The sequence below is a fragment of the Carassius auratus genome, chromosome 12, assembly GCF_003368295.1.
Source record: "Carassius auratus strain Wakin chromosome 12, ASM336829v1, whole genome shotgun sequence".
In the NCBI taxonomy this organism is placed as follows: Eukaryota; Metazoa; Chordata; class Actinopteri; order Cypriniformes; family Cyprinidae; genus Carassius; species Carassius auratus.
The window spans coordinates 9,052,048-9,177,855 of NC_039254.1; the positions used below are offsets into that span (position 1 = coordinate 9,052,048).

At 37.8% G+C, this 125,808-nt stretch overlaps 1 protein-coding gene and 1 pseudogene across 1 annotated transcript; one reads left to right on the forward strand and one right to left on the reverse strand.

Moving 5' to 3' along the window:
* Positions 1-27,957: 27,957 nt before the first annotated feature.
* Positions 27,958-61,091, reverse strand: LOC113111738 (protein shisa-9A). The gene is made up of 4 exons (XM_026276787.1): positions 60,288-61,091; positions 59,038-59,144; positions 31,799-31,924; positions 27,958-29,232 (listed from the first exon to the last, which is right to left on the reverse strand). The coding sequence occupies exons 1-4, from the start codon at positions 60,803-60,805 to the stop codon at positions 28,829-28,831; spliced, it is 1,155 nt and encodes a 384-aa protein (XP_026132572.1). The 5' UTR covers positions 60,806-61,091; the 3' UTR covers positions 27,958-28,828.
* A 2,977-nt stretch (positions 61,092-64,068) lies between these two features.
* On the forward strand, positions 64,069-104,993 carry LOC113112225 (serine/threonine-protein phosphatase CPPED1-like; annotated as a pseudogene).
* The last annotated feature ends 20,815 nt before the right edge of the window (positions 104,994-125,808 follow it).

Below are 125,808 nucleotides of genomic sequence, written 5' to 3' on the forward strand. Positions count from 1 at the left end.
CTTTGATAATGCATCATTTTTATGTCACGTTAGCAGATTTTCCAAGATAAATAGGATGTGGATCTGTCTAGCATGTATGTGCATCACATACAGTCTGAACACTGCATGCTGCTGTACTGTATGTCACCATGGAAACATCTCATGCTGTGATTCTTCTTTTGTATGAGGGCGTTTGTGAAGAATGTAAAATCAGATGAGTTTCGGTGTTTATCATCAAGCCACACATACAGAAGCAACAAAAATAAAAAATCCATATTTCCGCTGAATAATAATTTGCAGCAAAATGCCTCTAAGCAAAGAAATAAACAACTTCATCAAAATCATCCACATTCCGTACACACTCGACTGTACCAAAAGATCCTTCATCTTTTCTTTCCCTCAAAATCTCCAAGATCAAACCCTCGTCAGTATAAAGCTTTCTTCTGATAGTTATAATAATCTTGTTTGTGAATATTGATGGATTAGTTAGATGAACTGACAGTTTTGAAAGTTTTTGTAATTTTTGTCAACTAGCAGAAATTAAACATTTTTTATTTTGTGTTTCATTTAATGTTTATTTTATGCAATGAAAATGTTTGTTGTTAGTTTGACTTCTAGTTTTAGTTAATTATAACAGCTCTTATTTCCAGTGCGCATTTTCTAGTCAACTACAGCTGAAGTTTACTAAGAGTTTTTTAGAGCACATTAAGTTAAATAGCCATATGGTGCATTATAAGTAAGGTCATACGCCACATCTATGCATCTGCACCATATGGATAGTCCAGATCACGCAGGTGTTAAAGATCGTCACATCTGCGTTTTTCCAGAGATTAGACTTAATGTCTGTTCAGATTCACCCATGAGAATAATAATATCTATTTCACCCTGACTACACACACAGCCCAGCTGAGGACCTGCTATATGAGGAAGACACATCGGGATGTCCTGACCCAAATGTTGACCTCAGCCTTCAGGTCTTCAGCTCCTATAGGACCACAGTCTCTCCTCCCTCTGTTCAGACTTTAGCTCATAGACTATTATATACACACGCCAGGCGCTACTCCAAGTATATTTTAAACTGCCCAAAATGTTTTTGAAATTTTTAGGAAAATTGCAGCATTACTACATATATCTTCGATGCGCTGTGGGCATCCTGAGTTCGAGTTCCAGCTTGTTGACCTTTCCCAATCCTGCCTCCCTCTTCCTCTCTCCCACTTTGCTTTCTGTCATTACTCAACTGTCCTATCAAAACAAAAGCAAAAACACCAAAAATAAAGAAGAAAATCTTAGATAGAAACAATATTGTATAAAACGCTGAGACAAACCGTTTACTTCTATACATTTTGTTACACCATCCACAGAACAATTTGCATTAAACTGGCTTCATTTCACACGTATATTTTCCTCACCAAGGGAACACAAAATTGGATAAATAAATTTCAAAGTATCAGTTATAAGTAACAAAAATGTATGATCACTGACTGTCAATTTCAGTTGCTTTGTGTATTGACAAAGTGATGATTACACAGTTAGTAACATTATAAACACTAGCAAATTGATATTTTCTTTAAAAAATCTGGGCTTACATTTCACTGTATGGGTTTCCTTGGAATTACAGTATTACAGAAAACTAGTTAACACTGATGTGTGAGTGTTTGTAATGCAGTGGCTGAGGGAGTGATAGTAAATTTGACATCTTTTGACCAACATAATCAACCTCTTGATATAGTTTTTTTTTTCATAAAAAATTATAGAATCACTATTATGGATTATTTTAATTTCTTTTCACTTGGAGCAAATAGGAAGATAAAAATTACATTTGCAATTACAATTTTCTGTTTGCCACTGTAGGTGTTTACCCAATTATGATGACTTCAGCAAAAAAAAAAAAAAAAGATCAGTGCAAGCTTTGCAAAAGTGCACATCACAGCTGCAAGTCAACATCAAGTGTGCCATTTGAGACAAGTCCAGAACATTGATCTGTTTGCGATCTTCCACATTTTGCAACTGCCGTGCTGTACATGCAAAGATGCAAAGATATTGTATTGTGGGGAAACAGAACAGAGAGAAAAAATCCCAACCTTCATTTTGCACTTCACTTCAATTCTCTTCATTTCTAGAGGGGACACTATATAATCCATTGAGTCAATTGATGCCCTGTTGAGATAAAACATTATAAAGGGGCTCACTTGAACTATGGGGTAAAATGGAATAGTATAATTGCACATTTGTTTGTTGTTTGTATAGAAACATAAGTTGCATGATTTAAAAAAAATAAATTATGTGAAAATTACAAATAAATTACAAAATGCTGTTTACAGCAAATGGTCTTGGATTTGGGGGACTGACCTCACAGTATTTGACACAAGTTGCATTAGCAAGAAAATCTGAGTGGGCATAGGGAAAGATGATGGATATGGGAAAAATAATATTAATGTTAGCAATATGTTTTTCAGCACAAATCAGTGATGGAGCCTGAGAATCACTTGTACACCATTACACTCTGCACAGACTAAATGTATGGCAGTAATTTGTTTGGCACTATAGCTTTAAAGTGCCGTTTACTCTGGAGAAAATGAGTCCAATAACATACAGCAGGAAGCTGACCGTTTGGTGACCATCAGAGTTTTGTGTGTTTCACAGCTGATGCACACCATAGCAACAGCTGAGATGACATCAGCAGTCACAGAAAGGTCAAAATACATTTACTGCAGTGACACTCTTGAGCTGTAGAGAGCTATACCGTGATTTCCCTGGTAGAATATGTTCAAAGCTCAGTCATGAATAAGACACTGTCAGTAAATGCAAACCATTATTTATTCCGACCGATATTTGTGCCTATTACGTCTGATAAGATCATTACAAATAATTCTCATTTCTGTGTAAATGCAAGCTTTGATGTTCTGCTTTCTTCAGATGGTTTTTCATGGAGTACAGAACATTTTCAGTAAGATTCTTCTGCTCTGTTCCTGTTTCAAAAAAACACCTTAGCGATCATAAAATTACGCCCTTTGGGTAATTTCCTTTTGTGCATTATGGTAGAATGTTAAGAGCTCTTCTTCTCATTGAATCAGATATGATTAAATCTACAGTTTTCAGAGGTACAAGGATTGTTTAACTTTAATATATGACCAACTGATGGTGATTAAAATGGTAAAATTCATGATAATCTCGTTTTTGATGGTGGGTGGGTGCCCAGAGTGGGCCAAGGTCACAGTTTGGTGGGTTGAAAGTTTTTTTTTATTGCAACAAATTTTTATTCAGCAAACAACATCCATCATGATTTTTGTTGAAGCAGCGCATTAGATCAGTGAATGAAACCATGTCATTCCACTTGCACCTGGAACGTTCCATTTGTGACTTGAAGTAATTATGTGTCTGAGAAATGACAGCCGTTGTATGTCCACCTGATGGAGCAGAACAGCTGACTTGGTAGGACACAGACAATGAAGGTGGAAGCACTGAGCCATGTGGGGAATGGGTCATTGTGTAGAACTGACCTCTGCTTTCTGGGGTTTCTTCAACCGTCTCAGGCTCAGAATTTACATTTGTTACATATTATGATTTTTTTTTACTTTTTTCAATTATGAAACAGACTGCTATGGTGATTCGCAAGAGTGGTTATATTTCATATAAAACTTATTTTGATATTTTATTATTGGCAGCGGCTATTTGCATTTAGATGCTATTTACACAGTGCAAATTGCAATGGATGCAATTTACACTATGTTAAAATTTTACTACTTATTGCAAATACTGGCAATTATCTGCACCTCGGTATTGTAGTACATTGTAAAACAGTATGCAACATTAACTTATTGAGTGTACATTTTAATTCAAATTAATAAATGGATGCCACCTTACCGGGACAATAAAGCCCTCCCCTACACCTACCCTAACCCTACCTGATACTTTGTTTTCAACTTTTTTATTATATTCTTCATTTTCATCTAAAATAAATGCTTTTCTGATGTTATGTGAAATTCTTTAAAGGGAACAAAAAGTTTACCAAAAGGTGGATTCGAACCCAGTTCGACACCATGTGCATCATTGGAGATGACGACTGTTGATTGTCTATCTCAAAATCACATGTTGGTGGGCGGAGTTAGTGTAAATAGACACTCCGTTTATTATTCTGCTTCTCTGTGTTTGCAGCATTCTAGACAAGAGTATGTGAGCGGTAAAGAGATGAAGCTGAGCTCATTTCATCGGTAGAAGAAAAATATATGGACTAAAAAAAAAACTTGTAATAGTTTACAAAAAGGACCCATTAGTTAATGCAATCAATCTATCTATCTATCAAGACATTTGTTACTGTATTTATTCCTCTTTGTTGATGTTAGTTGATACAAATAAAAATGTTCATTATTAGTTCATTTCATCTCAGGTCTAATAAATAATATTAACAGATACAAGTTTTCATTTTAATAATACATTAGTAACTGTTGAACGTAACGTTAATGGTTTAGAATCATTTTTATTGTTATTTAATGGTAACTAATGTTATAATATTAGCAAATGGAACCTCAGTGTAAAGTGTTACCAAACTTTTTTTCTTAAATGTAAACTACAGTTTTTTCTTTTTAAAGAAATCAATAGTTTTATTCAGCAATTCGAATTTAAACCACATAATGTTCCCAACAGATTTATTTTTAATTTTTATTTTTTTTAATAAATGTGTGTATTTTTTCTGTTCATCTAAGAATCCTGAAAAATATGCATCATAGTTTTTACAAAAATATTAATGAGCAAAGCTGTTTTCAGCGCAAATTAGCATGACATCTGAAGCATCATGTGCCACTAAATTCACCTTTGTCTGAAATGTCATGGAATACATTACATTTAAAAAATATATTAAATAAGTACACTGTCATTTCAAATAGTAATTATATTTCACAATATTATGTTTTTTACTACATTTTTGATCAAATCAATGCAGCCTTGGTAATGATAAGAGACTCCTTTCAAAAATGTACTGACCAAACTTTTTGATAGAACTATCTTCTGTGCTCTTAAAGCCAGAGAGTAGATTTTTTTTTTTTTTAGAATTTTAGTATTCTAAAAGAGTTTAGAAGAGTTTTCCATTGTATAAGGCCTTCACTTTTCTGGGAAGCTCCAGTATGCAATTTTGGCTGCAAGTAATCATTACTGTCTACAGTCAGTATAAAATAGGATCATTTGGGGGGATTCTACTATCATCTATCTCAACTTTTTATGTACTGCCTCTCATCTCTGTCAGTCTTTTTGTTGTTCTGAGGTAATCTATTCTCTCTCCCTGTCTTTAAAACTCTCAGCTCCCCATTCAAGCATTTGAATGCACAAGCGAAGACGGGGGAACTTGTGCGTCTTGTGAAACCTGGGCTGGTTTATGCCACACAATCCACTGAGGCATTCTCTTTTCCAACAACACACAGCACCACTTCCCATCTTACTGCCAGTACAAAAGGTGTGTCCTCGCCATCTGACTGCATCTGACTCCCCAGTGTATAATCCATCAGTCTCTTTAACGCAGACACAGACGTAATCCCATCATTTATGTTCCAATGATTTTGCACTGCACCATGTTATGTAGACTTAAAAATAATGACCTATGAGAGATGTATTTCATGTGCCACTCCACTTCCATATAGCACCTAGTTATGTTGAAAGTTTTATATCTACATATGTCACTGTCAGACAAGATTTGGAAAGATTAGATGAAGGAATATCTTTATAAAAACCATCACCTGGCACAGTACCTCTCCGAAGTTTTTACTTCTTGATCAAGACTTGTGAGGTGGTTAGTATGTTGCCCTCTGGCCAAGACAAATGACAAAACAAATCCGAAAATGTATGGTGAGCAAAAAAAAAAAAAAAAAAAACACATTGTGATACAAATGAAAAAGAATTACTCCTGGCATTTCCTGCAGCCACAAATAGGAAACTTAATGAAGCTCATTAAAACGTGTTTTACTACAACGCACAAAGGCCATTAGCTGTCTGTGATTTATTCATAGCATTTAAAAACTATAAATATGGAAATGACTTTTGGCTTTTTTGGGGGGGAAAAAGGTGAAGTCAATAGGTTTACAACAAACTACACATAATTCATTGAAGGTGATATGTTTGACACATCAATTATGGATAATACATCATTCCCGAATTCCTTTACATCATTTCTGAACAAAGTTGCTCTTTAGTTTTTTTTTTCTCTGACACAACAAATGACCATTAAGCAAATTATGCTGAAGGTTTTTAAAGCAGAAAATACAGAGTTTGCCAACATATTTAGCATATGCCACTATGGTTTGTGGTCCCTCTGAACAGTAGGGGGGGGGCAGTTTCAGTAGAAATTGCGTTCTGCGTTCCCCGCGATAAAAGATATAGCGGTCCAGGAAGGTTTCCCTCTTGTTAGAAATCACATGATCTTGGAATCCAAATTCAATTATACTGTTAATCACAGGACAATAACAAACAGTCACTTGTCCAGTTAAAGTCAGTTGAGGACAGTGGCAAGGAACCTAAACTTTATTGGTGACTCTATGGACATGTTTATAATAACTGTTTTAGACTGTTTTTGCTTGCAAGCAGTGTTTTCACTGGAGAAAGTAGTATTATGGACAGAGGACTTGCTTTTTAGCTGGAAGTAATGGTTGGAAGTTAAACATCTTTTAATGATCTCTGATTCTGGTGGCACCCATTCATTTGTGAGCAACTGATACAATGCCAAATCTGCTTTGATAAAGAAACAGACTCATCAACAAGTGCCAAAATGAATTTGTTATTGATGTTTAGAATTTAGTTTATGTTAATTATTGATAGCTCATCTTCTATGTATGAAACAAGACCACATACAGTATTTATACCAGGCATGTGTTAAATTGATATGACCATAGAAAAAGGTGCATTAACAAATTAAGAATAGTCAAAAATGTCAGTCACTCTCCTCTTATATGAAATTTGTAAATATGTTCTCTAATAAATTGCATTTTAATGTCTAATAAACAGACTGAATTACAGGTGGTTTTTAGGACCAAATATACTGGCTACTTTTTATATGTGCATATTAATCAGTAAATTAGCTGGTTCTATGTCAGCATTGATTGTGCTGTTTAGCATTACAATAACAATTTTGGATTTTTCTATTGGTGTCAAGCAATGATTTCTGAGCTTATCCTATTATGTCTAGCTACTTGCTTAGCTTGTATATTTGCTTTTTCTCCCTTGACAGCTGAAAAGATCAAAGCCAAAAACACGGTTCTGCACACTGACTTATGTAACATGAAAACACAGATGTTCCTAAAAGATGTGCTGAGCACTGGAACATCTCAGTGGTCTAATGAATCTGGGCTGTGGTCTCTGGGGGGGATCCATATCTGAAGAGCGCACAACAATGCTCAGTTGCTTCCATTTGTTACTTTTGCATTCTCCATATCTGCCAAAAAAGTTCTGCTGTGCTTATTCAAGATTACATTTTAACCCGGAGCAACACAGTAAAAGGGGCTGGATCCAAAGAAGCTCTTGATATACAGATAAAGAGCTTCACCCCCCCCCCCCCCCAAACTAGTATCTAAAGAAGTGCTTTGTTGCAAATGACATTATAAAGAGAGACAAGGATAAAATCGCATTCACCAGCCCAGGGCCAGAGGGGCCTGGAGTGTTTACATAGGTATGCAGCTCAGAGCTCCTCATGGTCAGATTGAATCAACTCAGGATGTTCTCCAAGTGCAGATGTGTTGTCAGTGAATCTTGCTGATGTGTCTGTTAAATGCCCCCTTATGAATCCAGGTCACAATTATGTCACCAGGGCCTTCCTTAGCTGACGTGGGGCCCAGTGCGAGATAGGGAGCGGGGCCCCATCGGTTTGTATGCGATCACGTTCTAGAGGGGGTATGGGGGGGGGGGGGGTTGTCTCGGTTCGTTCACCGCGGGGTTTACTCAAAGTGCGGGGCACGTTGCGACTGCACTAGTTGCACCACCCAAAGGACGGCCCTGTATGTCACATTATGTCACAACTGTTTTTCACCCCGAAACTGTAACCATATGAAGTCAGTCTAAATTATACAGGTCCATTCACAGGACTGACACACTGACAGGTTTACAATTCAGAATTGTCAAAGCTTCATCTTGCTGATGACATGTGTTTGCAGATTAGTATTTACTTCTTGCTTGATCCTGTATTTAATATGGTTTTGGTTATATTTTCTTCATCCTTGTCTAGTTTTGTGCAAAGGATAAGGGAATGACACACAACCTTTACATGTTGGCATCTGTAACATAACTTGGCTAGTGTCAAATTACTTTTTCAATTTGATAGCATTTGATTTCAACAACAAAATATATTTAGAAGCATTTTCGTCCACTTCTCCTGCTTTTCAAGCTATGCACTTTATGTGGTAAATTCATAAATGTCATTGTTTTATACAGCCTTTTTTTAAAAAGTCAAATTATTTGACTTTCTGAAAGATTGGTTGACCTTGTCAGATTCTCCAAGGTTTCCTGTTTTGTTTTTCCTATTTGCATGTTGATTGCATCACATGATCTCTCACCATGTCTCACCACATGAGAACAGATACATGTTTTTCAAGCTGTGTAGTAGATTTATTACTTATTATTATTATTTTATTTTTTTCTGAGAAACAATAAAACTACTTAGTCAAGCTACAGTTTTGGTCAAAATTTTACATACAACTGAGGGAATCAATTGTAACTATTACAAAAGGTTCAGGAAACACAATGCATTAAAGGGATAGTTCACACCCAAAAATTAAAATTCAGTAATTAATTAATTAATTAACTATTATTTTCTCTTGTGGACCATACGTAAACGTCTTTCATATGAAATAACTTGCATTTTTTTACGATCTCATATTTATGATCTTATTTAGGTAAGATAATTACAATTTTCCAGATAAGATTTAGAGATTCTTAGATATAAGATTAATTTATTCTTTTTATGACCTCAAGGAACCCTTGTGTTTTTTGACTTTGTCATTTGAGTTTTTGAATTTAATATTTAATACATATGTATAAATTGCAATTTGAATGTATTTTTTAATAAAATGAAAATAGATAAGACATTTAATTAGTTCACTGACCCAACTATGTTCGATGTCAGGTCACCACCTAATCAAAATGAAATTTCATAATGTATTTTTGTCATGAACTGTATTTTTTAACACTCTGCTTAATACTTTTAACTTTCTGCTCAATATTTAATATAGTATATTATCAGGAGAAGAGTTTTTTCAATATTTTGGGTTTCTACCTGTCTTTGGATCAATATTCACATTAAAATCATAACATAATCAATGTTCTCTTCCAGTAGGTTGGATGATGGATATTACAAATGAAAAACAGTTCAAAATCCAGGAATGATTTCACACAATTGCATCATTCAAGTATCATGCTGACATCACTGTCAACTTTGACAATGATGATCTAAATACAAAAGAAAAGGCATTCACCTAAATCCACACATGCAAAGGGTGCATATCACATTTGCACATAAATATGAATGTGCAGTTAATACTTTATAAATGCATTATGGAACAGGTACAGGAAAGTCACTTTTTATTTGAAAGTTTACAGTCTATCAGTTAATTTCTAATAATCTTTTTCTAGTCACTGTGAGGGTACGCCTTGTGGTTGTAAACACAGACACGTCTACCATTCTACTACACTCTCAGCATCTCAATGTAAGATTAAAGGAAGTTTATGAGTTCCACATCTTGTGGAAGCAGACAGACGACCCTCTGAGGAGGATATCATACATTCAATTTAACTCCATGTAGATGATGAGGATCGAGAGCACAAAAACCTCACAGAATTTGTATTTTCTCAGGCAATTACTTTAAAGTGCTGCACTAATAACGCCTGAGGGTAATTCCCTTCTCACGGATCCTCCATTATGTGAGGGAAAACAAATGACAGCAGCGACTGTCTACCATACACAGAGAAACACCACATGCTCCTGGTGAAAATATCCTTCATTTTTCATGATCACAAAGAACGTATGTTTGAATATGAATTGCCTGAGTGGAACACTACTGCTGCTTTCACTGAACCTTAAAAGGATGGTTCACCTGAAACAAAAATACTTTTAATCTTGTCATTCCAAACCTGTATTACCGACTTTCTTCTGAGCAGCAAAGCTACGTTTTAAAAAACTTAAAATTATCATAAAAGCAGTCCACACAATCTGAATTGTTCTGAAGCCACACAAGAGTTTTGGCTGAAATTGAAGTTGTTATTTAATAAAACGATGGTCATGTTCATGAGAAAAGTTTCTGAAAGAAAAGTAGTGATGCCTGATGCTTGAATAAATTGTTCTTTTTAGTCAATTAATCAGCTGATTCAGTTCACAAAGGCAGTCTCAGTGATTCGTTTACTAGTTTAACCCACTAAGGTAATGAGCCAGCTTCAGCATTTAACAGCCCACTGGAGGGAAAGATAATGAGCGCATAACTTTGGTTTGTTCTTCACATAAATCTGTTGAATGACTTCAAATGACTTAGATTATAGTTTACAAGTGGAGTGGATCACTATAATTATAATTTAAGGTGCTTTGTGTGCTTTTAAAGCTTGAAATCTTCACTAATTGCTTGTTGAGAAAGTCATACAGGTTTGGAACAACATGACGGTGAGTAAATAGCAGAATTTTCATTTTTGGTGGAATTATTCCTCTAAGTATTCTTTGCATATCTTAGTGAATGAATATGAACCCTTTTTACTGGATGGCAATTTGTTTGAATATTAACATTTAATACTGGCAGATACTGAAACTGTAAGAAGGTAATACACAAAGGATCCTTTTTCCTGGCAGATGTAGATAAATATTCCAAATATGTGGAGATAACATCTTTCTGTAAAATGTTATACTGTACATTTCCATATAGACAGATAATCTCTCATGGGGCTGCATCAAACATTAAAGTCCTATGAAGTATTTTGCCTCAAGCATGTTAGAGTTATAAAAATGGCTTTGTGTATAATTAGGTCAGATCTACAAATGCATTTCGTTTCATCTCCAGAACATTATCAGTGCCCAACATTTATGTTGATATGTTGATTTAGGGCCATTCTTTGGAAACCGTCTATATGCATCATAAATGGCTGTATAGTCTTATTAGAAGTTATTATATAAGCGTTAATGATCGTGTATTCTGTAATATCTTTGACTGTTGTATATGTTGTTTGTGTGCTGTATTACAGGTTTAGCTGTTTCATAGTGACTTTAAAATATTTGATCAGTCATTTTTGATGGTTGATTTAAAAAATTTTTTTTTGGGAGAGAATAGATTAGTAAAATACGCTCCAGCTGTTTTTCAGAGTGCTGGAAATGAACAATTGAGTGTGCTCTTGAAGCTTTATGGAGATGCTTCACCCTGGATCAGATCTGATTGGTGTGGAGAGCCCTCACTGTATATGACAACACCTGCACATCTCCAGTCTGCATGCATGCCATATACTATAAAGAGACAAATACCAGGTGTGCCCTCTTGCTGTGGAGACAGAATAATGATGAAACTAATTCCAAACTTTTGTACATTGTTTGTTCTCTGTTCTTACACATGCTGGTCATTTGGAAACACAAAAAAACTTGTTCCTAATATTCCTAATTTCAAAACAGCTCGTTTGTCTTCAGGGCCCTTACAAATGGGTACAATCACATTCACATCTCATTGAATAAGGCTCCAGCAGCTTTGTCACCCATTCAGCCATCTGTTAAAGCTGGCTAAGGGCCCAACACAAGGGCACAACCAGTATGGCCAGGTTGGCTCATGCCCGAGGTGTGAAAATTAGCTTGAAACAGGAGAAACGTTTTCACAACAAGAAACAGCATACACACTTAAACACCATATGCATCTCATCTTAATATTATTTGTTCTTGATTTTGGAAATTAAGTAACATTTTACCTAATTTAAGGAAAATTGGGATTAAATCTCTATTAAGAAAGTTTCATATTTCAGATTGTGTCATCATGAACCATATGCAGCATGTTAATTGTTCCCCAAGTTAATAAAATGTTAGTAGCTGTTCTAATTAAAAGCTATTTAGACATTAAGTTGCATGTATAATGTTTGTCTATAAGTGAAGGGGTGAGCTACTGATGGATGATTGTTTGTTGTGGCTGAGTGTGATGAGGAAACTGATGAATCTTTCAGTGGTTTGATAATATTCTTGCCACGGCCATCAGCAAATCTATTGCAGTCCATATTCTTTCGGAGGAAATAACACTGTAGAAAGTCTACGTTTCAGTGAGATGTGTGGGAATAGTCTTTTACTGTCAGTACATAAATATATGACTGGCACTTCAGTCTACTGGTGAATATTTTAGGTCTAACTGAGCAAGAGCTCTGTTGTGATATTCACAGGTGTGTTTTAAAAAAGTAATTCACAAATGTCATATTGCTTTATACAGCAGTTCAATAGACAATATTGAGTAAATTTCATTTTAGACACAATATTGTGTTACTTTGTCTACTTTGTTCTTTCAGCAAAAATAGTTCCAGACAAAGCTGAATTAACCACTGTGCATTACACAATGTGCAATAGTGAGCAGTTTAGTTCTTGCTTGAATCAGTGTTTTTGAACAAATTTGTTGAATGAATGAGCTGAATTAACCATTGTGGTTTTCTGAGGAACATACAGTAGCTATTTTGTTCTTGCTTGAATTATTGAATAATTAAGTGAATAATTCAGTGACTCACCTGTAAAAATCTGTTTTGTTCCTAAATGAATCAGTGTGTTTGCACGAATCAGTTTAATCTAAGGGCTGAATTAAATCATGTTGTGCATTTCTTTTGAACATAGTAGTTGCTTTGTTTTTCTTTAGTCTGTTTTTAAACAAATGAGTTAAGTGAATGATTCAGTTCATTTAATCGGTGGGTTTGAATGGCTGAATGAATAATTCTGTGACTTGCTCATATCAGTCACTTGTCACCACCAACCGCCGCAGTCTGTAACCTCCAGAAACAGTTGAACAACATCAGTCTTTTTGTTGTGTGAAGCTGTTTGAAGTTGATGATTTTTGGCAGGTTTATTATGCTCAATTATCATTTGTACAACAAATTAAATAATTAATCAGTTTTAAATATGTCTGTTCTGCACCAAAATTTATTATAAAACCTTTATGGCCAACAGGGAAACTTTTAGATTCGAAGACACACTCATTTTAAAGTGCTCAAAATAAATCTACGAATAAACAAGAAAAATCTTACTGTTGGCTGCATTTAGATATGTACAAGTACCTGTATAGCTGAAATGATCTTCTGTCGTTTTGTGTTCTCTTATATCCATGTTCCATTATTAGATCGTTCCACAGCTTACACTAAGGATCCTGTCTGGCTCGCCTGAATAGGAAGATGTATCGTGCTGATGAGTATGTTTATGTATCTGCACTCGCGTGTGTGTGTGTAAGTGTGTGAGTGTGTACCTGAGTCTCTTTGCCTGCCATTCTAATTGTTTTCTCAGATAAGCAGCATCTCTCAGTGGGATGATGCTTTATTGTCCCTGAGTGGAGAGTGAAGCTTGAAGTGTGCACTGTTTGTGTACTTGCTGTTCTCTCATAATGTGGAACACCATAACATCAATTTAGTGTAATTATTGATATACCTCCTGTGTCATAAAGCATGATAGAGCTGGGTAGCTGTGTTTTTTGGACGTACTTCATTCTGTGCCAGTATGGTTAACAAATGCTCATAGCCCACATCCAGTGGATATGCTTCAAATCTGTTAAGTAACAAGAATAGAATCCTAGAATCCTTCGGTCTTTGGAGCCCAACCGATTTACAAGCCGAGCGATTTTCAAAGGCTTCCAAACTGAAATATTGCAGTTCTTGCAGATGCATGCACTCATTGTCCTTTTTGCTAAAAGCTAAATCGTCTTTTAGCATAGAATTTTGGGTTAAAAAGAGCTTGTTTGATGTTTTGATAAAACTTACATAACCTAATCTATCACCAATCTGCGTTCTAAACAAAAAAGAGTTTACACTAATCTAGTTTACACTCAAACTTTGTCTCGGATGATTGTTCTTAAGTTGAAGTATTGTTTGGGGTCTAGTAAATTCCAGAACATAAACAATGCACCCAGCACTCCCTCCCACTCACTCCTCCGTACCGCCACCCCCTCTCCACCTATCTACAGTTGTTGCCGTGGAAACATACAAAGAGATTTGTAAGCAGGCGGCTCAAGTTCTGTTGCCATGGCAACGGCTGGGTTTCATCAAGGCTTCGGGGGTCTAGTTCTCTCAGCTTTCCTAAAATTTGTCAAAGTGACCACCGGCAGACTGCCGACTTCACATTAAACATGCGGTATAAGCAGTAAATGACTCCCGATTGCGAGGAGGAAATATTCCAGGGCGCCGAGCGGGGGCTTATTAAAAGGCGCTTGTGGCGTCTTACGTGACCCAGCTTTTCTTTCTGGATATGCTGTGCAAAACTCATAAATTATCGCTGATGAGAAAATTCCTCTTCCTCTGAACATTCATTATGCGTATAAAGCGAGAATGGGCTTTATGAAAACCTAATTGTTGGATCTAAAGGCATTAAAATGGCCCATGTGAGCTTCATTTCCGCCGTGCGCTCACCTGTCATAATTTCATCATAACATTATTCAGGAGCACAAATGAAGCTATAGAAAACCCGGCAGTAACAAAAAGGTATTATTAGAATTTTTCCGACACTGCCACTCAGGTCTTAATTACTGAGGTAGAGTAAAGGAACGCTATGAATATTATTACAGCTGGAGTCCCTCCTGTGATGACCTGTCTTATGACCCGTCATGGTTTATGTATCGATCTGATTCTCCTTCGTAAGAAATATGGTGAAAGGAGCTGTTCGCACAGGAAGCTTTCCAAAAAAATCCATAGGTATATACAGAGTGAGAACACATTGGGGTCTCTGGAATTTATATTTAATATTTAAAAGAATATCTTAAAAACTAGCAATGATAATTCTGAGTCATTTCCGTGAATTCTCCTGAACTGAATGGCTATTTTGTGTAATCAGTGCTCTCTGACATCCTGGCGTGGAATAAATGCTCTGAGATGTTCACAGCAATATGTGGCAGCATATTGCTGTTTATTAAATGTTTTTTTTCTAAGGATGTTTATTGAAATTTCATGTGGTCTAGTTTGGTTTGTTTCAGCCACAGTATAGCTCATAACATTGCAATATAATATGTAAATACATTTTTGTTTGGTTATTTTACACATTAATCAAGTGAAAAAGTGTTTTTTTAGTCTTTACATAAAATAGTATTTTATTAAAATCAAGCAATGCCAATATTACAGCTGTATTTACATTACCGTTCAAAAGTTTGGGTCAAAAACATCTTTAATGTATTTTAAAGAAGTCACTTATGCTCATCAAAGTTGCATTTATTTGATCAAAAATACAGTTATTGCAATTTAAAATAATGGATTACTATTTTAACATACTTTAAATCATTATTTATTTCTGTGATCACTCAGTTTTCATTGCAATATGATCCTTCAGAAATCATTCTAATAAGCTGATTTATTACCAATGTTGGAAACAGTTTTAGTTTTTTTGGAAACTGATACTTTTTTAGGATTCTTTAATGAATAAAAAGTTATCAGATTGTATTTAATAAATACATATTTTGCAATAATATACACTACTTGTTCAAATGTTTGGGGTTAGTCTTTTTTTTCTTCAGCAAAGATGTTCAGCAAGTATATTGTTAATAAATCAGAATGATTTCTGAAGGATCATGTGACACTGAAGACTGGAGTAATGGATGATGACAATTTAGCTTTGCTTCACATGAATAAATTATATTTAACATTATATTGAAATGTTATTTTAAATTGTAATAATATTTCACATTGCTGTTTTTTTTCTGTATTTTTGATCAAATAAATACAACCTTTATGATCACAAGAATCACATTTAGTACATACAAATATTGGAATCAGGAACAGATAGTGAGTTGTTGACCCTAGAACTGCTCAGACTGCTTGAGTTCAATTAATTATGAATTAGTTCAGAACGGTTTTGTGATGCGGGGAATGAATTCATGATACAAATTAAAGTTTATATGTTCAAGTGTGCAGATGGAAGCATTGTCTGTTTCATTAACGAATCCTTCTTTAAAGTTTAATCTTACTGATGACCTTGTTTATTCACATTCTTAATGATTAGTTCTCAGATCTGACTGAGTTCTCCAATGCATCCAGTGTGAACAGCCTCACAGACATCATTCAGTCTGGCAGCCATAGACACACACTAAGGCCAAAGGCGTTGTAGAAATGGTGGGCATTGCTTGGTGAGGAGTCTCTTGTGTGTCCTGCACTGGTTTATTCTCTCACAGATAAAGAGAAGTAGGTAGTATTATGTTCCATATGACCAGTCCCAGGATCAGTCATTTGTCTCAGACAGGAAATTAGTGTCACAGGAGCAAACACTCAGGGGGAAAACAGTGGGAGATAAAAGTCTACCTTATACGTAAATATTCATGTCAGTTGTGGATGAGGGTTGAGAAATTGAATCTCATTGCAGTGACTCACCATGTGACAGGCGGTAGATCTGCAGACTCAATGTGTTCATAGGGCTTTCAGTAATCATGCCCTTAGACCAAACAGCGGACTGGTGGGTGCAATGGTCTATCATCTCCATGAACCATGGATAGGCAGAAAAACACACTCTGGATTGAATGTATGGAATTAACCGCAGCAGTACACACAGCCTTGGCAGAAATACCCATAAGAGATCAATGTCAATAACATGACAGATTGCATCAGTGATTATTTTGTGCACTTCATTGTGTTCTGGTTTAACCAGTATGAATGAGAACATACTGCCGTAATTAAGCTAGAGATGTTCTGGTGGTCTCTTCGGTTGATGTTTCAGCATGCTCTCATGAGGATCACACCATGGTCAACAAGGCAAAACATGTAATTAATGCTTGGAAAAACCAATAGCGCTATCACTTAATTGGTAGCACCTGTGTCATTAACAGCCAATACCTTTTAAACTAATAGGTCTGAAGAAGATATTTAGCATTTGTTTGTTGGTACAGTGAATGTCAGTGGGTTTCATCTGTCTGTCTGTCTGTCTATTCATCCACAGCTATGAAAAAAAATGCTAAATTATCTGGTTTTACTCTTTATAGATATGAGTAAAATTATTATTATTATTATTTTTATTCTATAAACAACTTACACTGACTCTTCTCCCAGTTCCAAATAAATGTCATTTAGAGCTGTTATTTGCAGAAAATGACAACTGGTCAAAATAACAAAAAAGTTGAGTGTCTTCAGACCTGAAATAATTTCTGCAAAGAAAACATCTTCACATTCATTTTTAAACAACACAATAGAGAGAGTCGTTTTCACCCTATGCCAGTCTGTATCTTTTCTGTGTTTCTCTATTTTGGTCATGTTCCATTCCTCATTTTGTTAATTGATTAATCCCCACCTGTTTCCATTCCCCTGATTACTTTCATGCCTTTTTAAACCCTTGTCTGTTCAATTCCCTTTTGTCCGCTAATGTCTAATGTGATATGTTCTAATGGTAATTAAAATAACTATTTAGAAATATATTCGTCCTTGTGCACTTCATTGACACACCAGCATGTGTGACAGAATAGCAGATCTAAAAACTGTGTTTAGCTGTGATTTTGTTTCCCGCCTTCGTGGAGTGGGTGCTGGTGACTTACTGATCCCCGTTCACCGTCGGCCCCACTGAGGAGGATATCTCCAGCCCCACTCCCGAACCAGAGACCAGCCAGCCGTCATCCCGCTGCACGGAGCTAAAGCCAAAGCCCACCGCAGATGCAGAGCCCAAGCCATCCATAATAAATGAGCCAATCATTGTCTGGGAGCTAACTCCTAATTCTACTCTGTTTCCGCTGGTTCCACCCTGCCCTGAATCTCCTGTGTCTCCGCTGGTTCCGTCCAGCCCTGATCCTCCTGTGTTCCCTCCCAACCTCCCTCTCCCGCCTCCTCCTAGACCAGTCAGTTCTTCTTGGCTCTTAGCTCCTTCGTCTCCACCAGGTTCCCTCATCCCTCTGACTCCACCTTGGTCAGTCGTTGACCATCCACCGCCATGGGACTCCATTCCTCTGGCTTCGCCTCGTCACTCCATCCCTCCGGCTCTGTCCGGCTCCATCCTCAGTCGCTCCGCAGCGGTCTTCCAGTGCCCTGCCTGCGCCTTGGTCACATGAGCCTTTGCGTCACCCTTGCTCTGTGGCTGCTCTGCTCCATCTTGGGCTCCTCATCCACTGGCACAGTCTCTGTCAGTCGGCCCCCTGGTTTTGTCGGCTCCTCCTCCACCATGGATCAAGGATCAAGGATGTTGATCCAGGAACATGTTGTACTTGGTGAATTCATGCTCACCACATGTATGATTTAAGAAAAATTAGGAATCCATCCATTTGTTTACACATGAAACAAAAGGCATAGATCAAGCTTTAATATATAGATGGGTGCATAGGTGAAGCGAAACCTCATTTTAAATCAGATGCAACCCTGTGAAAGGCACGACATCACTGTCAGTCACTCAGCTGTAACCTCAAGTATTATATAGAAAACATTGGATTCTTTTTCAGTTTATTCAAGTGATACCTCTAAATATTTATAAAATGAACATCAAATTTGTATGTCCTGCTTTGCATACTTTATAAAAAAAAGTGTTTGTGAGAGCTCATGATGTTCAACAAACAATATGAATGAAATTAACTTTTTGTTTAGCATTAGTCGGGACAGGGTAAAGCTGTCATGTAAACATCCTTATTTGTCCAATCTGCATGATAAATGCAAACTTGGCATTAATGTACCTGTGCAAACAAATACAAAAATCTCTAATTTCGAATTGAACAGTTGGCAATCTTAAGTAAATTAGGTATAAATCAAAATACAATTAAATGAACCATCACCAATTAATATCAGTTTAATTTATCTTTAATAAATGTCATAGGTATACAACGACTGCACAAAAATAGTAGTTACATTACTGTTTTAAAGTTAGCTTATCTGCCATGTGGTAACATCCTACTGTAAAAGCACTGTAAACAAAAATAATTGCATTTTACACTCAAAAAGTAGCTAGATAAGTAAAAGTAAAATAGATAAGAACAAGTAGCAACACTGAAATATGAAAAAAAGATAAGCCCTTGAATCTGATTAGTTTCTCAGTATCCAATACAGGTTCAATTTATCATTTTCCAACTTCAAATTAATCATAACCTCATAACAATCAGACTTATCTCAGACTCAGTCCATTAATCTCAGTCAATACCATTTCTCAACCTCATTTCTCACATAAATTGAAATAAGGTTGTGCGCATAATTTGGAGATTTCTGACTGGAGTATAAAAACGCAAATCAGTGAGTGCTATTTGTAAATATGCTGGTGTTTGGAATATATGTAAAATTAACTAACCTAACTCAAGACTAATAATATTCATGCATTGAATGATTTATAAAGAAATCCTTTACTGTTAAAGAATGCAACTGATTAAATTTCATCCATTTATTTATATTACCCTGTTATCCAAACTCACTCTAAAATGTGAAAACATAAAAGGTAATACTCTCTCTCACTTTGGTTTTACTGTTTCTCACTTTCATCTCAGTTATGGCTCTGAACAGTTATGGAAACACCTTAGTAACACCTTAGTATAGGGTAAACCAGTTCTTTCTGTTTACTACTGTAGATGCTTATTAGCATGTCTGTTTATTAGCACTTATAAAGCACATATATTGTATAACCATATTCTACATACAGTACCTAATCCTACCCGATACCTAAATTTAACAACTACCTTACTAACTATTATTATAAGCAGCAAATTAGGAGTTTATTAAGGCAAAGGTCATAGTTAATGATTTTTTAATAGCAGAAAATATTTAAAAACAAAGAGTGTCCCAGATTTGTTTTGCAGCACAGTAATTAATGTAGGTCGGTGTATCTTTTGGTCATTTGATTTTCCACTTAAAAAAAAGAAAAGTTTAAACTCAAAGAAAAAGACTTTGAGTGTAAACTAAATGAACCAATGCACATTGGCATGCAGTTTTTGGCAGCTCATTGGCAGTACAGCATTGACCTGGCAGCTCAGTGGCAGAACAGCAACCGTGGCGATAGGACGAGATGTCTCCATTCCCTCCTTCAGGGAACAAGGGTTACCATACGTAACTGAGATGTTCCCCTTCAGTTGGTCACTCTTGACATCACATCAGTGACCGATGAAATTGGGATCTCTACCAAAGTGCTATGGGTGCTGCCCCTTCCAGTACCCTGTGCGAGCCACTGAGCCCCTATTAGGTGTAGGCTGGGGCTCTGAACAAGTAGTTCCACTCACCATTGTCAAAGCACTACCTCACTAGGTGAGATTGGATAACACTGGGAAAACGTACCCGTTCCGCTTGGAGCAGGGATAATGCGGAGGAGTTTTTGTGAGCAAAAACTCATATATAACATCCGTTTAGGTGTATATGATTAAAACCCTCTTCAGAAGCCAGGGGTCTGCCGGGGAAACACGGGAACTAAGGCTATACCGTGGACTATACACATACGAGAACCGCTTGGGTCTCAATATGAAACCCAGCCTTCCATGGTTCTCACAGAGTCATCATAAAGGCCTGGCACTAGACATTCCACCAAGTCCATCTACCTAGGGTGATGGAGGATCTCAACAGGGTTTACAGTACGGACACTCTGGAGCAGTTTTAGCAAGCCAACACTAACTGGGGCCTCTCAGTGCCATTACCCATTTGAGGTGAGAACACAGGAGGACACCGGCTCTACACAAAATCTATAGAACCTAGCAAACATGTTAGGGGTCGCTCAGACTGCAGCTCTACAAATATCTGTCAACGAGGTACCACGAGCCAGCGCCCAGGAGGATGCAACACTTCTAGTTGGGATTAGCTCGCAAGCTGAACAGGCAGGGCACACCCTGTGGCTGATAAGCCAGGATTATGTCATCCACAATCCAGTGGGCCATCTTCTGCTTAGAGACAGCATTCCACTTCTCCCAGCCTCCATAACAGACAAAGAGCTGGTCTGAGGTCCTTAAGCTTTGTATCTGGTCTACGTAGCATCTCAATGATCAGACGGGACAGAGCAAAGCCAGGGCTGGGTCTGTCTCCTCCAGGGCTAGCACTTGCAGGTTCACCACTTGGTCTTTGAAGGGTGTAGTGGGAACCATGGGCAGATAACTGGGCAAGGGCCTCAGGATTACCTGTGAGTCAGCCGGCCCAAACTCGTCGGACTGAAAACATTGAAAATGCATGCAGGTCCCCTACCCTATGGATGGAGGACAGTGCAAGCAGGAGCAGAGTTTTCAATTAAAGAAACTTTAGCTCAGCTGAATGCAAAGGCTCAAATGGGCCCTGCTGTAGTGATTTAAGCACTAGAGTCAGGTCACAAAAGGGTATAGAGAGGGGCCTGGAAGGATTTAACCTCCTGGCCCCTCTAAGGAACCTGTTGACTAGGTCATGCTTACCTAAAGACTTCCCATTCACGGGGTCATGGTACGCAGCAACCTGGTATGCACCATGGTACGCAGCAACCTGGACTTTGAGGGTGGAGGGAGACAGCCTTTGCTCCAGCCCTTGCTGCAGTAAGAAAAGCACGACCGCAATCGGGTATCTTCGTGGGTCTTCTCAGCAAGAAGAACACCACTCAATGAACAGGTTCCACTTTAAGGCATAAGCGTGTCTCATAGACATTGCTCTTGCTGAAGTGATGGTATTCACTACCTCCTGGGGTAGGTCACCTAGAACCTGCTCTCTGCTCACCTGCTCTCTGTTCGACCGCAGTCAAATCCATACCGAGAAAAGAGATCCTCTGTGTCAGTGAGAGTTCCCTTTTCCCAGGTGACCCGAAGGCCCAACAGACTGAGGTGCCAGAGCACTAAGTCCATGTGCTCGCACAACTGATTGTGCTAGTATCAGCCAATCATCTTGATAGTTCAGATTGAGAACACCCTGCTCTCTGAGGGGAGAGCCACCTCCGCAACTTTCATGAAGACACAGGGAGACAGGGACAGCCCGATGGGCAGGACCTTGTACTGATATGCCCGTCCTTCGAATGCAAACCACAGAAAAGGTCTGTGGTGTGTAAGGATCAATACATGAAAGTATGTGTCCTTCAGGTCCATAACTGTAAACCAATCTCAGGGAAGGACGCACCCAAAAATGCGTTTCTGCATCAACATCTTAAAGGTAGCCGATGAAGGGCCAGATTTAAAGATCACAGATCCAAGATCGGTTGTAACCCACAGCCTTTCTTGGGTACAATCAAGTAATGGCTGAAAAGACCCCTCCTCATATCGGGTAAAGTGAGCGGCTTTATCGCGACCTTCGCCAGTAGGACTGCGATGTCTGCCCGCAGAACAGGGGCATCGACTGCTTTCACTTTAGTGAAACAAATACTACTGAACTTGGAGGGATGCCGGGCGAACTGAATCGCTTAGCCGAGGCTGATGGTCCGTAGAAGCCAATGAGATGTGCTGGGTAGTGCTGACCAGGTGCTTAGAAACTGTGCAAGCATGACTAGCAGAACCACAGCCATACCCTTGGTGGGGCAGCGAGGTGGAACCAAGGGACCCAACTCAGGCAGCTTGTGAGCAGGCCAGAGTGTGGTTTGAGTGTGGTTGCAGGGCTCACCTGGTTCCACGTATTGGCAGAGGGTGCGTGAGTAGAGCCTTTGTTGACACTCTTGAACGACCCGCTGCTGTCATCTGGCTAAGGAGGAGGATGAGTTAGGTCCGGTGCTTGGCTGTCCGCAACTCTCTGTGCCCTCCTGGGACCCAGAGATAGAGAAAATGGCTCTCTCATCGAAATTTCCAGATTCTCAAGCCACCCACACTACTGCCGGAAGTGGTTCTCCACTGTCGGCTGCCAGAATGAGCCCCAGATCGTGGTAGAAGCAACGTGACTCTGTCCCCCTGAAGTCAAGTCAAGTCACCTTTATTAATATAGCGTTTTAATCAAAATACTTAGAGGCAGTTCATCATTGAACTCAGTGATGTCATCTCTGTTCAGTTAAATAGTGTCTGTGCATTTATTTCCACTCAAGTAAATGATATCGCTGTAGATGAAGTGACCCCAACTAAGCAAGCCAGAGGTGATGGCGGCAAGGAACCGAAACTCCATCGCTGACAGAATGGAGAAAAAAAACCTTGGGAGAAACAGGCTCAGTTGGGGGGCCAGTTCTCCTCTGACGAGATGAAACCAGTTCAATTCCAGGCTGCAACAAAGTAAGATTTTGCAGAAGAATCATCTGTTTCTTGTGGTCTTGTCCTGGTGGTCGTCTAAGACAAGGTCTTTACAGGGGATCTGTATCTGGGGCTCTAGTTGTCCTGGTCTCCGCTGTCTTTCAGGGATGTAGAGGTCCTTCTCTTCTCTGTCTACATGACATCATTAGGTTCTGTCATTCAGAAACATGGCTTTTCATACCACTGCTATGTTGATGACACTCAACTCTACCTCTCATTCCATCCTGATGATCCAATGGTAGCTACTCACATCTCAGCTTGTTTAACAGACATTTCTTGCTGGATGATGGACCATGACCTGCAGCTCAACCTTGCCAAGCAAGATCTGCTTGTGATTCCAGCAATCACAATTTCACCATCAGTTCAACCCTAACGCCTTCAAAAACAGCCAGAAGCCTTGGAGTTTTGATTGATGATCAGCTGACTTTCTCAGACCTCATTGCTAAAACCGTCCGATCCTGCAGATTTGCTTTATTCAACATCAAGAAGATCAGGACATTTCTTTCAGAACATGCTGCACAACTCCTTGTTCAAGCTCTTGTTCTGTCCAGGCTGGACTATTGCAATGCTCTTGGCAGGTCTTCCAGCCAGTTCTATCAAACCTTTACAATTAATCCAGAATGTGGCAGCAAAACACAGGGAACATGAGAAAGCTAGGTGACAGAAAACAAGGACTACAGTAGAAAACAGTACTAAAACTATGATAACTGTCAGAAAACATTTTGCTTAATGGGTGTAGGAGCACAAAATGGTAAAAAAATAAACAAACAAACAAACAAAAAAAAACCTTTGTGTGGTGCCCCCCATTCATTTTACACTATAGCCAACTGCCTATGCCGCCTGTGCCAAAGGCCGGCCCTGGTCGAGCTATTAATTAGTCTGTTTGTTTGATGGAAAAAGATGAGATGGAGTTGCAATAAATGCGTAAAGAATTCATACAACTGCATCAGCTGATGACTATTCTTGAATTTCAGTCATGTGACCAGCTCTTGGAGGGCAAAACATCCATAGAACTGCAGTACAAGCCTGTAAATTTTCCATCTGTTTCCATGCCACAAATATTTAATAACTCCTCAAAAGAATAAAACACAGTATATGAACAAAATGCTAATTTTGGCCGTTTGCAATCCATATTAAGCACCTGCGGCAATATTTCAATCATTAAACAGTGCGATGAAACGTAAGTAAAAACACTTAAAGTGCCTTAATATATTTAAAACAGTAATATTAAAAGATCAAATTCAGTAATCACCATATTAATGATGCATAGTTTATATAGGGAAGCAGATGAGGCAGGAATATGAACGCAGTCCGCTTATGGTTCAGTTTTCCTTATAATGGATTTCTATGGGGAACCATTTATTGTGAAACTTTGCACATTGTGTTTATATTTTAGGTTCATCTGCTTGGCTGTACAAAATATGCATCATCGATAAGGCGTTTACTGAATTTACCTTTTGATGTCTGCATTTTAACCTACTACAGGTGCATCTCAATAAATTAGAATGTTTTGGAAAAGTTCATTTCAGTAATTCAACTCAAATTGTGAAACTCGTGTATTAAATCAATTAAATGCACACAGACTGAAGTAGTTTAAGTCTTTTGGTTCTTTAATTGTGATGATTTTGGCTCACATTTAACAAAAACTAACCAATTTACCATCTCAACAAATTAGAATACTTCATAAGACCATCAACACCATGGTCATTTAACCAACTTTTGGTTCTTTTGACAGTGTGGGCAGGTGCCAAATCCTGCTGAAAAATTAAATCAACCTCTTTAAAAAGCTGGTCAGCAGAAGGAAGCATGAAGTGCTCCAAAATTTCTTGGTAAATGGGTGCAGTGACACATTGGACCAACACCATCAGATGACATTGCACCCCAAATCATCACAGACTGTGGAAACTTAAGACTGGACTTCAAGCAACTTTGGCTATGAGCTTTTTCCACCCTTCCTCCAGACTCTAGGACCTTGGTTTCCAAATGAAATACAAAACTTGCTCTCATCTGAAAACAGTCCAGTTCTTCTTCTCCTTAGCCCAGGTAAGACGCCTCTGACATTGTAATTCAGCAAATTCCTTGTTACGTCTGTGTGTGGTGAAGCCTTGACCCCAGCCTCAGTCCATTTTTTGTGAAGTTCACTCAAATTCTTCAATCAATTCTTCTTGACATTCCTCCTAAGGCTGCAATTCCAGGGTGACTAGACTTCCCAAAAAATTCAGGACAGTCCCGAAATCTAAACTGTTGTCCCGAATCCCGAATCTGGCCCTAATTGTCCTGAAAATTATACTAAAGCAAAATCTTGAGTAGTTATTGTCTGATAAACATTAAAAACTGTCTGTGGAGGTTGAGTCGTCCTGCAACCAGCCCCCGCCGGCTGCTCATTGGCTGCAGCATCTTTTTTCTAAGTTCTAAAAAAACTTAGGCGTCTATACACAAATTTAGATATTCATTTATCTAATTAATCTATATGCACAGAGAAAATACAAACTTTTTGTCCCCTTTTTGTTTTAAAGCTTTATAAAGAGAGTGCAAGTTGCTGTAGCTGCGAGGAGGACAGTGATGCATGCATACAGGAGTGATTGACAGTTCACTGTGTTCACTGTGTACAAAAAATACTCTGCTACACAATTATTTAGTTATTTTCGTTTAAGCTTATTTTCGTTAGCGTTACAGAAAGGTCTGATTTACGCACTGTTACAACAGTCATTGTTTTTGTTTTTTTCTTTTTACAATGACATTTGAGTTCATGATTTTAATGTTGTTGTTTTTTGTGGCAGACTAAAGACTAATGACAGACTGTTGATCTTTGAATAAAAATGTGTTTAGTTAAGGTTTGAAATTCATTATCTTTTATTATAGGCTACGAAGTCTAATATCATAAGCACCCCATCCCGTCACCCAAGACCATAGACAACCCCCCCCCCACCCCATCCCGAATTTCAGCCAATCTCATTTGGTATCCCTATGCGGTTCTCTCAGTTGGTTGTGCATTCCACACTTTTTCCTTCCACTCAACTTTCTGTTAACATGCTTGGATACAGCACTCTGTGAACAGCCAGCTTCTTTGGCAATGAATGTTTGTGGCTTGCTCGCACTATTCATACTACAAAACATCGTAGAATAGTGCATAAGCACTTGATTTGGGATGCACCTTATTAATTCTGCTGAATGAAACTGTGGAAGAACTGATGACAGCACGGTTTGTTTAATTCCCGCCCAGTTGTAGAAATTGAATATTCAAGCTGTTTATTAATTTTCCTATCCCTGAATGAAAAACTAAAATTTAAGCTGAATTCTCATTAAAAAAAATAAAAATAAAAAAAGTGTAGAATGATCTGTTTATTAATTTAATTTCTACTTTTAATTTTAAATAATAAAAACAAATGAACAAATGATACATGGTTTCAGCACATATATTTGTCTCCTTTTTAATGTTTTAACATTCCTCATTATAAGTTACTTTACAAAATCAATACAGGTAAATCTAGTACTTTTTTACTTTGTGTTAATATAATTTGATAAAATTTGTTATAATATGAAAAGATAAATATATACTAATATATACTAATTCATATGAGTAACCTAGAATACATGACAATACTGTACATCCTATAGCCTACACAAAGCCATATAAGCCATATACATTACGTTTTCAGTCGAATAATATATTTTTTCTGTCCAGTTAAAGCCAAGGAAAAATGGAAGGCTCAGCCTGAGACCCCAGCAAGCAAACACAATCGACCACCCGCTCTCCTAATATTTTGTGCCTGTATGCCTAACAGGACAGTGCTGATTCGGTTAACTAGGTCAGTCACACCCTCGGTCTTATTTCGCTAAGCAGAACTTTGATTTCTGGCAGCTCCACAAGGCCCCCACAGAAACAGGCTCATTCAATCGCAGGCTGTTTCCAGGCACCTGTTCAGAGGTGAATGCATGCAGCTGAGGATTGGATTAACTGACTTATTCTTGCTCAAAGTGCCTGAATCAAATCAATCAGAGGCCTTTCCTTCCCTGCTCCTCATCTGGGACTTCCTCGGAATTGCACCAGATGAAAGACTTGCCTGCCTGTTCCCTGGCTATTTCTAACAAAGCACCACAACAGCTTTTGATGGATCTCAGAATTTGGCAAGAGAGAGTGTATTATGGGATGTTTAAATGCTTTTCAGTGTATAGTTATACTCTGTATTTCATTTATTCACATGCTTCTCTTTATTTCAGCTCTAATGCATAAGAGGAAAGAATAAAAAAATAAAACTACAATGAATAAATTAGCAAAGGTGCTATTAGATTTCATGATGCACGAACAAGCATTGAACCTTCTGCAATCAGACAGAAGTGCAAGAGCGGGTCAAGTTCTTTGGGTTGTTATTTCCAGGTTTACGCATTGCTGAATTAACCTGTTTACAAAAATTTCACAATTCAACATCAAAGACAGCAGTGGAAGGGGGAAAATAAAGATGAAGAGAATGAGGAAAGAAAAAGCTCATTTTATTCCAGTTTATAGTACATCTTCATCTCCAGAACTACCACTCCATTAGATAATGATGTTGCAACAGAAACATTTTCTCTCAAATACCTAAAAAAACTAAAAAACATATGTAAATAAATAATGCTTAACACAACAACTTCAACCAGCTACTTCTTGGCACAATGTACTGTATAATTTGCATACATATACTGGCAATGGTATAAATATAGCCTACTTTATGGTCTTTTTTCATCATAAGTCACATCTGTTTCGGTTGGGGGGGGGGGGGGGGGTTAAAGAAAGAAAGAAAGAAAGAAAATGTACCTTCCGCACAACACATTTGTAAAAGTGCAAAAAACCTTACAGTACATGTGGCAGCAGATACACCTACTGATGACATTTTGACAAATATTTCAACATGCTCATATGCATTTGAGAGTACACGTAAAAAAGTAATGCCGAATGTACGCAAAAAGAGACCAAACATATATTTCCAAAGACACAAGTTGTGCCCAAGCTTCCATGTTCTTTAACAGTGTTGCTCATGGCATGGCAATGCTACCTTCGCATGAAATATTTCAGTACATGTGACCACGGCTGCTAATACTCCATATTTTAAGCATCAGTTGTTTTGTTGCTTGACCGAGGTGCTTTATAATGACAAAATGAAAGGCACAGACTTTCCTCATCAAGTGTCCTCATCAAATCAATATATAGCATCAGAAAAAAATTCTGTATATTATTTCAAATAAGAGCATCACCCTATGTTTCATACTCCACGCCAGCCCTTTAATATCTGGGATCAATAATGCAGTTTGTTTAATTTCTGTAATGTCTCATCTCTCCATAGCCGTCTCTTTCGTACACGTTTATTAGATCTTATTGCTATTGATCTTAAACTTTTCGTGTGACATTCTTACATCAGTTTCCTTTTCCCTTTTCATTGACTGAACACAAACACATCATTGTTACAGTGGATATAAATAGTGGTGAACGGTTCCAAGTATTCCTGGCCTGACTGTCAGCTGACATGACATGCTCACCCCTGTTGTGCCTCCAATCCACTAGGGGCAGAGTGAGGAGAGTCCTTTCATGGCGATAATCACTTTTGGCTCTCTGCCGCTTGCTTCGAAGCGTGTTCAGCCTCTTACACAGTCACCTCTGTCTTACTGTTGGTTACAAAGTAGGGTTGCGTGGGAAGGTAATGATGACTGCGGGCAGTGTGTAGCTCATTAACCTGCTCCACCGTGCACATCCTCCTAGGGCCGTAGGTTTTGCGTCGGCCCGCAGTCTCTGCAGCCTCCCAGCTCCTCAACATACCAGGGTTTGCAATGGTATTGGAGCTGTAGGCCATTGCAGGATGGGCCACATTGGGTTTAATGCTCCTGGGCTTCTGTCCATTTTGCTTGAGGCACGGGACCTCTGTGACGTAAGAAGCTGTGGGCTCCACGTGCTCCATTCTGACTGGATGAAGTGGCAGGCTTCCCTTTGCCGCCAACTCGACCAAGTGGCGGTGTTGCTTGTTGAGGAAATCACCGTTGGCTTTGGCCGCTGATAGCAAGATAGAGAGAAAGAGTGAGGGTAGATGAGATATCATGAGAAATAAATTTGCTTTCAATTAAAAGAGGTTAATTTATACTCTTTGCAGACCAAAAATGCATTAATTGAAATTATGCAGCAAAAATAAGCAGTCACTGGGAGGTATTGAGGAAGAAGTAATATAAATGCTATTATTCCTAAATAAAAATACAAATAAATAAACAGGACTGTTTTGATGCAAGGTGGACACTATCTGCCAACTATAATGGCTATTTTTGGCTGGAAAAAAAAATTAGTAAAACAAAAGCTATTGTGATGTCAATGAAGTCATGGCAATTATGATAATGACAGATAGAAGAGTTATATCATAATTCTTTATTATATATTATTAATAGTGCTGCCAAAGATTAATCACATCCAAAGTAAAAGTTTTTGTATTTGATTTGTATAATATATGTGTGTCTATGTATATTTATTATGTATATATAAATAAACACACTAGCATTCTCTTTTCTTTTTCTATTCTATCAAATGTTTATTTATTTATTATATATAAAAAAAAACTTGGTGTGTGTACTGCATTAGTCACAGCACTTACACATTGTTGCTCTTATGTTGGTTTGATTGCTTATATTGTCCTCATTAGTAAGTCGCTTTGGATAAAAGCATCTGCTAAATCACTAAATGTAAATTTAAATGTAAAAAAAATAATAATGATAAAACATATGCATGGATGAATTATTCACAATAAAAAACAGCTGGTACACAGTGCACTAGTAAGGTCAATGACCCACCTTTCCTTCAGAAACATTAGCAACTGAATGCACGAGTTTAGCACACAAGCAGTTAAGGTTTTCAATCTGTGGTCAGTTAGGCCTGTCACGTTCCTTTAAGAGATGCATCCTTTTACCAGGTGATTCATGTTTGTAAAGGAGTCATTACTCTTAGTGTACCAGACATCCTAGTGTGACTTGCCCAGTCTGCTTTTGATGGTCGGCCGCTTTGACGACCTTGAAGATAAACTTTTCACACTTAAAATGTGTTTGGTCTTCGGTGTGATAGTAAATCTTATTTATCGCTCGTCTGCCCCTGTGGGAGAAGACGAAGACGTCATGCACAGTGGACATTTTTCCACCGTTGCGCCTCTCACTATATCAGATACACGGATCATCACAACAGACGGGTGAATCAATTACAGTGCTCAACTGTGCACATCCCCAAGAGCCATAATCAAGATGAATCGTGGTTTTGTAACTAGTGCCCCCAGACAGAGTTCAAACATCTATCGGCTCGCAACTCCACGCACAGAGTAAGTGCCATCAGGATCTCAAAGGGTTTTGGTGGGAGGATATTCTGGTGCAGGCCTTTATTAGACGCTCCACTTCTCTATATCAGGTGGAAATCCAATGCTGTGACCTTAGAGATGTGTTTGGGGACTAAGAGAAAAGTATTGATTTGCAGAATTGGGACTTGTCAGCTCTAACAGTTCTGTACCTTTGAGAATTTTTCATGGAGGAGGCAATTAAATAAGAAAAAATAACTACGACGCCAGAGGGTGAGTATTTCTTAGTTCGATGATCTCATATGGTATATGACATCCATGATGAGGTGAAATTAGAACATTTGGTAGGGGCAGGAAGGAAGCTTGAAGTTACTTCACAGTGTAAATAGGGATGTAATGATGCACCCTGAGACAGATGAAAATCCATACATATACGTGACAAATCGAGTCGGTTGAGAGTTTAAACGAAGCGCAATACAGTTGGGGGTGGAGGTTTATATGAATGTATCTATGAGGGGAACTGACTGTCTTTAGAAAAGTTTAGATTGTATTTTCTTTTGGTTTTGAATGAGTTTTTCTGAGTTTCTTTTTTTTTTTTGTCTTTTTTTTTCTATGTCTAGAGCTATTGCTATCTAATGAAATAATCATGTTTAATTCAAGTGGGTTGTAAAGATTTCAATGCAAAAATAAAATAAATGTTTTCATGCAAAAGTATTGGTTTGATTTTCGCTGGCCTGTATATACTCTACATTCATTAAGTTTAGAGTCAGTGAGTTTTATTTTATTTTTACACATTAAATTGCTCAATAATAAGGAATGCCAATCCTGCCATAATTTGAAATAAATAAATAAATGTATGTATTATGTGTGTAATGGCAGTAAAGACATTTATTGTTCCAAAATATTTATATTTCAAAAACGTTCTGTTCTTTTAAACCTTGCATTTCCACCAAAAAAAAAAAAAAAAAAAAGATCATATCATATTAGAATGATTTCTGAAGGATCATGTGACACTGACTGGAGACTGGAGCAATGGCTGTTAAAAATGACATTTTAAGATAACAGTTAAATATACAGTATGAATACAGGTCAATTGTATACACCTTGAATACAAATCCAGTGATAAAACAGCTCTCAAAGCCTCTCATTCTGGGATTCGTCAATTATTTGTAAAATATTCTGCGGTAAATGCTATGTTAAATAAGAGGAATAATTCACGAGTTTTGTACAGGTAAGATCCACATGAGAGTATAACACTGACATGCTAAAATTATCCTTTTGAGTGTACATCCTTACCCACAGCCTTCAGTGAGGCGTATTTGTTGAACGCTTTTGCCGATTGCTGTTGCTCATAGACATGGGACAGCTGGCTGAGGGCTGGATAAGGGTGCGTTTGCATCATGTTGTTTATCTGGCCGCCTTCTGCAAACAAAATGAAATATTGTTAAAGGGTTGCATCATTTTGTCTTAATTTACAGCATTTTTTTTGTCATCTCTAATAATATGTCTTGCTTCCTGCTTACTGAACTCACTTGGGATTCGCTTGCCAGTGATAACAAAAGACAAACAGACACCTAAAGGCTCTAAAACTTTCTTTACATACAGTAGGTTGCAGGCAGACGAAAAAAGAATCAGACTGAACGGATCCGATAACGAGCTGTTTGATGTGTGTGTGCGGCTAGTGTCGCAACCCGGTCCAATCTGCCTCCTGTGATGTGCCAGTCAAAGAATAAGCCATGGTATGTATATACAACCAGTCCCATTGATTTCCTCCCTTGACTTCCTGTGGTTCATAGAGATGAATTGTCAGCGGTGAATGACGATCAAAGAGGTGTAACCTGCATGGCAGAGCTGTCAGCGCAGAGCTCCTGTTGTGACTAATTAATCACTTAGCCCTGCAGCAGGGTTGCTGACACACGTCTGTACTGAGTGTGTACAGTGAGTCATTAAACACCAGACATCGCACAGATTACTGCTCAACAGAGCTCCAGAAGAAACTACTGTACACGCATTAGCGCTTAGTATGCTTGGGTTCTCTAATGTTTTTGTCAAATAATAACAGATTATTTGTCTTTGTTTTGCCAAAGCTTGTGGCAAAATATTATTTATCTGCTAATAGTACATCATTATTTCCAGTTACGTAATGTTCAAAATTGGATGACTCGGGGAAACAGATTCTGAACTCTTTGAGTGCACCAACTCGTACTGTGCAAACTTCACATGAAAGTCTTGACTGATGTACTGTTCAATATATATATATATACATATTTAATAAAATGAATAGCCTACTTTTATTCATAAAGCATGATTTTTTTTTTTTTAATATATTTTAGATAAATGTTCTTTTAAACTTTCTATTCATCAAAGAATCCTGAAAAAAAAGATTATCATTGTTTCCACAAAAATATTAAGCAAAACACAGTTTTCAACATATTAATAAAAGCAGACCAGCATATTAGAATAAGTTCTGAAGGATCATGTTACATCAGAGGAATAATTTGCATTGTAAATTATTTACATTTAGTGGCCTTAACTACTATGTACTTACATCAGTTCATATTGTATTGCAAAACACTTTTGCTGCTGTTGAGGTGGGATACAGGTCAGGCTAGGGACAGGTTTGGTGGTTATATGAAAATAATTACAGATGTAATTATATGCAGGTTTATATGTATTTATACGTATATAAGTAAAATGTAAAAACATGTATGTAAAAAATTTGTGCATTGTACCAAATTATTAATTTAAAAGTAAGTACATAATAGTTAAGGCCACTTCATATAAAACTGGACCAAAGAAATTGAGCATAACCGACATTTTTGAAAAACATGAAACATTTGAACATTTTTGTGATTCTTCAATTAGACATCCCAATTCTGTCCCCTTAAAATTATTTATAATTTCATTTTAATCTCTCTCTCTCTCTCTCTCTCTCTCTATATATATATATATATATATATATATATATATGTATATATGTATATATATATGCGCGTGAACACACACACACACAAACACACACGTATATGTTTTTGTTTTGTGAGTGTTTTTCCCAAGTCTTAAAGACTGCTACTATTAACATTTAATCTCTAACAGGCAAAGGGCAGTCAGATATTATAAAGTGGGCTAAGTGTCCTCATCCCAGTCCTCAGATCAGTGACCTATTCCTTGACCTCAGGCAAACTGTAAGTGGCGAGATGAGCACATAATAGTGCGAGTGATAGGCCATGTATTTCAAGTTTAATAACTAATGGTGAAAAAAACTAATAAACTTCACAAAGCCAGAAGAAGCACATATACAAGCACATATACAATAATAAAAAAGACATAAACACCTCTATTTTGAAGAACATTTGTTGGATTTTAGGCCAAAACGTTCCTGTTAACCATACATGCTGTTCAATTTGTACACCACAGATTTTGCGGCCTACTCTTTTGAAAATTTGACAGAAGTAGCAGATAAGTGGGAGTGATCCCATGCCTGGTTCTATTCAATTTCCTTGGTATCTTAGTGTTTGTTTTGTTTTGTGTAAGAAGCTGACTCATCTCCACTGGGAGAACTTCCTCCCAAGTGTTTGGTTGCAAATTGCCTTTACACCATCTTCTCCTTGTGCTATCGCTCTCGTCATGGCAACACAAGCGTTTGTGCTCTGTTTGCGGTGCAGCCAGTGTCTTGTATGGTTTCCACCACCCACATGCTAAGAAAACTCAGTGTTTGCAATCGGTGGACCTTCGGTGTTTGTTCTCGTGTTTTTAAATACCCCATCTTGACTAGCCCGCCAAACAAGGAAACATTAACACGCATTAATTAGCAATTGTTATCTGCTGCTGAGGAGATAGATGGTTTTGCTGGGATCACATCCAACTTTGCAATTAGTGGACTGCAGTGTGTTGGAGCGGGTTTAAATACAGGCATGTAAACGGCCCATCACAGCCCACAGTGGATAATCCCTGTCAGGTGGATCTAATACAGACCTTGTAGGGGCGATTCTAGAATTCCAAGTGCGCTCAGCCTCAGCCCTGAGCATGAGCTCATGTAGCTCAGAGGAACTTTTCCTTCTAGAGGTCTGAGAGGTTGCGAGTATGAATCTTGCTTAACAACATGACAATATGTCAGCCAGTATTTATGGGAGTATTTGTTTGTATTTTGTTTTATTTTCTGTGACACATCACTACCAGCTACTGTATATATCCAGGTCTGCTTTGACTGGAGGGAAGGATGCTGGTGTGAAGTTTCATCCTGAAGAAAAGATTCTGTGAAATGACAGCTTATAGCTAATTTGAAGAGAGATCACAGATTTTTATAAGTGCTGACAGCGAAGTTTGCCACTGTTTTTGAGTGAAGTAAAGAGTTAAAAGAATAAATATAGTCTATGCATGCTTGCCTGCTATATTTATCTAGTGGAGACATATGCATGATTACAAATAATGTGTGTGTATCACGACACAACAATAAGAAAAGTGTGCTGGCCCTGGAGAGTGTTTATGAAATAATAATTAGATTAGATAATAAGTGACATCCGGTTAGTGAACGAATCAATCGATTTAACCGGTTCTTCTTGAACCGGTTCTTCTTGAACCAGTTCACCAAATTGAACTGAATCGTTTGAAACCGTTCGTGTCTCCAATAAGCGTTAATCCACATATGACTTAAGATGTTAACTTTTTTTACTGTGGCTGACACTTCCACTGAGTTAAAATAAACCAATATCCTGGAGTAATTCATCTACTCAAACAGTACACTGACTGAACTGCTGTGAAGAGAGAACTGAAGATGAACACTGAGCCGGTTCTTTCGGACAGTTCGATTCAATAAACCGGTTGAAAAAAAAAAAGGCGGGCGATGACTCCCCTTTGTTCAACTGGTTCTTGACTCGAGAACGAGTCAATCTTTCGTTCGTTATCTGTCTCGGCTCAGTGTTCATCTTCAGTTCTCTCTTCAAAGCAGTTCAGTCAGTGTACTGTTTGAGTAAATGAATTACTCCAGGATATTGGTTTGGTTTGTTTTAACTCAGAGGGAGTGTCAGCCACGTTAAAAAAGTTAACAGTTTAAATAATTTGTGGATTAATGCTTATTGGAGACACAGACCATTTCAAATGATTCAGTTCGATTTGGTGAACTGGTTCAAGAAGAACTGGTTAAATCGATTGATTCGTTCACGAACCGGACATCACTACACTGCAGTGAACGCACTCACAACAGACCCCGAAGAGAAGACAATGCTGAATAAAGTCGTAGTTTTTGTTATTGTTGGACCAAAATGTATTTTCGATGCTTCAACAAATTCTAACTGACCCTCTGATGTCCAGTGTTGGGAGTAACGGCGTTTAAGTATTAATGTTAAGTATTAGCGTATTATTTTAAGTATTAGCATTCCGTTACTAAAGGAGTTTAATTTTCAGTAATGGAGTAATCTAATCAATTACTTTTCCCAAGCGCGAGGTGTCATGCTTTGGCTAGTGGCTACACATCAGCTGCCTGACACAGTTGCAAATCCGATGTTGATTGGCTGGGTGGGCGGTGCCCTGCTCACGCTGTCTCACTGCATGCTCTGACAACCACAAAACACAAGACGACATCAGCGATAATGGTGTTCTCGAACTGGAAGTACCGGAAATTAAAGGCGAGAATGTTTCTGTAAAGCCCCTTTCACACTGCACGTCGGACCCGCAATATTCCCGTAACATTGCCTGGTCGCCTTCTGTGTGAAAGCAACCACGTCCCGGAATTGATTACCGAATCGAACCCGGGTCGGGGACATAGTAACATTGCGGTAATCGATCCGGAACGAGTGCTGTGTGAACAAAAGCCAGATCTAATTCCGTATCGAAGTGATGACGCGCGTTATCGCGCGACTCTTTTACCGGCTGTTTTGAAGGAAGATCAACATTCGCGACGAAAACATATGTGCAAACTGTAATAAAGCAGAGATCAGTTAGTTCCTCACTTTCCGCGCTGACGCAGAGATCGTTTGCTTGCTTCAGTTAAAGTATAACGTGCCAAGCGTTGTCGACTCGTACATTACACGTCACGCGCTGATGTCACGTGTCGTTACGGGATCTTCAGGGGTTGTGTGTGAAAGCACGCACATATACCGGGTCATCACTGGCAGTGTGAAAGTGCCAAATCTAGCGACCAGGGAACAATTACAGGAACACTTTACCCCTGTATTTGCCGGAATGGCAGTGTGAAAGGGGCTTTACATGCACGGTATGCCCAGGAAAAAAGACTTTATCCACGTCTGCCTCAAGCAACTCAAATCTTATGAACCACCTAACATCAACACATGATGACATGTAACTGTACTATTTGATGCTGTGTTCAAACCAGACGCGACTTGCGCGAATAACTCTCGCTATCTGCGCGTAGTTGGACGCTTGAACATTTTGAGTTCATACGCTTCATTCGAGTGTGAAATTAACACAACAGACACGAATTCGTGTCATGGGGTGACTTCTGCTAGTTGAGTTCATGCAGCATTTTCAACCACCATTTTTAATCAGATAATTTTCTAAATATTACTGTTATCGTGTCATGAAATGTAGTTTTAAAAATATTTTATGCGAGAATGAAGTTGTTTTAAACTCATGTATGCGGTTTATTTAAAAATGTGTTTCGCCGATTTTCGGAGGATGTCTTTTCGTGTCTTTGCATTGACTTAACATTGAAATCACTCGGGCCAGACGCTCTATTCAAGTCTGGTGTGAACTAACCATAAGAGTTGGATAGTCTTCTGTTTATTGTGCAGTAACTTTAGGCCTAATATACAGTTGTTTTCAATATTAATTTTTTATATGTTTTTATTTCTATGCCTATCATATGCCAGGCTGCAATCTATTGAGTTCAAATAAATACAACATTTTTTAAAATACTTATTGTGTTTTTATTCTTCAATCAGTTAATATAAACATCTTATATATTAAAGATGTTATAGGACGTTATAGAACATAAAAAATAACGTCACAGTTACTGCTGAGTAACTTATTACTTTTACAATGTGGTAACTGAGTTACTAACTCAATTACATTTTGGGAGAAGTAATTTGTAACTGTAACTAATTACTTTTTTCAAGTAAGATGACCAACACTGCTGATGTCTCATGGACTACTTTGAAGATGATTTATTACCTTTCTGGACATGGACAGTATACCGCACATACATTTTCAGTGGAGGGACAGAAAGCACTCTGACTAAATTTGGGTGAATTTGGGTGAACTAACCCTTTAACTTGTTGTTTATAAGCATGCCGATAATTAACATATTGCCTGTTTATTAGTAGTTATAAAGCACATATTATTCATGATCATATACTTTATCCCTAATAACAACTTACTAACTATTAATAAGCAGCCAATTAGAAATTTGAAATTTGAGAATTGGACCTTAAAATGAAATGTGACCAAAAATAATCCTTACATACATCTTGTAGAATCTGCAAAATGTTAAATATTTTACCGAAATAACAGATATTTACATTAGCCCACGAAGGCAAGATAATATAACTGAATTCAGATGACCCCATTCAAAGGTTACCCATCTGTTATCTGGAAGTACTTTGGCTGTTTTGGCAGTTAAACTGCCTACTGTTCTTCAGAAAATCTTCCAGATCCTGTACTGTCTTTGGTTGTCCAGTATCTTCTGCATATTTAAACCCCTTCTAGCAGAGACTGCATGATTTTATGATCTTTTCACAGATGCAGACATTTACTGATGCTCAAGAAGGAAACGCTGTGCATTAAAACTATTAAACAGGATGGATGTGTGTAATTTTGTTTTGTAAAAATAGTTTAAAATGTACTGTATTTCAGTATGACTGCATTTCAGAAGCTAAATATGACAGATGTTTCCCAGAAGACAAATTATGTACCATTTGCCCTGATCATTCAAAAATGTTTCAGTCCTCTCCTCAGCTCTTAATACATAATGTTGCTTTGTTGAGTATCAGTGAATTTCTGCTCCTTTTGTTAACAATAGATGTGTGTGAATTAAACTTTTGAATTGGTTTATTTGTATAAATTCAGTCATTATTTTGTCTTGTGGACTAGTGTATATATGTAAACAACTGTTATGTGAAATAGTTTATGTGCACAACAGTACAAAAAAACAAAATTTTTGATCCCTATTATTTTCTAAACATTATTAACATTTAACAGAATCTGCAAGTTAAACCTATGACCACAACCATACTCTGTTTAAGTGGCAGGGGCTCAATTTATTACATTTATTTTTGGGCATGATTAACTTGACCAGCAATGTTTTGCACTATTAATAACACCCATTCAAACAGACAGATAGCAGCAGAGGTAGAAGAGAAGTATAAGCTGCTCAGAGAAGGTTAGGTCACAATTCATTTTAAATGTGAGAAGAGTGCACAATCCTGTGAAACTGCTGCAGATGAGCGATAGAGAAGCAGAGTGAGTGTATGAAAGCTGTTTGCTTCTATAAGGCTCTGCTATTGTGCTCTAAATGGGGTGGCCTGAAGATGGCAGAACATTTGCTTTCTTTAAAAAATGTTTTGCTTTTAGTGCTGGACCTCTTACCTTCTGTGTACAGCTAGCTTCTCCACACTGCAGAACACATGACAAGAGGAGAATGATAATGTGTTGTTTAATGCACACTTAATTGTCAAATGTTTTGAATAATTAAAATTAATAATTATTTTTTTAAATAAAAAATTCTAACAATACATGTCAATAAAATGTAATCACATACACTCTGTTGCATTTGATGAAAAATAAATTAAAATAGCATTAATGTGAAATGTTATCACAATTTAAATCAACCGTTAAAAAAAAAAAAAAAAAAAAAAAATATATATATATATATATATATATATATATATATATTGCTGTTTTTACATTTTGAGCAAGTAAATAAAAAAAGATTTTTAAAAATGTATACATTTACATGATTCCACTTGACCATGACTTGAGGTTTTAGGAGGAGTGTACGTACTGCTAACTATCATGATCAAAAAGGTAAACACTGATAAAAAGAAATCAGTTTTTACGCAAAGGGAGAGACGACGATTCAGTATACAGTATTAACCTTATTAAATATCCATAAATTTCCCAACACTTTTAGAGAGTGTGATATTGGACTGCTTGGTGTTATAAACACTGATGTCCTCATTATCCACTCCATATGTTTATTTGTTCACTAGTGCTCATTAGACATGCAGGATGCTGCCTCTCATGAGAGAATGCCACAGAAATCCACACAGAGTCATTACCAACAACCTACAAATGTCACCGTATTGTTGCGTTTCAAACTGACAAAAGATAAGGCACGATATATTTCAGATCCACAAAGCTGATATGAGAAAAAGTGTGAATTAAAAATGACAAACAGGCGGGCACCCAAAATTTTTTCCTATCAGCCCGCAAAAATAAAAAAACAGTAGCAATTTATAAATATACAGCATGTAAAATAAGAATTGAATACATCGCAATTTTTCACAGCAATATATTTCTAAAAGTGTTGTTAACATGAAACTTTCACCAGATGTCGGTGACAACTCAAGTAATCAATACATACAAAGAACACAACAAATAAATTCAGAAATGTATTTCTTTGTAATAAAGTGGAATGACCCAGGGAAAAAGTATTGAACATGCTTACTGAAATTTATTACATTCGTTCTCTTCATACAAAAGCCTTTGTTGTCAATGACAGCTTCACGATGCCTCCTGTATGGAGAAACTAGTCCCATGCATTGAATGCTTTTTTTTTTTTCCTGAAACAAATTGAGAGTTTCCTTGGCTGTATGTTTGGGATCATTGTCTTTCTGAAATGTCCACCCTTGTTTCATCTTCATCAATTTGGGTAGATGGTTTTATCAAGAATGTCTCTGTACATTTTTCCATTCATCATTATATGAATTTTGTCAGGGCTAGACCATTATGTTTTTGGGGTGTGTATTATGGCTCCAAATTAAATTTTGGTCTCATCGGACCAGACTATATTCTCCCAGTATTTCACAGCATTGTCTTAATGTGGCGCAACAAACTTTAAACGAGCTTCAACATGCTTTTTCTTCAGCAATGGTGTCTTTGCTAGGTGAGCATGCATGCAGGCCACGGCGGTTGAGTGCATTACTTATTCTTTTCTTTGAAACAATTGTACGTGCTAATTCCAGGTCTTTCTGAAGATGTTCTGAAGTGTTCCTGGCCTCTTAGAAAACTCATCTGATAATTTTTTTCATTGCTCTGTCAGAAATCTTACAAGGAGCACCTGGTCATGGCTGGTTTATGGTGAAATTACGGTCTTTCCACTTCCGGATTATGGCCCCAACAATGCTCGCTGCAACATTCAGAAGTATAGAAATCTTGTAACCAATGCCATCAGTATGTTTTGCAACAATATGGTTGTGAAGGTCTTGAGAGAACTCTTTGCTTTTACCCATCATGAAATGTTTCTTGTGTGACACGTTGGTAATGAGACACCTTTTTATAGGCCATCAGTTGGGACTAAAGCAGCTAATATTAATTTCCACTGACTAGGGGCCGGATTGATAATTACTGATAGATTTCTGCTGGTGTCTTGTCTTTCCATGCCTTTTTGCACCTCCCATTCTTCATGTGTTCAATACTTTTACCCTGGGTCATTCCAATTACACAGAACTAAATTCCTGAATTAATTTGTTTCGTTTTCTATATATTTATCGATTACTTGGGTTGTTACCAACATCTGGTGAAAATGTCATGTCAACAGCACCTTTAGAAACATATTTACTGAGGAAAATGTTGATGTGTTCAATACTTATTTTAACCTATGTGAGAGAATTTTTTTTTTTTTTTTTTACTCTGTCAGCTATAAATTCATAAAATAAACTTTTGGAGGAAAATGATGCTAGCTGTTATAAATTTAAGTTATTCTGAATAATGCTCCAAGATGTATTGTTCAGCCATGAGATAAAACAATCTATGCTAATACAATGGGTTAAATGTAAAAGTGCAGATCCTTTAAGTTTTGCAACTTACTTGAAAAAAAAAAAAAAAAAACTTGCCTAACCCATGAAAAGATAATCTCTAAAGAAAATGATTATATGCCTTTATAAACATCTGTCTAGATTACAAACAGACAATTGGAAAATTCGGACAGATGCTATGAGTGAAACATCATTGAATTTTGTCTTTACATACTGTATGTTCAAGGCCATGTATAGATGTATATTCTCAAGGTAATCTATTACAGGTTCAAAAAACAACTCCCTATATTATGTAAAGAAAGATTCAGGCACCAACTGAACACTACTGATAGTCTAAATGCTCCACTGAGTCAGATAAAGAACCACCCAAATATCATTCAGCTAACTTAATCCCCTTGAAAAAAGTCTTTTTTGTAAGAATGCACAGGGTATGCAGAACAGTGTTTGCCTCAGTCATGTCACCCTGTCTCGTTCCAGCACCCTAGTTAATACTTTATTGGCCTGAAAAATGCTTTTATTAGATGTAGCACCTTAAGTTATGCATGGGTGTTTTCCTTCAAGTATCTGGGTCAGCAGCCTCTTGTGTGTCTAAAACAGCAGATAAAAACTGCCAGACTTTACACTGCTGGACAGTGCTGTTATAATTGCCTGTGTATATTAAAGAAAATGATTACGCTTTCGTTTGGCAGCTTCTACTATGCAATTTCTGATGAGAAAAGTCCAAATTGCTCCGCTCTCCAGGAAACACTTGAATCAAGAGGATAGCCATCAACTGAATGGGACAACAGACACGTTGTATTTGTGCCCTATGTTCACTGCAGCTGCTGATTCACAAAATGTCACCATTTTGATTGGAGAGATCCATCAGTCCTTGTTAGATGCACAATGGATGGATTTGAGCGCCCTTCCACCTTTTGTGATAAAAGCAAAGTTAAATGAGACTCAAATTGGTAATCTATCTATCTATCTATCTATCTATCTATCTATCTATCTATCTATCTATCTATCTGTCTATCTGTCTATCTATCTATCTATCTATCTATCTATCTATCTATCTATCTATCTATCTATCTATCTATCTATCTATCTATATCTGGAAGCTTTTTAAATGTTTTCAACTTTCAAACATTTAAACAACTTTCAGTTTTTAAAAAACTTTCAAACAAGCTTTTGTCAGCATTCAAAGGTCTCATTGAATTAGACTTGTTTGAGTTTATTTGAATTTTAGTTCATTTTAAATGCTTTTCCTTACATTCAAATTTGAACGGCAATTCTGCATCCTGTTCAGTTCAGTAAATCAGAATTCAAGCATTCTCAATGAATGTACATATATCTCCTACTCTGTCATCTGTGGGAAAAGCTGATCTAATAACATCAGGCATGTAGTGCAGAATTTTGTGAATAAGATGCATACGTGTGCTTAATTTACATAGAAAGCGCTAGTTTTTTTTCCTGCTGAATGGAATGACAGTTTTTCAATTTAAATACTAACACCACAACACTATTTAACAGTTCAGAGTATTTAATGGTTGGTTAAACTCTGTTGTGCTGAAATACCGTAAGTGATACAAAAGAGACGCAACAGTGACTTCGCCCCAGTATCTTGTTTACCTTGCTAGACCAGAGTGAAAACCACAAAAAATAGAACATTTTGAGATTTCTGCAGGTGGAGAAAAATGTGCTTGCATCTGATTTACCATCTGTCTGTCAATCAAACCTATGCCATCTGTTTGATACCCCCATTTATTACTATTAATACATTTACTACGATTTTTCTTTGTGTAGCCATCCACTGCATCTGCATCTGTCTGAAAAACCCCAGACTCTTCAGGGTGTTTTGAGGTTAAATATGTCAAGGTTATCACAAAGCACATAGACTGAGAACAAGTCAACAATGTGACTATAAGATACCTTTCCAGTTTCTCATTAAAGATGCAGAAGGGTATTTCGGGAGCTGCACATCCCTCTGGGATGGAAGCAGCAGATGGGCATCTGAGCTTGCAAGTGATATCTTCTGCAAATCGGAGAGGACAATTCTCTTCATGTCTCCCTATTGCTCTTGACATTAGCAAAATGCAGCCATGGCAGGAAGAGGGAAGCACAGTGATTGCCAGATGTCAAGAATCATTGTCTGTGAGTCACTCATTGCCCTTGTTGTGACACCAATGTTTTGGCACTTTTGTGGTATGCTTTGGGTATGAGGATGTGGACAGTGAGGTCATATAAGGCTATTGTTAATTAAGTCAAACTTTGCTTTTATCCTCAGGTGTTTGGGAAACTAAAAACATGGCAATTTGAATGTGATGGATAATGAATGGATTTAGCAGAAAATATTCTGAAATACAAAACAAACTGAACATGAAATAAACAACTACATCTCAGATATTAATAAAGTTCTGTTAACTTTTTATTTGCAATGTATGTTTTTGAAATTATGTTTTTTGCAATGGTTTTGGGTAAAATATTTACTAAGAGTAAATATAGACAATTATTGTTATTGTAAGGTGATGTTTCTAACTGATCTTACTCTTAAAAATGACTTTCATTGGTTTAAACTAATGCCTTGTTTTTTTTTTTAACCGGGGCCAGGGGCCTGTGAGGGACTATGCAGTAAAGTTAAAGTCCTGCAGTCCCTATGTTCATTTAAAACTCATTTGATAATCAAAATGGCATCCTTTAAATGTATTTCCAATAAATGAAGGAGAAACTGCTGATCAGTAGTGCTGACTGATGAATTTGCACATGGTTTGTATTTAAATATATTTAAAACATACATATATATATATATATATATATATATATATATATATATATATATATATATATATATATATATATATATATATATATATATATATATGTACACACACACACACACACATATATTTTATACAAAAATACATAGTGAATTTGGTGTGTGGTGGTCATCATAAAGTTTAAAAAACCAGGTGGTATTTCCACACTACATTTTTACTCATAGGATTGCAGATGTAACAGGTGTTAGATACATTTGTGATAAATAATAAATTGATCACTCAAACTACCTCAGGAGTTTGATCAGGCCACATAGATATACAGTATGCTCCTCTGATGCGAGAGCATTTTATGCGAGAGCATTTTATTTTTACCAAATATATTGTGGAGATCACGTATTCACAAAATCCACAGTGCTCTGTCTATGCCTCTTCCAGACCTCTTTCTTGCTCTCTCTTTATTTGGCATTATTTTCAAACAGAAGGAACATTCCAGGATACGAGAAGAGGTGACAACAGCACTAAGGCAATGGATCTCATGCCGTTACATAATAATAATAAAAATAAAAAAAATAGATGCCAAGGCATGCTGTTCTTCCAAGGGTGAAAAATCCATGTAAAAGGTAATGGAACCTCAATATCCATTTGAGCAAAGTTTGAAGCTCTTTTGCCAATGGAGAGCATGAGAACATGAGATTTCAAGAGATGAGAAGCATATGAATATCATACATCACAGCAGGATTACAGTGAAACACACTTGTGATCTCAGAAATAACTTCTGTTAATCATCTGTTAATTGCATATATTAAAGAAAATGTTAAATGGATATGTCATGTGACCTTGTGTTGGGAAAAACATATAGTTTATGCTTAACGTTGTTTGCTGAGATAAGTTATACCAGTGGAGAGTCTCAACCCAAAAACTGGATATTGCATGTTATGTTCACATGCTCTCATTCATTTTCTTTTGATATTCTTTATTCCCTTTTGGTGTATTTAAAAAGAAGTAGGACAGGAAACAAGCACAACAACTTAGGGGATATCCTAACCAATAGTGGACTGAAACTCGACACTGAGGTCTGTTCTGAAAGCAATGCTAAATTCAACCTGCAGAGTGAGGACAGCAAAATAAATATGTTTTTAAAAAGGAAAACAAAATGCATCACATATCTGTTGTCTTTAGTGTCAAAGGCTGTGTGTCCAATCAAACATGGCATAGTATTTTGGCACAAATTAATTTGTCACTTGGCAAAAGCATCCAAATGAGACAGATGCCAAAAATGAGATCAAAACACATGTGAAGAGAAATAAATTACAATAAATGGGTACACAGATAAAATACTGTTTTTTTTTATGTTTTTTTTTACAAAATTGTAAGTTTTCCTGTTGTACACTGCTGTTCAAAAGTTTGGGATCAGTACGATATTTTTCGATTTCTATTTGAATGTATTTTAAAATATAATTTATTAATGTGATGCAAAACTTAATTGTCAGTCTTCAGTGTCACATGATCCCTCAGAAATCATTCTAACATGCTGATATCATGCTCAAAATATGTCTTATTATTGAAATATTGTGCTGCATAAATTTGGTTTAGAAACCTTGATATTTTTGTTCAGCAGTCACTTTTTGACAATTTAATCATCCATCCTTACTCAAAGTAGTGACCCAAAACTTTTAAACAGTGGTGTATATTTGATTTTAAGTGAATTTTCATGTTTACTTTTGTACAGTTTTAATATTTTCAGTATCCAATTTAAAATATGGGTCCTGAAGCAAAACTAGTTGAAAGTCGCTGAGTAATACTGATTGAATGCATAATGATGCAGCTATAATGAACTTTGTTTAACTTATTATGCTCCTGAGATGAGTGTGGGTCTCCGATCTATCTCACACACACACACACCTGCCCACAGGAACTTATTATCAGCACTGTTTCAAATGGATCATCGGATCCATCCACCTTAACACCTCTTTTACAATTAATGCCAGTCATTGCCTTCAGGGGAAATTTGCCATCACTATAATATCGGAATAACACTGCAAGCATATCTCGGTTGCTCATTATAAATTCCAACCTGGGTCCTGCCCCTGCTGTCTGGAATTACATTTAATGAGGGAGAATTCAATCTTAAACACACACTCGTTTTCTCTGTGGCGTTTGATGGAGTGGCACTCATCCATGTTCACTGCGTCAAACAAGCACATTTGGATCTCCCTTTGCCCTCTTGGGGAGCTGATTATTCGTTAGCGTCTCTACAGTGATAATGAAAGCTGGCTGTCCACTTAAAGCTGAAGTTGAACAGACAGAGGATGGAAATGATTCCCGTTTCTGTCATGTCAAATGATAAACAGTCTGGAGTTGCTAAGTGTTCTGCAGCAAATACATTAATCTGTCATTTCCCCTTGCTGCTGCAAGCTACATGAAATGAATTATGCATCGTTTTTGGGCAGTGGTGTGTTGATCTAAGGATTGGGGGCTGTGTGTTTTGTGCTAGCATGAGCGTGTCCACCATGACAACACACCCAATCAGTCATGTAGACAAAGGAGAGCCACAAGGAAGGATTGAAATCAATGCATACATGAATGACATACATAGGTGACAAAGGCAGTCTGGGATTGATGCGGCTCAATAGGCGCTAACAGGGGAAAACCCCTTCCAATGGAGCTTTTCCTCATTCTGCTGTCAAAACATCTTCTGTAACAGCAGAATTTAATTCTCTTTGGTGTCATTTCAGCATCTTCCACATGTGTGCTATCTGTCCAAAACGGTGGCAGCTATCAGTTTGAAACAGGAGTGGGTTTTTTCTAGGCAGTTGGACATCTCTGCAATGTCTATGACGCAGTAAGGTGAAAACCAAAAGTATTTTCTCCAGCTTTCCCACTTTGCTTGACCAGTGAGTAGATCAATAGCATTTGAATTGCCTTCCTTCCTCTCCATCCATCTTCACTTCTTTAAATCTGCCCTTCACTAAAGTCTTCAGGATCAGCAAATCAAATTCTTAAGGTGTTCATAAGCCACTAAGTAACTGATAAGCTCTTGGTCTGATGCACAATACATGTTTATTGAGTTTTTAGATACTGACATTTTTGATACTGAGTGGACTGCGATACCGAAATGGTACATTTGCATTTAGGTTCGATTAAACATGAGAATATCCACACCAGGATTACAAATAAGAAAAAACATGTGCATAGTAGAAATATATTGCTTGTGTGTAAGTTGTTTTTATATGGCTTTGAAAAACTTTTATGCCATTTTGAAGAAACTTTTGAATATGCTGTGGCTGGAGGAGCAAACTACACACATAGTGGGTGTGGCGTGAGGCTTTTATTAACAGAAAATAGCAAAAAAGCGCACCTCTCCTCAGGAGACCAGTCTCTTCCCCGTGGCAGTCAGAGTTGACACATTATGCAGAAAATTGTGTGGTGTATGATAAGCACAGTTCTTCTGACAATTATTCTATTCGTTCGGAGAATAGATTTTAGAACATTGTTTTAATATTTCCTGCATCTCCTAGCGGTAAGGCATATGTACAGTATCTGAATGAGTTTATGTTTGGAGTGACTTGAAAATCTGGTTAGTGTGTATTCCTCAGTTGTTTAGATACCCAGGTTTTCTCTGCAACCATTTACAAAGTCAACAACTATATGATGCTTTGTGCTTTAAAATGCAATCAGATTTTGCACCACTTGACAATTTATGTTTTAGCATTTTGGTAGCACCACAATGATTCAAAATATGCTAGTGATGAGTAATAAGCAGATAAGGAATAAGTATGGAAGCAGTTGTTTTTTTCTAAGTAATGTAAAATTTTGCCTGTTTCATCCTTCCTCCCTCCTCCCCACCACAAAAATGTATTTAGTATCCATCTACAATCCCACTAGGCACCAAGACTCATACCCACAAACTTTGGGTTACAAGTCTGACTCTATAACCATTATGCCATACCCTCTTCCCCCAGTGTGCTGGAAGAAATATCCTGTGAGTGTGAAATCAGAGCCAAATCAATATGAATTTTAATACAGAAATTTAAAATATTCTGGTCATAGAAGTGGATCATTACAAAATGTAATATTGTCAGCAATACTTTCCATTTAGATTACCTAATGCCGCCCACAAACTGCATGATTTTAGCCCTGATTTTCCACTCTTAAGCAGCTAATGGAGATCATCGAAAAAGCCCAAAATCTGAGCCAAAATGGTACTTATTCACATGAGTAACGATGTTTGAATTACCAAATACACTATCTGAGAGAAGAGCTGATTTTTCACTTGCAATCAGGAATTTAACATCAGGGCGAAAGTTTTCAGGTTTGTCCGCTTGGTTTCAGTTGGTCGTAAATTTGTTGCATTGTCCAACAGACATCTGCTTGATTTGTAAATGACTTCTGTTTGAGCTGTGCTTTATACAACACAATAGACCCATTTTTCCCACAAAATCTCTAATTTGACCGCACCTTACTCTACCAGGTGAACCAGGCAAAGATTCAATTAACTTATGCTATTTCAATAATAAAACTATTCAGGAGATTCGCCATTTCCATAGAATGCATTTTCCTTTTCTATTTTCTGTCACAAAAAATATATTATATTTTTTTAATGCAAGAATTAAATCTCACATTTATTCTTTATTATTTATTAATAAATTATTATTATTTTCTTTATATTAGGATTGTATCATCAAAGGTGGTATTTTCTTGTGACATTGGGCACTGTGGGTCTGCATGTGAAGTAAAATTAGCATTGGCATCAAGTAGCAGACCTGTACGAGCCCCGTTTCAGTGACGCACATCAGATGGCCACATGTCCCTCTTCCCCCAATGTGCTGGAGGAGATAGGCTGCCAGCCTGTCCTCTGGGTGTGAAATCAGAGCCAGTTCTCCTTGGTGGAGTTCTCTGAGCGTAGGGAGACCATGCTGCCCTGAATGCAATCCTGGTGGGGGGTTTCTGCCATTGTAGCATGACAGCAATGGTGGCTACGGTCACTGAGCCAACAGAAATATGCTGCTTGCCTCAAGGACCGTGAACCGTGGCCCAGTAATGGGATAGGATGGTGCCTCAGGTTGGGGGCCAATATGTTGCACATGCTCTTTTTCTTACATATAGCCAATACTTGCATCAGTCCAGAGAACGAAAAGGATGAAAAATATTGCAAAACAGTGGAGAAAATATAATTGTGATTTTAATAGTTAATTATATTATCAATTAATTTAGTGTATTGCCATTAGAAATCACTGCACAATAAGACAAATTAAGACAAACAGAAATTTTTCCAGAGATAAAGATCTTAAAGGGGGGGTGAAATGCTCGTTTTCACTCAATATCCTGTTAATCTTGAGTACCTATAGAGTAGTACTGCATCCTTCATAACTCCAAAAAGTCTTTGTTTTTATTATATTCATAAGAGAAAGATAGTCTGTACCGATTTTTCCCGGAAAAACACGACCGGCTGGAGGCGTGACATGTGGGCGGAGCTAAAGAATCACGAGCGCCAGTAGGCTTTTGCGAGCGTGTCTGGAAGCTGTGACACCGTGAGGACAAAACCAACCAAAACAAACCATGGCTTACAGTCAGATTCAGAGTATATTTCTGATCCAGAATCAGATCCAGAGGCTGAAATTTAACAAGAGCAGCATCAGCAACAATGTCTCTATGTGGTATGTACTTAAACTGTATATATTTGCTTAGCGGTTTTGGAAAATGACTAAGTTCCACTTTGTCGTATTTTTTTTTTTTTTTAAGCTGTAACGTTACATGTGGAAAGTGCAGTTTGATGACAACATCGCATGTTGTTTACTTGATGTGCTTACGCACGATAGCTAAGTTAACAACACAGAGATATTTGAAGCAGTTTTACTCACCGCATGCGGTTCCAACACACAATCGTGACCCTTTTTCGTTGGGACTGCATTAATCCTTAAGAAATAAACGATGTGCAAACCCGGCGTCAAACGGCCTCAAAGCATCTTCGAAATACAGGGGAACAAACACAAACACTTGCACAACTCCGTTGATGCTCTGTAAAAATAAACTCCATCCACTGGTCCCTTAATGCTGTTTCTCTTTTGGTAATCTGTGCAGGGTTGTCTTGCCCTGGCAACCAAAAACACACGTCTTTTGTGACATTTCGCGACGCTCTCGCTCTGATCAGTGAAGTCTGTTGTGCTCTCAGTGCTGTGCTATATGGGAGCGCGCGCTCTTCCGGCAGACGTGCCCTTAAGACCCATATAAGGAAATTCCGCTCCATCTAACGTCACACAGAGCCATACTCGAAAAAAACTTTCTGAAACTTGTGACAAACCGGAAGGAGTATTTTTGGAACAGAAATACTCCTTCAAACGTACAACTTAATTTTTGAAACTTATTTCAAAATATCCAACTCTTTAACAGTGTAAAAAACTCAGTATGCATGAATTATGATTTGTCCTGCATCTTATTGTCATAAATTGAACTAAACTAAAATAAAACGGTCTACAACAACATAAAGGGATTCCTCTCATTCCCATTGAATCAGCATTTTTTTACTGAATCAGTTGAATAAATGATTAACTGGCTCACTGATAAAGAAAGTCATATGTTGCCACTTAGTGGAGTAATGGTGTAACATGCAGAAAGAGTACTGTTATTTTATATAAAGATTTAGAAGAGAGCAGAGAGAAAGGAATCACCATGTGTTTTAAAAGAATATTACATAAAGAGTTTTTTTAATATGGTTGTGGGGAGCTATGCTGGTTGTTTTCTGGTGGTGGCAAGGATAATGTGAACTTGCCAAATGAAAATTTTAGCTTTGTTAAAGGGTTAGTTGAATTTGGAAATTTTTCTTACAAAAATGTATCTATTCCAACCTGTCCTCCAACCAATAAACTCATATAGGTCATTTATCCAAATCCCTGAAATATGACCCATCAGAGCATATACTACAATTGCCACACTTTCGGCAAAAGGTTGTTTTAATATTAATGTTTTGTACTTTTTTATTTGCACTCTGTTTTGCGTTTCGTGTAGCTCAGTTGGTAGATTATTGCGTTATACCTTGATATGTAATCATGCTATCATGGGTTCGATCCCAGGGAGCGGACGTGCACGAAAATGTATATGCTAAATAAATCATAATTTAGCATGATTTCTGTGAGGGTTAGGTTTAGGGGTGGGGTTAGGTGTCGTCATTCGAACGAATAAGCCACCTACGGTAGTAAAATATGTAGGAAATACTGTGAGGTCGGTGTAATAAGCCGACACATTCCATTTAAATAAACGTGCGTTTTGATTGGTAATGACGTTATACGTCATTTCATGATGACAGAGGCAACACGCTACTGTCATTATTTCTACGCCCGCTAGAGGGCGCTTAACTTTAAAACGTAAATATAGGTCCTGATAAGGTGCTTGCACAAACAATCTATATGGTCGTTTTTTGTTGGAGGACAGGCTCATCTATTTGCTACAGGAGCCGTGTGAGACACTTTTTATTAAGGATGGCCACTTTTTACTTAACTTCTTTGGGACTGATGCACTGCAACTCCCACTGATTGCCATTAAACAGCTTGAAAGATCAAATAATATTTAGATATTTTTATATAAATCTGACTGGATTTGTCTGAAAGAAGAAAGTCAGATACACCTTCAGTAGGATGACTTGAGGATGAGTAATTTATGGGCAAATTTTGGGCAGTACCATCGCTCCCTATATGCAGAGTACGTAGTTTGCATAGGGCACCAACTCCCAGGGGGGCACTATCCCAGTTGGAAAAAAACATTCACCATCATTCCCCCATCCACACTCGAGACCGCTTGCTCTTCATGTTTGCGTTTAATGCTCATAATTGATGGACGGACATCTATGCCCATGGAAAAGACATCAACAATCCGGTGCACAGAAAAGAAAATTAAATAAAGTTAAAAACTGGCATAAAGTTGGCTTGACACTGGATGTTCAATATTTGCTACTTTAGTGACGTCTCTAAAGTTATGTGCGATATTGGTATACACTTTTTTTTCTAACGTCAATAGCATTTGAGGAAAATGACTTACAGTCATAAAAACAACTGTTATCTAGGTGTCAGCTGTAATGCACACTTTTTTAATTTTTGATATTTATTAAAATAAACTGTAAATCATATGTTAATTCTGCTACTTTTTCGAATGTTTTGGAATGTTAAAGCTTAAAGGTCCCGTTCTTCGTGATCCCATGTTTTAAACTTTAGTTAGTGTATAATGTTGTTGTTAGAGTATAAATAATATCTCTAAAATTCTAAAGCTCAAAGTTCAATGCCAAGCGAGATATTTTATTTAACAGAATTCGCCTGCAAAAAACGACCCGTTTGAACTATATCCCTCTAGTTCCTGCAGTAATGACGTCACTAAAACAGTTTTTTGACTAACCTCCGCCCACATGAATACACAAAAAAGGGGGCGTGGCCTTGTTGCGCTCCGACGGAGAAGAGGAAGAGCTGCGTTTGTGTTTGTCGCCATCTCGTCGAAACGCTGTTATTTTCATCTCGGAGTCCAATCACCTTTGTTTGGGCTTCCCAGGGATGCTGTACTTGGAGATTAATGGTTACAATTTATGCTTAACTCGGTTCCCGAAAATTATACACATGTAAAACTATGTGCAGCACATTTTGCTGAGGACAGCTTCCTCAATCTCAATCAGTTTAATGCCAGATTCGCACAAAGATTATTCTTGAAAGATGGAGCAGTTCCCTCTTTGTCTGGAGAAGGCGTTGTTTATGGACCACAACCAGTAAGTGTATTTTATTATTTAAGTTGGTGCGTTCAACAGTTTCTGTAACTTATTACACAAAGGGCAATGCTGTTTAGCTTTGTTAACTAGATGGTAGGGCTGTGCAAAAATATTGAATGCAATTTTCATGCGCATCTCGTCAGTAAAACACTCCTGTGATTATAAGTACATCTCCAGCACGTGCATTCTTTTACTGTCTATGGTTCAGATCAGGATTGCCAGGTTTTCAAAACAAATCCTGCCCACTTGCTTCTCAAAACTAGTCCAATCGCGTTTCCAGGAGGGTAGCGTGTGCTAAGCTGGTGTCGAATCACAACACAGGAACCACTGGCACAATCAGAACTTGTTACGTATTTCTGTAGGAGGGGCTTTATAGAACAAGGAAGTCATCAGCCCGTTTTTATGACAGTGAAAACAGCAGTATACAGACAGGTGAATTGTGTAAAAAATACTGTTTTTTTTTTACATGCGAAACATGAACACGTTATATTGCACACTGTAAACACAATCAAAGCTTCAAAAAAGCACGAAAAACGGGAACTTTAAATAGCATATGAGGAGGAATGCACACCTCATACATTCTTTTATATTTATTAAAATAAATTGTAAATCATTTGGTAAAAACGATGCCCGTGCATTACTTCAGGCACATTCCTGTGAAACTTTTTTGGCTGTTGACGATAATAATGTGTTTTAATGATTGAAATAATTTTACCACCACCAACACATCTAATATTCTCTCTGACTTTCCATGTTTCCTTATTAAAATAAGCCATGGTTTTTAACAAGAATAACACCAAAAATCATCATTATTGTAGCCATGGCAACTGCAAATTAGCCATGGTTTCGTTACTTCAAATAATAATTTACAAAGAACTATTAAAATAATATTTTTTTGGTCATAAAAACAGACCTAAGCCATCAATAGCCTTTAAAATTATTTGAAATGCATTAAATAAAAATTTAATAAATTTAATGGTTAATAACATTAAAATAAATAAATTTAATGGTTAATGGCTAATAAAAAAAATAAACAATTTATGTACATAACATGTTATTACAAATGCCTGCAAAGGGAGCCAAAGGGTAATTGCTGCTGCAACACTTACAGGACAATCAAATCCTTGTTTAGGCTATTGGCCAAACATTTAATTTAAATATTTACTTAATCTTTCATTTTTGGCCAACTTTTTGCTATATAATGACACAGCCCCTACAATTTCTTCAACAAAAAACATGTGGACATCACAACCCTTACAAAAATAAACTATGGTTTTAATATAGTAAAACTGCTTAATTTTCTTTTGCATGATTTCGGAATACTTGAGGCTACAAAATAAATTAGACTACTATAGGTAACTGTAATTTGTAAATAATACAATTTATTGGTTTACTTTTTTTTTTAAGTAAAAAAAATAAAAAAATAAAATAAAAAAAAAATATATATATATATATTATTATTTATAATATTTGACGAAGGGGGGCACAACAATACAATCCTGCTTAGTGCACATTTTGCCAGCATTTAGCCAGAATAATTTTTAGATATAAGCCTTTGGCTTTTATCAAAATAAAGCCTGAGTGAAGTTAAAAGTTAGAGATCTATTTGATGGCTTAAAAAGTTAACATGCCTCTAGACATCAAATCATCAGTTTTTTTTTTGCAACGAGAGAATCCTAGTACGAAGACATGCTTGAACTAGCAATGAACTAGGACAATTCGCTGTAAATGGACTTATTGCAAGTATAGCGCCAACGGCAAAAATAATCATACGCATGAAGAATGCAATAGGTGAGCAGAAATCCATTCTGTTCTCTACACTTTTTATTTTTTGTTTTAAGTTATAGTGAGTTTGTTAAGGACAACAGACAGGTTTTACTCACACTGATCTTTTAAGTCCTTACAGAACCTGCAGATGTGTCTTAAGCACCTGCGTATTTGCAAGCAGATCTTTATTTCAGGTGTTTGCATTGGCACAAGGCTTAAAATAAATACAGCATAATAGATTTCTGCTGTTTCTTTTGGGAAACCCCATTAAGGTAATTAGTTTTAGCTGTGGCATTGGAAAAAGCTCCACTTCATCTGCAAGGTTCAGTTACTCTGTGCGCTGTGGGAGGAAATGCTTTTGTTCCTCAATTCACTGACATGCAGAATTTAACATCCTGTACTATACAATGATTGAAATCACACTGGGCTAAACTCTTGATTATTTTATGCCATGACCAAAAAATTTACCATTCTGTATTCAATACTTCTTTTTTTCTATTTCTTCTTAAAGCCATGGGTACTCTCGTCATGCCAAGCTGTGATGGTAATGGAGCACAGCACTGTATCCTCCAGAATCCTGGATCATTGCGAGAAAAAAAAGGTCTAGTAATTTTGCACTTTGAGTGAGGTAACTAGACCTCTTTGATGGGATCATTCAGCACACGGTGGGTGAGCATCTGGATTGTCAGCATCTTAGAGGCGGCATATTGAAGAGATGAGAATTCCCGAATATAGTTACTGCTTGATTGGTTTATGTGAAAAAAAATATTTCCCAGAAAGTCCATATGAGCGTGTACAAATCTGAATATGGCAAGAATGCAAAATAAGGAATGTATAACATATTTTAATCTTGTATGCCCTTAAATCTATTAAACATTCTCAGTATCAAATTCTCATATAAGCAGTGTTGGGGAAAGTTACTTTTAAAAGTAATGCCTTACAACATTGCGTTACTCCCTAAAAAAGAAACTAATCACGTTACTTTTTATGAAAAGTAATAGGTTACATTACTTTTGCGTTACTTTCGCATTACTTTTTAAATATAAGCAGGGTTTGATTATTTTTTATATAAAAAGTTCTATTAACAGCAAATGTAAAAGCCCTTTCACACCAAAAAGTGTAATGAATAAACATCAGTCTGAAGGAAAAGTAAATTCCCGTCTGTACAGTAGATCACAGGAGAAGAAGGTTCAAACACTCTTCATCAATAAATAAAAATAAAAATTAAAATAAATGAAGCAAAATTGTTAGTTTATGTAAAGTCATTTTTGCTTATTGTGTTTGAACTGGATCACCAGAGGTCAGCAGCGAAGAAAATAATTAATAAAATGGGATAAGATACATTTGTGTTATTTAACATTTAATTATTGCAGTTTTGCATCATATTCTGAGTTTGCATTTCACTGTTTTAATTCACTTTGATGAATACACATTCAAATTTAGTCTGACAAAACCATGTTCACACAGCACACACAACGCTTCGATTTCCACCAATATGGGGCTGGAGACTTGTCAGTCAATAAATGAAAACCCTAAAAAACCAAGTAACTGGCGTTACTTTTTTGAAAAGTAACAGATATTTTCTCTTAAATTAAAAAGTCTGATTACGTAACTTGCATTACTTTTAATGTGTTACCCCCAACATTGCATATAAGTGTAATTAGGGTCTAATCTAACTAGGTTTACACATTGAAATAATAACGGCAGTTAACCTACAGCACATGCAGAGTCTTTTTGTCATCTCATGGTGAAAAAAATTATTTCACATCTGTTATTTAAGAGTGCATGAACTTCTATTATGACACATAAAGCAGATTTGATCATCTTCTGTGTAACGGCGTTCAAAAGACAGGAAGTCTTATTAATAGACTCAGGCTTTATTCTTATATACACTTATTCAGAAACTACACCTTTAAAGTATCTTTAAGCTTTAAAACATATCTTTATATTTTAATTATAAGATTGTACACTCACCTAAAGGAGTATTAGGAACACCTGTTTAATTTCTCATTAATGCAATTATCTTATCAACCAATCACATGGCAGTTGGTCAGAGGAGAATGGGCTGACTGATTCAAGCCGATAGAAGAGCAACTTTGACTGAAATAACCACTCATTACAACCAAGGTATGCAGCAAAGCATTTGTGAAGCCACAACACGCACAATCTTGAGGCGGATGGGCTACAACAGCAGAAGACCCCACCAGGTACCACTCATCTCCACTACAAATAGGAAAAAGAGGCTTTAATTTGCACGAGCTCACCAAAATTGGACAGTTGAAGACTGGAAAAATGTTGCCTGGTCTGATGAGTCTCGATTTCTGTTGAGACATTCAGATGGTAGAGTCAGAATTTGGCGTAAACAGAATGAGAACACGGATCCATCTTGCCTTGTTAACACTGTACAGGCTGGTGCTGGTGGTATAATGGTGTAGGGGATGCTTTCTTGACACACTTTAGGCCCCTTAGTGCCAAATGGGCGTCATTTAAATGCCACTGCCTACCTGAGCATTGTTTCTGACCATGCCCATCCCTTTATGAGCACCATGTACCCATCCTCTGATGGCTACTTCCAGCAGGATAATGCACCATGTCACAAAGATTGAATCCTTTCAAATTGGTTTCTTGAACATGACAATTAGTTCACTGTACTAAAATGGCCCCCAAAGTCACAAGATCTCAACCCAATAGAGCATCTTTAGGATGTGGTGGAACGGGAGCTTCATGCCCTGGATGTGCATCCCACAAATCTCCATCAACTGCAAGATGCTATCCTATCAATATGGGCCGACATTTCTAAAGAATTCTTTCAGCAAAGTCAGAATTAAGGCAGCTCTGAAGCCGAAAGGGTTTCAAACACAGTATTAGTACGGTGTTCTTAATAATCCTTTAGGTGAGTGTATGTCCTGCCACTCTGGGTCAACCTGAGAATTTAGAAAACTCTGCATAATCGCTGGAATTACTTGCTCTTACTAGGTCCTGTTCTCTTTATTTCGATTCAAATCATTATCTCATGTGGAGTAACTCGGTGGACTGTGTATTAAATCGTTGGGGTCAGAGGTTAAAAGCAGTCCACGTAATTACACTCAAGTTTGTGGACCAGTACTGCAAGAATAATGATCATGATATGGAAATAAGAGGTGAGTCATAATGTCTGTTTGAATGTCTTTTTGTGTAATAGAGGACAGAACTGACATTATACCAATTTCATAGTTACGTTTCTAAATCAAGCTTGTTAATGGCTGGTGTGACAATCCATATGTAATGGTTGCCTGCATGTGAAACAAAACTTTCATCATCCACACCCTGATAAAAATCTTTCTTATTGTTTTATTTGATTTTTCTTTTTCTTTTTCAGTGCATCTGTTCAATTTAAGAGCCTGCAGTGCAGGTGTAGAATGGTGGATTAATAAAAAATAATGTAAAACCCCTCCAGACTCATATGAAAAGGCTCTTTCACAGCACCACTGAGGTTCTTTACAGCACTTTCAAAGCATGCTTCTTTGTGCAATAAAAAAAACAGTTCTATTTGGCACCAAAAGGGTTGTGCTACTGTTAAAACAAAAAAACTCTTACCATTTTCCTGAGATATATCTACATATTATTGCTCTTAGTCTTTGTTCATAATAAAGAATTGTAACATAAAAGTAATCTGAGTTTTCAAAATCTTCTGATGGGGATATCTACAATATGCATGGCAGTGAAGAAAGAGTGACATTATCTTTGCAATTAGATGAAAGGGAAATTTCTCCAGTTACTGACTCACATCCTCAGTGTCAACCAAAATGGATCCCTGTGAGGGGGGCTTTGATATTCTCACTGTATTTTGTGTTATTTCAACACAGATATATTAAGGGAGTTGATAACAGGGGGTGATGTAATCAGAATCGCAACAATTGAGAGTTTAAATATTTGTGATAGGGCCATTCATTTTGAGGGTTTTAAACAATACCGTACACACAACTGCAGCAGCAGCCCACAGCAGTGACCATAAATAGGCTTATTTCACAAGAGCATTGTGCTCACAGCATCTCCTTTCTCTTACACATATCTGTATATGCTAGGCATTGAATATTAAAATCAAAAAGTGGTGCAGAACCAACAAAGTTTTGCACCGCAAGCAAAACTTTGAATACTTAATATGTTATTATATGTATCATTTATAACTACATGTGTAATTCTGTGCACAAGTGCATTGTATTGCATAGAGGTTATGGTATATTCTGCACTCCAGCCAGAAGAAACATGCTTTTAGATGGTTTCAGGCTATTTTCATAAGAGCATGATTTATGCTGAGCTCGTGGGAAAAGAGAGGGAAGTAGGCTACAATCAACTTACGCATGTTGTTTGCTCTCGCCTGCACAGTGTCATAATGCTGTGTGTGCATTCCGATGGCCTCCTCATGCTGACCCTGACGGGCACCTTGCATGACGCTCGCAACAGCTCTGTTGAAGAACAAGCATTCGTTAGCTTAGTATTCCACTGAATTGCCTGCATTGTGTTGCCTTTATTTAGATATCAAATAATGGTGTAAAGTGATATAATGTCAGTAGACTGCGTTCTATTCATTCAGTGCTATAGCTGCCGCTGTCCAGAGTGCTGATTCAAAGAGAACAGGCTTTTCTGTGAGCCGCTCTTTCAGCAACCTTCACACTGTGGGCTGTGAAGCTCTCATCAGAGGTTTTGACCCACAGAATCAGTATTAACAAGAGATTTCCACCTCCACCATTCAAGCTGAGTAACCAAAGGGTAAGAAACTGACAACCGGATGTTATGTAATATAATGTATTATCTAAAATGGTTTACAGTTCTTGTGGTTTACATGTACAACCATGTCAACCGTGTTTCCATGTGGATCTCTTGAGATCTGTGATTCAAGAACGCCTTTAAAAAGAGAGCTTGCATAACACAAATCCAGGAATTTAGAAAGCTTAATTAAGATTCAAGGGATTGTTTTTGCTCTAATTAAGCATGCATGTGCATAGCAAGAATAGGCACAACAGTAAATGCACAGCTTTGACAACCAACACTCAAAAGCTACACAAGATGAGTTAATGAGAAAACTCTTGGTTGGAAAATATTTTAATGCATTCTTGGATCGAGTTAACAATTTTCACCCTTTTCCTTTTAATTGTTACCACACACATGCACCAAACATATATCTGTGTCTTGCACCATGAGCGCTTTCTCCCCTTTTGTTTTCTTTGTCAATTTTGTACAGTAATAAAATCTTCACAACAAAACGCATTTCGAAACATGGTTGCAATCAGTTATGTGTAGTTTTTTTTTTTTTGAACGCACCGTGAGTGAAAGACCCTAGCAGTCACACACAATGGAGCGCTCTGACGTTCAAAAACAGAAAAAATCACGATGTAATGGCATCTACAGATGCGTTTTAAAAATTGTAACTTCTGTTAACTTCACAGAGATGAATAAACGCAGAGCTCATAAGACGCTTGCAGCATCAAAGACTTACTTATAAGCAAGCACATTTACAAAAAAAAAAAAAAAAAAAAAGTACAAAATGTTGGTCAAATTAAAAAGAAAATGAAGACTTCGTCAAGCCATCATAACTATGAGTTACTTACCGAGACATGCTTTCTCTGTGAGGTCTGTGAGCCTTTTCTAGTCCAAGTTTGGTAAATATCCCGACCAGTGCCATGATTGCCACTACTCCACATATTATATACACAATCAAGTTTGTTTTATCCTTAGTTGGATCGTGTCTAGGGTCTAGGGTTTTCTTATAGGGTGGCTGTCCTGTTAGCCATACTGGTGTATCGTAATTTTTGCAAGTGCTCTGGTCCAAACGAGAGTTTTTATAAGCGCAGCAAAATCTGAAGCCACAAGTGCCGCAACAGTATAAATAATTGCCAGTGTGGCAAACGAACGGCGGGTCCCACTGTCCCATGACATCATAGTAACCCCGACATTTGTCCTCAGTATGTGGAGGTTCAGAAACGCTCTCCTCATTCCGGGACCCATTGGATCCTGAGAGCATTATAAAGCCCTCGAGCTGCTGCTGCTGCGCTTCCCCGACCGCGCTGCACAACAGCACCACAACTTTGACCAAGAAGTATTCTAACAGCAAGACTGTCCATTTCATCCTGTAGTCTCCTGGAGGCTTCCTTTGGAGGACAAACTGAGACAGAGAAACGTCTTGGTATTACCACTGACAGCAGGGCATAAATCCACACGAGGGAACAAAGCCATTCGTGAAGGTTTGCATTTTAAAAGAGGTAAATTAAGACCGCAGATGTTTGTAAAGTCCACTCTACATATGTTGATCTCAATCCCAGTTGTTCTGTGGATCCTCAAGTACTTTAAAGCCCTCTGAAACCACTGCGCCAACTACCCTGAAGGCTGTCTTTGTTTGCGATGATGACAGGAGAGCTGAGGCAGAACTGTGGAGCGCGCGCGCTGAGAGTGGGAGAGACAGTGCGTAAAGGGAAGGAGGAGACATGGGAGGGATTGGACAAGAAAAACGTGTTCTGTAGTAAAGAACCACAGAGAAAAGTTGCCGGCTGACTTATCTTACTATATGCAAACGAATATAATTTCTTATCTGGCGTGTAAAATATGCTCCTGTCCTTAAAAACATTTTAAAGTAAGCCTATATAAAGATCACAAACCAGTCCCGCAAGTTAACTATACATAGGCTATACGAGAAAACACCTGTGCTAAATGGTTTTGTGGCGCAGTGCCGTTAACATAGGCACTCAAGTCTATTTAAATGTGCCATTTTTTCTTTTTTTTTTACAACCATTTACAATATATCATTTTATAATTAGTAGCCTAGGCGCCATAATGGCAGAATTGGGAGCAGTGAGATCTATTGTGCCATTCCAACCCTGTAGCTTATAACAGATTTTATATATAGCCTATCGTCTTTCTTTCTTTCTGTATTGTATTTAATTGATAAAGAGCCAAAGAGTAATTTCTATATGGAATGTCCTATGGAAATAATGAATCTTATATAATGGACATAGCCTACATATTGTTTATGCCAAATATGCAACATTCGTCTAACCTCCTCATATTTAGGACCACATTTACCTAATTTGATATAAGCCTATTTTAAAGAGATACCAGAAAAGATACCAGGTCGAATATTAGGCAGTATCCCACTATATATTGCCCTAAAGTGGGATACTGCCTAATGTTCGACACTTAAGGTTTCGTGTTTGTAGCTCCCCCATACATACATGAATGTCAGTGAAACTCTGGGTTACCAAAGCTGTGGTGTTATGTGATCAAAATCACATAACCTCTCAAATGTACATTCATAAATTAAGGTGGAGAAATCATCAAACTGGAAGCACATTGTGTGTTGATCACTCAAAGCTCAGTGACATAGTGTTTTGACAAACTTGATACTAAGGAGTATAAATTCATTTTAAACAAAACAATCCTGCTACTTTTTGGACTAATGTGTTTATTAAATGTTTGTCCATCAAAAAATAGTATAATTTTGTATGTATAAACCATTTATTTTATATTTTAATAAAATTTCCTACTTAGGAAATATGGTTTCGTAAAGTGGGACAGTATGATTAGCCTAAAGTGGGACAGTACTTCAGTCAGTCAAAAATGTGTGGAGGGGCATGGTTTGTGGGGCAAAAATGATTATTTACAGGGTTTTAGTGTTGTTATGTAATATTAGAATAATGTTACTGCAGATGGGATTATAGATGATGATGATGATGATGATGATGGTGTCTTGACATGCGAAGGACTGCTTGTTTTCAGAGATGTAATGAGTTAACCTCTGTAGGTTGTTTTTATTCAGGTATTTCTCGAGGTTTATGCAGGCTAGCTGCTAGAGGTTTTCAAAAAGACAGTTATTGTATGCGTTTGTTTAGTAAAAGAGAAAGAATTAGGCAAATTGGTCTTACATTTTTTTAACAGCAGTTCACGTTCACTGAATTTTGAATCAAAGTTGATCTAGCCTATAAAGTTAAACTTAACTTAACATAAAGTCTCAACTGTGGTTTTATATTTTGCCTTCAAATAGGCCTAGGTTACGTCTGCTGTGGTTGCATGTGTTTCTTGAACCAGAGAACAGTCAGGAATTCTATCTACATAACACAACACAACACAGGTCTATGACAATAGTTGCTGAACGTCTTTATAATAAATGCATCAAAACTGTCATATTGTATTATTTGTCTAATGATGTTTGATAATCCATATTTTATCCATCCACAACTAAGATAAATACTTACTTTTAAGATTTGACTATTCTAATAGGTGATTTTGGCCTTTTATTATCAGTGTCCCACATTAGGAAGACATCTGTCCCACATTAAGAATCTGCAGATTTTCTCAGACGAATTGCACTAAGAGCACTAATATGTCTATAATTTATTTTATGAATGTGTTATCTGCATTTTCTCTTTTGATTTATTTAGGAAACATCCTGGGGTTTTTGAAATGGTATTAGTTGTGGATTTAATGTTTTGGTTACACACTGCAATATGTCACAGAATTCTGAAATGCAAAAACTCCCACATTAGGGCAATTCACCCTATATATATATATATATATATATATATATATATATATATATATATATATATATATATATATATATATATATATATATATATATATATATATATATATATATATATATATATATATATATATATATATATATATATATATAACATTTATTAGACACTGCAATCAGAACACTGTCAGCCATAGAATATGACATTTATTGCAAACAATGTTCATTTCTTAAGATTAAAATTCCATCGAGTTATCCGCCTCTTTCTTCAACGCGGAAGTAAGCCTATGGGTGAGACTTACGGAACATTAACCACTATAGATAAATATTGAGAAAAATAACAACGTACAGTAAACCGTAAATCTGTTCGTACTTCAAACCAGTGTGTTCACAATTAAGATAATATATTAAATTAATATGGTAAGACACACCAGTTTTAAATATGAAGCAGCAAAACTAACTGTTTTGTACATTTAAAAATAGCTGGACGCAGATAGGCCGGAAGCTAGACCCATAGAATTTAGAAATGGAAGCGCTCATTTTAACGGAAAGAAAAAGGTGGATAGGCCTGTTGTAATACAATACAATGGACAAACATGTTTTAGATTTTAATTTAGTTTATTTAGTATTGTTTCCTAATATTTTACAATGAAGTTTTTCTTTAAAGCTTGTCTTCATCCACTCCAAACATTCCCATACATTGCTATCACCAAACGTACTGATTCACAAACATGCTCACTGAGTAACCAATGACAGATTTAGCAACTAACACCTAAAACACGGTAACGAAATGTATGAAATATAGACTGAAGAGTATATTATATACATGACTTGGTAATGTTAGTGGATACATTTCAATGGCAAGGGGCAAAAGTGTCTTTTTGAGAGCTAAAGACTGATCGGAGTTATAAGGGCTGACAGAAGCTATTTACATTATAGATAATGCTGTAACGCTTTGAATTATGAGAGTATGTTTTGGTTCAAGGTTGTTTATGTATTTTATTAACACTCCTTATGTTGACCAGTGTAGAATATTTCAACAAGTCTTTGACAAGCACAAACTATCAACTTCACAGCAAAGCATTTGCTGTGTCAGGAATAACAAACCACTTTGGCATTGAGCTGTTGATAGCTGCAATGTAGTTTAGATTAAAACTCTGACATGTAATATGATGTACTCAAAACAAAGTTAACCTAATAGACCTATATTACAGCAGACGGGTCTAAATGTGCTAAATCACTGATTAAAAAAACGGTGTTGCTTTAGGACCCAGATTTAATCTGGATGACAGATGGTCATCGAAGACCAAACATATCAGAAGTTTATAGTGAACAAAAATCTCCTTAAAACCAAAACCAGGAACAATATGCAATATGCCCAATAATATGTCGATATTAACATAAGAAAATCTGACCATTTTAGAAATGCAAAGGCTACATAACAGCAGAATTGTTGCTCTTTGCAATGAATTATCTGACTGGACAACAGCCTCTGACATTGCAACCAATATAGGTAGCATTTTCTTTCTGTCGAAAATATGTGTATATTTAAAAAAAAAGAAGAATCAGAAAAAAATAAGTTATTAAGTGTAATTAAATGTTTCAGTATGTAGCATTGTTTTTCCCTACTATCCACAACCTTTCTATTAGGAAAAAAAAAGCCTCAGAGGATTGCTTAACTTAAATCGGCAATAAATATAATGATGTAAATCATAGTGAAATGGATTATCATAACATCTGTGATGAAAAATGATGTGACTAAAATAATAACCATTCATAGATAAATGGTTCACATCAATAAGATGCATTTAAAATAGATTTATAATTTTCAATTTGTACCGACTTTAACCTTTGATTTGTTGTGTTTCAGTGAGTAAGTGCTTTGTGTCCCTGTGTGCTTCCTCTACTTGACTGTTTATGTAAATCCAGTTTGAAATCTTCATCTCAGACTAATTTCTTGCTTATTCTTTGCTTTGCACTGGCAGTGTTGACATCTGCAACTTTTTTTCTTTTCTTTTTTTTGGTGAAAAACCTACATCAGTGACTGTTAGTGGATGCTGTGAGTTGTGTTGATATTTTAATGCTTTATCACAGGAGGCTTTTATCTTGACTTATGATTAGGTTAGCAGTATTTGAAAGCTCTGGGAGTCATCTGAGATATCCCTCTGATTTATGTTTGCTGAAAGAGGCTTGGGCTTATCGGCTGTCATGGGAGCTTTGTCTGCTCCTCTCAATTCATGTTGTTTAAAGTTGCCTGAAAATAGTTTCCAGTCTCTGGGGACTGCACATGAAAGAGTTCGACAACAAACAAGATTCCAGGCAGAAGATGGTACATTTTAAATGCTTTTTGAGTCATGCGAAATCATGTGTTTTCTATTTTATTTCATTATTTTAACCAGGTTTTGTGCTTTCCCAAAGAGATGCTCGAAGCATAGCAAACACTTCATATTGTTAGAAAAACAAAGCGATTGGAACAATGTGGTTCCTCCATAGAGACTGATGTTAAAACTCTGCATGCTTCATTACTAATTAAAATGCAGCTCATTTGAAAATTGTTTTTAGAATTGACAGTTTTTTTTATAAAATTACACAATAGTTTTGGTATCCGAGAATGGATTCTTATTCAGAATTTTGTTTTCAATTCTGATACATGGATTCTTCCACAATGCCGATGAAATACAATACCATGTTGAAATACGCTGACAGAGTTTCTTGCATTACTTATTAAATGGTGCTGCAACACCACAGTGTAGTTGGATTATTGAACAAATGACTCTTATGAGCCAGTTCTTTTTAGTAAATCAGAAACATACTTTACATCCAGTATAGCCTTACTCCGTAACAAATGATGTGGTAAACTTTTAATAAATCAAAAAGCATACACCACAACCAGTGTAGCCTGGCCACAGAATGAATGACTTTAATAATACAGTTTTTTTAGTGAATCAAAAATATACACTGCAAAAAGTGTAGCCTGGCCATTGTATGAAGACTCTTATGATTGTCCATGACTCTTAGGTTGAATTTAAAACATTCAATGCAACCAAGACAAAATTACTCTTAAGAGTAGTTATTTTTGGGGGATCAAAAACAGACTGCACAACCAGTTTTGTCTGACTCCCCAGAGAATAATGCTTATAAATTGGATTTTTTTTTAATGAATCAAAATCTCAGCACAAGCAGTGTAGTCCAACTCACCTATAAACTCCTGGTTCTTTATAATGAATCTAAACATATACTGCACAAGCAGTGTAGTCCAACTCCCAATAAATGACTTTTTTGCCAGTTTTTGCCCAACTAGCATAGCTCAACTCCACAACAATCAACTCTTATGGGCCAGTTCTTTTTTAGTGAACCATACAATTTGCAATTAATTGTGAGTCATAAATCTTTGTGGTTATTGACTAGTTGTTCATATGACAGCTAAGGATAAATCGGAATCATAAAATGATTTTCCCTACTAGGAGTCACTGTCAGGATCAGGAACAGATAGAAATTCTCTATTATTTTTTCTTCTAGCGCTTGAGGCTTGCTGCTCTGTCAAAAATCTCTTCACACACTCAGTGTAAGTGAGTATAGTGGAAAGCAAAGACAAGACTTGTATAATATTCCTAGCAGGAGTATCTTCTTCATTTATATTTTGACCAAGTTTTAATGTTGGAAGTTTCTCAAAGAATCATGGGTAAAAACTGTTTCTGAGCTGTATTTGTGATGTAAACCCTGAGGTGTGAAAATTGACTTTTTTCCTGCCATTTTCGTTTCCTTATAACACAAGAACTGCTGTGAAGGTGCTATGTATAGCTGAAGTTTCTATACGACAAGCGAGACAAATGTTTCCACACGTTCCAGGTGTTAGAGCTGTGCCCTTAACTGACTCTCTCACTTGAGATAAAGATTTGTATGAATATTTTAAACAGTTTGATTGTTAGCATCTTATGTTATATTTAATTATGTAAAACATTGTATGCATTTTCCACAAGCACAGCATTAATAATTGAGATTTTTACAGTAGATGGTTTGCCTGCCTCAGGTTATTTTCTCCTGTCCTTCCCAGATGAACAGAAGGAGTGGAACGGGCCCTTTGGCCCTTTTACTTCATCCAGGCTGCAAACCCCCAGTTTGGCCTGATGTAGGTGTGGAGGATTGGTGACTGATTCAGAAGGGGATGACTGGACTGAGGAGGTCCAGCTCACAAAACAGGCAGTCCAAGCAATCAACAAACTACAGCCCAGACCTCACTTCCTTGGCCTGTGTGGAGATCTAGCCCATACTATGCTTGGCAAGACATCTGTTCCATTGTAATGGTGGCGATAGAATGCTAAAGGGTAGTTTTATCTTTAAATAATATGAAGAATCTTTTTTGGGGGGTGGGGGGATGCAGGCAATGGAAAGTTTCCATGGATGTTAAATGTACTTCATGGAACTCTTGATGCTAATAAAGAACCTTTATTTTACAGAGTCTTGGCAAAGTATTAATAGTAAACACAGTCTGTGTGTGTGCCAAATAGGTCAGGGCGGTATTAGAATATATTTATACTATACTGGCAACAATATGAAGTGTGTACAAGTAGAGATTTTGCTATACATGTATGGTGTATATTGTCTTAAAGTGACAGCAGTTTAATATACCTGCTGCTGTCTGTGATGTTATTTTGAATCAAACAATATAAAAAATAATAATAAAGGAATAATTAATCGTTCATTACTCAATCTTAAAGGGTTAGTTCACCCAAATATTAAAATTATGTCATTAATAACGAGTCAAACGTTCGTTCGTTATCTGGCTCGGCTTGGTGTTCATCTTCAGTTCTCTCTTCACAGCTGTTCAGTCAGTGTACTGTTTAAGTAAATGAATTACTCCGGGAGATTGGTTTGTTTGAGGGAGTGTCAGCCACATTAAGAAAGTTAACAGCTTAACTAATTTGTGGATTAATGCGTATTGGAGAGGCGAACCTTTCAAACGATTCAGTTCGATTCGGTGAACTGGTTCAAGAAGATCCGGTTACATCGAGTGATTCATTCGCGTACACTGCTCTGAATGCTAACAACAGACCCGGAAGAGAAGACAATGCTGAGTAAAGTCATAGTTTTTGCTATTTTTGGACCAAAATGTATTTTCGATGCTTCAAAAAATTCTAACTGACCCTCTGATGTCACATGGACTACTTTGAAGATGTTTTTATTACTTTTCTGGACATGGACAGTATACCGTACACACAGGGACTGAGAGCTCTCTGACTAAATCTAAAATTATTTATTTATTTTGTATTTTTGTGAATTCTATTTGTCTTATTGTTTGTAATTTGCTCATATTTTTAACAGTAATAATATATAAAATACATTTATCTGTGATATAGGCCTAAATTGATCCTGTTAAATAAATGTTTTCAAATCAGAATATGAAATGAATACATTGAATATTCTGTTAATATTAATCTAACAATAATGACAACATGCTCTTAATTAATTTTCTTTATTCATTTATTTGCTTATATTCCGTCATTCTCTTTAAAAATACTGTTTATTTAATTTAAAATAAGTGTGTTTAGTTGCATATTAATTATTTGAAATAAACAGTGTGCAATTTAACTTGCCGTTGAGTTCTAACATTTTTAAATCCGTAGATAGATAATACAAAATATTATATGCAGGTTAAGATATCTATCTAAGTATTTAAACATGTTAGAATTCAGCATCAATACCAGTTAAATTGCACAGTTCATTTATTTTATGTTTATGATTGAAGTGGCAAGGTTTGCGTCGAGGGTCTCTTCTTTTTTCTGTCGTCTCTAATCTTTGAGGTGGCTGTTATGAATTGGAGCTTGTGGAGCTGTGGACCATCTGCATGAGCCGACTACCTGCAATCTCGGCACTTATCTAATTGCCTCAGCTCAAAGCTCACAGGGAAATAAAAAAAAATAACCTCTGAAGGCCACGCGGCAGTTATTCTGCACATATGATTGTGTTGACTGGAAGTCACCTATGAAGGTGAGGAGTATCATTATATTAGGTTTCAAGTGTCAGGTCTCTGAGTCAATGTTTCTTGCACTTGAATGACTTGCACAAGAGTGCTAGTATCAAAGAGACAGTACATTTAAAGCTGTCATAAATGTTTCTCACCAAGTGAATTTAAATCACCCAAATGTTGACAGTAACTGGTTTTTCAATGGCTGATTTATCAGATTATCCCTTTTAGGATCCGAGGGAATTCTGAAGTGTCATATTTGTCTGATTTAATATGAGCGCAGGTTTGTGGCTTCCCTGCTGGATGTAATTTACAGGTTAGGTTATGATAAGCTGCCAGTAAATGCACAGCTATGGTATTTTATGAGGTTTGGAGACCTTTAAATGGCCTGGCATCAACACCCATTAGTGTCAGGCCAGAAGAGCAGGCAGAGGATGTCATATGCATTACACGCCATGTTTGTCATGCAGTGTGTTTTCCCTCTCCGTTTCCACACAGGCTTCACCAGACCTATGCCACTTCCTCCTCACCACTTCTTTATTAAGCATTGGGGTTTGATAGGGTTTGATAGCAGAAGTCAGTGACAGAGAACAACTCCCTCAAACTTTTATTTGCCTTTTGCAAATCACAAAAATCACAGAAAAATAACAACACATCAGCAAACAAATGAAAGAAAAGCAGTGGTGTGATTCTGATCTAATACTCTATTGGGTGATGGTTGATTATATCTAGACAAGGCTGAAAACACATTTTGACAAAGCTTCTATAGCAATTTTCATTGCTGACTTGAATTATAATAATAATATATATCATTATTCAAAAATCCATTTTTATCAGTATTAGTTTTCTCTAGAAAGGGTTTTGTTAAATGTTAAGTCAGATACACAATGACATGTATACAAACATTTTAATATATAATTTCCATTTAATGTTTATTTCCAGTTTCCACCTCAGAGTAAATAAATAAACTAAAAGAAGGTGATGTTATTGTGAGAAAAACAAAAAACAAAAACACATTTTTAAGATTTAGTTACAAGTCTAAAATTGCAGTTTGTGGGACAGTTGCAACTATTATTCTTTGTAAACAGGCGGTTTTCATATTATTATTATTATTTTTAATTAGCACCTTACCTTTTACCTTAACATCTCCTAATTGTCCTATTATTAATTATTCATTGTCAAATATCAAACCAGATACATGTACAAACTTATACAGTAGATTGTTTTAATTTAATGACATGTTATACTGTATGCAAGCCAGTTTTTGCCTCAGAGTAAACAAACTTGCTCTGTAATTGGTTACCAATATAAACAAATATCGGCACCCTTGGTAAATATGATCAAAGGAGGCTGTGTAAATTAATCTGTGTTTTTAATCCTCTTGATCTTTTATTTTAAAAAAAATCACAAAAATCGAACCTTTCTTTGGATAATAAGAATTTAAAATGGGGGGAAACATCATTGTGAAATAAATGTTTTTCTCAAATACACATTGTACACATTAATTGGCACCCCTAGAAATTCTTATGAGTAAAATATCTCTGAAGTATATTCCCATTCATGAGCACTCCAGGGTGATTATGAACATGAAATTATCCAGCAATGGTTTCCTGTTTCACAGAAACATAAACAGGAGGGAAAACAAAGCCCAAATTCCCCTAATCATCCATCACAATGAGAAAAACAAAAGAATATATATCTGATGTGCAGCAAAAGATAATTGAGCTTCACAAATTAGTAAAGCTATTGCATTTAAGAAAAGAGCTTGAGCAGTGAAAATTCCCATTTGCACCATCAGGGCAATAATTAAGAATTTCCAATCAACATAAAATGTTACGAAACTGCCTGGAAGAGGACGTGTGCCTGTATCGTTCTAATGCACAGTGAGGAGGAGAGTTTGAGTGGCAAAAGACTCTCCAAGGATTGCAGGTCAGAAAATCAATAAAAAAAATTGTCAAACATCACCTACATCACCACTTGTTGTTTTGTATGGGTTTCAAGATAAATGATCCTTGCTCATCCAAAAACAAACTCCAGGATATTCAGTTATCAGACACGACTGAAGCTTCAAATGGGACTGGCTTCTATGGTCAGAAGAAACAAAACAAAAAAAAGCTTTTTAGTAGCAAACTATCAAGATGGGTTTGGTGCACACAGGTATAAAATGTACCCCATGTGTAAAATGTATAATATACTGCAGTATTTTTGATGTAGTTTGCCTATATTTCTGCTGGAGGTCATGGACATCTTGTTTAGATACATGGCATCATGGTTTCTATCAAATGCCAACAGATAAAAAATCAGTAAGTGACTGATTCTGTTAGAAATCTTATAATGGGCCATGTTTGGATCTTTCAATCGTACAATAATCCAACACAAACCTTAAAAACAACATAAAAATGGGTCACTAAGCACAAAACCAAGCTTCTGCTATGGCCATTTCAGTTCTCTGACCTGCACCCTATAGATTGAGAAATGAACAGAAGAAGCACCAACATGGAGCTGGGAATCTAAAGGTTCTGGAGTGATTCTGGAAAAAGGAATGGTCTCTGATCTCTTGTGAGGTGTTCTCTAACCTCATAAGGCATTATAGCAGAACATTTTGAGCCGTTAAACTGGTAAATGGAGGTTTCAAAAAGTATTGAATAAAAGTGCTGTTAAAGCTGCGGTAGGGAACTTTTGACACTCTAGCGGTTAATAAACAGAACTGCTTGCATCTTGCGGAAGAACATCGTAGCCGGAACTACTTCTCTCTGTTTATGTCTATGAAGAATCATAAAGGTACTGGGTTATTCCGCCGCAGTATCCCCGAAGCAATCTAAAATAGTCTGAATATAAACACTTATTATAAGTGCACCCTAGTGATTCAGGACAAGCCAAAAACACGGTTTGGAAAATGGATTCATGGTGTACTCGCTTATTATATAAATTTTTCTACATTTTGAACAAAAACAAAGTTACGGACCGCAGCTCTGATTGGTTGTTTCTTACCGGGAGCGATGGAGTTTCTGCGGCAATAGGACCACTGTGAGGAGCCAGAGGAGCTTGATTTTTTTCACAGATTATCTGTCTCATATTCTACTGTCAGGACATAATGACAGGTTTAATAAATATGTAAAAAATATTTTTTTTTTTACAAAAGTTCCCTACAGCACCTTTAATTGTGGCTAATGTGTATTAGAAAAAAAAAAAAAAAACATTTATTTCATGATGATACTTCCCCCCATTTTAAATTATCATTATCCAATAAAGATTAGATTTTTGTGATTTAAAAAAATAAAAGATCAAAAGGATTAACAATGCAGATAAATTTTCACAGCATTTTTTGATCATATTTACCAAGGCTGCCAATATTTTTGGCCATTTGTATTTCTATTTCTATTTGTTTCCATTATTAATATGATTATTATAATATTATTATTGATTATTAAAATTCTTTACAGCTAAATAAGTGTGCTGAGTTACATATTAATTATTCGAAATAAACATTGGGCAATTTAATACTAAGATAAATCCCAATTATGACTATAAAACTTGCCACACTATCCTGTCCCATAAAATGCGCAAAAAAATCATCCTATTAATCATTGTTTATTGAAAAGTTATACTTAAAATAATTACTCATTCAGCTGATGCACTGCCGAAAAAAGATGTTCATGCCTACCCTGGTGTTACCAGCAGGTGCTGTTTTGTAACCACTTGTAAACATTGCATAATTGCACATTGTATTGCATACGGTTTGTGTCTTTTTTAAGTTATACACATGGCTGGGTGCTAAATAAACTCAGTGCCATGTCAAAAATGAACAAAAAATATAGTTACAAATTACAAGGTAGCAAATAAGTGTTAAACTTCTTTCAGTATATAAAAAAAAATTGCAAGTTAAAATTATGAGGGTGGGCAAAAGAAAAATAATAAATGTATGATATTCTACATGAGCGCTCATAACAACAACAAAACCACGCGCACACACACACACACACATACACACACACACACACACACACACACACACACACACACATATATATATATATATATATAATATACTATACTATACGCGCATGTGTGTGTGTGTGTGTGTGTGTGTGATAAAGTTCATATGTGCATTATAAGGGTTCCTGCTGTGTTAGTGTTGAAGGCCCCTGGCAGAGTCATCATTATGTGTCTGGATTGCTTGGGTGTAGGAGCTCCTCCACAACCTCTCAGTATTGACCCCTAGGCATTTTCTGACTGCAGCAGTGAGAAGAAGTTGTTGTTTGGATGGCAGGGATCCGTAATGATTTTTTCTGGCCTTAGTCTTGCTCTGCCTGGTGTGGTTATTCTGCAGCCTGGGCAGTATACCCTCTGTGATTCATTCAGACCATCACACCTTGTGCAGGTCTGGTGTGGTGCAGCTCACACAATAGACAGTAACACTACCTGACAGGAGGCTATCAATAGTGCACCTGTAAAAGAAAATCTGTATCTTGGGGGACATCCTGAACTTCTCCGGGGAATAGAGGTGTTACTGTGCCTTTGTGATCGATTTTTTTTCTTTCGACTCACATGGTACCGAAGCAGTCATCCTTGAATTCTGCAGTTTCAAATGGCTGGAAGCGTGCTGTATATTTTTTGACTGAGCTTGTGGAGACATTCCACCATATTCCCCAATGGTGGAATATGTCAATGTGATATTTGTCATCTTTAAAGGGAAGTTTTCAAGAATTGATTAAAACTGAGATATCGATATTTTTTTACCCTAGACCAAATAACTAAAAGTAAACTAAAAGCATATATATATATATATAAAATAATATTTTTATTAATAATTAATGAATTTTCTCTATGGCCCTGGTCATCATTTAATGAGCAGCAGAATCTTTCTGCCTTACATCACTTTGGTTTATAGAAGAAAAATCATACAGGTTTGGTAACGACATGAGGGTTAGTGACAGAATTTGAACTCTTAGACGAACTATTCATTTTTATGACTCTTTTATTGGCAATCTCAGGGTTTAGGACAACCCCATCATTCAATATTTCCTTCATTAAACACGTGCTGTGACTCTTCAAGCCTCATTGGCGACCAAATCTGATTTTATTTCAGCCGTTCTACCTCCTGCGTTCTGCCTGCCATAATGAACAGTGAGCGGCAGCATGTTGGACAAGCAAAGTTCGGCTCAGTAATTGAAGGGCCGATCCATGATATCGGCACTGAATCCTTGTGAGCTTTCCGGTTCAAGGACTTCTCCTGACTGGCAGCAGGAGAGATCATCGAGGGAGGTGATTAGATTTGGAGAGCATTGAACCTGATGCTTTCCTTATGGGGACTATAAAAACGTTTGACTGCTGCCTGTAGCCTTGTGAGTGTTGTGGTAGGGGACATCTCAGAAGGTGAGGCAAGGGTTTTCTTATCCTTCTGTTTCCTCTTTCACATACGTTAGGTTTTTAATTGCTGTTGAAAGCGGATAAAAGTGAAATTCTCTGAGGAGCAGCTGCACATCAGTGGGCTGACCAGAGGGAAATCAGCTCTGGAAGAGCCCTCTTTTCTCTGTATGTTTATCTGATAGAGATCTTGTTGGGAGAGATTTTAATAGGTTTCTATGGGATTTGGCACTGCTGGGAGAAATTGGGGACCTGTTGAAATTGAATGTTATATAACTTAGAGAGAAATTCACTGTGAAGCTCAGTTTCAGATACTGACAAATGGCATTGATCACAAAGTAAGAGTAATTGTAACGACAGATAAAAGAGGAGGAAGCAATTGCAGGCAATCAGATGATGTTTATTGATAAGGAGTGTCCAGAGTGTTGGCAATGGCAAGGAAGGTCTACGGTGGCGTGAGAAGAGCGGGATGGTGAAGTCAGCGGTGCAGGTGAAGGTGGTCAATGGATAGAACCAGGAACAGACCGGAACACTGACACGCGGACGACAACACGAATCCAACCAGCACACAAACACGGAAGACGGTAATCCAGCTAGTACATGGAGACATAAGAGAGGATCTGACAACAGAGAGAGAGCGAGGTGAGTATAAGTAGCAGAGGTATGATGACGATCAGCTGGAGCGAGACAATCAACACCCAGGTGATGACAATCAACTAAACGAGCACATGGAGACAACGTAAGTACAAAAACAATAACAAAACATGACACGGAGGAAACACTGGATTTCCTACCGTGACAGTACCCTCTCCCCTAGGACGTCACCTGACGTTCCCAGCCTGCTTTACCTGTAGATTGTAATCATCTATAAGGTGGTGATCCAATATGTCCCGAGCAGGAACCCAACTCCTCTCCTCCGGACCGTAACCTTCCCAATCCACCAAGTACTGAAAACCGCGTCCCCTCCGTCTAGAGTCCAGAATACGATTAACCAAATAGGTGGTTTCCCCATTAACGAGACGAGGCGGGGGGGGAACCGGAGCAGGCGGATTAAGACGGGAAGAAATCACCGATTTAATTTTGGAGACGTGGAACACGGGATGAATCCTCCTGTACGCCGGAGGAAGGCTAAGACGCACGGTAACCGGATTAATAATCTTGGTAATAGAAAACGGGCCAATAAATTTGGGAGCAAGTTTGTTAGAAACGGACCGCATAGGAATATTCTGGGTAGAAAGCCACACTCTTTGACCGACGACGTAACGGGGAGGCTTCGACCGGTGGCGATCGGCCTTAGCCTTGGTGCGCGACCTAGCCTGGAGCAGAGCTCTGCGAGCTCTGGTCCAGGTGCGGTGACACCTCTGGACTAATGCGTGTGCGGAGGGGACCGAAACCTCGGATTCCGTACTAACAAAATTAGGTGGTTGGTACCCTAAACTACACTTAAATGGAGACATGCCCGTAGATGACACTGGCAAAGAATTGTGTGCGTACTCCACAACTGAGAGTTGCTGACACCAGGACGAAGGATTATTGGAAACCAAACATCGCAAAACCCTCTCGACATCCTGATTGGCTCGTTCGGTTTGACCATTGCTCTGGGGATGGAACCCGGAAGAAAGACTAACAGTCGCTCCTAACAATTTACAAAACTCTCGCCAAAATTTGGACACAAATTGGGGACCCCTGTCAGAAACCACGTCTGTCGGGAGGCCATGTATGCGGAAGACGTGGTCAATGACAGCTACCGCTGTTTCCTTGGCTGAAGGTAATTTGGGCAAGGGAATAAAATGAGTCGCCTTCGAGAACCGGTCCACTACGGTTAAAATCACCGTATTGCCTTTAGAGGGCGGGAGGGCGGTGATAAAATCTAGCGAAATGTGGGACCAGGGTCTTGAAGGGACAGACAGCGGTAAGAGTAACCCATCTGGAGGTCGATTGGAAGTCTTACCAATAGCGCAAACTGAACAAGCCAAGACGAAATCGTGGACGTCACGAGCCATACCAGGCCACCAAAATCGTTGCTTGACCAGAAATCTAGTTCTACTAACCCCTGGGTGACAAGCAACACTGGAACAATGACCCCACTGGAGAACGTCTGACCGTAACCTCTCCGGCACAAACAATCGGTTCGGTGGGCAACGAGCCGGGGGCGTTACCCCTTCTAAGGCGGTCAACACCTTCGATTCGACCTCCCACCTGAGCGCGGAGATAATGATGGTCCCCGGTAAAATGGGCTCGGGAGTAGCAGTACGATCGGAACGCTCAAAAAGACGGGATAAAGCATCGGGTTTGATGTTTTTGGAACCCGGCCGGTAAGAAAGTGTAAAATCGAAACGACCGAAAAACAATGCCCACCGAGCCTGCCTGGAGTTAAGTCTTTTGGCGGTTCTAATGTATTCGAGATTCTTATGGTCCGTCCATACAATGAAAGGTACACCCGACCCCTCAAGCCAGTGACGCCATTCTTCCAGTGCAAGTTTGACTGCCAACAACTCTCGATTGCCAATGTCATAATTAACTTCTGCAGGAGATAAACGGTGAGAATAATACGCGCACGGATGCACCTTTCCGTCTGAGGATGCGCGTTGGGATAACACTGCTCCTACCCCCACCTCTGACGCGTCGACCTCCACTATGAATTGACGTGAGCGATCAGGGGTGACGAGAATGGGAGCTGAAACAAAGCAGCTTTTCAGTTTGGCAAACGCAGCCTCAGCTGCGTCTGACCACCTGAACGTCAAACTAGGGGAGGTCAAGGCGGTCAGAGGAGCGGCTAGTTGGCTGAAATTGCGAATGAAACGCCGGTAAAAATTGGCGAACCCCAGAAATCTCTGCAGGGCCTTGCGAGACTCTGGGGATGGCCAATTTACCACAGCCTTAACTTTCTCAGGATCCATGCGAACACCCTCAGTCGAAATGATGTGTCCTAGAAAAGAAACAGACTGTGCATGAAAAACGCATTTCTCCGCCTTGACAAACAATCCATTCTCTAGCAACCGCAGAAGCACTCGTCGTACGTGTTGCACGTGTTCCTGGAGAGACGAAGAAAAGATCAATATGTCATCCAGGTAAACATATATGAACAGATCGACCATGTCTCGCAACACGTCATTAACGAGTGCTTGAAAGACTGCCGGCGAGTTGGTTAGCCCGAACGGCATAACGCAGTACTCAAAATGGCCTCTAGGGGTGTTAAAGGCAGTCTTCCACTCATCCCCCTCCCTGATGCGGACCAAATGATAAGCATTACGTAAGTCCAATTTAGTGAAAACGGACGCTCCCTGCAACCTCTCAAAAGCTGAAGACATAAGCGGCAAAGGATAGGTATTCTTTACCGTCATGTTGTTCAGCCCTCGGTAGTCAATGCAAGGTCGCAAGGATCCGTCCTTCTTTCCCACAAAAAAGAACCCCGCCCCCGCTGGAGAAGAGGAAGGGCGGATAAACCCCGTTGCTAGAGAACTGGATATATATTTCTCCATGGCCGCCGTCTCTGGAACAGACAAAGAATATAACTTGCCCTTAGGCGGAGAAGTACCTGGCAATAACTCTATCGCACAGTCATAGGGACGATGAGGAGGAAGAGAATCAGCACGAGACTTACTGAACACCTCCTTCAGGTCGTGGTACTCCGCGGGCACGCTAGCCAAATCCACTGCTTCCCCCTGAAACACAGACTCAGAAACATTAACACCAGCAGACAAAAGACAAGACAAATGACATTCCTCGCTCCAGCTAACCACAGATCCAAGGCGCCAATTGATGCTGGGGTTGTGTTTCTGAAGCCAGGTGTGACCGAGAACGATGGGGGATGAAGGTGAGTCCGTAATGTAAAATGATATCTCCTCAGTATGATTGCCAGATGTGGTGAGGGAAACAGGTAAGGTGGTCTGAGTGATGACTGGTAGTCTGTGTCCATTGAGAGCAAAGGGTGCAATGGGGTGTTTGAGGGAGGTGAGAGGAATGTTAAGCTTACTAGCGAACTGGAAGTCCATGAAATTACCCTCTGCCCCAGAATCCAACAAGGCGTGATGCTCGAGTGCGTGGGTGGACCACCGTAGACTCACCGGAAGGAGTGTCGATGTAGATGAGGTCTTTCTGGCAGAGATCCCACCCGATAGTAGCCTCCGTCTTACTATCGGGCTTGGTCTTTTTACCGGACAACGCTGGATGTGATGTTCTTGACTGCCGCAGTATAAACATAGTCCCAGGGATCTCCGCCTGATCCTCTCCTCCCGGGAGAGCCGAGCTCGCCCCACCTGCATGGGTTCAAGATCTCCCGGTGGGCTGACCGCAACATCTGAGCGCTGATACTGAGCCTCCGGTCTGTTCGCGAGAACTGCTCTCCCCCTCCGTCTGGTGGCTTGATCGAGTCGATTCTCCACTCTGATGGTTAGGTCAATCAGACTGTTGAGAGAAGTGGGGAGCTCGACGGCGCGGATCTCCTGTTGGATGCGGTCAGCCAACCCATGCAGGAAGTGATCCCACTGCGCCTCCTCGTTCCACTTACACTCCGCCGCCAGGGTGCGGAACTCAATCGAATAATCGGAAACGGACCTTTCCCCCTGACGTAGGTCCGTGAGAAGCCAAGCCGCTTCCCTCCCGGCGGCGGAGCGGTCGAAGACCCGTCTCATCTCTTCCGAAAGTGCGTGGAACGAGGCACAGCAGCTGTCTTGGTTCTCCCACACCGCCGTCCCCCAGAGGGCAGCCCTTCCCGTAAGTAGAGATAAGACGAATGCCACCTTCATTTCCTCGGTGTAGAACGTGCGGGGCTGCAGGGCGAAGTGCAGAGAACAATGAGACAGAAAAGATCGACAGAACTCTGGCTCACCCGCATATTTCTCCGGGATGGGGAGGCGTGGTTCGGGCTGGGAAATCCCCCCGGAGACGATCGGCGGTGTGGGTGGCGTGGGAGGCGCAGCGGGTGACGATTGTTGTTGTTGTTGCGTCTGGAGAACGAGCTCGGACACCTTCGTCACCATTGCTTGGAAGGCTCGACCCATCTCATCTATCGCCTTGTCTTGGCGATCCATACGACCCACAGCTCGTTGCAGAAATTCTTCGAGATGAGATGGGGAGCGATCGCCTGCTGCTTCCATGATGGTCAGATCCTACTGTAACAACAGATAAAAGAGGAGGAAGCAATTGCAGGCAATCAGATGATGTTTATTGATAAGGAGTGTCCAGAGTGTTGGCAATGGCAAGGAAGGTCTACGGTGGCGTGAGAAGAGCGGGATGGTGAAGTCAGCGGTGCAGGTGAAGGTGGTCAATGGATAGAACCAGGAACAGACCGGAACACTGACACGCGGACGACAACACGAATCCAACCAGCACACAAACACGGAAGACGGTAATCCAGCTAGTACATGGAGACATAAGAGAGGATCTGACAACAGAGAGAGAGCGAGGTGAGTATAAGTAGCAGAGGTATGATGACGATCAGCTGGAGCGAGACAATCAACACCCAGGTGATGACAATCAACTAAACGAGCACATGGAGACAACGTAAGTACAAAAACAATAACAAAACATGACACGGAGGAAACACTGGATTTCCTACCGTGACAGTAATTGGAATATATAGCTACACCAAGAACACTTGCTATTTTCAAAGAACACAAAAAAATAAATTGTATTTATTTATTTGAAAGCATAATAAAAAAATCTATATTTTCTTAAATATATTTTTATTATATTTATCTATTTTTAAACCTGTACAATGTTCTTATGTCGATCAAAAAAATAAAATAAAAAATAACAAATGGAGTTGTATGGACTTTATTTTTCTTATTTTTTTCTGTGGCCACAGTGATTGTTAATTATCATCACTTTGTCTAATGGAAAATATCTGTGTGGCAGTTACCTCTACAGATGTTATTTTGTTATAAACAGCAATAATAAACAGTAAAATAAATAAATAAAATTATTAATTATAACAATCGCCACCATGACAGGAATTACCATTTATATCTACAGTATAAACATTTAAAATAACATTTACATATAGCATTCCAATTCTTTATGGTATGTCAGATTCTCTTGCATTCTGTCTTTACATGTGTGAGAGAAAACAGTCATATGGCAATACATACAGTACAATACATAAAAATATTTTTTACTACTTAGGCTATTTTTAACTCAGTCACTAGCAAATATAACAATTTACTAGCCAGTGACTAATGACAGCCATTATTTATCCTCCTGGCATACAATGTGGTCGCATATGTGAGTGATTTGCTGGCATTGTAGAGGTTTGCTTGATAATCTTCAAAAAAAAAATTGTCCAAATTTTTGGTAAGGTTCATTCTCTCCATAGACCAGAAACATGGTCTATTGGTTTAGTTTTCTTTGTCTTGCATTCATAACACCACAGTCACTATTGCCAACTCTATTTTCAAATCCGCTACTCATTGAGTTTCAAATTCACAGCAGACAATTAGCAAGTTGCCCTACTTGTCATATTAGAGGTAACCTAAGGCTGTTATTAACAAGCTTCAAAATTCAATGCTTAACAGTCTGCCTTTACTTTAGAGAAATAAACTGAATGCTTCCCTATCTTCTGTCACGGTAGGAAATCCAGTGTTTCCTCCGTGTCATGTTTTGTGATTGTTTTTGTACTTACGTTGTCTCCATGTGCTCGTTTAGTTGATTGTCATCACCTGGGTGTTGATTGTCTCGCTCCAGCTGATCTTCATCACACCTCAGCTACTTATACTCACCTCGCTCTCTCTCTGTTGTCAGATCCTCTCTCATGTCTTCGTGTCCTAGTTGGATTACCGTCTTCCGTGTTCGTGTGCTGGAGTGGATTAAGTGTTGTCGTCCTCGCGTCAGTGTTCCGGTCTGTTCCTGGTTTCAACCATTGACCACCTTCACCTGCACCGCCGACTTCACCACCCAGCTCATCTCACGCTACCGTAGACCTTCCTTGCCATTGCCAACATCCTGGACTCTCTTTCTCAATAAACTACATCTGATCGCCTGCAATTGCTTCCTCCTCTTTTATCTGTCGTTACAGAAGGATCTGACCATCATGGAAGCAGCAGGCGACCGCTCCCCATCTCATCTGGAAGAATTTCTGCAACGAGCTGTGGGTCGTATGGATCGCCAAGACAAGGCGATAGATGAGATGGGTCGAGCCTTCCAAGCAATGTTGACGAAGGTGTCCGAGCTCGCTCTCCAGACGCAACACCAACAACAACCGTCACCCGCTGCGCCTCCCACGCCACCCACACCGCCGATCGTCTCCGGGGGGATTTCCCAGCCCGAACCACGCCTCCCCATCCCGGAGAAATATGCGGGTGAGCCAGAGTTCTGTCGATCATTTCTGTCTCATTGTTCTCTGCACTTCGCCATGCAGCCCCGCACGTTCTACACCGAGGAAATGAAGGTGGCATTCGTCTTATCACTACTTACGGGAAGGGCTGCCCTCTGGGGGACGGCGGTGTGGGAGAACCAAGACAGCTGCTGTGCCTCGTTCCACGCCCTTTCGGAAGAGATGAGACGGGTCTTCGACCGCTCCGTCGCCGGGAGGGAAGCGGCTCGCCTTCTCACGGACCTACGTCAGGGGGAAAGGTCCGTCTCCGATTACTCGATTGAGTTCCGCACCCTGGCGGCGGAGTGTAAGTGGAACGAAGAGGCGCAGTGGGATCACTTCCTGCATGGGTTGGCTGACCGCATCCAACAGGAGATCCGCGCCGTCGAGCTCCCCACTTCTCTCAATAGTCTGATTGACCTCACCATCAGAGTTGACAATCGACTCGATCAAGCCACCAGACGGAGGGGGAGAACAGTTCTCGCGAACAGACCGGAGGCTCAGTATCAGCGCTCAGAGGTTGCGGTCAGCCCACCGGGAGATCATGAACCCATGCAGGTGGGGCGAGCTCGGCTCTCCCGGGAGGAGAGGATCAGGCGGAGATCCCTGGGACTATGTTTATACTGCGGCAGTCAAGAACATCACATCCAGCGTTGTCCGGTAAAAGACCAAGCCCGATAGTAAAACGGAGGCTACTATCGGGTGGGATCTCTGCCAGGAAGACCTCATCTACATCGACACTCCTTCCGGTGAGTCTACGGTGGTCCACCCACGCACTCGAGCATCACGCCTTGTTGGATTCTGGGGCAGAGGGTAATTTCATGGACTTCAAGTTCGCTTGTAAGCTTAACATTCCTCTCACCTCCCTCAAACACCCCATTGCACCCTTTGCTCTCAACGGACACAGACTACCAGTCATCACTCAGACCACCTTACCTGTTTCCCTCACCACATCTGGCAACCATACTGAGGAGATATCATTTTACATCACGGACTCACCTCAATCCCCCATCGTTCTCGGTCACACCTGGCTTCAGAAACACAACCCCAGGATCAATTGGCGCCTTGGATCTGTGGTTAGCTGGAGCGAGGAATGTCATTTGTCTTGTCTTTTGTCTGCTGGTGTTAATGTTTCTGAGTCTGTGTTTCAGGGGGAAGCAGTGGATTTGGCTAGCGTGCCCGCGGAGTACCACGACCTGAAGGAGGTGTTCAGTAAGTCTCGTGCTGATTCTCTTCCTCCTCATCGTCCCTATGACTGTGCGATAGAGTTATTGCCAGGTACTTCTCCGCCTAAGGGCAAGTTATATTCTTTGTCTATTCCAGAGACGGCGGCCATGGAGAAATATATATCCAGTTCTCTAGCAACGGGGTTTATCCGCCCTTCTTCTTCTCCAGCGGGGGCGGGGTTCTTTTTTGTGGGAAAGAAGGACGGATCCTTGCGACCTTGCATTGACTACCGAGGGCTGAACAACATAACGGTAAAGAATACCTATCCTTTACCGCTTATGTCTTCAGCTTTTGAGAGGTTGCAGGGAGCGTCCGTTTTCACTAAATTGGACTTACGTAATGCTTATCATTTGGTCCGCATCAGGGAGGGGGATGAGTGGAAGACTGCCTTTAACACCCCTAGAGGCCATTTTGAGTACTGCGTTATGCCGTTCGGGCTAACCAACTCGCCGGCAGTCTTTCAAGCACTCGTTAATGACGTGTTGCCAGACATGGTCGATCTGTTCATATATGTTTACCTGGATGACATATTGATTTTTTCTTCGTCTCTCCAGGAACACGTGCAACACGTACGACGAGTGCTTCTGCGGTTGCTAGAGAATGGATTGTTTGTCAAGGCGGAGAAATGCGTTTTTCATGCACAGTCTGTTTCTTTTCTAGGACACATCATTTCGACTGAGGGTGTTCGCATGGATCCTGAGAAGGTTAAGGCTGTGGTAAATTGGCCATCCCCAGAGTCTCGCAAGGCCCTGCAGAGATTTCTGGGGTTCGCCAATTTTTACCGGCGTTTCATTCGCAATTTCAGCCAACTAGCCGCTCCTCTGACCGCCTTGACCTCCCCTAGTTTGACGTTCAGGTGGTCAGACGCAGCTGAGGCTGCGTTTGCCAAACTGAAAAGCTGCTTTGTTTCAGCTCCCATTCTCGTCACCCCTGATCGCTCACGTCAATTCATAGTGGAGGTCGACGCGTCAGAGGTGGGGGTAGGAGCAGTGTTATCCCAACGCGCATCCTCAGACGGAAAGGTGCATCCGTGCGCGTATTATTCTCACCGTTTATCTCCTGCAGAAGTTAATTATGACATTGGCAATCGAGAGTTGTTGGCAGTCAAACTTGCACTGGAAGAATGGCGTCACTGGCTTGAGGGGTCGGGTGTACCTTTCATTGTATGGACGGACCATAAGAATCTCGAATACATTAGAACCGCCAAAAGACTTAACTCCAGGCAGGCTCGGTGGGCATTGTTTTTCGGTCGTTTCGATTTTACACTTTCTTACCGGCCGGGTTCCAAAAACATCAAACCCGATGCTTTATCCCGTCTTTTGGAGCGTTCCGATCGTACTGCTACTCCCGAGCCCATTTTACCGGGGACCATCATTATCTCCGCGCTCAGATGGGAGGTCGAATCGAAGGTGTTGACCGCCTTAGAAGGGGTAACGCCCCCGGCTCGTTGCCCACCGAACCGATTGTTTGTGCCGGAGGGGTTACGGTCAGACGTTCTCCAGTGGGGTCATTGTTCCAGTGTTGCTTGTCACCCAGGGGTTAGTAGAACTAGATTTCTAGTCAAGCAACGATTTTGGTGGCCTGGTATGGCTCGTGACGTCCACGATTTCGTCTTGGCTTGTTCAGTTTGCGCTATTGGTAAGACTTCCAATCGACCTCCAGATGGGTTACTCTTACCGCTGTCTGTCCCTTCAAGACCCTGGTCCCACATTTCGCTAGATTTTATCACCGCCCTCCCGCCCTCTAGAGGCAATACGGTGATTTTAACCGTAGTGGACCGGTTCTCGAAGGCGACTCATTTTATTCCCTTGCCCAAATTACCTTCAGCCAAGGAAACAGCGGTAGCTGTCATTGACCACGTCTTCCGCATACATGGCCTCCCGACAGACGTGGTTTCTGACAGGGGTCCCCAATTTGTGTCCAAATTTTGGCGAGAATTTTGTAAATTGTTAGGAGCGACTGTTAGTCTTTCTTCCGGGTTCCATCCCCAGAGCAATGGTCAAACCGAACGAGCCAATCAGGATGTCGAGAGGGTTTTGCGATGTTTGGTTTCCAATAATCCTTCGTCCTGGGGTCAGCAACTCTCAGTTGTGGAGTACGCACACAATTCTTTGCCAGTGTCATCTACGGGCATGTCTCCATTTAAGTGTAGTTTAGGGTACCAACCACCTAATTTTGTCAGTACGGAATCCGAGGTTTCGGTCCCCTCCGCACACGCACTAGTCCAGAGGTGTCACCGCACCTGGACCAGAGCTCGCAGAGCTCTGCTCCAGGCTAGGTCGCGCACCAAGGCTAAGGCCGATCGCCACCGGTCGAAGCCTCCCCGTTACGTCGTCGGTCAAAGAGTGTGGCTTTCTACCCAGAATATTCCTATGCGTTCCGTTTCTAACAAACTTGCTCCCAAATTTATTGGCCCGTTTTCTATTACCAAGATTATTAATCCGGTAACCGTGCGTCTTAGCCTTCCTCCGGCGTACAGGAGGATTCATCCCGTGTTCCACGTGTCCAAAATTAAATCGGTGATTTCTTCCCGTCTTAATCCGCCTGCTCCGGTTCCCCCCCCCGCCTCGTCTCGTTAATGGGGAGACCACCTATTCGGTTAATCGTATTCTGGACTCTAGACGGAGGGGACGCGGTTTTCAGTACTTGGTGGATTGGGAAGGTTACGGTCCGGAGGAGAGAAGCTGGGTTCCTGCTCGGGACATATTGGATCACCACCTTATAGATGATTACAATCTACAGGTAAAGCAGGCTGGGAACGTCAGGTGACGTCCTAGGGGAGAGGGTACTGTCACGGTAGGAAATCCAGTGTTTCCTCCGTGTCATGTTTTGTGATTGTTTTTGTACTTACGTTGTCTCCATGTGCTCGTTTAGTTGATTGTCATCACCTGGGTGTTGATTGTCTCGCTCCAGCTGATCTTCATCACACCTCAGCTACTTATACTCACCTCGCTCTCTCTCTGTTGTCAGATCCTCTCTCATGTCTTCGTGTCCTAGTTGGATTACCGTCTTCCGTGTTCGTGTGCTGGAGTGGATTAAGTGTTGTCGTCCTCGCGTCAGTGTTCCGGTCTGTTCCTGGTTTCAACCATTGACCACCTTCACCTGCACCGCCGACTTCACCACCCAGCTCATCTCACGCTACCGTAGACCTTCCTTGCCATTGCCAACATCCTGGACTCTCTTTCTCAATAAACTACATCTGATCGCCTGCAATTGCTTCCTCCTCTTTTATCTGTCGTTACATCTTCTGTATGAAACAGAAACTTTATTCTGAATCCTCCACATATTGCCTGCTTCAGTATTCTTTGGAAGATGGAAGGAGCCATTGAAGATAGTATTTATATACTATCACATGCTCGTCTGGCGGCACATCTTATTTTCCACTGAAAACCGACAGTTCCTGCTGTGTTCATTGCTGCTGTGCTCAATATTGCTCCGGAGGATTTAACTGTAGTTTTTTGTTACATATAGTCTTTTCTGCTCCTGTGCATATTATTCCACAAAAAATAAATAAATTAATTTAAATCATTCTCTCTCTCTCTCTCTCTCTCTCTCTCTCTCTCTCTCTCTCTCTCTCTCTATATATATATATATATAGTGTGTGTGTGTGTATAGCAAATATTTAAAAATCAAATATTTAAAGATGTAAAAAAAATAAACAGATACAACTTGCTCTGCCTAAACCAAGGCCCAAATATCCTGTTGTTGAAATTGTTCTCATTTGAGTATTAAATTGGGTTGCAGATGCTTTTTTTGGACTTCTTTAAATGAGGCTTTTCAACCAAGAAAAACAGTTTCATTTTTCAGGATGTCCGTTTAAAGAAGAACAGGTTGTAAGTGAAACAGTCAATTTAGCTCAAAGGGAATCCTTTAAGCTGATCACTGAGATGGCCAGCGATTCATTGAACGAGCCATATAACATCAACTTTGCAATGGATATTAATATCCAAAGTATAGTGAAAACACTATTAATTAGCACAGTAACAAGATTGGCAGTTTAAGACATTAACTTGTAAGCAAGAAACACAAGATACTTCTCTTTTCAATATGAACAAGACTTTATTAGATAAATCTAAGAAATATAAACTAATCTAACATATAATCACACACACTCACACATTCACATATTTTCCGGACTATAAATCGCTATAAGTTTGGCTGGTCCTGCGACTTATAGTCAGGTGCGACTTATTTATCAAAATTAATTTGACATGAACCAAGAGAAATGATCCAAGAGAAAGCATTACCGTCTACAGCCGCGAGAGGGCGCTATGCTGCTCAGTGCTCCTGTAGTCTACACTGAAGACACAGAGCGCCCTCTCGCGGCTGCAGACAGTCATGTTTTCTCTTGGTTCTTGGGTCTAAATAAATGCGACTTATAGTCCAGTGCGACTTATATATGTTTTTCTCCTCATCATGACGTATTTTTGGACTGATGCGACTTATACTCAGGTGCGACTTATAGTCCGAAAAATACGGTAGATATTGTCTTTGCTTGGGGTGTTGCAATGTTTTTCTTGTCCGTTCATAAATCATGTTATCTTATCAATCACGTAGTCTGAATTTTCCCACTCTTGCAGGGTATAATTTTGGACATGATTCCTATAACAAGAATATGATGCATTTGACAAATAACTGGTTGTCAGAAACATTTCAAGCAAGAAGATTCAAACACACACATACTAAACATGAATATGAATCCTTATGCTGGGTACACACCAAAAGATAATCGGGCTGATTTTGGGCCAATTTCCCCCCTTCTGAAAATCCTAGCTATGTCCCGATTATATTGATGGTTCTACAGATTATCAGAGGTGGGTAGAGTACCCAAAAACTTTACTCAATTAAAAGTTAAAGTAATTCTAGAAATATCTACTCAAGTCAAAGTAAAAGTACTAGTCTTGAATAGTTACTTGAGTAAGAGTAAGAGAGTATCGGATAAAACAATCTACTTAAGTAGTTAGTTACTAGTTACTTTGGGTCATGTATATATTTCATCAGCCTTTACTCCAATTCATGTAATTTATTATAAAACCCTGTCTGTTTGCTTAAGTAACAAATATAGGTGTCATGCCATAACATATTTTTAATACGACTTTATATTAAATGTGAATTTAACATTGAAAGTTAATGTGATATAAATATTGCTACTAATCTTTCATTGTTCAGAAAGAGAGCAAATAACATTTACATTATTAAAGATCATTTTCACTGACAGTCTAGATTTCAATCACTCTCAGAAACTCCCATTAAAATCACTGAAACTGTTAACACTGTGAAATCAATATCTTAATTATAGATTCGTACACACATCTGCACTTTGTTGTTTCTGACAAGAGAATTCGCCAGAAAGAGGTATTCAGTAAGTGAGCGAATGAAGGAATCACCGGCATTTCAGCGGTGACTCATCGGAACACCTCTGATTGGCCATTGCATTCAAAAGCTCAACAGAACCGTGTGTGATTGGTTAATGCGCAGTGCTGTAAAAACTCGTCTGTCTCTGGCTCAGCGCCAGCAAGCGATCACAGATTTAGCAGCTGATGATATGACTTGCTGAACGTACTCGCACTGGTGTGATTGTATTAAAATGAATAAAACCTTAATCGGCTATTTTTTGTCTTTTGGAAGCTGCATTCAACTTGACTCCCCTCTGTTATAAGCCACACACATACAACAAACTAATGTCACAGTGGTATCGTGTACTGTAATCGAATGTAGCCAAGTTATTACCTATTAAACAGTAGACAGCACATGCGTTCATCTAAGGGTGTACTCACACTAGCCAGTTTGAACCGTGCCCAAGTGCGTTTGACCACCAAAGCGCGGTTCGTTTGACTAGTGTGAGTGCTCCGAACCGTGCCCGGGTGCGGCTCAAGTAGCCGGGCCTGGCCCGCTTGGAAGAGGTGGGCCAGAGCACGGTTCAGTTGGACTCGGGTGCGGTTCGCATGCAGTGTGAGCGCTAACCGTGCTGGAGCACGGAAAAGAACGCGTTGCATCACGGTTTTGCGATGCTCCAAAACCAACATGGCAGGGAAAGGGTCGCTTTGGTCTACGGCAGAGGTGCAAAACGCATAAAAACTCAAAACTACAAAGTCCTTGCTGCACTTCAGCTGGTACCTTGCAAACATCCTCATACGAGCAGCACGATTACGTGAAAATTTTTGCGCCACTAAGGCGACACATCTGTTTAACAACAGGCTGTGAGAGGGCTGTGGACCACCGTGGACCAAGCGACACAAAATTATCCACAAAGAAAACAGAGCGATGAACTCCATTGTGTTCGGTGAGCGCCGCTCTTCCTGTTTATCCCGAAACTGTCACACCATAATGACGTAAGCGTGCTCCGGCACGAATGCTGATACCCTATTTGTGAGTGCAGGCCAGAGGGGAGTGGGGAGGGGGGACAATCGTACTCGGGCCCGGTTCATGGCAACCCATGCCTAGTGTGAGTACACCCTAATAAGGATCTCCATCGCAAGCAAATAATAGCCTTTGCAGATTTGCTTTCAATTTAGTGCAGTTCCATAGCCCCGTTTTCAACGCTGCTGATATTCTTAAATGTTACAACTCTGAGTGAAGTTGTACAGAGACAGAGAAGATTTCCGAATTAGAAACAAGGATCCAAACTACGGCTTTGTATGCGTCTAGCTCAGTGATTCCTGTACATTGTTCGGTTCCAGCAACAGAGCCCCTGCAGCAGGGCAACTGGGTGACAGTGAGGCAGCATAGTCGTGGGTCAAAACACCGCTCTTCTGTTCCGATTAAAACATTAAACAGGTTCTTCCCACTCAGTGATGCACCCACTGAGAAACATGATGAAAGTGCTCTAGTTATTGGTGACTCTATTGTACGGAACGTGAATATAGAGTAAATAGCTACCATAGTCAAATGTTTACCGGGAGCCAGAGCGCCTGACATCTTGGCAAATTTAAAAGTCCTGGCTAATGCTAAACATAAATACAGTAAGATTGTTATTCATGCCGGCGCTAATGATGTTCAACTTCGCCAGTCGGAGATCACTAAAAATAATATTACAGAGGTGTGTGAACTTGCAAGCACGATGTCAGACACTGTAATATGCTCTGGGCCCCTCCCTGCTTACCGTGGTGACAAGATGCATAGCAGATTGTCATTAATCAATGGCTGGATGTCTAAGTGGTGCCCACAGAATAACATAGGTTTCATAGACAATTGGACGAGCTTTTGGGGCAGACCCTCCTGGGGTGGTGCCGCTCTTCTCTCTAGAAATATGGCACATAGTCTTGATGATGTAACAGAAACTATGGACTCTCTCTTTTCTATCATTTTAAATACAGTTGCTCCTTTACGCTTAAGGAAGGTTAAGGAAACCAGTATGACACCATGGTATAATGAGCATACTCGCACCCTAAAGAGAGCAGCCCAAAAAATGGAGCACAGCTGGAGGAAAACAAAACTACAGGTATTTCGTATTGCTTGGTGGGTAAGTAACCTTTCCTACAGAAAAGCATTAAAAACTGCTAGATCCGATTATTTATTTCTCTTTTAGAAGAAAACAAACATAACCCCAGGTATTTATTCAGCACACAAAATTGTAAGCATTCAGCCGTCAGCTACAGTATTGCATCAGACAGTCCACTATAGTTCCACTCATTCTGTACCATAGGAGAGAAAGAATTGTATAAACTTGTTAAATCATCTAAACCAACAACATGTATGTTTGACCTTATACCATCTAAGCTCCTAAAAGAGGTGCTTCCAGAAGTCATAGATCCTCTTCTGACTATTATTAATTCCTCATTGTCATTAGGATATGTCCCTAAAACCTTCAAACTGGCTGTTATTAAGCCTCTCATTAAAAAAACACAACTTGGCCCCAAAGAACTAGTTAATTATAGACCAATCTCGAATCTCCCTTTTCTGTCCAAGATACTTTATAAGGTGGTATCCTTACAATTATACTCCTTCTTAGAGAAAATTGGTATATTTAAGGATTTCCAGTCAGGATTTAGAACATATCATAGTACTGAGACTGCTCTCCTTAGAGTTACAAATGACCTGCTCTTATCATCTGATCGTGGTTGTATCTCTCTAATAGTTTTATTGGATCTTAGTGCTGCGTTTGACACAATTGACCACAACATTCTTTTGCATTGACTTGAACACTTTGTAGGCATTAATGGAAGTGCGTTAGCATGGTTTAAATCGTACTTATATTACGTCCATCAGTTCGTAGCAGTGAATGAAGATGTATCAAATTGCTCACAAGTGCAGTATGGAGTACCTCAAAGCTCAGTACTAGGGCCGCTACTCTTCACGCTTTATATGTTACCCTTGGGAGATATCATCAGGAAACATGGTGTTAGCTTTCACTGTTATGCTGATGATACTCAGCTCTATATTTCTTCACGGCCCGGTGAAATACACCAATTTGAAAAAATAATGGAATGCATAGTCGTTAAAAAAAAACTGGATGACACGTAATTTTTACTGCTAAATTCTGCATGTAATAACCTAGAACACTGTTTAAGACTTGATGGCTGCTCTGTCAATTCTTCGTCATCAGTTTGGAACCTTAGCCACCAGATCCAGTCTGTATCCATATCAGAGGGTCACTGCAGTCACCTGAACCCAGTACATATCCAGACCAGATGGTGGATCAGCACCTAGAAAGGACCTCTACATCCCTGAAAGACAGCGGAGACCAGGACAACTAGAGCCCCAGATACAGATCCCCTGTAAAGACCTTGTCTCAGACGACCACCAGGGAAAGACCACAAGAAACAGATGATTCTTCTGCACAATCTGACTTTGCAGCAGCCTGGAATTGAACTGCTGGTTTCGTCTGGTCAGAGGAGAACTGGCCCCCCAATTGAGCCTGGTTTCTCCCAAGGTTTTTTTTTCTCCATTCTGTCACCGATGGAGTTTCGGTTCCTTGCCGCCTTCGCCTCTGGCTTGCTTAGTTGGGTTACTTCATCTACAGTGATATCATTGACTTGATTGGAAATAAATGCACAGAGACTATTTAAACTGAACAGAGATGACATCACTGAATTCAATGATGAACTGCCTTTAACTGTCATTTTGCATTATTGACACATTGTTTTCCTAATGAATGTTGTTCAGTTGCTTTGACGCCATGTATTTTGTTCAAAGCGCTATATAAATAAAGGTGACTTGACTTGACTATAGGAGCAAAACGGTTAAATCTAGGATTTTTTTATCCTCATGTTTTGAAAATCGTATAAGATGTAAAAAAAATATTTTGGTGTGTACCCAGCATTAAGCTATTCAATAGTTATTAAAACGAATTGAAATTGTCAATAATTTTTCTAATGGTTTTATGTTGAAAGCTGTTCTGTGAAAGAGTTGTTTGGTTATCTTGCTTCAGAATGTGGTGCTAGGAGTTGATTTACAACATCATGTTGCCTTTCTGTGGAATTCGTCTCATGTTATAACCATGCTCCAGATCAAATATTGAATTTGTCTGGTTCGGGTCTGATAAGCTACAAGGTTAAGGACCTCAAAGAAACACTGAGAGGCACTGACCCCGACATTCCTCTTGTGTTCGTCAGCGGCAACCATGATCTTGGCAAGACACCCACTCCGGAGAGCATGGAACATTTCTGCTGTGACTGGGGCAATGATTACTTCAGTTTTTGGATGGGTAGGGTGTTGTGTTTGGTGTTGAAATCTCAGTTCTTCTTCGACTCATCAGGCTGTCCTGAGTTAATGGAGGCCCATGAGGTCTGGCTAGAGAGCCAGCTGCAGAGAGTCATCCAGACCCCCTCTCTCCACGTGCTTGTCTTCCAGCACATTCTGCTCTTGCTCCATACACCCGATGAAGAGGATGATTACTTCAACCTGCAGAGGGGAATCAGAGAGCGCTTGATCCAGAGATTCAATCAAGCAGGTGAGAAGAAAGCACTTGAGCCTTACACATCAAACAAGACAAGTGGCAAGTGTTCATACTTCATAGCCTAAAGTATCAAAGAGTGCTCTCTCGTTTAGCCTTTTCCCAAAAATGTGCTAAATAGTAATCAAAATGTTTTTTTCCCAACATTTATTTATTTAATGTATGTATCTTTTTTTTCCCCATAAGAACAGGAGTACTTAAATCATGTGGATTTACATTTTTTGCATTGCTTTCACACGGCATAAACAAACAGTTTTTGTTCTCAGTTACACTATATAGTTAGACATATAAATTTGCTTTTCAGTAAGTGGTAAATGCAAGCAAATTCGACGAGTCCATGATTCAGAACAATTACTTATGGTTTGTTTCTGACTGATTTGCAAATGGTTAGATAAATAAAAAATAATACAATTTATTGATTTGTTTGTGAATTAGAGAGAAAGTGTAACATATCAGTAGCATATATGTTAACTAGTCTACATAATGGATCAGTTTACAGTAGACCTACAAACAAAATAATTTATTCAGTTAGTTTTTTGTTTCGTTTTTTCAGTGAAGAATGTGAACTTTCAAATAAAAAAAACAAAAGGTTTACTTTTTTATATTAAATAGAATTGCTTTTCATTCTTTAAAAAATAAAAAGTATATATATATATAAGAATGGCGCATTAAATGGTTCATTTATGGTCACATGATGGAATAGTGCCTTTGTTTTGCCTTTGGCTATTTAATTATGCTGTGAGTGCCCTGGAGTGCTTTTACAGGATACATACTAAAAGCTTTACAGACAAGAAATACGCAGGTTGTCCATACACCAGATTCTATTATGAGTGTAGACTCTATAAGAGGCTTGTTGCGCATAGGTTAATTATTGATCATAGAACTCAGAGCAGGTCGAATCAGAGTGGATGTTGTTTTATTTAACAGCTGTGTGGACATAATGTTGATATCTAATGAGGACTGCCCTTTGCTTTAATAAAGATTTCCACTATTAACAGGCAACTTTTGACTTTCAGCCTGAAAAGACTGCATCTAAATGTAGTTCAAATTTCAAAGTACTACACAAGAATGTTATCATATGGCTATAAGAACGAGGAACTGCAATGTTATTGTTATAGGTTTCAAAGAATATGAATCTTTGAACATGTCAGATTAATTCACTCTCCATTATTTTTCAGTTATAAATTGTAGTACATACTAAAACTATAAACCATTAAATGTTGGAAAAGTATCAAGTACATTCATTGGGTTTAGGGTTATGTGAGCCATGAGGGAAAACATACTTTGTGACATCCTGCTGGAAGTAGGGATATGCCAGTATCAATTTTTCATGTTGTGATTAATTGCTAATGCTTTTATCATGGTATTATCACGATATTGAAATTTAGTAATAATACAGTATAACAGGTTTAATAACTTTTTTTCTTAAAACAAAAATACAATAGAGCAATATAGAAAAATATTAAAAATGAAACGTTTTACACAGATTAAAGTGCAAAAGAACTATCAAGTCAAGTCACCTTTATTTATATAGCGCTTTAAACAAAATACATTGCGTCAAAGCAACTGAACAACATTCATTCAGAAAACAGTGTGGCAATAATGCAAAATGACAGTTAAAGGCAGTTCATCATTGAATTCAGTGATGTCATCTCAGTTCAGTTTAAATAGTGTCTGTGTTTCATTCATACTGAGTTTTTTACACTGTTATGAGTTGGATTCCCATGCTAAACATGGACAAAGTTTCAAAAATTAAGTTGCACGTTTGAAGGAGTATTTTTGTTCCCAAAATACTACTTCCGGTTTGTCACAAGTTTCGGAAAGTTTTTTTTGAGTATGGCTCTGTGTGACGTTAGATTGAGCGGAATTTCCTTATATGGGTCCTAAGGCACTTCTGCCAGAAGAGCACGCGCTCCCGTATAGCGAGGCTGAGCAGCACAGACATTTCACTGATCAGAGCGAGAGCGTCGCGAAAAGTCACAAAAGAAGTGTGTTTTTGGTTGCCAGGGCAAGACAACCCTGCACAGATTACCAAAAAAACAGCATTAAGGGACCAGTGGATGGAGTTTATTTTTACAGAGCATCAACGGAGATGTGCAAGTGTTTGTGTTTGTTCCTTGCATTTCGAAGATGCTTGTTTTACAAACAAGGCCTAGTTTGACGACGGACGTATCGTTTATTTCTTAAGGATGATGCAATCCCAATGAAAAAGGGTCACGATTGTGTGTTGGAACCGCAGGCGGTGAGTAAAACTGCTTCAAATATCTCTGCCTCCTTGTTAGTGCGTCCGCCTCCCATCGGAGACCCGGGTTCGAGCCCCGCTCGGAGCGAGTCGTTGCTGCTGCTGCTCTCGTTCAGTTTCAGCCTTGGGATCTGATTCTGGATCATAAATAAACGGCTGAATCTGACTGTAAGCCATGGTTTGTTTTGGATGATGGTTTTTCCCTCACGGTAATGTCACAATTTCCACATGCTCTCAACACAAAAGCCTACTGGCGCTCGTGATTCTTTAGCTCCGCCCACACGTCACGCCTCCAGCGGCTCGTGTTTTTCCGACTTTTTGCAGTTACGAAGGATGCAGTACTACTCTATAGGTACTCAAGATTAACAGGATATTGAGTGAAAACTAGCATTTCACCCCCCTTTAAGTATTCATCAAGGATGCCTCTAACCCTAACCGTGGACCTTTCACCCTCCTTCCATCCGGCAGACGTTACAGAAGCCTATGCTCTCACACTAGCAGGCTCAGGGAGAGCTTCTTCCTCGAGGCTGTGACACTTCTAAACTCCACACTACCAATCTAACCTGCATCTGCTTTCTTACTGCACTGGTCACAGTACTTTAAATACATGTATTTGCACTACTCATATTTTGCACAGACTACACATCGTTCAAGCTATCACACTGTAAACTATCTAACGTTGTTAATGTACATAGCACAATAAACTATTTCTATAAATAGTATTGCACTACTGATTACTTTGCATAGAATACATTGTTTAACAATACTATTGCACACTCATCTAACTGTATTACCACTGTTCTTACGTTGCTGCTGTTCATAATGTATATATATAAAACCCCATATCCCTACGTTGCATTCCTATTTATATTCTGTACATACTCTGTTTAATATTGTAGCAACTCCACTGTAGATTCTGTAACTCATAGATTCACTTACTCTGCACTTTTATGTATATAAAACACTATATTCTTGCACTTCTGGTTAGATGCTAACTGCATTTCATTAGCTCTGTACTTGTACTCTGCATAATGACAATAAAGTTGAATCCAGGATGAACACGGCAAATCCACAAATCTGAATGACTATTTAAATCTATTTAAATACATTTTAGAAAGTAGCAGCTGCTTTAGTTATGGGGTTTCCAGGGGAACAGCTGCATTTTCTGCTGTCAGAGAGAAAATCTGCGCGTCTCTCACATGTTCCCCCATGCACTTCTCATGTGCTTGTTTATATCAGAGTACATGCTCTTTCAATTTTTTATTTTTTATTTACAGTATTTAGAAGTGCCCACGATATCAATACTGTGCATATTTATTACCGTGATATATTGCATTACCGAATACCGGGACATGTCTAGCTGGAAGTAGCCATCAGAAGATGGGTACACTGTAGTCATAAAGGGATGGACATGGTGAGCAACAATATTCAGGTATAGGCTGTGGCGTTCAAACAATGCTCAATTGGTACTAAGTGGACCAAAGTGTGGCAAAAAATATCCCCCACATCATTACACCATCACCACCAGCCTGAACCGTTGAGACAAGGCAGGATGGATCCATGCGTTCATGTTCTTTATGCCAAATTCTGACTTAACCATCTGACTGTCTCATGATTCATCAGACCAGGCAACGGTTCCCCAATTTTCTATTGTCCTATTGTGGTGAGCTTGTGTGAATTGTAGCCTCTGTTTCCTGTTCTTAGCTGACAGGAGTGGCATCCAGTGTGGTCTTCTGCTGCTATAGCCCATCTGCTTCAGGGTTCGATGTGTTGTGCGTTCAGAGATGATATTCTGCATACCTTGTAATGTGTGGTTATTTGAGTTACTGTTGCCTTTCAATCATCTATAACCAGTCTGCCCATTCTCCTCTGACCTCAACAAAGCATTTTCATCCACACAACTGCCACTCACTAGATATTTCTCTTTTTCAGCCTATTCTCTGTAAACCCTAAAGATGGTTGTACGTGAAACTCCCAGCAGGTCAGCTGTTTTTGAAATAATCAGACCAGCCCGTATGGCACCAACAACAATTCCACGTTTAAAATCAATTAAATCCCCTTTCTTTCCCCTTCTGATTCCCCATCCACTCCACAGATTCCTTCTGAACACCACTTTTACTATTTCCATTTCCGTTTTCTAATTTCTCAATGATCAAAACATGGAACATGCAAATATGAGGAATTTGCTTGAAAAAATAAACCAGTCCTCTTGGAGATCAGAGATCCCTGTCAGAGGAAAACACAGCCACTGCCCAGAAAAACTCATTTTCTCAGGCTCTTTGAGCTCATAGATTTAATATCCTGCTGCAAATTATATTTGTATGATTTAAACCGCATTTTCTAAAAGGAAGCAAGACTGTGAGGAGAAGATGATTTTTTTGAGACATCTGCCTTAAGGGAAAACATGCTGATCACTCCAGATGTCTGTTAGCTTTGAGGTTTGTACAGTGGGTGGCATTTGTAATGAATACATATAACATACAGTTCCAGATATCACTAGCTGTTAACAGACCATATTCCTTTGCTGCAGTAACATATATTAGTAGAATACTGTTCATCCCTAATGCCCTGTAATAGCTGTCTGTCAGGTTCTCTTTGCTTTGTGATAAGCCTTGCGTTAATAATAAAATGTACTGTGTAGCAGCAGGGTTGAATCGTAGCGTCAGTTGTAATACTGTTAAATTAGACTTTTTTCAGTTAAAGTGTTTACATTGATTTTGATTTGAATTTTTCAGTAAAGTTTCTTAATAATTTAACAAGATAACCTACCTGCATTGCGATGTTAAGAATGATATCCAATCATCAGACATTATGAGCATGTTTTATTGACACAAGGCTGTTCATTAATATCTTTAGTGCAATCCTATTGGACGTTCTGTAACACTTGCCTGAGTTAGCACCAAGATGGGCGGAGCTTAGTGTAATATGTGTCAGTTTTTAATTATTTAGAAAATAATCTTATATTTACAGCCAATAAGAGAGTAGAACTTATATCTGTTTAAGTTTTTCTCACTGTCAAAATTAATTTGACACATGTTCTCTAATTTTTAGAGATAGGAATTTGGGGTTTTCATGTATGCCAAAATCATCAGTATTAAAACAATAAAAGACCTGAAATATTTCAGTTGGTGTGCAATGAATCTAAAATATATGAAAGTTTAATTTTTATAATTACATTATGGAAAATAATGAACTTTTATCACAATTTGCTAATTTTTTTAGAAGGACCTGTATTTGGGTATAGTGTGTTTTGAACACCTGAATACTGGGATGCATTTTATTCCCACTAATATGCATAGAATAAACCCATGTGACATGTTTTTAATTTACTTCAAGTCTTTATCCTAATGGCATATTTTATTAGGCTTACATTTTAGTGCTTAAGAGCCATTGTTAAGTAAAATATATATGTTTGTGTGTTTTGTAAATACCCTAGATTGCATCTTATTGGTAAATCTACAATAGTACTCTTGGCAACAGCACTAAACAAACAAGCAGAAGGAGAGCTTGTGCTATCTTAAAAGGCAACTTGTGTTTTTGAGCCCACATTTCATTGTGTTATAATGCAAAACCATTTCATTTTAAATTACCATTCAACATTTCTGACACTGCCAGTGGTGCTATCTTGTAGTGTGTTAATTAGCAGTGATAAGCCAAGTGTTTCCTCTGCTATTTCAGCTGTCTTAAGGCTCTCATTCAGCACACGCCAGTAGAAATGAGCGCAGGATTCGGTTAATCAACAGAACGCTTGTCATCTGCTGAGAATTGTAGGTAAGCTGGCAAGCGTGTTGTTTTAGGCAGACATTGAAGAATTGTGTGTTCTGTGGAGGTTACAGTGTGATGGAGTGCCTATTGTTATCAGATATCCTTTAGGAGAGGTTTGGTTGTGTTTTTGTGTATCTCAAGGTCTTGCATCATTGTATGGAGTGTTTCAGGGGCTTAAAAAGATAAATAGCATCATTTGGCAAAAATGGACTTAACAGGATCAGTTTACAAGCCCTGAATTGCATTTAGGGTCTATTAGACTATTATGTCTTTGATTGGTAATTTGGTTTAACGGAATAGTTAACCCTAAAGGGAAATATTTGGAAAATGTACTCACCCTCAGGCCATGAGTTTGTTTTTCTTTGGAAAACATTTGGAGAAATTAAGGATTACATCACTTGCTCACCAGTGGATCCTCTGAAGTGAATGGGTGCCGTCAGAATGAGAGTCCACACAGTTTATAAAACACCACAATAATCCACAAACCGACTCCAGTCCATCACTTAATGACTTGTGAAGCTAAAAAAGCTGCATGTTTGTAAAAAAAATAAAAATAAAATACAAGCAATTTTTTCACAGAAGAAAACAAAATTATTCAGCTTTTTGCTTCACAGCACATTATTGATGGACTGGAGTCATGTGGATCACTTGTGGGTTCTTGTGGTGCTTTATCAGCTGTTTGACGTCTCGTTCTGACGGCACTCTTTCACTGCACAGGATCCATAGTGAGCAAGTAATGTACTGCTAAAATTTTGTTCCGATGAAGAAACAAATTCAGCAACATCTTTGGAAGGTCTAAGGGGGAGTGAATGTTCAGCAAATTTTTTTGTTTTTGGGTGAACTATTTCTTAAAGTTAAAATGCAGATTGTAGAAACTTAATTTACTTAGTTTTTCATCAAAACATCGTAGCTGTATGCTGTTAATTATTTTCATGTTTTATTATGGCTGATAAATGGCCATTATTAAAGTTCTATTATTTTGTATAAATACAAATAAATGTAATATTTAGCACTAAAAACTCAAATTAATCATATTAAATGCAGCAGTAAATTGTCACAACATTATAACGTACAGAACAGTATGAAAATTGTTTATTGATTTTTGGCATTTATTAAAGATTACTTTTAATAGTGTGGTTAAATTATTAGTGTGTTTAAAGTTTGCATAAGTGCTAGATGACTGCAAAAGTAATTTAATTGTAAAAATTGAGGAAATGAACAATTACATCTCCAATTTCGATCTGTATAGATAAACTAAAAAACACGTCTTCAAGCACTTTTTGCAGGTCATATAAAATATCCCATTTAAATATGTTTTTTTCCAGATAAGAAACAGCTACATTGTGTATAGGAATCAGCTTGATTGAAGTTGCCAAACACAATGCCAGTTGTATTACATGCATATTCGTATTTAATTGTAATTACACATTTAGAGGATCTAGAGTGATAAATAGGTGTGATATATATGACCAGCATAAGCAATGCTCTCCTTGCACAAAATCATTTTGTACTTCCTTCTGTCTTGCAAATTATTTCTGGCAGAGTTTTGTGAATAATGTATCCCAGTGGCCTAATGACAGCACACACAAACAGGCAGAAACACACACACAACCCTCAGACTAAACCGTTAATGCAGTCTGAGTAGTTTGAATAGATGAGACTGAGGATTTACATATCATCCAAATCTGGCAGATCCGTAAGTTCTGTGGGAATAGAGACTCTAGAAGTGCGTTTAGTGTGTCTCCAGAGAACTGAACGCTTCCTTATTGGACTAGATCTCAGGCTTATTTTATGTGAATGTTTATTTTTAGTATGTACTATTCTCTCACATTCTCAGCAAATTTCACCTCTGTTGATCCCTAGATACTACTATACTTGCAGTAATGAGCCCATTAATTAACAGGCAGATAAATGGGATTTTCTCAAATGCATCTACAAGATGTGAAATAAAAAGCAATTCATGAGATGGAAATAAGTCGCTGGAAGCAGTGGACAAAATTCAGCAGAAATTTACTGTGGAAGCAATACAGAAGGGTGCTGTCATATTCTGTTCATAGCAGTGCTGTTGGCATTGGTGTAGAATCCCAGAATTCTCAGCGGAATGGCGTTTTTTGTTCATCTTTGCAAGGATATCTTCTTATAAACATGCAGAAACTACTAACTTTACAGCAAATCTCCACAACTGATTCCACCACAGCACTGTTTGTTGAGAATTCACAGCTTATTAATCAGCCTGATTACAGAACTGGTGGGAGTATGGACACACTGCTATGTTCCCAGCCAAAAATCACAAGCGAGAAAAGAAGCGACTGTAAGCGTGCTGGGATAACGTCGCAAAAAATGCAGAAACCTTTATGGCATATAAAGCAAAACTATGTGCAAACAAACAGAGAGACACATATTAATGCAACTTTTTTTAAGTCTTGATTTTGAAAAGACTTTCTATTGTTCCATTAAAAGCATAAATATATAAAGAGAGAGAGAGAAAAAAAAATATATATATATATAAAACATACATTTGATTGATTGATTGGTTCATTCATTTGTTTGTTCATTCGTTTGTTCATTTACTTTATAAATTTGGTCTGTTGTCTGTGAAACAAGGCTTAAATCTAGTCCAAGACTAAAATGATTTGAGTTTAAACTGAAAGAAACATGCACTGACTGATTTTTAAATGATAAAAGGATGCTTTCTTAATGTCAAGCATGTACTTTTGCTGACCGTCCATAGAAAATAACACAAACAAATCTTTTTTTTTTTTTTTTTTTTATAATTTCAGGCCCTGATTTGTGCAGTATATGTAGACAGTGAAGCAGGTTTCAGGCTGATGTGTAGTTACATTAGATATGTGCAGTCATCATTAACAGTATTGCATGTCTAATTATTCTGTTCGGTAGTGCAGTAGAGAGAGTGTCCTTAGAGTAAATGACTTGTTTAAGAAGTGCTTTGATTTTTCTTCCCACTCCTCAGTTTCACATCTGACTTCTCCAGATAATTGGACACTTTTTTTTTCTTTATCCGTCCACTATGTTGCTTGTTTCCTTCAAGTGGAATAGAGGTTATGATATGTGAAAGATGCTAAAAATGTGTATAATCTTCCAACTAAAGTCATTTAAATGCAGTTATAATTCATCCTAATGTTTTGTTCCTGTTGTTTTAATTATTTTAACATGACTTGGGAAGGTTTCTTTATGTGCTGCACTGTGTAAGTCTTTGAGTGTCAAGGTATTTAATTGTGTCTGCTTGTGTGATTTGGTTTCATTAGCAGTGTCCAACAGAACATGCAGATAGCTCTCATGTGTGTGTGGAATAATAACAACTTGTGAAATTTAGATGAACTCTTGACAGCAAGCAGCAGTCTGTAATTATACCTCTAAACATTGTGTTCTGTCATTATAATTTTCTAAGTTTTTCTTCTATGGATTTTGGTGTGCCATCTTCTTCCTTGCCATCATCACTGTGGTTTTTGGCACCTTTATTCTGTCTGAATTAAAAATTCATGTGATATTTCGTTTCTCGTTTCCAAATGCATCGATTAACTTGGTATGGGGTACTAACTTTTCAAAATTCTCTTCAGAAAAGAAACCTCAGCTGAACTGTGGAAGACCCACCTCCAGTTTCACGTCCCTCAAAAAAGAGAGCGCTCATTTGTGTCTCTCACTCTCTGTGACTTGATGAACTACTGTGATTCTGCATTCGGTCCATTGCTTTAAATTTCCTGAATGGCAGAGCCTTGGCCCCCGCTGCAGGGGAGAGACGAGAAGCTTCACAATGGTTATGCAGATGGACGGGAAACTGCCCATGCCCGTGTGGATTTGCAGTCGTGTCTACGTGGAGACACAGACAATCAGACAGGAAATGCAGATGATTCAGTCAGTGGCAGTGTTGAGCTCATAGCCTCATAATGTTGTTTTGATTAATCTTTTGCATAAATGTGCACCACATTGCAATCCATGCTGGTCAAGAACTGACTACTTAGAATGGAACAGACTATCTGACTTACATCTGTGTTATACTTCTCAAAAGTGTGTGGTCGGAAAGATTTGTTAATATTTTTTTTTAAAGAAGTCTCTTATGCTCATCAAGGCTGCATTTATTTGATAGAAAAAAAACAAACACTAAAAACACTAACATTGTGAAATATAAGAGTTGTGAAATATTACAATTTAAATAACATTTTAATATGTTAATATAATAATAAAACTGGAGTGTGTATCTAAACTAATACAATACACATTCAAAATTATAATCTATTAATATGAATCCATTTTAGAATATAATTTATTCCTGTGATGCAAAGAGGAATTCTCAAAAGCCATTACTCCAGTTATGTATGCTGATCTGACACTGAACAAACATTTGTTTCTTATGATCAATGCAGAAAACAACTGTGTTACTTAATATTTTTCTTAATATTTTTGAGGATTCTTTGGTCAATGGAAAGTTTAAAAGAACAGAATTTTTTATATACATATTTTGTAATATTACGTTACTGGCACTTTTGATCAGTTTGAAAGTGACGTGACATACAGCCAAGTATGGTGACCCATACTCAGAATTAGTGCTCTACGTTTAACCTATCCAAAGTGCACACACACAGCAGTGAACACACACCCACACACACACAGTGAACACACACCCGGAGCAGTGGGCAGCCATTTTGTGCTGCAGCGCCCGGGGAGCAGTTGGGGGTTTGGTCCCTTGCTCAAGGGCACCTCATTCATGCTATTGAAGGTGGAGAGAGTCCTGTACATTCATTCCCCCCACCTACAATTCCTGCCAGCCCAATACTTGAACTTGCAGCCCTTGGATTGCAAGTTCAACACTCTAACCATTAGGCCATGACTGCCCCCTTGACTTGACAAAGTGTAATCTCTGTTATAACAGAGATTAGTTTTGTCTTTAAGTGTCATTTAAGGGTTGTTTATTTAAAACAGACTCACAATAAATGTGTTGAAGAAACGACTTTAAAAAGTTATTTTATTTTATTTTTTGTGGTAGAAATTCTCATATGCATCTGATCTAAGTTAAACTGGGTGTCTCCCAACACCAGATGTTATCCTTAGGTGTCTCTGACCGCATCAACAATAGATCTGACTGCACTGGAGAACCAGGCCTTAGACATTTCAGTTAGAAATTATAGTTACCCAATGCCTAAGAATGTCACACTGAGTCGGATGATGTCTCACCCCCATGAAAACTATCACTCAGGAATAAGATTTCTAGTGTTCGACTACATCAGTGTAGCAGTAACCAGACAGACTCTAGACGATGCCTTTGAATGCTTTAATTAGGGTAGGATATCTTGTTTTAATCACAGAGAAACCCTCCAGTAAAAAAAGAAAAAGAAAAAAGATCGATCGATAGAACAGTTTTTATTATTTTCAGTGTCCATTCGCAAAAATATTGCCACATTTTGTATAAGTATAAAGTAGACAAATGTTAAGACTGCAAAGAAGAGAAATTATAGTTTTATAGTTAGTATATATATATATATATATATATATATATATATATATATATATATATATATATATATATATATATATATATATATATATATATAAAATGATTAATTTAAAAGAAAAACCTTCACAATTGATACAAAGGAGGGGAAAATCTATTTAGACTTTGAGAACAGCTTTTGTACCCTTCCAACAGAAACAAGTACACAGACAAACTCTATAATTTTGACCCATACAGTGTATTTTTGGCTATTGCTACAAATATTCCCCCCTGCTAATTATGACTGGTTTTGTGGTCTAGGGTCACAAATATCTCTCATTTCAGGGGTGAAAGCTGTGTTCTGTAGTCAAAACCACAGAAATGCAGGGGGCTGCTATGATGGGCTGGATATGGTGGTGAGCTCCGCTGTTGGTTGTCAGTTGGGAGACGACACTCATGGTGTGTGAGTGGTGGTAATTACTGAAGATGACATCATTCATCATAGTCTGAATCAATTAACCATAAGAGGAATGGACGAAGATGTGAAGAAATTGTTGGTTTGAATCCACCTGCAGATCACTAATCATGTAGTTTTATCTTCATCTTCAACATTCATTATAGAACCTGAGCTATTGTTTGTACATTTAGAGTTTTTAGGTGTGTTTTTTTACAGGAATGAACAGAGACTTACGTTCGGAATACATTAGCAAGCATTAAAAATTGGAACCACTGGCTCTATTGATCTTTGATACTCACATCATTTGTCTCCATACTTTAATCATGCAAATGCATCTAAGAAATCCTTAAACACTGAAGTTAAATCACCTCATCATGCTAATGGAGTGAGGAGATGCTAGGGTACAATGATAGTTTAATAGTGCTGAACATTTTGGATGACAGTTTGATGAGTTCACTCCTTGCTCCTTTCTGCTCATTACTCTGTTCCATCTATGAGAGGAGGAAAGAGGGAATCTCCATGGTAACTATTGAAAGACGTGGCTGCGGTGACCGGGACATCGAGTCACTTGTTCTGTGGGTGGATCACCAAAATCATAATTGCTGACCTCACCTCACACTTAGAAGCTCCAGAACACAGCCAGGTGTGACTGAGCAAATTAGGCAGCGTGCATGCAGGAAGAAAGACAGCTTACAATGACCAAGCTCTTGTCTTAATGCAGTCTGTGACTTCATAGCTTCCTCAACAGTGTCATTCTGTAGATGCTAAAATTAAACTTGATATTTTCGGTTTTCTCTGTATCTTCACATGTAATATTTATGTGTAATGTCTAATGCTATGATCATTCAGAGTGGTTCAAAAGTTTTCATTATAAATTATGTAATCGGCATTGAGTGGAAAGTACAACTTAAAAATGAACAGGATTGTCAGGATGTTCCATTATTAGATTTTTTTCCCCTTTAGCTTTAAAGGGATAGTAAAAAAAAAAAAAAAAAAAAAAAAAAAGATGTTTATCTGCTTACCCCCAGGGCATCCAAGATGTAGGTGACTTTGTTTCTTCAGTAGAACACAAACCAAGATTTTTAACTCAAGCCGTTGCAGTCTATCAGTCTTGTTAATATAAGTGATTGGGAATCACAGCTAAAACATACAATAAAACAACAAAAAAAAAAACATACACAAACAAAACCAAATGAAACCCTGCGACTCGTGACGATACACTGATGTGTAAAGACACAAAACAATCGGTCTGTGCAAGAAACTGAACAATATTTATATAATTTTTTTTACCTCTGATTCACACAATGTCCGAACTGTTAGAACTCTCCTGAGCACATTCTCAGCAGCAGACCTGTGAGTTATCATCTTCTTCTTCTTGCTTTATGGCGTATCGCAGACTTTTAAGTGCTATTTTGCCCGGGCGCATGGTCTAAACAGGTTGTCCCTATTCTCTTAATGAGTAATGGGTGTTTTTTGGGCGTAATGTGCAATAAACCAATCAGAGTGTCATCTTCCATTCCCTTTAAGAGCCAGTTGCGCTCTTGCCACGACGTATTTGCTATTTACATGGCGGAATTATGCAGTCTATTTTCAGCTCCTTTAAATAGCATTGCACTTGCAATGCACCTGAACACACCTCTTTTTTAGACCAGCAAGCCCATCGGCGCACAAATGACGTGGTGCTGGATGAGAAAATGCGAATGGCGCCGGACTGAAACTAGCAAACACACTTGCGCTCCGCCTTGCATCGCATTGCGCTGGGTGTATGATAGGGCCAATAGTGTCAATGGTCCATTTGAGAGAGATATGTGGAGGTAACGCACTTATTAGTCTGCGATCCACCATAAAGCAAGAAGAAGAAGAAGACACTTCCTCACATGCCTGCTTGAGAACGCGCACAGGAGGACATGCTCAGGAGACTTCTACCAGTTTGGACATTGCGTGAATCAGCAGTAAAAATTTATATAAATACTGTTCAGTTTCTTGCATAGACGATCATTTTTGTGTCTTTACACATTAATGTGTCATCAAAAGCTGCAGGATTTAATTTGGATTTGTTTGTGTATGTTTTTTTGTTTTTTTTAAATTGTATGTTTTAGCTGTGTTTCCCATCCACTTACATTATAATAGTGATAGACTGCAACGGCTTGAGTTTAAATCTTGGTTTGTGTTCTACTTAAGAAACAAAGTCACCTACATCCTGGGGGTAAGCAGATAAACATCACATTTTTGGGTGAACTATCACAGCTGCATTGACATCTGAATGACTTAAAGTCCTGAAAAGAGGAGGTCACAACATATTCAAAGTTGCAAATTTACACTTTACGGTAAGGTCCCATTTGTTAACTAACATGCACTAGCAATGAGCAATACAATTTCATAACATTTATTAACCTTTTAATGTTAAAAATATATTTGTTCATTGTGCATGTTAGTTCAGGTTTTTGATCAAAAAAAATATTAGTAAATGTTGAAATTAACATAAACCAAGAATAGTAAATATAGAAATATTGTAGAAATATTGGTCATTGTTATTTTTTATCTAATGTGATTAATAATGTTAACAAATGATACCTTATTGTACTGGAGATTGTGACCAATTTTACTTATTTGATTAATGACTAAGGAGAACAGTAAGCATAGAATCTAAAACATTTCTTATCCTTTTTATTATGATTCTTTATTTATTTTTTTCAGAATCTTATAATTTTTATTATTTCAAGGTTTAATAGAATTAAAGGGATAGTTCACCAAAAAATAAAATAAAACCATGATTTACTCAACCTCGGGTTATACTAGGTGTATCTGAAATTCCTCTTTCAGACAAACGCAATCGCAGTTATATTTAAAAAATGTCCTGGCTCTTTCAATAATGGCAGTGAATGGTGCCCCTCTTTTTGAAGCCCAAAAAAGTACATCCATCTATCATAAAACTCCATACTACTGTAGGGTATCAGACCCGGATGAGACAATTAGAGATTCGATCGGAAGCAGGGTTGAAAAACGAGGAACCAAATTCCACAGAAAGGCTCAAGACAGGATGTTGTAGATCAAATCCCACTGCCACAAGCCAGAACCAAGCCCACTAACTAGCAGCTTGAACAGCTTTCAACATTACAACAGAACAATTATTGATAGTTCCAATTTGGAAAGGAGATTTTCAAATTTGAGGCAAGCAATCAAGATTGATGGTCAAGAGATGCACGGCATGACCATCACATGCTTTTAGTTTGGCTTTTAGTTTTAGCTCTTATCTTTTGCTCTTAGCCATGCTTCTTTTTTTTTAGCACACCTGCTGCTACTGTACTAAGCCATGATGAGAAGAAACACAACCTAGTCTCATCAAACTTAAGTTCTGTTCTTTTACTTTAGTTAGGGCCCGAGCACCGAGGTGCGAGGACCCTCTTGTATCTGCTTTGTTTTTTATTATTAGGGCTCAAGCCTGGAGGGCGAGAGCCCTATTGTTTTCCTTAGGATTATTTTTTTTTTTTTTTTTCTTTATTCTTCTAATTTTTTTCCAAGGTTTCGGGGGCTTTTGGGGTCCTTAACATACTCAAAAACTCTTGAAAATTGGCACACACCTTGGAACCTGCGGCCATTAGGGCCGGGCAGAGTCTGATACACGGGCGTGGCACAGGGGCTCTACAGCGCCCCCTGTAGTACTGAGGGCCATATATCATGCATACTTGCACGTATACATATGAAACTTGGTACATATATATAACTCATCAAACCAAACAACTTTCACACTGCATGTCATAAGCTCCGCCCAACAGGAAGTTGGCTATTTAGGGTTTTATGAAAAACACATGCTCTGGAATTTGATATACTCCTCTGAGGAACTCCACCCGTTCACCACAAAACTCGGTGAACACGATCTCAAGACATTGGGGATGCTAAATTGCGAAGAGATTTTTGATATCTCGAACGGTTTGCCCGTGGCGAGGCGTTGAAATTATGGCGAGAAATGAGAAACAGGAAATGTCTAATAACATCCACATACATTTCCTGAATTTGATCAAACTTAATTTGTTTGTTCGTTGTATGATACCGATCGTATATATGTGACTATTAGGAGTCAAAGTTATAGCGCCACCAACTGGCAGCAGGAAGTGAATCATTTTCAAAACTCTTTGAATTCAGCATCTTATTTTTACTCGATTTGCTTCAAACTTCATCAGAATAATGACAAAACACGGCCGAAGAAAATCTGTTGTGGGGATATTGATATCTAATATAGTGTTGCCATGGCAACGTGTCAAACTTGAATGTTCTGTTCTGATGATTTTTAGGCAGACAAAAAGCTCAGATTTACATGAAACTCGAAACAGATATCAGTATTAAAGATAGCTAAACCATGGCAAAAGCTTTGAAAAGGGCGTGGAAGAGGCACTCTATAGCGCCACCTTTTGTCAAAAGTGGGGGGGTTAGTTTTAGCTACAGACACCAAACTTGGTACATAAATTGTTCTTATCAAGACGGACAACTTTCTAATTCACAGTCATAAGCTACGATCAACAGGAAATCGGCTATTTTGATTTGAATGTGTATTTTTGAGATTTTACAGTTGTAAAATTAATGAATACTCCTCACAGGGGAAGTACACTATACACACAAAACTTTGTCTACATGAAGAAAAAACATCGAGGAACTTAAATTGCTAACAGATTTTGGTTAGCTTGAACGGTTTTGTCGTGGTGATTTTTTGAAATGACTGTAAAAAGTGAAACATTAATCGTCTTCTATTTTTAAATTGCAGCTTCCAAACCTTTAAAAAACATTTTTCATTTAGAAAACCAGTGATTCTGAGGAAATATGCATAGTTTCATGACTTTACAGTGCTGTATGATTAAAAGAAAATTAAAAAACTGTCAGACATCTGATCTCACTCTGTCACTCTGTTTGAGGAATGTATGAGTGCTGACTGAGTGTGTGTGTGTGTGTGAGTGGGGGAGGGGTGTGAGCTGAGTGGCAGACAGACAGAGAGAGAGAGAGAGAGAGAGAGAGAGACTTAAACATCTCTTTAATCACCAGAAAAAAAAACTGTTTTTTAAATTGTTATTTTTTTGTTGTTGTTGCTAATTGTGCTGTTTTCATTACAGCTTAAGAAATATCTTAGGCCTTATCCTTTTCTGACAGTTTCAGGGATTAAAAAAAATCCTAAAAAACCTTATTTGTGCTGCAAATAATAATTTCAAACTCATTTGATACTGACCTCTGACACCCTGTGACATGACATTTATTTGAATTTACATAATCTCAAGGATGTAACAGTAAAACTGTTCAGCTCACAGATGAAGACTAAGCTGTAATGCAAGCAGAACTATTTCACAAATGCTTATAGGTTAATGAAATCATAACAAAACACTTTTAAATTATTTAAGGATTTGGTAACACTTTAAAATAATGTCTCAATTGTTAACATTAGTACATGCATTGGTAACACTTCATAATAGCTGCAATTCTTAGCTAAGCATTAGTAAATAGTCAGTTCATGCTTTATATAGCCTTCTCCCAAAATTAATATTTTAGTAAGCATTTTATAAATACAGCTATAATTTAATTGTTCATGGTTTATATGCACATTTATTTTGAGGAGATTAAAGGCTGTAATCTTCCTAAAAAATGTAAAATAAAAAATAAAATAAATAAAATAAACAAACACAGAACTCATAAATATTTATTTCAAGATGCAATAAAAGAAAACTGTACACTTGAATTTTTATATATATATATATATATATATATATATATATATATATATATATATATATATATATATATATATATATATATATATACACACACACACAATTGCATAAGTTTATATTGAACATTTTTTATCAAGTGTACAGCTAATAATAGTAATAATAATAATGCATTTTATTTAGTTTTAGCTACAGACACCAAACTTGGTACATAAATTGTTCTTATCAAGACGGACAACTTTCTAATTCACAGTCATAAGCTACAACCAACAGGAAGTCCACTATTTTGATTTGAATATGGATTTTTGGGAAGATTATTTTGTGAATTAATGAATGCTCCTCACAGGGGAAGTACACTATACACACCAAACTTTTTCTACATGAAGAAAAAACATTGAGGAACTTAAATTGCGAACAGATTTTGGTTAGCTTGAACTGTTTTGTCGTGGTGATTTTTTGAAATGACAGTAAAAAGGGAAACATTAATTGTCTTGTATGTTTAAATTGCAGCTTCCAAACACTTCAAAGCATTTGTTCATACAGAGATCAAATCATTCTGAGGAAATATGCATAGTTTCACGACTTTACAACACTGTATGGATAAAAGAAAATGTGAAAACTGTCAGACTTCTCAACTGACATGATCTCACTCTGGCCACTCTGTCTGTGTGAGGAAAGGGAGGGGGAGAGGGAGGGGGAGTGTGAGGGGGTTGGTGACTGTGAATTTTTGGTGATTGACAGTGTATGTGGACTATAGGGAGGGTCTGTCTGGCAGAGAGAGAGAGAGAGAGAGAGAGAGAGAGACCTAATCATCCCTTTAATAATCAGGAAAAAAAAATCTGTATTTTAAATTGTTATTGTTTTTGTTGTTGCTAATGGTGGCGTTTTTTTCCTTTCATTACAGGTTAAGAAATCTCTTAGGCCTTATCCTTTTCTGACAGTTTTAGGGATTTAAAAACATCCTAATAATCCTTATTTGTGCTGCAAATAATAATTTCAAACTCATTTGATACTGACCAATGACATTCTGTGACATGACATTTATTAATCTCATGGATGTAACAGTAAAACTCTTCAACTGACAGATAAAGCTGCAATGCAAGCAAAACTATTTCATAAATGCTTATAGGTAATTAAAATCATTACAAAACACTAATAAATTATTTAAGGATTTGGTAACACTGTAAAATAATGTCTAATTTGTTAACATTAGTAAATGCATTGGTAACACTTTATAATAACTGCACTCATTAGCTAAGCATTAGTAAATAGTTCATGATTATAAATCCTTTTCCCTTAATAATAGTCATTATTAAGCAGTAATACATCTATAAATAAATTGTTCTTGGTTTAATTAAAAGCACATATATTACAAAGGAGATTAAAGTCTCAGTTGTCTCATAAAATAAATAAATAAACCCAACCCAGTTTGATTCAGAATTCAGAAATATTTATTTCAAGATGCAATAAAATGAAACTGTACACTTAAATAGCTTTTGAGCGATTCTTGAAGGATTAGCATCACCTCCTCTTGTACGATGGTTTGAGGAATATATCTTCCAGATAGTACCACCACTCCCTATATGCAGAGTATGCAGTCTTCGTAGGGCACCAACTCCCAGAGGGGGCACCATCCCAGTTGCTTTAAAAAAAAAAAAAAAAAAAACATGCGCCATTCTCCCATCCGCGCTCGCGACCGCTCACACCTCATGTTTGCGGCTGAATGTTCGTAATTGATGGATGGACATCTATGCCTGGGTATAGGACATCAGCAATCCGACACAGAGAAAAGAAAACTAAAAAAAAAAAATAAAAAAAAAGGCATAAAGCTGTCTTGACAGTGGACATTCAAGAGTCTCAAATTTAGGGACGGTCTCTAAAGTTACATGTGATATTGTTATACACTTTTCTAACGTCAGTAGCATTTGAAGAGAATTACTTACAAAAACAACTGTAATTGTTCATCTAGGTGACAGCTATAATGCACAATTAATTTGAATGTTTGATATTTATTACAACAAACTGTAAGTCATATGTAAATTTGCTACTTTTTCACATGGGCTCAAATGCAAATTTGAAGCTCAATAGCATTTGAGAAGAAAGACTTGCAGTCACAAAACAATTGTAATGTGTTCATATAGGTGTCAGCTATAATGCACACCTTATACATTTTTTTTAAATATAAAAATAATGTGTTACTAAAGTTATATAAATTGTTCTGTGTATGTGATTTCAAAGTCTAGATTGGTCGGATTAACCCTTTAACTGCCGCATTCCTTAAAACTTGATTGTCAGAGGGTTACTGTAAATGCTTATGCCCGCTGGGCACAGTTTTCCCGATGCCACCGGGGAGGCGTTGCACTGATGGCTTGAGCCCGACATCGCTGCTTGCAGCTATATTTATTATTATTATTATTATTTTTTTCCAACGTCTCGGGGGCTTTTGGGGCCCTTAACGTGCTTAAAAAGTCTTGAAAATTGGCACACAGATTGGAACCTGCGGCCATTAGGGCCAGGCAGAGACTGATACACGGGCGTGGCACAGGGGCTCTACAGCGCCCCCTGGAATATGGAGGGCCATATATCATACATTCTTGCTCGTAGACGAATGAAACTCGGTACACATATAAATCTCATCAATCCAAACAACTTTTGTATTGCATATCATAGGCTCCGCCCAACAGGAAGTTGGCTATTTAGGGTTTAGTATTCAAATTTTTCGTCAAAGTTGTGGGGGCTTTTGGGGTCCTTAACATACTCAAAAACTCTTGAAAATTTGCGCACACTTTGGAATCTGTGGCCTTTAGGAGCCTGCAGAGGCTGGGACCCGGGCGTGGCACAGGGGCTCTACGGCGCCCCCTGGAACACAGTCAGAAATGTTGATGTATAGCTCACACATACTTGCACATATTCATATGAAACTCAGTACACATATAGATCTCATCGTGCCAAACAACTTTCGTATTGCATGTCATAGGCTCCGCCCATCAGGAAGTCAGCTATTTAGAGTTATGTAAAAAGCACATGCTCTGGAATTTGAAATACTTGTCATAGGTTTTTTTCTCGATTGCCGCCAAACTCGGTCAACATGATCTCAAGACACTGGGGATGAAAAATTGCCAGGGGATTTTTGATATCTCGAACGGTTTGCTCGTGGCGAGGCGTTGAAATTATGGCGAGAAATGAGAAACAGGAAGTGTCTAATACCATCCACATACATTTCCTGATTTTAATCAAACTTCATCAGATTATTCGTTGTATGATGTCGATCGCATATATGTGACTATTAGGAGTCAAAGTTATAGCGCCACCAACTGGCAGAAGGAAGTGTGTCATTTTCAAAATGATTTGAATTCAGCATCTTATTATTACTCGATTTGCTTCAAACTTCATCAGAATAATGTTAAAACACAGCCGATATAAATCTGCAAGGGGGATATTGATATCTAAAAAATTGTTGGCGTGGCAACATGTCAAACTGGAATACTTCTCAGGTGATTTTGAGGCAAATAACATACTTAGAATTTTACAAAACTCTGAACACACATCAGTATTTCTGATAGGAACTTAAATTGTGAATGGATTTTGGATAGCTTGAATGGTTTTGCCGTGGTGATTTTTTTAAATGACCCTACAAAGGGAATCATTATTGTATTTTTAAATTGCAGCTTCCAAACACGTCAAAGAATTTTTTCATACAGATGAAAAAGTCATTCTGAGGAAATATGCATAGTTTAACGACTTTACAACACTGTATGGATAACAGAAAATTAAAAAACTGTCAGACATCTCATCTCACTCTGTCCCTCTGTTTGAGTGTGTGTGCTTAGACTTCCATTGTCTGAGAGAAATTGCGCCCCTACAGGTTCAATTCCCGAACTTTTACTTTCACTTTTAAATCGGTTAAAAATACAAATAAATACTTAGATTTAATTCACACTGACAAGCTAAACCAACATATCTGATTATTACCGGTTCAGGGCTCATGGATACATTATTTCTGGCCAGAGATACGTGAGAAATAGGAGAGATGAATCACCGCTCTGATCACGAGCGTCTGGAGTAAAGAGCTCAGAAAAAACGAATTTATTCCTGTTTTAAAGCTTTTAAAAATAAATTATTACAGCGATATCACACAATCAACCAATTAGAACACACCAAGAGCTAAATTCAGATGTTTTTGAACTGTTTGTGTGAAAATGAAATATTTGTGGCTGCCTATCTGAAATCACCGCCTCCGATCAGCGCGTACAGTGTCGAGCTCAAAACAAACGAATTTATTCTTGTTTAAGAGCTTTTTTAAATAAAATATTACCACAAATGCACACAATAAACCCATTGTAACACTGCAAGAGCTAAATGCAGGTGTTTGTGACTCGTTTAAGTGTGAAAGACTATTTGACACCGCCACTGGCAGAATAACATGTATCTCTCGAGCTGCAGGATTCTGGCTTTCGTCGTACGAACGAACACATAACGGACAAGATTATTTCAAAATAGCTTGGCGAATATGAACGAAAACAGCCAATTGAACATAAACTGTTGAGAAATATTGTATTATGTTGAGATTTAAATCTGAAGTGGATCTACTGGATTTGAATATTAAGTGACCACATATACCAGCTGCTTCTGTCTTCAATTTGAATCTATAAAAAAAATGAAACTCATTCATCTTGGCTGCTTTTTTAATGTGTGTACGTATGTATTTATTATTTTGCTCTAACAAGAATTAATCTATATTTAATTAAATCAATTACATTTTATTTTACATTTTATTTGTCCATTTCTGCATCTAAACGCCTAAAAACATAAAACATGATCTATTATACTATTGTTAGCAATTTCTTTATCGTCCAATTTTTCTGGTGTACACACTTTTATTTTCATAATAAACTTGTTTGTTAGATTATACACAGTTACAGTGGTCTATAATAAATATTGACAGGTTTTATTCAAGCTGTTTAGAATGATTGCAGTAGGCTAATTTTTTTTAAATGTAAATCCAAAAAAAAAAAAAAAATAATAAAAAACATTGGAAAACAATAACTGTTGTACTTTTTTTATACATTTTGTATAATTTCATAGTTTATGCATTATAGTTATAAAAACAAATAAATGTAGCCACTCACATAGAAATAGGCCTTATCCTTTTCTGACAGTTTTAGGGATTTTTAAAAATCCTAAAAAACCTTATTTGTGCTGCAAATAATAATTTCAAACTCAAAAAGTAAATAGTCAGTTCATGCTTTATAAAGCCTTGTCCCAATATTAATAGTCAGTAGTAAGCAGTTTATAAATACAGCTATAAATAGCTTGTTTTTGGTTTATAAGCACATTTGTTAAAAAGGAGAGTAAAAGGTCAGTTATCTTCCTATGAAAAATAAAAAAATAAAAATAAACAAACAACAACACTGATTGATACAGAACTCAGAAATTCTATTGTGGATTTATGATAAAATCAGCCTGTAAATGATTTCATACTCCTCCAAGAAGACACAAGTAGTTCACACCAAACTTTTTTTAACATGAAGCCAATATACTGAGATGTTAAATTGCGAATGGGTTTAGGATAGCTTAAATGGTGTGGTCATAGCGATTTATTAAAGTAACATAAAAAAAATACAATAGTTATTTTACTATATCTTTAATTTTTTTCATTCCAAACTCTTCATATTTTTTTATATACGTAGAAGTTATCATTTGAAGGAAGCACAGTAAGTTTAATAGCTTTATCATTTTCAAGAGCCAGCATAAAATTAAAACTATCATAACTTATAAATGAAGCTTGCAATTCTTAGTACCAATAATGGCCACCAGATGGAGGTATAGGATTACTTTTAAATAATTATTGTAGAAACAAGTATGATTTAAATCATTTATAGAAATCTTTCAAAGAAAAATAATATGAATTTTATGTATTTACTGATAAAATGACCCTCACTTTATTAGAATAACAAGCTGAAATATTGTGAACTGTATATTAAGAATAATTCTTTATAGGCTTTATGGACAGACACGTTTTGAGTGACTCTTGAAGGATCAGCACCACATCCTCTTTTACCACTGTTTAAAGAATTTATCTTACAGAACAGATGCAAATTAATTTTGGATAGCTTGAATGGTTTTGTCGTGGTGATTTTTTGAAATAACAGTAAAAAAGTAACCAGTAAATGTCTTTTATTTTTTTAAAGTGCAGCTTCTAAACACTTCAACAAAATGTACACATAGAAGTCATGCTGAGGAAATATGCATAGTTTCATGACTATACAACACTATATGGATGATAGAAAATTAAAAAACTACCATACATCTGATGTCACTCTGTCCCTCTGTCACTGTGGGTAATGTGTGTGTGTGTGTGTGCGTTTGTGTGTTAAGTGTGTGTGCTGAGTTTGTGTGAATGTGTGGGAGAGGGGATGGGCTTGGTGTCAGAGAGAGAGAGAGAGAGAGAGAGAGAGAGAGAGAGAGAGAGAGGGAGGGAGACTTAATCATCTCTTTAATCACCAGCAGAAAAAAAAAAGCAATTTTGTGTTGTTGTTGTTTTTTCATCATTACAGCTTAAGAAATATCTTAGGCCTCAACATCAACTGTTGCTGCTTTATATAGCCATCTCCCAAAATTAATAGTCATTAGTAAGCATTTTATAAATACAGCTATAATTAAATTGTTCATGGTTTATATGCACATTTATTTTGAGGAGATTAAAGGCTGTAATCTTCCTAAAAAAAAAAAAAAAAAAAAAATAAATAAATAAACAAACACAGAACTCAGAAACATTTATTTCAAGATGCAATAAAAGAAAACTGTACACTATATATACATATATATACAATTGCATAAGTTTATATTTAATTTTTTTTATCAAGTGTACAGCTAATAATAATAATAATAATAATAATAATAATAATAATAATAATAATGCATTTTATTTAAGGCGCCTTTCAAACCACTCAAGGTCACCGTACAACAAGTAACAACAGTAACAATATTAAAACAAAAAATAACAGCAAATAACAATGTCAATAAAAAACCACAATAATATTAGAATAGCACAACATATTGTGGAATACTATATTAAGACTTTATATATAGGCTTTATGAACAGATAGGTTTTGAGAGATGCTTGAAGTACTAGCATCACCTCCTCTTGTACGACGGTTTGAGGAATATATCTTCCAGATAGTACCGCTGCTCCCTATATGCAGAATACGCAGTCTTCGTAGGGCACCAACTCCCAGAGGAGGCACCATCCCAGTAAAATAAAACATGCGCCATTCTCCCATCCTCGCTCGCGACCGCTCGGACATTTGCGGATGAATGTTCGTAATTGATGGATGGACATCTATGCCCGGGTAAAAGTCATCAGCAATCCGGCACAGAGAAAAGAAAAATAAAGTAAAAAACAAAACAAAAACAGGCATAAAGTTGGCTTGACATTGGACATTCGAGAGTCTCAAATTTAGGGACCGTCTCTTAAGTTACATGTGATATTGTTATACAATTTTCTAACGTCAGTAGCATTTGAAGAGAATGACTTACAGTCATAAAAACAACTGTAATTGTTCATCTAGGTGACAGCTATAATGCACCATTAAATTGAATGTTTGATATTTATTAAAACAAACTGTAAGTCATATGTAAATTATGCTACTTTTTCACATGGACTCAAAAGCAAATTTGAAGCTCAATAGCATTTGAGGAGAAAGACTTGCAGTCATAAAACAATTTTAATGTGTTAATTTAGGTGTCAGCTACAATGTACACCTTATACATTTATATATATATTAAAATAAAGTGTTACTAAAGTTATATATATTGTTCTGTGTATGTGATTTCAAAGTCTAGACGGGTCGGATTAACCCTTTAACTGCCATATCCCTTAAAATTTGATTGCCAGAGGGTTACTGTAAATGCTTATGCCCGCTGGGCACAGTTTTCCCGATGCCACCGGGGTGGCGTTGCACTGACGGCTTGAGCCCGCCATCGCTGCTTGCAGCTATATTTATTATTATTATTATTAGGGCTCAAGCCTGGAGGGCGAGAGCCCTATTGTTTTCCTTAGGATTATTAGGGCTCAAGCCTGGAGGGCGAGAGCCCTATTGTTTTCCTTAGGATTATTAGGGCTCAAGCCTGGAGGGCGAGAGCCCTATTGTTTTCCTTAGGATTATTTTTTATTATTATTATTATTATTATTATTATTATTATTTTTTTCTAACGTTACGGGGGCTTTTGGGGTCCTTAACATGCTCGAAAACTCTTGAAAATTGGCACACAGATTGGAACCTGCGGCCATTAGGGTCGGGCAGAGACTGATACACGGGCGTGGCACAGGGGCTCTACAGCGCCCCCTGGAATACTGAGGGCCATATATCATACATACTTGCACGTAGACACATGAAACTCGGTACACATGTAGATCTCATTAAACCAAACAACTTTCGTACTGCATGTCATAGGCTCCGCCCAACAGGAAGTTGGCTATTTAGGGTTTATTATTCATATTTTTGGTCAAAGTTGTGGGGGCTTTTGGGGTCCCTAACATACTCAAAAACTCTTGAAAATTTGCGCACACTTTGGAATCTGTGCCCTTTAGGAGCCTGCAGAGGTTGGGACCCGGGCGTGGCACAGGGGCTCTACGGCGCCCCCTGGAACACAGTCATAAATGTTGATGTATAGCTCACACATACTTGCACATATTCATATGAAACTCAGTACACATATAGATCTCATTGTGCCGAACAATTTTCGTATTGCATGTCATTGGGCTCCGCCCAACAGGAAGTCAGCTATTTAGAGTTATGTAAAAAGCGCATGCTCTGGAATTTGATATACTTGTCATAGGTTTTTTACTCGTTTACCACCAAACTCGGTCAACATGATCTCAAGACATTGGGGATGAAAAATTGCCAGGGGATTTTTGATATCTCGAACGGTTTGCTCGTGGCGAGGCGTTGAAATTATGGCGAGAATTGAGAAACAGGAAGTGTCTAATACCATCCACATACATTTCCTGATTTCAATCAAACTTCATCAGATTATTCATTGTATGATGTCGATCACATATATGTGACTATTAGGAGTCAAAGTTATAGCGCCACCAACTGGCAGCAGGAAGTGTGTCATTTTCAAAATGCTTTGAATTCAGCATCTTATTTTTACTCGATTTGCTTCAAACTTCATCAGAATAATGTTAAAACACAGCCGATATGAATCTGCTGGGGGAAATTGGATAGCTAAAAATATTGTTGCCGTGGCAACATGTCAAACTGGAATACTTCTCAGGTGATTTTGAGGCATATAACATGCTTAGAATTTCATCAAACTCAGAACACATATCAGTATTTATGATAACTAGACACTGGCAAAAGTTCATAAGAGGGCGTGGAAAAGGCACTCTATAGCGCCACCTTTTGTCAAAAGTGGGGGGGTTAGTTTTAGCTACAGACACCAAACTCGGTAAAAAAATTGTTCTTATCAAGACGGACAACTTTCTAATTCACAGTCATCAGCTACGATCAACAGGAAGTCAGCTATTTTGATTTGAATGTGGATTTTTTTTTACATTTAGTTGTGAATTAATGCATACTGCTCAGAGGAGAGTAACACTATACACACCAAACTTTGTCTACATGATGCCAAAACATTTTAAACAACTTAAATTGCCAATGGATTTTGGATAGCTTGAACGGTTTTGTCGTGGTGATTTTTTTTAATGACAGTAAAACTGGAATTATTAATTTTCCTGCATTTTTAAATTCCAAACACTTCAAAACCTTTTTTCATACAGACAAAAAGTCATTCTGAGTAAATATGGATAGTTTCACGACTTTACAACACTGTATGGATAATAGAAAATTAAAAAACTGTCAGACATCTCATATCACTCTGTCCCTCTGTTTGAGTGTGTGTGCTTAGACTTCCATTGTCTGAGAGAAATTGCGCCCCTACAGGTGCAATTACCGGAGATTTAGTTTCTCTTTTAAATCGGTTAAAATACAAATAAATACTTGGATTTAATTCACACTGACAAGCTAAACCAACATATATGATTATTATCAGGTCAGGGCTCATTAATAATGGATGTGTGGTCAGTGATACGTGAGAAACACGAGAGATGAATCACCACTCTGAGCAGGAGCGTGTGGAATGATGAGCTCAGAAAAAACGAGTTTATTCTTGTTTTATAGCTATTAAAAATAAAGTATTGCAGCGATATCACACAATTCACCAATTAGAACACACCAAGAGCTAAATTAAGATGTTTTTGAACTGTTTGTGTGAAAATGAAATATTTGAGGCTGCCTATATGAAATCACGCCTCCGATCAGCGCGTACAGTGTCGAGCTCAAAACAAACGAATTTATTCTTGTTTAAGAGCTTTTTTAAATAAAATATTACCACAAATGCACACAATAAACCCATTGTAACACTACAAGAGCTAAATGCAGGTGTTTGTGACCCGTTTAAGTGTGCAAGACTATTTGAAAGCGCGACTGGCAGAATAACATATATCTCTCGAGCTGCAGGATTCTGGCTTTCGTCGTACAAACGAACACATCACGGACAAGATTATTTCAAAATAGCTTGGCGAATATAAACGAAAACAGCCACGTGAACGTAAACCGTTGAGAAATAAATCTGAAGTGGATCTACTGGATTTGAATATTAAGTGACCGCGTATACCAGCTGCTTCTGTCTTCAATTTTAATCTATATAAAAAATGTAATTCATTCATCTTGGCTGCGTTTTTAATGTGTGTACGTATTTATTTATTTATTATTTTGCTCTAACAAGAATTAATCTATATTTAATTAAATCAATTACATTTTATTTTACATTTGATTTGTCCATTTCTGCATCTAAACGCCTAAAAACATAAAACATGCTCTATTATACTATTGTTAGCAATTTCTTTATCGTCCAATTTATCTGGTGTACACACTTTTATTTTCATAATAAACTTGTTTGTTAGATTATACACAGTTACAGTGGTCTATAATAAATATTAACAGGTTTTATTCAAGCTGTTTAGAATGATTGCAGTAGGCTAAAAAACATTGGAAAACAATAACTGTTGTACTTTTTTATATATTTTGTATAATTTCATAGTTTATGCATTATAGTTATAAAAACAAATAAATTTAGCCACTCACATAGAAATCTTAGGCCTTATCCTTTTCTTACAGTTTTAGGAATTTTAAAAAATCGTAAAAAACCTTATTTGTGCTGCAAATAATAATTTCAAACTCAAAAAGTAAATAGTCAGTTCATGCTTTATAAAGCCTTGTCCCAATATTAATAGTCAGTAGTAAGCAGTTTATAAATACAGCTATAAATAGCTTGTTTTTGGTTTATAAGCACATTTATTAAAAAGGAGAGTAAAGGATCAGTTATCTTCCTATGAAAAATAAAAAAATAAAAATAAACAAACAACAACACAGATTGATACAGAACTCAGAAATTCTATTGTGGATTTATGATAAAATCAGCCTGTAAATGAATTCATACTTCTCCAAGAAGACACAAGTAGTTCACACCAAACTTTTTTTTAACATGAATCCAATATACTGAAGATGTTAAATTGCGAATGGGTTTAGGATACCTTAAATGGTGTGGCCATAGCGATTTATTAAAGTAACATAAAAAAATACAATAGTTATTTTACTATATCTTTAAATTTTTTAATTCCAAACTCTTCATAATTTTTTATATACGTAGAAGTCATCATTTGAAGGAACCACAGTAAGTTTCAAAGCTTTATCATTTTCAAGAGCCAGCAAAAAATTAAAACTATCATAACTTATAAATGAAGCTTGCAATTCTTAGTACCAATAATGGCCACCTGATGGAGCTATAGGATCACTTTTAAATAATTATTGTAGAAACAAGTATGATTTAAATCATTTATAGAAATCTTTCAAAGAAAAATAATATGAATTTTATGTATTTTACTGATAAAATGACCCTCACTTAATTAGAATAACAAGCTGAAGTATTGTGAACTGTATATTAAGAATAATTCTTTATAGGCTTTATGGACAGATACGTTTTGAGTGACTCTTGAAGGTTCAGCACCACATCCTCTTTTACCACTGTTTAAAGAATTTATCTTACAGAACAGATGCGAATGAATTTTGGATAGCTTGAATGGTTTTGTCGTGGTGATTTTTTGAAATAACAGTAAAAAAGTAACCAGTAAATGTCTTTTATTTTTTTAAAGTGCAGCTTCTAAACACTTCAAAAAAATGTACACATAGAAGACAAGTCATTCTGAGGAAATATGCATAGTTTCATGACTATACAACACTATATGGATGATAGAAAATTAAAAAACTATCATAAATCTGATGTCACTCAGTCCCACTGTCACTGTGGGTAATGTGTGTGTGTGTGTGTGTGTGTGTGTGTGTTAAGTGAATTAGGTGTGAAACTATCAGGGAGCATTTAGTCTCCAGTGCCAACATTTTACAGAACTGCCACTTTCCTGGAGTCTCCAGAATTACTCGGTTTCAGGCTCTGAGAGACTTAAGATTCCAAAAAATGATTTAATTAGAATACCATGAAGTATTGTGAAATACTATATATTAAGACTTTATATATAGGCTTCATGAACAGATTAGAGTGACTCGTGAAGGACCAGCACCACCTACTCTTGTCCGATGGTTTGAGAAATATATCTTCCAGAATCCGGGATTAAGATTTAGGAGTTCATTTTTATTCCACCTCCTTTCCTGAAAGTCTGTCTTGCAGAATTGACTAAAAATTAATCTTCACATTAATTCCTAATTATTTTGCAATTCTTTTTGTCAGTTCTTCTTGACCTGTTTTTTTCTTCTTCTTTTCTGACCTCATGACCCAGTCAGCATTTTTTGTATAGTGGTCAAGTCTTAACTTATCCATTTCTGTATTGCATTTGTGTTTGATATTTCTCATGGGTATTTCATAATTTTCGACTTTACAGTTTGAGTTAAAACTCTTTTTTAGCGCATTCCATCTGCAAAAGAAAACATGCCTAATAATTCTACACATAAATATAAAGTGTTTTTCTCTTCCAGCTTTCCTGGACTATTGTATAGCACTTATAAATGATTAAATAAAAATAATGGTAGTTATTAAGATTGATATGGTTTGGAATTGGTAAAATGTTCTTGGAAAAAAATCACAATAAAACAATGTTTTAATGTTTAAGTTTGGAATATTAACTGACATGAATGAATGCTATATAAATATTGTTCATGTTAACATAATGTTTATGAAATGGAATCTTATTGTAAAGTGTTACTAAAGTTATAAATATATATATATATATATATATATATATATATATATATATATATATATATATATTGTTCTGTGAATGTAATTTTAAAGTCTAGATGATTCGGATTAACCCTTTTAACTGCCATATCCTTTAAAACCTCACTGCCAGAGGGATATTATGAATGCATGTGCCCGCTGGGCACACTTTACCTGATGCCACCGGGGTGGCGATGGCATTGGTGGCTTGAGCCCGCCATCGCTGCTTGCAGCTATATTTAGGCCCGAGCACCGATGGTGTGAGGACCCTCTTGGAATTGCTCCGTTTATATTATTATTATTATTATTATTATTATTATTATTATTATTATTATTATTATTATTCTTCTTCTCCAAAATGAATCGCATTTTTGAGGGCCTAAACATGCTCGAAAGTCATGAAACTTTGCACACACCTCAGAACTGGCGAAAATTTACATCTGATATGGGTTTCAGAAGTGGGTTTGGCAAAATGGCTCGACAGCGCCACCTATACACGTTCAACGGTGTGCGCCTCGAGCTATGTTTCACGTACATGTATGAAAATAGGTACACATGTGTAACTCTCCAGTACCTACAAAAAAGTCTCTTAGAGCAAAATTCTAAACCCAACAGGAAGTCGGTTATTTTTAATATTATGAGCAAATTTTGTGTCATTTTTGCCATTTCCATGCGTTGTATTTTAACGAACTCCTCCTAGAGACTTATTCAGATCAACACCAAGTTTGGTATGCCTAATCTAAAGGCCTTTGCGATGTTAAATTGCGAAGCTTTTGAGTTTTCGTTAATGGTCGTGTCCGTGGCGGCCTGGCGAATTTCGATGATTCGCCATGAAACAGGAAGTTGCTATAACTCAGACATACAATGACCAATCTGCCCCAAACTTCACATGTTTGATGAGTCTCCTGACCTGAACAGATTGACATGCCCATATTCAGTTATAGTCATAGCGCCACCTATTGGCAACAGGAAGTGACATATTTACACTGCGATGAACTACTCCTAGAAATTTTATGACATCAATGTATTTTTTGTGGTCAGTCTAATCTAAGGCCTGTGCGATGTTAAGTTTTGAAGATCTTGAGTTTTTCGTTAAAAGGCGTGTCCATGGCGCCGTCACGAAGTTCGATGTCTCGCCATGGGAATAAAAGATGTTATAACTCAGGCATAAAATGTCCGATCTTCCCCAACTTCACATGTGTGATAAGAGTCCTGGCCTGAACACATCTGAAGGCCAAATTCCATCAGGTGTGGCAAAATGGCTCGATAGCGCCACCTATACATTTTCAACAGAGTGCGCCTCGAGCTATGTTTCACGTACATGTACAAAAATCGGTAAAACACATGTACACAACCATATCCTACAAAAAAGTCTCTTGGTACGAAATCCGAATCCAACAGGAAGTCGGTTATTTAGAATTTTCTCTGCAAAATTGGCGTTGTTTTTGCCCATTTTCAGGGTTGTACTTTAACGAACTCCCTCCCTAGAGATTTATTCAGATCCAACACAACCTGGTCAGTGTAATCCTTAAGCCCCTTTGCGATGTTAATTGCGAAGATCTTTAGATTTCGTTAAAAGGAGCCGTGTCCATGGCTGCCTGGCAAATTTCGATGTTTCGCCATGAAAAAGAAGTTGCTGTAACTCAGACATACAATGTCCAATCTGCCCCAAACTTCACATGTTAGATAAAACTCTTGCCCTCAACAGATCTACATGCCAACATTCAGTTATAGTCATAGCGCCACCTATTGGCAACAGGAAGTGACATGTTACACTGCGACAAACTACTCCTATAATTTTTTTGACATCAATGTCTTTTGTGGTCAGTCTAATCTAAAGCCCTGTCAATGTTTATTTTGAAGATCTTGAGTTTTTGTTAAAAGGCGTTTTCCATGGCGCCGTGACAAAATTTGATG

Excerpts from the sequence above, each read along its gene's own strand:
- LOC113111738 (XM_026276787.1), bottom strand. The coding sequence starts at position 60,805 with ATGAAATGGACAGTCTTGCTGTTAGAATACTTCTTGGTCAAAGTTGTG. Across the intron at positions 59,145-60,287 it reads CACAGAGAAAGCATGTCTCG|AGCTGTTGCGAGCGTCATGC; the intron begins GTAAGTAACTCA and ends GTTCTTCAACAG. Across the intron at positions 31,925-59,037 it reads GGCGAGAGCAAACAACATGC|AAGGCGGCCAGATAAACAAC; the intron begins GTAAGTTGATTG and ends TTTTGTTTGCAG.